General features: G+C 42.3%; 3 protein-coding genes across 8 annotated transcripts in view; 1 reads left to right on the forward strand and 2 right to left on the reverse strand.

The window, feature by feature from the left end:
- Positions 1-8664, reverse strand: part of cdc42ep3 (CDC42 effector protein (Rho GTPase binding) 3) — a 10465-nt gene extending 1801 nt beyond the window's left edge. The window contains exons 1-3 of one of the 2 annotated variants that reach the window (XM_052478000.1): positions 8089-8664; positions 7128-7316; positions 1-60 (exon numbers count right to left, since the gene is read on the reverse strand). The exon at positions 1-60 is cut by the window's left edge and continues 1801 nt beyond it. The gene's annotated coding sequence lies outside the window, so the exon portion shown is untranslated. The remainder of the gene's footprint in view (positions 61-7127; positions 7317-8088) is intronic. The other variant, XM_035799311.2, reaches the window with a different exon arrangement.
- A 27701-nt stretch (positions 8665-36365) lies between these two features.
- LOC118401746 (regulator of microtubule dynamics protein 2-like) lies at positions 36366-92263 on the forward strand. Of its 4 annotated transcripts, none has more exons than XM_035799328.1 (11): positions 36366-36673; positions 37766-38244; positions 53189-53381; positions 53759-53861; positions 63658-63718; positions 80795-80870; positions 83138-83215; positions 85276-85374; positions 89543-89596; positions 89970-90050; positions 90167-92263. In XM_035799328.1, exons 1-11 carry the CDS (start codon positions 36515-36517, stop codon positions 90221-90223), a joined length of 1440 nt encoding a protein of 479 aa, XP_035655221.1. In that variant the 5' UTR covers positions 36366-36514; the 3' UTR covers positions 90224-92263. The 4 variants fall into 4 exon arrangements, with proteins under 4 accessions (XP_035655221.1, XP_035655229.1, XP_035655236.1 ...); XM_035799343.2 differs by having other exon boundaries at positions 36526-36678; XM_035799352.2 differs by lacking the exon at positions 36366-36673 and adding an exon at positions 36860-37633.
- Positions 92264-96774: 4511 nt separating this feature from the next.
- On the reverse strand, positions 96775-118133 carry LOC118401769 (cytochrome P450 1B1-like). Of its 2 annotated transcripts, none has more exons than XM_035799375.2 (3): positions 117815-118133; positions 116624-117644; positions 96775-103870 (listed from the first exon to the last, which is right to left on the reverse strand). In XM_035799375.2, the coding sequence occupies exons 2-3, from the start codon at positions 117634-117636 to the stop codon at positions 103258-103260; spliced, it is 1626 nt and encodes a 541-aa protein (XP_035655268.1). In that variant the 5' UTR covers positions 117637-117644; positions 117815-118133; the 3' UTR covers positions 96775-103257. The 2 variants fall into 2 exon arrangements, with proteins under 2 accessions (XP_035655268.1, XP_035655255.1); XM_035799362.2 differs by having other exon boundaries at positions 117795-118133.
- Positions 118134-141028: the final 22895 nt, after the last annotated feature.

Below are 141028 nucleotides of genomic sequence, written 5' to 3' on the forward strand. Positions count from 1 at the left end.
CAAGTTCTCACCAGTGTTGTGTTGTCTATGACGTTGCAGAGTGGTCAACAGGCCACTTTCCTGAAGATAGAAAGAAAACAAAAAGGAGATCAGATATTTTATACAGTTTTCCCCCAAAACACAGTTTATTAGTCTATTAGTAAAATATGGGGTATGTTTTATGCCAAGATGCTTGAGTCAATTTTACATTAAAATTCAATATTCACATAACAAACTGAGTCGCATTGTTGACACATTTATACATTTCTCCAACTTCATCCTAGAATCCTTACTGATCTGTCAATAATGATCTACACTTCATGTCAGTCCCTATTCTGATTACAATATAAAGTTACCATCACAAGACCCAAAAGAAATTGTGGATATGCACGGAACATCCTCATCCCCAGTTCCCCTCAACCCACTGCATCTGATTCGAATGTTAGACCTGCTGAACTGAAGCCCAGGCTCAGGCCCCTCTACTCAGATCCTCACAAGGCCCCCCAAGGCTCCCTCCTTCTACATGTGCTAATATGGAACAGCTGGACTGAAGATTGGTTAAAGTGATGTGAAGGGGCTTTAGTAGGATCAGGGCAGGGCAGGCGATGGAGGAGAGAGCTGCTGCCCAGACACGCACCCAAAGGGGGGTTGAAGTGATGCTCAGAAAGAGGGAAAGTAGGAGTTAGGAGAGCAAATTGTCGGAGGAGAGATAGAGGTGTTTTGTTTTTACTTTGATATGCTGGATGTTCTGCTTCAATTGTAATATTAACCCAAATACCAGGCATCCCACTGGGCACAGACGTAAGTCAGTTCAACGTCTAGTTTTGATTTACATTTGGTTGAGTTAAAAAACGTGAAATGAACATTAAATCAACAACATATACATACATATATATATATATACATACAGTGAGAAGAACAAGTATTTGATACACTGCCGATTTTGCAGGTTTTCCTACTTACAAAGAATGTAGAGGTATGTACATTTTATCAAAGGTACACTTCAACTGTGAGAGACGGAATCTAAAACAAAAATCCAGAAAATCACATTGTATGATTTTTAAGTAATTCATTTGCATTTTATTGCATGACATAAGTATTTGATACTTCAGAAAAGCAGAACTTAATATTTGGTACGGAAACCTTTGTTTGCAATTACAGAGATCATACGTTTCCTGTAGTTCTTGACCCAGTTTGCACACACTGCAGCAGGGATTTTGGCCCACTCCTCCATGTAGACCCTCTCCAGATCCTTCAGGTTTCGGGGCTGTCGCTGGGAAATACGGACTTTCAGCTCCATCCAAAGATTTTCTATTGGGTTCAGGTCTGGAGACTGGCTAGGCCACTCCAGGACCTTGAGATGCTTGTTACGGAGCCACTCCTTAGTTTCCCTGGCTGTGTGTTTCGGGTCGTTGTCATGCTGGAAGACCCAGCCACGACCCATCTTCAATGCTCTTACTGAGGGAAGGAGGTTGTTGGTCAAGATCTCGCGATACACGGCCCCATCCGTCCTCCCCTCAATATGGTGCAGTCGTCCTGTCCCCTTTGCAGAAAAGCATCCCCAAATAATGATGTGTCCACCTCCATGCTTCACGGTTGGGATGGTGTTCTTGGGGTTGTACTCATCCTTCTTCTTCCTCCAAACACGGTGAGTGGAGTTCAGACCAAAAAGCTCTATTTTTGTCTCATCAGACCACATGACCTTCTCCGATTCCTCCTCTGGATCATCCAGATGGTCATTGGCAAACTTCAGATGGGCCTGGACATACGCTGGCTTGAGCAGGGGGACCTTGCGTGCTCTGCAGGATTTTAATCCATGACGGCGTAGTGAGTTACTAATGGTTTTCTTTGAGACTGTGGTCCCAGCTCTCTTCAGGTCATTGACCAGGTCCTGCCGTGTAGTTCTGGGCTGATGCCTCGCCTTCCTCATGATCATTGATGCCCCACGAAGTGAGATCTTGCATGGAGCCCCAGACTGAGGGTGACTGACCGTCATCTTGAAGTTCCTCCATTTTCTAATAATTGCGCCAACAGTTGTTGCCTTCTCACCAAGCTGCTTGCCTATTGTCCTGTAGCCCATCCCAGCCTTGTGCAGGTCTACAATTCTATCCCTGATGTCCTTACACAGCACTCTGGTCTTGGCCATTGTGGAGAGGTTGTAGTCTGTTTGATTGAGTGTGTGGACAGGTGTCTTTTATACAGGTAACGAGTTCAAACAGGTGCAGTTAATACAGGTAATGAGTGGAGAACAGGAGGGCTTCTTAAAGAAAAACTAACAGGTCTGTGAGAGACGGAATTCTTACTGGTTGGTAGGTGATCAAATAATTATGTCATGCAATAAAATGCTAATTAATTACTTAAAAATCATACAATGTGATTTTCTGGATTTTTGTTTTAGATTCCATCTCTCACAGTTGAAGTGTAAATATGATAAATTACAGACATCGTCTTACATGCTTTCTAATTAGGAAAACCTGCAGAATCCTGCAAAAAAATGTATCAAATACTTGTTCTCCCCACTGTATATATACACTACCGTTACACACATGCAGAAATGTTGTTGTTTTTGAAAGAAGAGCACATTTTTTGTCCAATAAAATAACATCAAATTGATCCGAAATACAGTGCAGACATTGTTAATGTTGTACATGGCTACTGGAGCTGGAAACGGCTGCTTTTTTATGGAATATCTAAATAAGCATACAGAGGCCCATTATCAGCAACCATCACTTCTGTGCTCCAATGGCACGTTGTGCTAGCTAATCCAAGTTTAACATTTTAAAAGGTTAATTGATCATTAGAAAACCCTTTTCAATTATGTTAGCACAGCTAAAAACTGTTGTTCTGATTAAAGAAGCAAAAAAACTGGCCTTCTTTAGACTAGTTGAGCATCTGGATCATCAGCATTTGTGGGTTCAATTACAGGCTCAAAATGACCAGAAACAAATAATTTTCTTCTGACACTCACCAGTCTATTCTTGTTCTGAGAAAAGAAGGCTATTCCATGTGAGAAATTGCCAAGAAACTGAAGATCTCGTACAAAGCTGTGTACTACTCCCTTCACAGAACAGCGCAAACTGGCACTAACCAGAATAGAAAAAGGAGTGGGAGGCCCTGATGCACAACTGAGCAAGAGGACAAGTACATTAGAGTGCCTGGTTTGAGAAACAGACTCCTCAACTGGCAGCTTCATTAAATAGTACCCGCAAAACACCAGTCTCAATGTCAACAGTGAAGAGGCGACTCCGGGATGCTGGCATTCTAAAACCACCACCGACCCAATGGGCCAACAGCCAACAAAAATAACAAGATAGAAAACAATGCAAAAACAAGACATCAAGGACAACAAAAATCAAAACAGCAAGGCTTACTGTATGCATTTGTGTGGCTGTCTGGCACTATTTATATGTGTGTATGTGTCTTTGTGTGCATTTGAATGTGAGTGTGTGTATGCATGTGTACATGGACACAATGTTGATTCAGCCAGCCTGTGCCCGGTGCGATAAGCCTGCAAAGCATCAGGATAATCATAATTGAAAAACAATCTACAGTACTACCTCTTGACAATGGTTTGCTTAGAAGTTTAATGTGTTGCAATGTTCGCACATGATTTTGCTGTACTTGCAGTAACACATGTTGAGGAGGAATTGATCAAGGGGAAAACTTTGTGGCACTTGACAGAATCTAGCATTCACAAAGAAAGTGAAAAATACACGGAGGAGGAGGAGGGGAAGCGGCTAAGATGAAGGGGGTAGGGAGAAGAGGGAGCAATACAGAGTAGAGAGTAGATAGAGTGAGAGAGTGCTTGCCCATTTATAGACATATTTACTTGTGAGAGGTCTGTCGGCAGTGACCCTCACTGACAGAGTGCACCGCTGCACACAAGTGCCTGGGCGGCCAAGTCCACCCAAGAAATGTTTGACTGAGAAAGCATCCACATTCCGGCTGTGTGCAGCAGACCCCGATGGGACACACTGCATCCAACAGAAAGGCACAATCCTTATCAGAGGCTCACCAAGTAAGCTAGCTACATTTATCCATTGTACATGTTTAGTGGGGACAGCCATGGACACCTGGCATGGTGTTTGAGTCTGGATTGTAGACTAGATGCCAGTATAACATTGACGACAACAGATACAACAGTCTCTTTCAACAGCAGCCACTTGGTGCACGAGACTAAATAAATGAGGATCCCACCATTGCTCATCTAAGTGATAACATCAATGTTTTTTTGTACTAAATATAGTTTTAATTCCCGTTAATACAACAATGGTCATGCATTACTTACTCAAACAACACAAAAGGGCCCAAAAACTGAACATACAGTATGATAGGCTATGTGAAGTGGTTCAGAGAATGTTCTCACTGGGGGGGGGGGGGGGCATTGCAACACAAATAAACTTGCCACTGTGGCTCTATATTTAGACTTGACAAGCAGGGTGGAAGGATGCAGAATATCTGTGAGTGGGTCTGTACGGCAGCACTGCTCTCTTAAGAGCCGTGTGCAAGTGAGTGTTGGAGCGAGTACCAGTGTTTGCTTGACTAGGCTCAGGAGAGATAGCAAGCCGATTTGAAAAAGCTCCATGCGCGAGAAGGAGAGTGTGTTTGTTTACTGTGCATCTGACTGGGAGCGAGTGAGAAAGAAAGACGGAGAAAGATGAATAGCAGACTGTCAGAAAAACACTCCTGCAGTGTTTCTTTGAAGGAACAGAAAATAAAAAACAAAGATCCCCTGCCTCGCATAGCATCTGACTACCTTTCCCTCCCTCATTTTCTCTCCATCTCTCCATACTGCTCTTTTCCCATTGGACCTTGAAAGCTCGCTGCAGCTGGGAATTGGGTTCCAATAGGAAGTCAGAGAAAAGCACAGGCAAACCTCCAAATCCTAAACCCTTCCTCTCATGGGTTCAGTCCAATGTCTGTGCTCTGCGCTGTGATTACAGCTACCAGCCACGTTATCTGCCTTAAATTAGAGTCCCACACTGCAGAAGAAGGTCACTGGCTGAGGCAACTACAGTCTGCCTATACTTATTGATCATTGGACTACTCAAAGCCAGACCACCTGCTGGGTCTGTGCAGATGGAATACAGATCTGCTTTTCTCAAGTGTCATGGGAAATGCATTGCTGATGTTTTATGATGGATGATCATGTTGTTTTGGAATCAGTAGTATACCTCTGTAGAAATCCTCCGCAAAGCCACATTTCTCATTGCTGGCCAAGGGGGAATATGTCTTGGCAGTATATTTCTACAGAGTTAGACTATTGACAGTATAGCATAGAGGGACATCCGATATGCATCTAAATGAAGGTTGCCAGCCGTGGCCCATGAGGTGTCAGCTGGTATAGGGAAAGCGGAGGACCTTCAAACGGATCATCCTCGCGGTGGTGTGGAGTTTGGCTGCATTTGGCAGTCATTATTGGAATGCCAGAGGTCACTAGTAAATTAAAAAGGAAGTGGTATTCAGCTCAGTCAGTTAACTCTGTTTTTCCAGAGAGGATAACCAATCGAGGACTCAAGCTGTATAAAAGCAAAAATATCTGATATAAATATTTAAACTAAATTTTCACTGGTTGTGAAATTGTCCTAATTTACAACATGGCAGGTACAAACAAACTGAAGGAGATGAAATAAATCTGCAATGCTCTCCTGAATGTGTCAAACTTCTGCAATTCCATTTTGTCAATCAAGCTTCACTCACAGTTTCCCCGTGATTAGCCACAGTAGGCTGAGGTCCAGCGGTAGGTAAAGAGGAAATCAGACTACAGGGCCATTGAGTAACCGCTTGGCCTGCTGACCCCAGGAATACATCTTTGTCTCTGGCGGGTGTTAGAAGTTGAGCAGGTGCATACTGGTCTAACTCCTAACCCCCAAGAGCCAGATTCACACTCTACTTTTGGAACAGGGCCCAAAAGGGAGAAATGAGTGCGGCACGTGCACGTTGCCACCCTCGGGCCCCCCGCGACGCCACTGCAGAATGCGGTCATGGGTTTTCATTTACAACTCTGGGGAAGGGGGGTCTGCTGGCGACTTCCTCACAAGTGGTCGATGAGCACCGGTCCAAATCATTGAGAGTAGCAAATAAAGCTTTGGTGTCATTGGGTCAGCTGTCTGTATCTGTGTAGGCATAATGGGGAGCTGGAGCAGCTCCAGCCTATTAGCACTGGTTTGGGTTCATTACAGACATGATGGGGAATGCAATGTAAGGCCCAGTTTAGCGGTGTTAGCTATTGTAAGCAGAGAAGGTTGCAGTAGACTAGGGAAGCGCAGAGGGTTCTGGGTAATGGGCAGATGATATTGGGGGGTGAGGGCCGTGGGGTCCTGTCTTTCGTCGCCTCACGACAGTCTGTTTTGGAGATGTAGACCGCCAATGAAGTCATGTGACTATCTGGGTCATCTTATTATTAGAACTTGTGTAAACGCGCTGTAGTCTAGACCAGACCAGGCCAATTCCAATCTTCGTCGGCCTGATTGGTGTCACACTTTCCCCCCCATCCCTAGCAAACACACCTGATTTAAACAAATTTAATTTTTAACTGAAGATCATGATTAGTTGATTATTGTAGTCAGGTGTGTTAGCTGGGGCAAAAGTGTGACACCAATCAGACTGCTGAGGACTGGAGTTGCCCAGGCCTGGTCTAGACAAGTGCCTATCATGACACTGTGCAGTTTGGTCTCACTGTACACAGAAATGCATCACATGGGTGGCGGAGCTAAAGAGGCCTACGGTTAAGCATTGAGGCTGCTCACACTTCGGCTCACATTTTGACCTATTTACACCCTGCCCTCCTTTTAAAAAATGAAACCATCACCTTCCATCCTTCAAGCAAATGTTTGTCAAATAATAGCATTACTGGGATTTCAGGGTTACAGGGATGTTGCTTCTTCTTCTTCTACTTCACTGAACATGGAGTTTTGAAAAAATGAGTTGTACATTTTGATGTACAGTATGTATGATGGACTGTTTATTAAATGCTATCCTTTAACCCCTTAAATTCTGACATGACCATAAATAGACAAACAACCATCTCTTTTGGGCCGCGATTACAAAAAGAACCAGGGCAGATGAACCAACAGCAGATGGTAATGGTATCCCTTAGAAGACACCCAGAGAGAATTGGTTTGAACTGCTTTGTTACATATAGAAACCTCAATTATAGGCAGTTGTTCCTCTCCGAGCCTGGTGTGGCTGTGGTGGGAGTGTAGTAAAATGCAGAATAGTGTTTGTTCTGTCTGATTCTCCCCTCCTCTGTGCCTCTCCACACCAGCCCTCAGCGATTACCCCGTGCCACCCGCTAGCATGGGTTCTGCTCTCTGCTCAGTTGTACTTGGCAGGGCCTGGCAGGAAACCATATCAAAGCAGAAAAGACATGAAGGGAATGTCAACACAACCACTCACTGGCAATGCGATGAGTGCAGTCTTGTTTGGGCTAGATATTCTGAAATCCCTTTCAAAACCACAGCAGAAACCTCTCCAAATCTGTTCACTCGTGAGATTAACGCAAAGCAAAGCTCTACATATCAGGAGAACATGTCAGAAATGTGTTGCCTGGCTTAAAAATGTCCCCTCCAGGAACAAAAGAGATGGTGTCAGCTTGCCCCTAACTGCTCACCCCTTGTTGTGTAGTGCAATAACATTTTGTGGACATAACTTACCCCTGCACTCTTCATATCCGTAACTGACCACCAATCACAGTTCAAACATTTAGTAGAACCTGACCCCTAACCCATCAACTACAAACTCAATGATACATTTTCATTTCCATTTGAGTCATTGAGCAGATGCTCGTATCCAGACAGACTTACAGAAGCAATTAGGGTTAAGTGCCTTGCTCAATGGCACATCGGCAGATTTTTCGACCTAGTGGTCTCAGGGATTCAAACCAGCAATCTTTCAGTTACTGGCCCAACGCTCTTAACTGCTAAACTGAGGCAAGACGTCCAACAGTGAAGGTGAACCAAGTTAACAGCAACATTCTCCCTTTCATTCATTCTCCCTTAGTCCCATTGAAGGTTTTACCAGAATGTACCAAATCACTGTACATGATACAATGCCAGAGATATCCGACACATTACAAACTAAAAAGTCGAAAAACACATTTTCCCTCACCTTTTGTAATCCCTGTGATGAGCTCCTGGTTCGTGTCAGAAGGAGGTGTCCACTGTCCTCCTGAAGGTCTTCAGTCCTAGTGCTGACTGCTGAAGAGGTGTGTGTAGCGTGTGGTTCCCGGACTCACTGGTGCTGGCTGAAGCTCGAGCTAGCTGTTCCTCTCTGGAACTGTAGTCTCCTCCTACCCTATGACTGCCGTCTGCAGCACCTGTGCCTGTCTGTCTATCTGTCTGTCTGCTTTCCAAGCCACAGCTCGAGACGTTTTTAGTGCAGGCTGCAGTGGGATGGGACGAGTGGGATCCTCTCCTTCTGGTCCCTGGTGTGTCGAGCCCCCCTCCCCTCTCTTTCTCCTGTCGCTGGACAGCTGTTTGCTGGGGTGGCGAGAGGTCAGGCTGGGGGGCAGGCTGGACAGCTAGGTTACTGTGTGGAGGATCGGTATGCTGCCTCTGCTGCTGCGCTGGAAGTCTGTCCTTTTCTTTAAACTGTCTGCTCTCTGTCCCCCTCTCTTAAACTACAATATCTTGCTCTGTGTTCTCTCTCTCTCTTTCTCTCTTCTTTCTCCTCCTCTCCGCTCTCTCTCTGCCTTGATCTGATAAAAGCTGCTCTGTAAATCTAGTGGGCATACAGCAGACACATGGCTTGCTGTATTCAGGGGGTTGGTCTCTCTCTCTCGTTCTCTTACACAAACTATCCCTGTCTATTTTATTAGCACACACATTAAGATACTCATTCTCCCACTATTTCTCTTAAGTATATTCATGCCGGTATATTCGTTCACATTCTCGCTGCTTCATACTGCATCGTTTTTATTTAATTATGTATCTTATCTGTAACTCTGCATTGTTGGAAATGGACCCACTCGTAAGTAAGCATTTCACTGTTAGTCTACACCTGTGTAACGGCTGTTGGAAGGAGAAGGTGAGGACCAAGGTGCAGCATTGTACGTGTTCATCTTTTATTAGTTGAACTGAACACTGAATAGCAAAACAACAACCGAAACAGTTCTGTCTGGTGCAGACACAAAAACAGACAGCAACTACCCACAAAACCCAGGTGGGAAAAGGCTGCCTAAGTATGGTTCTCAATCAGAGACAACGATAGACAGGTGCCTCTGATTGAGAACCACATCCGGCCAAACACACAGAAATAGAAAACATAGAACACAAAACATAGAATGCCCCCCCAAACCAAAATAGAGACATAAAAAGGATCTCTAAGGTAAGGGCGTGACAACCTGTTGTCTACGAAGCATGTGACAAATAAAATTTGATTTGATTTTGTAGAGTATCTCTTTATGTTCCTCCACACATTTATCTATTTCCTGGGGGTTGGGGTAGGGTTGAGCAGCACTGCAGTGCTCCAGAGGAAAGCTATTAATTGGCTAATAGTAAACACATGACATAATGCTATTACAGTTTTTTTTTCAATCGCTTTGGGACAATTTTCACAAGTATGTGGTACATTTTCATAACTCTATGCACAAAAATGTAAACAGATCATGAAAATGGCTCATGTTTCAAAACTCAAATGGCATTTTCTATTGACTGAGTACAACAAACAAATTCACAAAGTCACGTGTCCACTGCACCAAATCAGTCTTTCATTTTGGATACATATTCAATCAAAGTATCTGCTTTTCAAAATGCAACATTCACTTTATTTTTGATATCATTTTTTTGTCATTTGTTATCAATACAATTAACCATCACTTAATCAAACTGCTAAAAACTACTGAAACAAAATTATGTAGTGCCTAGTTAACTTATATAGTTTGATAAAGGGCTGAACACTGTACATGTTTTGTATTTCTACCTCATAAATGTATACATTTGATCAATTTATGTTGGAAGGTACAAACCAAATCATATATGAATGTGGCTGTAAATACTACATCATCAGCCAGAGTGCTTCAATAGGACAAAGTGGAAAGAGTCACTCTATGTTCTACCATTTTGAATTATAGTGTAGTGTACTATGCACGGCTGAAATACCTATTAGGAATCAAGGTAAAACACAGATACAGACACGTCGAATTGACAATGGTTTAATGTTCCAAAAGGGGCAGGCAATAGACAGGTCAAGGCAAGCAGTGGTCACTAAAACCAGAGGTGGGGCAATGGTACCGGACGGCAGGCAGGCTCAGGGTCAGGGTAGGCAGAGGTTAACAATCCAGAGGTGGGAACAGGAGACAAGGGGCGGTGAGACATAGGTTTGACTCTGGACACATGAAAGGCGGGATGTGCTGTATATGAAGGGTACAGGGCAACAGAAGACGAACAACAGAGGGGCTAATAATCTTGGAGATGGGATATGGGCCGATAAACCGGGGGAAGAGTTTGCGGGATTCCACCCAGAGGAGCAGATCCCGGGTGGAAAGCCATATTTTCTGCCCGAGACGATACCGGGAAGCCGGGGTCCGATGGCGATCCGCTTGTCGTAGATACCTGGAGAAGGTCTTGAGGAGGACCGGCCGGGCTCTCCTCCAGGTACAACTACAGCCGCAAACAAACATCTGGGCAGAAGGTACACCGACCTCTTCCTCCTGCTCGGGGAAGAGTGGGGACTGATACACCAGGGAATGCTCAAACGGAGATAGGCCCGTGGCAGAGCAGGGAAGGGTGTTGCGGGCATACTTCACCCACCCCAGCTGCTGGCTCCAGGAGGTGGGGTTGGAGGGGACCAGGCAGCACAGAGCAGTCTCAGATCCTGGTTGGCTTGCCTCGACTGGCCATTGGACTGGGGGTGGAACCCAGAGGACAAGCTGGCCGACGACCCAATGAGGGAGCAGAACACCTTCCAGAACCGGGACGAGAACTGAGGCCCCTGATCGGAGACCATGTCCATGGGCAGTTCATGGATCCGGAAGACGTGCTGCACCATGATCTGGGCCTTCTCCTTGGCCGAGGGTAGTTTCGGGAGAGGAATGAAGAGAGCGGCCTTGGAAAACCGATCGACCAAAGTCAGGGTGGCAGTGTTGTCCTCAGACGGGGGGAGACCAGTGTTGAAATCCAGGGATATGTGGGAACAGGGACAGTGATGGACAGGCAGTGGTTGCAGAAGATCAGCCGGAGCTTGTCGAGGAGTCTTATTCAGAGCACATACTGTGCAGGAGGAGACAAACGTGGTGACATACGGAACAATCGTAGGCCACCAAAAGCATTGTTGCACGAAGGCCAGGGTTCGACGGGAGCCTGGGTGGCAGGCAAGCCTGGAGGAATGGGCCCACTCCAGCCAGTGCCTCCATTCCTACAACGCCATATTCACCACGAGAAGCTCACGATTCCCCACATCATAGTTTCTTTCCATGGCGTTGAGGTGGTGAGAGAAGAAGGCGCAGGGATGTAGCTTGAGGTCCAGGGCAGAACGCTGGGACAGGACCGCCCCCACTCCAACATCAGAAGCATCGGCCTCCACCACCAAATGACTGGAAGGGTCTGGATGAACCAAGCTGGGAGCTGTGGTGAAGCGATGTTGAGTTCCCGGAATACCCGGTCAGCAGCTGGAGACCCCGTGAATGGAAACTTGGGCGTGGTGAGTGCGGACAGAGGGGAAGCCATGGTGCTGTAACCCCGGATAAAGCGGCGATAGAAGTTGGCAAACCCCAGGAAGCGTTGCAGCTGCACCAAGGAAGTAGGCTGGGGCCAATCCACCACTGCTTTCACCTTCCCAGGATCCATTTACACACTCCCTGTGGTGATGATGAAAGCCAGAAAATGGGCTTTTACAAACAGCTGGTTCTCCAGGAGGCGTTGGGGAACCAGTTGGACGTGGAGCATGTTCTTGGGTGGAACTGGAGAAGATGAGGATGTGATCTAGGTAGACAAAGACGAACCGGTTCAACATGTCGCGGAGAACATCATTGACCAGAGCTTAAAACACAGCAGGGGTGTTGGTAAGGCCAAATGGCATGACCAGATACTCGTAGTGATCGTTGTCCTTGTTGAAGGTGGTCTTCCACTCATCCCCTTCCCGTACCCGCACCAGGTGGCAGGCGTTCCGTAGATCCAGCTTGGAAAACACGATGGACCCCTGGAGCGTCTCAAAGGCGGATGAGATGAGTGGTAGCGGGTAGTGGTTCTTCATCATTATGTTGTTGAGACCCCGGTAGTAAATGCACGGGTGCAGGGTCTTGTCCATCTTCTTCTGCACCAGCGGGAGAATGTTGGATGAATCCTGCTGCAAGGGAGACCCAGTGTACATCGCCATCACCCTGGTCTCTGGTCCCAACAGAGAGTTCAGTCATCCCTGGGGCGGAATCATGCTAGGGAGAAGGTCAATTCTACAGTCATAAGGTCGGTGCGGTGGGAGTGAAGTTGCACGGGCCTTGTTCAACACCTCCCGGAGGTCATGGCACTCCGAAGGAATGATGGAGAGGTCCAGGGCACCTTCCGAGCCCCCAGGAAGACGTCCCGGGGCAGGTTGTGTTGACTTCAGGCAATGGGTATGGCAGAATGGGCTCCAGCCGATGATGGCACCAGTAAACTAGTTCATGAGGGGATTGTGTCGCTGGAGCCAGGATAATCCCAATACCACGGGAATCTGAGGGGAATTGATGAGCAGGACCTGGAATGCCTCGCTGTGGTTCCCTGACACACGTAGGTTGATGGGAGAGGTGTTGTGGGTGACTCGGCCTATAGAGCGCCCGTCCAGCGCTCTAACGTCCATGGGAATAGAGAGGGGCTGAGTGGGGATGTTCAGCTCGGACGCCAGAGTAGCATCCAAAAAGCTCTCGTCAGCTCCAGAGTCAATGAGAACCCGAAGAGATTTAGACTGGTCTCCCCACAGCAGAAGAGCATGAAAAGATGTGAGGGAAACAGGAACGTTATATAGGCCCACCAGATTACTCGCTCCTACCGGTGAGCCAGGTATTTTTTAAGGACAAGAGGCAACGAATTGACCAAGAGTCCCGCAATACAGATTACTCTTCGTGTCGATCCCGTATTGCCGTTCTGCTGGCAACAGCCCAGCTCTGCTTAGTGGCATAGGCTCAGGATGTGTTGACTCAGCTGTCTTCGGCAGCCCTCTGGGCATTTCTGGATGCCTCGGGAACGAGACCGTTGGGAGCTTCCAGGATGACTCAGAGGCAAGGTGGGATCCCTGGGCGTGCGAGAGAAATCCAATTTCCTCTTCTCCCGTAGTTCCCGAAATCGTCCATCGATGGTAAAAGTGATGAGGGAATCGAGCTCCGTAGGTAACTCCCGCTTGCAAGCTCGTCCTTGACCTCCTCTGAGACACCGTGCAGGAACATGTTGGACAGTGCCTCTTGATTCCAAGCACTCTCCGCTGCCAACGTGTGGAAATCCACTGCATAATGAGCTACACTGGGGAGTCCTGCCGAAGCTGGATTAGCTTCCTGGCGGCCTCTCGCCCAGAGAACGGGGCATCAAAAAGCTTCCTCCCTTCTCCCACGAACCCCTCCAGACTAGTGCATATGGCCAGCTGTTGTTCCCACACATCAGTTGCCCAGGTGAGAGATCTCCTGGACAGCAGCATGATGAGGTAGGCTATCTTGGAGCGATCCGAGGAGAAGTAGGAAGGCTGAAGCTCGAAGACGAGGGCACACTGAGCTAGGAATACCCAACAGGTGCTCGGCTCTCCATTTAAGCGTTCCGGAGGAGGTAAGCAGGGCTCCCGAAGGTGGAATGACCGATGAGACGGCGCTGCTAGCAGATGAGGAGCTGTGGGGTTACCACCGTGGTAGGCGGCCTCCCAAACAGCCCTTGGAATTGCTCCAGCAAACTGTCCCACGCCCGGTCATGGCGTTCAGCCGTCCTCATGCCTACCGATGGTGGCTCCCTGGGTGTAGATGGTGTTGCTCAGCTGGCCCAGGACTGCTAGGTCAGTCATGGCCAGTTCGTACTATCAGAAATCAAGGTAAGACCCAGATGCAGACATGTCAATTTGACAATGGTTTAATGTTCCAACAGTGGAACGAAATAGACAGGTCAAGACAGGCAGGGGTCAGTAAACCAGAGGTGGGGCAACGGTACAGGACGGCAGGCACGCTCAGGGTCAGGATAGGCAGAGGTTAACAATCCAGAGGTGGGGCAAAGGTACAGGTTGGCAGGCAGGCTCAGGGTCAGGCAGAGTGGTCAGGCAGATGGGCTTAGAGTCAGGACAGGCAAAACCAGGAGGGTGTGGAAAGCAGGAGCTGAGAACAAAAACGCTGTTTGACTTGACAAACAAGATGAACTGGCAATGGACAAACAGAGAACACAGGTATAAAGACACAGGGGATAATGGGGAAGATGGGCGACACCTGGATGGGGGTGGAGACAATCACAATGACAGGTGAAGCAGATCAGGATGTGACAATACCTGGGTTGTATATAACAATATATTCCACTCATTATCTGAGTTTCATTGATACACTGTAAGCTGATGAACTGTGTTGCTATTTTTGCACAAAAAAACCTGTCACCTTGGTAACCACTGCTGCTTGATAGTGAGTCAGAGAGGAGAGGTGGGGTGTTGAGAACATAGATTGTATATATAAAGGTAGAGAGAGAGAACAAGGAGAAGGGAGAGAGGGGGGGTAGAGAGGAGGTGAAAGCCTTCTCCAGCAAATGCGTTTCCCCATGTGTGTTTTTGCTTTGGGGGAAAGGAGTGAGTGTGTGTCCTCGCACGTCCTAATTGTACGCTAAAAGAAGTCCTGTCATGTTGGATGTAGGACAGAGCACAAAATTCCCACTCCTCCGCTCAAGGAGATTTGACATAGATAACTCACTCTCCCTAATCCATTTCAAGCATACAATGATGTCTTATGTGATAGATTGGGCCAGTAATAACCAGCTGTTGATGATACATTATACATGCTCTGTTACTGAAATGATTACGGGGGTAGATTCTGTTGTAGACAGCTTACAGTTGTTGAGCCAACGTCTATTTAAGTTGAAAAGACATCATTTGACACTGTTTAAACAGCACTTGCGAATAGATTGGTGATGTGGCTCAGGGTTAGACTAAATACTATAGCCTCTACGAATCCAAGAGTGGAAGACTCCTCTCTGGTCTCTATAACATGTAGGTTCACCTTTTGTGAACAGTCCCATCACAAGTCAGACTGTTGAATAAACTTAATTTGAAAGAACTTAACCTGTTGTCTGCTGATTTTGTCCATATATAGGAGGTAAATTGAGACAAAATATCCACAGGGTAGTGGTATAGTACAGTACACTTCCTATCATCAAAAGAACCAAGAGTGCGGGAAACCGGTAAAACTCTGTATTCAACATTCTGGCTTGTCGAGACACTTGCATCTTTTTTACAGCACTTCTTTCAGACTGATATCCATGGAGTATCCTTACCATGGTAACCATGGTGTCCTAACCACAGTCTGATGTTTAGACAACCTGCATTCCAGTCTCTTTAGCTAACATTCCACTCCTTGCCACTCCTTGACAATGCCAAAGAGAGTGGCCTTTCTGCAATGTTCAAATATGAACACTATCATTAATGAGCTTGAGGAGATTAGATGATTTGATTCTCACAGCTATCCTCCAATCACAATGTTTATGCAAAAAAAAACTTCATTGATCAATTTCATTGTAAACATTCTAACATTGAGCATTCTGACATAATACATTTAATTATAAACATAAACATTGGGCGCGGGGAGAACAAGAGGATTTCCGTTTATTACATTTTTACCACCAGCCGATGTGATTACATCACAACAGGAGAAGCTATCGCCATTCAAACTCCCAGCCAGTTCCTTATGAATGTTGTAGCCTATTTTATATCCATCATGCAAGAGCAAGGTGCTTCTTTCCTGAATATATAGCCTATATATTTTTTTTAATTGTTCAAAATATATTGCTACTTCTGGGACACGCATCGGGCTAGGCTACAGGTTCAAGAGCTACGAGAGGAATAGGGAGAGGATGGAAGAGAGAGAAGCCAGTGGAGATGCCAGTGGAGCAGTGGAGGGTCCTCAGAGGTGGCAGGGGAGGACCATCCTCCTCAGTGAATTTCATAAAAATAAAAATGGGATAACATTGAAAAAGCTATCCTTTTTAGATACAACTATGCTAAATATATTTGCATGTCACCAAATAATTGATTAAAACACACTATTTTGCAATTAAGGTCTACAGTAGCCTCAACAGAACTCTGTAGGGTAGCACCATGGTGTAGCCGGAGGAAAGCTAGCTTCCGTCCTCTTGGGACATTGACTTCAATACAAAACCTAGGAGGCTCTTGGTTCTCACCCGCTTCCATAGACTCCATAGAGTGTGTATCTTGTTCAATTGGCTATTAGGAGGCTAAAGACAATAAATCGAAGTAAGCGTCCAACAAGCTTTTGTTGTCTGGCTTTTCTTGGGACCCCACAAGATTTAAGAGGAATGGCCGTAAAAGAGGAGAAGCCAGGTGCGTACAGTAATTGCGCAACAGAACAAACACTGACAGGCGTGAGATTTAGTCTATCGCATAAGGTAGAAACATATGCTTGTTAGCCCATAATTCATAAACAGTGTTAGGCTTAACACTGCAGTGAAGATACCCAGTGAATTTACACAGCGAAATAAAAAAAAGTTGATCAGATAATGAAATCATAGGTATCCTACAGTACATACACTACATGACCAAAAGTATGTGGACATCTCATTCGAAAATCATTATTATCGAGTTGGTCCCCCCCTTTGCTGCAATAACAGTCTCCACTCTTCTGGGAAGGCTTTCTACTAGATGTTGGAACATTGCTGTGGGGAATTGCTTCCATTCAGCCACAAGAGCATTAGTGATATTGATGTTTGGCGATTGGGCCTGGCTGGCAGTCTGCATTCCAATTCATCCACAAGGTGTTCGATGGGGTTAAGGTCAGGGCTCTGTGCATGCCAGTCAAGTTCTTCCACACTGGTCTCAACAAACCATTTCTGTATGGACCTCGCTTTGTGCACAGGGGTATTGTCATGCTGAAACTGGAAAGGGCCTTCCCCAAACTCTTGCCACAAAGTTAGAGGCACAGAATCGTCTAGAATGTAATTGTATGCTGTAGCTTAAAGATTTCCCTTCACTGGAACTAAGGGGCCTAGCCCAAATCATAAAAAACAGCCCCAGACCATTATTCCTCCTCCACCAAACTTTACAGTTGGCACTATGCATTTGGGAAGGTAGCGTTCTCCTGGCATCCGCCAAACCCAGATTTGTCCGTCGGACTGCCAGAAGGTGAAGCGTGATTCATCACTCCAGAGAACGCATTTCCACTGCTCAAGAGTCCAATGGTGGCAAGCTTAATACCACTCCAGGCCTACGCTTGGCATTGTGCATGGTAATCTTAGACTTGTGTGCGGCTGCTCGGCCATGGAAACCCACTTCAGGAAGCTTCCGCGATTTGTACGTGCTTCACGCTTCAGCACTCGGAGGTCCCATTCTGAGAGCTTGTGTGGCCTACTACTTCACGGCTGAGCCGTTGTTGGTCCTAGAAGTTTCCACTTCACAATAACAGCATTTACAGTTGACCAGGGCAGCTCTAGCAGGGCAGAAATGTGACCAACTGACTTGTCGGAAAGGTGGCATCCTATGACGGTGCAACGTTGAAAGTCACTGAGCTCTTAAGTAAGGCCATTCTACTGACAGTGTTTGTCTATGGAGATTCCATGGCTGTGTGCTCAATTCTATACACCTGTCAGCAATGGGTGTGGTTGAAATAGCTGAATTTGAAGGGGTGTCCACATACTTTTGTATATATACAGTAGTGTACAGAAGACTAAATATCCCTCCCAGTTCCCGGGTACCAGCTCGAAAAGCTATCCTATTGTTTCAGTTTTTTAGGGACAAGAATTGTATCCTACTTTGGCTTCAACAACACAATGTAATGAAGAATGTTACTACTGTTTTCAAGTACAAAAGTAGTCTAGGCTGTGATATGCAGTGAATAGCCTATATAATTTGAATAACCGCTTAAAAGCCTGGCCTTTTGAATGCATATTCATTTCAAAGTAACTGCATCTAGCCTGCCTGATTGGGCTACCATTTGGATCAGTTATGGATTTTTTCACGGCAGTTTAGCCTACAAGGTCCAGGCACATCAGCAGGCCAGTAATATGGTATATTTTTTCAGGATGTATCGGCTAAAAAAGAAACATGCTAATGAATTATGATAATGCGCGGGCGCAGAGTAAGTTCTATCCATAGTTCCCAAGTTTGGCTTCCGTGTCTTCAAAGCTTTCGAAAATTAGGTGGATTGAATGTTGAGATTGCCAAAAACACAAGTCTCTTTGGCAAATGACAGGATTGGCAAGGAGTGGCATGTTAGCTAAAAAGTCTGGTACCCAGACTAGTTCAGAGTGATGACACTGAGGTGTACATGTGGGCAGCACATGATCTGAGGAGGAAGAGAGCACACCACTGTCTCTTTAAGGGGTCCATTAAATAGTGGAAACTACAGAGACGTAGTGCTTGGTGCTGCTGCACCAACCAACTAAAAATAACTTTTCCCAGAAGATACACAATCAGTGCAGACTACAATGATGAACTCTTCTGCACTCATGACATTTAGATAAACTAATCTACCGAGTAGGCTCATCTCAAACTGAAATGTGTCATGTGTCCTGACTTGCCAGATTCATGTCTTTTATAGCTTTTAGTGAAATGTGGGAAAATGTTATTGTGTTAGTCCCAAGTGTTCGTACTTGACGGTTCATATAAATGACCAAATTATAAAAACATGTTTGTTTGGGAAGTAAAATGCGGAGGGAAAGCAGTTTGGTCGCAGTGTGTGAAGTGATTTGCAGTGTCCTGGCTGACGTTATGTTACACTAAGACAGTGTTTTGAAAGGAGGGGTGGGATTGTCCCACTGCCGTTCTCTCTGCTACTCTACCGTCGAATCTCAGTAGGAGTAACAGCAACAACATTCAAATCCAAAAAGCCAGGCAAATTCCAATTCCATTGAAAACATTTGAAGTGTTTGCCAGGAATATACTTCCATCATATGTTGTGTTTTGTGTTTTGGGAGGAATGACTCCAATTCAGTCATTAGGATCCATTTACTTTGGCACATGCTTGCTTCTTTAACAAGAAGGACCTATGCAGTAAGTAGTCCTACGTGTGGTTCTTCTCTCCCCAGACAACATTGTGTGTCCTGACTGAATAGCTCAACTGAGGTCACTTTCCACCTCACAAACTGTACCCGGGGCTGGTATAAACATAACCTCTTTGCCTCAACTGAAATGTCCAATATTGTTTTCATCGTGCAAAACATTACCTGCCACCGTTTTGATAATGCTCTAACAATTTCTCTATTTCCCTGTTCTTTCCCAAGTGCCAGTGTTTGTTCCCCTTTTCTATTTCTCCTGCAGTTTGTTGCTATATACAAACAGGAAATAGCATTAGTTAGACAATATCCCGATGGTGACATCATTCAAATTTTTATCAAGCTTTCTGGCACCCTCTCATAGAATCAATTAACACGTCCCTGCCCATCTCCCACCTTCCCCCTCCAGATGCTGTCACACCTTTTACACCTGCATGAGTGTTAGCACATAGTATCACACTGTGCTGAAGATGGAAAGATGGAAAGCAAGGCATTAGAAATAATACCAAAGAGCCTGAGCCTGTATTAAAAAAGCATCTCAGAGTACAGTAGGAGGGTTGATCTAGAATCAGGTCCAACTGGCAATATAATCGTATTATCTTAAATGCAAAACTGATCCTACATCAGCATTTCTAGCATGATACTTTGAACGGGCCCCAGTTAAAAGTGCCAGGTTTTTGAGGATAGATCTTCTTATAAGAGAGCAACTTTAAATAAATGCAGAAACGTCAAGAGATTAAGCCTTATAAAGCATTCCACCACAATCTCTTCTCTCTGTGGGTTCCGGTAGGAGTAACAGCAAATATGTTTTCATGAAGATATACTTTCCCCTGTACTAAGAATTATGATGACATCCTGAATAAGTTAAGATTCATTTTAAATGTGCAATGTGTTCTCTCTGTACAGACTGTGCATGTATATAGGCTTGAGGCCAGATGTTGAGAGGCCAGTTAATAATGACTCCATTAGCACTCTTATCAGTAATCAGCTCTGCTCCCGGCCTACTTTACTCTTGGTCCTAATGTGCACATTTATTCTCAGGCTGACAGTAAACATTTCACAATGTTTTTCAATGTACTTAGGGAGGGACTAACGCACTGTGGGTATTGGTTAATTCTCTAAAAGTGAGCACGGAGGAGCAAAGAGTTGTAAGTGTGTGTAGAGAAAGGGAGGCATTGTGGGAAGTTTAAACACCATCTTGCGTTGCGGCCGTACCCCAAAATTATTTGCATGGTGATCTGGCATCTTACAGATGACAGGTCAATAGACCACACATCGTGACCTATATCTGTCTACTACTGTTCTAGCTACTGTTCAAAAGAAGATAGAAGAGTTCAATAGAATAGTTCCTAGTGCAGTACTACAGTAGTTACAGTTTTGATATACTGTGATCATAGCTGTCAGTGGCAGCTGGTGACTTAAAGTTGAGAAGGAAAACATTTTTCTCAGCTTTCGGACTCATGTCATTTACTATGCTAAATGCTACTAAAGTAAGACGGCATAGTGATGCCTGGCACATATGTTTGGCACATATCCACAATAGAAAATTGAAAACGGTACGGTATTGATCTGTGAAACGAAGGAGTGAGCCATCCCATAGGAATTCCACGAGGTTCACCACAGGCCATTGACTTGTAATCAGACTGTAGTGGTCTGGTAGTACCAGCTTTTTTGACTGCTATTTTGCCATGATAATTTTCAGGATACTCTTGTATGTATGGTAGAGTGGTGACAGTACAGTAGGCTGAGTGAGACTTCAAGCTAGTGTCACAGTAAGGCTAAACCAAGGCCCTGAGAAACCAAATTCGGGCTTCATCAGAACGTAACCTAACGTTGTAGGAATCTTTACTGTTTGCTGGGGTATTGCATTGGCCAATGTTGAGTATCAGTATCGATTACAGCTGTGAGTCTTCTTGGTCTATGAGCTTTGCACACCTGGATTGTACAATATTTGCCCATTATTCATTAAATAATTATTCAAGATCTGTCAAGTTGATTGTCGATCATTGCTAGACAGTCATTTTCAAGCATTGCCATAGATTTTCAATACGATTTCAGTCAAAACTGTAAGTAGGCCACTCAGGAACATTTCATGTCTTGGTATTTTGTTACGTTAGAACCTTATTCTACAATAGATTCAATAATTTTCCCCTCATCAATCTATACACAATACCTGACAATGACAAAGCAAAAACTGGGTTTTTAGAAATGTTGACATATTTATTATATATTAAAAAAAAGAAATATTACAATTACGTAAGTATTCAGACCCTTAACTCAGTACTTTGTTGAAGCACCTTTGGCAGCAATTACCACCTCAAGTCTTCTTGGGTATGACACCACAAGCTTGGCACACCTGTATTTTTCAGAGTTTCTCCCATTCTTCTCTGCAGATCCTCTCAAGCTCCCTCAGGTTGGATGGGGAGCATTGATTCACAGATATCTTTAGATCTCTCCAGAGATGTTTGATCGGGTTCAAGTCCAGTCTCTGGCTGGGCCACATTCAGAGACTTGTCCCGAAACCACTCCTGCATTGTCTTGGCTGTGTGCTTAGGGTCATTGTCCTGTTGGAAGGTGAACCTTCACCTCAGTCTGAGTTCCTGAGCAGGTTCTCATCAAGGATCGCTCTGTACTTTTCTCCGTTCATCTTTCCCTTGATCCTGACCAGTCTCCCAGTCCCTGCTGCTGAAAAACATCCCCACAAAATGATGCTGCCACCACCATGCTTCACTGTAGGGATGGTGCCAGGTTTCCTCCAGTCGTAACGCTTGGCATTCAGGCCAAAGAATTTAATCTTGGTTTCATCAGACCAGAGAATCTTGTTTCTCATGGACTGAGAGTCTTTAGGTGCCTTTTAGCTATATTCAAGCAGGCTTTCATGTGCCTTTTACTAGAAAGTGGCTTCAGTCTGGCCTCTACCATAAAGGGCTGATTGGTGGAGTACTGCAGAGATGGTTGTTCTTTTGGAAGGTTCGTCCATCTCCACAGATAATCTCTGGAGCTCTGTCAGTGTGGCCATCAGTTTTTCCTGGTGGCCAGCTCTAGGAAGAGTCTTGGTGGTTCCCAACTTCTTCCATTTAAGAATGATGGAGTCCACTGTGTTCTTGAGGACCTTCAATGCTGCAGAAATGTTTTGGTACCCTTCCCCAGATCTGTGCCTCGACACAATCCTGTCTCGGAGCTCTACCTACAATTCCGTCGACCTAATTTGCTCTGACATGCACTGTCAACAATGGGACCTTGTATAGCCAGGTGTGTGCGTTTCCAAATCATGTCCAATCAAATTAATTTAACACATGTGGACTCCAATCAAATTGTAGTAACATTTCAAGTATGATCCATGGAAACAGGATGGATCAGAGCTCAATTTCAAGTCTCATAGCAAAGGGTTTGAATACTTACATAAATACGTTTTTTATTTGTCGTAAATTTGCTAAAAGTTCTAAACCTGTTTTCGCTTTGTCATTATGGGGTATTATGTGTAGAGTGATGAGGAAAGGGTTGATTTAATTCATTTTAGGATGAGTCTGTAACGTAAAAAAATGTACAACAAGGGAAGGGTCTGAATACTTTCCAAATGCACTGTTTCCTAGTCAACAAAAGTGTATGAATAAGGCTTGTGTAACGGTTTTCTTGAGTCGAAGGAGAGGTGGACTAAAACGCAGCGTGGTTATTATTCATGGTTCTTTAATAAAGAAACTATACATGAATAGACTAACAAAACAAGAAATGTGAAAAACCAAATCAGCCCTGTCTGGTGCAAACACAGAGACAGGAACAATCACCCACAAAACCCAACACCAAACAGGCTACCTAAATATGGTTCCCAATCAGAGACAATGACTAACACCTGCCTCTGATTGAGAACCATATCAGGCCAAACATAGAAATAGACAAACTAGACATGTAACATAGAATGCCCACTCAGATCACACCCTGACCAAACAAAACATAGAAACATACAAAGCAAACTATGGTCAGGGTGTGACAGCTTGAAAATATATATTTTTCATAAAGTATAATACATTTCTAAATTGATTTAAATATAGTTTCATACATTTACAACATGACTAAGTATAAGATTCCCCCTTCCTTATAACTACAAAATACATATTTGTATATTTAGTGTTAGAGAAACTGTGCATATTTTCTGAACGTCTCTCTTGAGCAAAACGTCTACACCCATCGCTATTTAAGTCTCACAGAGCTCTATCTTGGCTTCCTGAACTCGCTAAGAATTCGCCTTGTTCGCCTATGACAAACAGAAAGTGATTTTTGTTTGGAATCTATCATTTTTTTTAGATCACTGGTTATAAATAGAAACCACTCTCTCCTGCCGCCTTACACTTGTAAAGGTTCCAGACATGTGCATTGATAGAGGCTGTTCGGCCAGGAGTTGACAGTCGGAAGAGCAAATTAAATGGTAGAAAGTACATCCCAGGGCCTCCCGAGTGGCGCAGCAGTCTAAGGCACTGCATCACAGTGCTGAGGTGCCACTACAGCCTCGGTTCAATCCCAGGCTGTTTCATAGCCCGGCCGTGACCGGGAGCCCCATAGGGCAGCGCACAATTGGCCCAGTGTCGTCCGGGTTAAGGGAGGTTTTGGCTGGGGGGGAGGATTTCCTCGCTCTAGCAACTCCTTGTGCCGGGCTCCTGCAAGCTGACCTCAGTCATCAGTTTAACACTGTTTCCTCTGACACATTGGTGGCTTCCAGGTTAAGCAAGCAGCGTGTTAAGAAGCAGTGTGGCAAGCGCACAGGAGGAGGTTATGTTTCAGAGAATGCATGACTTGACCTTCAACTCCCCGAGCCCGTTGGGGAGTTGCAGCGATGAGACAAGATCATACATTTTCTCTTTTTTTCTTTCTTTCTTTCTTCTTTCTTCTTTCTTTTGGCATTAAACTACTTCCATATACACTGAGTGTAAAAAACATTAGGAAGAACTTCCTAATATTCAATTGCATCCTCTATTGCCACCAGAACAGCCTAAATTTGTCGGGAATGGACTCTACAAGGTGTCGAAAGCGTTCCAAAGGGATGCTGGCCCATGTGACTCGAACGCGTCCCACAATTGTCAAGTTGGCTGGATGTCCTTTGGGTGGTGGACCATTCTTGATACACATGGGAAACTGTGAAAAACTCAGCAGAGTTGCAGTTCTTGACACACTCAAACCTGTGCGCTTGCCACCTACTACCATACCCCATTCAAAGGCACTTAAATATGTTGTCTTGTCCATTCACCCTCTGAATGGCACACATACACAATCCATGTCTCAATTGTCTCAAGGCTTAAACATCCTTCTTTAAAACTTATTATGGCTGGGGGGCAGTATTGAGTAGCTTGGATGAATAAGGTGCCCAAAGTAAACGGCCTGCTCCTCAATCTCAGTTGCTAATTTTTGCATATTATTAGTAAATCATATTTGAAATCGGACACTGTGGTGGGATTAACAACAAGAATACCTTTAAAATAGTATAAGATAAATGTATGTTTGAGGAATTTTTTATTACGAGATTTCTGTTGTTTTTAATTTGGCGCCCTGCACTTTCACTGGCTCTTGTCATATCATCCCGTTAACGGGATTTCAGCCCAAAGAGGCTGTTTCCTCCCCTTCATCTACGCTGATTGAAGGGGATTTAAGTTTAAGTTTAAGTGCCATCAATAAGGGATCATCTCTTTCAACTGGATTCACCTGGTCAGTCTATGTCATGGAAAGAACAGGTTTTATACACTCAGTGTATACTTCCATACATTTTTTAAACTGGTAGCGGGCCAGAGCAAATGTAGGCCAAATGGTTCAGACGCTACAGACATTTCCGTGAGAAGACCCATTTTCGGGATGTCTCATAGTCTGACCAACACCTGTAGCTCGGCCCTCTTCCACCACTGATATCGTTAGCTTAAAGGGAAATTTCACTCTGGCTCTGCCACGGCACATAGTCATTTCCATATCAACAACATTACATTTTACCATAAGCTTGAACTATCACATTTACATTTCACTGCTAGAATTTTCAACACCCTGTATATTGGTCTGCTCATAGTGAACCACAAAGTCCGGCATTCATAGCGAATGCTGATATTGCCACTAGGTAGAGGGGGCATACCCACAAACTTGAATAATGGCACTAGGTATTCATGGCACTAGGTATTTTGAGGGGGATTTTTTTTTTATTGTGTATTTTGTTGTAGGTGGCACATAATCGGATTCCATCAACATGCACTTCCAACCCCTAGTTCTGCACATGTTGAAGGTAAGTTGGCCAAAATATTTACAAGATGACAGCCAAGATAGCTCAATTTACAGTAAGCATGGTATAAACATGAATTGGGTAGTATTTGTATGGTTTGTGTTTGTGTTATGGGGTTACAGGTGGTTAGAGGTAGACTCAGGACCACAGAGTACCTTCTAGACCATGTAAATCAATTGAGTATTTTTGTCAAACTCAGGTTATCTGGAGTCATTCCACAGTGCCCTGCTGAAAAATACCCCAGAGTGGGGGCATTTTGGGTATAAAGCATGAGGGAGCAGACACACCTTATGAAGCACAACAAGATTGTGGACACGTCCGGGACATGAAGAGACAGATACTATCTGTCAGATTTATTATAAGTCGATAGGCATAGATACAAGAACTATTGTAATTTATCAATGATCGTGTCTTATTCATAAAGTATGTCATTTTTACCCAATAGGACAGAAGCAGAAGTGTAAAGGTTTAAATGCAAGTCTTTTACTCGGCAGCTTCAGTGTCTGTCAGAGGCAATCTGAGCTGCTGAGTTGGGGGCTACCAGCCACATGCCACAGATACTTTAACCTTTATTGTATTCAGAGTCAGTGAGCGTGTGCAGAAGAACAGAGACACTGAGCGCGTGCAGTGAAACTGAGCGTGTGCAAAGGACAGGGGTACTGAGAGCGTATACAAAGGAACTGATCATGCACAAGGAAGGGCATTTGATGGGTAGAGGCATTAGCGTATGTCATCAACGGGGCTTGAAAGAAGGCATTGATAGCAAGTCTGTCTAATAATCGAGAGACAAATACATTCTAATCTTCACTATCTAAATTCTATAATTAGACCCGTTCATTGAGTTCTATTATTAGAATATAGATGATTTGATTATGATTCATGATTAACAGTGTGTGCAGGACTAAATAATGTACGAATGGCCAGAGAGAGATCGATGGCTGTTTTTGGAAAGGTCACATTTGAAAGGTTGTGTGGTACAGTATGTGCAAGGTCTACAATGGACTTGTTTACAGAGAAGTAATTTAAGCATTTCAACAGTAACCGATAAGACTAAGAGAAGAGAAAGAAACTAGACATTGTTTCAAATATATTCTTTGGTAAATTGTTGCGCAATACACAGTGTGATAAGTCATCTTCCTTCACCTATGCAGGAATTGATTTATTTAAAAGTGTTTACACACCCATGTGGTTGAATTTAATACTTTGTAAGTCAGTCAGCTGCTATCTGAATACTTTGTTTATCAGGAATCAAGGTAATACCCAAGTACAGACTGTGTGAAGAAAAACAATGTTTATTGTAACCACAGGGGCAGGCAAACGACAGATCAAGGCAGGCAGGGGTCGATAATCCAGATTACGAGCTAAGGTACGGGACAGCAGGCAGGCTCAGGGTCAGGGACAGGCAGAGTTCAGTAATCCAGAGGTGGAGCAAAGGTACAGGATGGCAGGCAGGCTCAGGGACGGGTAGAGTGGTCGGGGGGGGGACAGGGTCAGGACAGGCAAGGGTCAAAAACCAGGATGACGAGAAAAAGAGAGGCTGGGAAAAGACAGGAGCTGACAGGACGAATGATGGTAAGCTTGACAAACAAGATGAACTGGCACAGACAGACAGAAAACACAGGTATAAATACCCAGGGGATAAGTGGGGAAGATGGGCGACACCTGGAGGGGTTGGAGACAAGCACAAGGACAGGTGAAACAGATCAGGGCGTGACATTGGTAGTCATTCAGCTACAGTCCATGTGCAGAGGTGCCTTATACAATGGCCGGTCGTCCATGACTCATTTTCATCTGTTTTATTCATTTCTGTTAGTCCCATTATGGGTTCGTTACAGTGTAAACTATCACAACCTCAAAACCTAACTGTTCATATTGTAGAATGTGCCACGGCCAGGGCAGGGAGAGAACCCCTAAACGGGATACCCTGATTCTCCTACAGGACAGATCGAAAGGACATCTACACCTCTCCCATGTGGTTAGGATTTGTCCTGGGCTGAGGGTTTCGGGGGGTCTATGGGTGCTGGTTTGGTCCCTTCGCTCTGTCCTGTCCCAGGTATTGGAGTAAATCAGTGTTGCAGAAACATCCAACCAGCTCCATCTGGGCCTGGTTATCTGCAATTCCGGAGCTAAGAGAAGCTGTCAGTCAACCACCACTGACACAAAGAAAGGGATCTCTGTAAATACATTTTCATACAGAGAGGGCATAGACTGAAACATACACACACAGTCTTACTCCCCTTAACAAAGACATTTGCACAAAGTGTGTACATACTATAGATGCATACCTGTATGTCTTGTGTGCCTGTGTGTGTGTGTGTGTGCGTCATTGGATATCTGGAGTTTATCTGAGTGTACACAAAGCAGAAACATTCACCCAAACGTTCTCTCCGTTCTTTTCAGAACCGTACAACACATTTAACTCACTCAGGAATGCTATACAATGTTATACAAATGCTTCTTTAGGTTCCTCTTCTAAAAAAACTGCTCTGTGCAGAGTTCAATCTTCTCTCTTTGCCGGATTGTGAATTTATATGTTCCATTTGGTTGAATTCAATGAGCCACTTCCACGTTTAAACAAACTCTGAAGTGATGTGGCACTTTACTCTGTTCTTCCTGAAGACTTATTAGTAAGAAGTATTCTTACTTTATATGATTGTGCTATCAGGAATATTAACATCTGTGGAATGTCTTGGTCATATGTTTCATGAATTTCTCTCTAATGATGTTGCCATTTAAGGATGAACACTGTGAGAAATGTTCATGTCACGAAGACACGACATTTCTCATTTTCCATGACCCTCTCATTACTCTTTGTGTTCCCTCTCTCTCTCCTCTCCTCCCCCTCTTCTCTCGCTCTCTACACCTCTCTCTCTCTCTCTCTCTCTCTCTCTCTCTCTCTCTCTCTCTTCCCAGTTCTTTATCTGTGTGGAGTGAGTGCAGCTGGACTTGGAGGGAGAGGGAGAGACAGAAATAGCTGAGGGCGTGCAGGCCGGGCCCTGACCACTGGCATGTATAAGGAAGCAGCAGCCTCCATTCCGCTGGACGAAGTATGGTTGAGGAGCACTAAAGAGCACCTAGTCGGCGGCCCACATGCAAGTATTACAGCCCTTCCCCACCATCTGCTATTCCGGGCCTCGCTGCCACTGTGGTAGTTCTACTCAGCAACCACATAAATAGAGAGTGTGAGAGAAAAACATGAAGAGGAGAGAGAGAGGGTTGTGGAACAGTACTATATTTATTGCTTGTGTTTATAATCTTCTTCTCAGTGAAAGAAGGAGTCGTAACAGCACTAATTTCCCGAAATAACATTATTTTCACTATTCACATAAAAATACACAGGCACGTACTGGGCCACTTTGAGCTGTTGACACTTCATGCTGAAAAACAGTTATTTGGAGGGTGCTCTGTCATAGACAATTAGCTAAACACAATTCATCATATTTTTGTTTTAACCTCACAACGGGATGTGGAGTAGTTTGGGTAGCGGGTAGACATAACTTCCCCTCCGATGTCAGGTGTTCCACAGAGGTTAATGAGTTATGCTGATGCAAAGCTGCCCAAAGTGTTTAGGACAGCCCCTTCTCCTCCCTTCAGCCAAGGCCTTGTCTGGGTCGTATTCATCAAGGCACACCATTAAAACATTGTGTAACAGAAAATGTTGTACCAAAATGAGACACAATACTGAGATACCAAGAACGATGGGCAACTCATTAGGTACAGTCAGCATATCTGCCTTGTGTGTAATATCAGATTACCATAATTGTTGTCTTACCTTGCACCCAGACAATGGTGCAATGGTGTCAAATAAGGGGCTGATCTGAGAAATGGTGACCACAAAATGGTGATCTTTTGAAGACATACACATTACAACAAAATATATATATATATATGTATATTTGCAACATCCCTCATTTCATTGGTTTACTCCTCTAATGTGTCCTACACTCGTGGTCCCATAGTCCCAACAGGTGAGCTGTTTAAAGTCAGTTCTTTAGGCGCCACCTGGTGGGAAAGTTTGGACTACAACGAAAAGCACCTTGTGTCAACTTGACTTGCCTTCCGTCTCCAGTTTGTTTCGTGAGTATCTTGAAAAACTTTGGCTGAAATAATCTTGAATATGACTATTTCTGAGGAACTGTGAGAAGATCATTCCAACAGAAATTCTTCTACAGATCAGCTAAGACAAAAAAGGAAATTAGCAGTCAACTAGGAAAGCATTCAAGGATCAAAAAAAGAAAGCACGTCTCTTTCTCTCTCTCTCTCTCTCTCTCTCTCTCTCTCTCAAAATCAGCAAACATGTGGCGTAAGTGATGTTTATCTGCTGTAGAAGGAATGCATTGCCATGACTGACATATCGTCCCAGACCCACTGGAGAGGAAGTGAAAGGGAATGAAAATACGAATCTCATTCCCCTATTGGCCAGGTGCCAACGGGATTCAGTCCCTTGTCTAGAGATGTCAGTGTAAGGCCACTAGGTAACAGGTAAAGGTCACGGTGAGGACTAAAATGCAATTTGGCTGCCTTTAATTAGCAACCATTCATTTGGAACTTGAATTAACAGTATTGCTACAAATACCAATAGATGACAACGGTGTGCCCGGTAAAGTTACAATATATGACTCTAAGCAGCTAGTGCTCAAATAAAGAAATGTGTCACCTTAGGGTTTCATGATGACATTTCCAGAGTTCAATTTTTAACATTTGTTGGCAGGCAGTGTGAGAGGAGTAGATAGTGTAAACCTCTATCTCTCTGTCAGCCTCTCCATCTGCATGATAACAAATTAGCCTTTTCCTTTTCGTTGCATCTCCGTCTGCCACATGGGTTAACAGGAAATGTCTGGCAAGAGAAAGCAGGAGACTGGCAGTAATTTAAGGTAGTGTTAAAATAAAGCTGTGTGTGTGTGTGTGTGTGTGTGTGTGTGTGTGTGTGTGTGTGTGTGTGTGTGTGTGTGTGTGTGTGTGTGTGTGTGTGTGTGTGTGTGTGTGTGTGTGTGTGTGTGTGTGTGTGTGTGTGTGTGTGTGTGTGTGTGAGACAGAGCGAGCGAGAGACATATATGCAATACCACCTGCAGAGGGGCAGTGTTGTCTTCGTTCACAGGTTTGAATCTGCTTTCTCAGGGCATCCCAGAGTTATCATCAAACACTAGTCAGGAGCTGTCAGAGGAATTGACTTCCGAACTTGCTATTCCTGTCTTATCATGTTGGACCTAAGTTACTGACACGGCATGATGGTCTGATAGTTCGATTGACATGTAGTTCTTTTGATCATAGACATGTAGTCCTTGATAATAGAAGCTAACCGTGTTCCAGAAGTTGATACTTGAGTAATACAACATGCAGCCCTGTGACACTCGGGGGCTGCAACAGTCTGACAAAGCACAGCCTGTGCCGCACGGGTCATAACAGCGTAGGCAGGGGTGACCTGCCATGCCAAGCTATGCAGTGGGCGAGAGGGCCGGGTTTACACGCGTGATGTTGCCCCGGTAATGGAGAGACAGCTAATGAACGTAGTATTCATTTGGTCATGTGACACACAGAGACAGGGCCCCTGATGTATGCAGTCATCTCTCTACCCATGGGTGTACATCTTGGGATCTATTTATATGTCAACCTACCTTTGTTTTCTCGGCAACAGTTTCGACAACCATCCAACACAACCACCAGCACCAGCTATAGTAATGGGGGTGAACTTCTGAATCTATATGAAAAAAAGTTGATGGCAATGTCCAAGAAAACCATGCATTTTGCCATAGGTAAGATCTAACAATCAAAGAAACTACAGTTTCATGTGTATCTTGGTCACGATTAACAATTAGAACTAGCTGGTTGAGGGCCCATGGCTGGACTGGGATTTGGCAAGATAGGAAGATACAGAGACAGTAACATAGTAACCCACTGTGCCCATGGATATTTTTTTTTGACATAACAGATGAGTGGTTGATTCCTTTTTACGTTCATAATTATGCTCAATCATGTTTTTGGTGCACTTAAAAAGAGTGTGTAAATCACAGACCCATCCATTAATAGAATATCAAATGTAAAAGTAATGCCTAAACTGTCACCTCCTCTGCCTTGGAGATGCTTCTGCTGCTTGGGTACATCTATCAAATCAAATTTGTTTTTGCCACATACACATGGTTAGCAGGTGTTAATGCGAGTGTAGCGAAATGCTTGCGCTTCTAGTTCCGACCATGCAGTAATCTAACCTAACAATTTCACAAAAACTACCTTATACACACAAGTGTAACGGAAGGAATAAGAATATGTACATAAAAATATGTGAATGAGTGATGGCCGAACAGCATAGGCAAGATGCAGTAGATGGTATAGAGTACAGTATACACATATGAGATTAGTAATGTAGGGTATGTAAACATTATATAAAGTGGTATTGTTTAAAGTGGCTAGTGATACATTTATTACATACATTTTTCTATTATTAAAGTGGCTAGAGTTGAGTCAGTATGTTGGCAGCAGCCACTCAATGTTAGTGATGGCTGTTTAACATTCTGATGGCTTTGAGATAGAAGCTGTTTTTCAGTCTCTCGGTCCCCGCTTTGATGCACCTGTACTGACCTCACCTTTTTTTTAAACCTTTATTTTACTAGGCAAGTCAGTTAAGAACAAACTCTTGAAGGCCTATGAACAGTGGGTTAACTGCCTGTTCAGAGGCAGAATTGCAGATTTGTACCTTGTCAGCTTGGGGATTTGATCTTGCAACCATTCAGTTACTAGTCCAATGCTCTAACAACTAGGCAACGCTGGCCTTCTGGATGATAGCGGGGTGAACAGGCAGTGGCTTGGGTGGTTGTGATCCTTGATGATCTTTTGGCCTTCCCATGACCTTCCCATGACATCCGGTGATGTAGGTGTCCTGGAGGGCAGGTAGTTTGCCCCGGTGATGCGTTGTGCAGACCTCACTACCCTCTGGAGAGCCTTACAGTTGTGGGCAGAGCAGTTACCGTACAAGGCGGTACAGCCCGAAGGAGTTTGCATCTGTAAAAGTTTGTGAGTGTTTTTGGTGACAAGCCATATTTCTTCAGCCTCCTGAGGTTGAAGAGGTGCTGCTGCACCTTCTTCACCACACTGTCTGTGTGGGTGGACCATTTCAATTACGCAGAGGAACTTAAAACTTTCCACCCTCTCCACTACTGTCCCGATGATGTGGATAGGGGGCTGCTTCCTCTGCTGTTTTCTGAAGTCCACGATCATCTCCTTTGTTTTGTTGACATTGAGGGTGAGGGTATTTTCCTGACACCACACTCCGAGGGCCCTAACCTCCTCCCTGTAGGCAGTCTCGTCGTTGTTGGTAATCAAGCCTACCGCTGTAGTGTCGTCTGCAAAACTTGATGATTGAGTTGGAGGCGTGCATGACCACACAGTCGTAGGTGAACAGGGAGTACAGGAGAGGGCAGAGAACGCACCCTTGTTTGTGGGGCCCTAGTGTTGAGGATCAGCTGGGTGGATATGTTGTTACCTACCCTCACCACCTGGGGCGTCCCGTCAGGAAGCCCAGGACGGAGTTGCACAGGGCGGGGTCGAGACCCAGGGTCTCGGGTTTAATGACAAGTTTGGAGGGTACTATGGTGTTAAATGCTGAGCTGTAGTCGATGAACAGCATTCTTACATAGGGGTATTCCTCTTGTCCAGATGGGTTAGGGCAGTGTGCAGTGTGATTGCTATTGCGCCATCTGTGGACCTATTGGGGCAGTTAGCAAATTGGAGTGGGTCTAGGGTGTCAGGTAGGGTGGAGGTGATATGGTCCTTGACTAGTCTCTCAAAGCACTTCATGATGAGGTAGTCGTTACCTTAGCTTTCTTGGAAACAGAGCCCTCTTGAAGCATGTGGGAACAGCAGACTGGGATAAGGTTGATTAAATATGTCCGTAAACACACCAGCCAGCTGGTCTGCGCATGCTCTGAGGACGCAGCTGGGGATGCCGTCTGGGCTTGCAGCCTTGCGAGGGTTAACACATTTAAATGTTTTACTCACGTCAGCTGCAGTGAAGGAGAGCCCGCATGTTTTGGTAGCGGGCCGTGTCAGTGGCACTGTATTGTCCTCAAATTGAGCAAAGAAGTTGTTTAGTCTGTCTTGGAGCAAGACATCGTGGTCCGCGACCCTGCCACATACCTCTCGTGTTTGAGCAGTTGAATTGCGACTCTACTTTGTCCCTATACTCACGCTTAGCTTGTTTGATTGCCTTGCGGAGGGAATAGTTACACTTTTTGTATTCGGTCATGTTTTCGGGCAGCTTGCCCTGATTAAAAACAGTGGTTTGCGCTTTCAGTTTTGCGAGAATCCTGCCATCAATCCACGGTTTCTGGTTGGGGAATGTTTTAATAGACACTGCGGGTACAACATCACCGATGCACTTGCTAATAAACTCGCTCACCGAATCAGCGTTTTCATCAATGTTGTTGTTTGACGCTATGCGGAACATATCCCAGTCCACGTGATCGAAGCAATCTTGAAGAATGGAATCCGATTGGTCGAACCAGCGTTGAACAGACCTGAGTGTGTGTGTGCTTCCTGTTTTAGTCCTGTCTATAGGCTGGGAGCAACAAAATGTAGTCATGGTCAGCTTTTCCGAAAGGAGGGCAGAGGAGGGCCTTTTATGCATCGCGGAAGTTAGAATAACAATGATCTAGGGTTTTGCCAGCACGGGTCGCGCAATCAATATGCTGATAGAATTTAGGGAGCCTTGTTTCAGATTAGCCTTGTTAAAATTCCCAACTACAATAAATGCAGCCTCAGGATATGTGTTTTCCAGTTTACATAGAGTCTAATTAAGTTATTTCAGGGCCGTCGATGTGACTGCTTGGGGGGGAATATACATAACTGTGATTATGATCGAAGGGAATTCTCTTGGTAGATAACGCGGTCGGCATTTGATTGTGAGGAATTCTAAGTCAGGTGAACAAAAGGCATTGAGTTCCTGTACGTTGTTATGATAAGACCACGTCTCGTTAATCATTAGGCATACACCCCCACCCTTCTTCTTACCAGAGAGATGCTTGTTTCTGTCAGTGCTTTGCATGAAGAAACAACGTGGCTGTACTGACTCCGATAGCGTGTCTCAAGTGAGCCATGTTTCTGTGAAACAAAGAAAGTTACAGTCTCTGATGTCTCTCTGGAAGGAAACTCTTGCTTGGATTTCATCATCCTTGTTGTCAAGAGACTGGACATTGGCGAGTAGTATACTCGGTACCGGTGGGTGATGTGCCCGTCTACGGAGCCTGGCCAGAAGACCGCTCCGTCTGCCCCTTCTGCGGCGCTGTTGTTTTGGGTCGCCGGCTGGGATCCGATCCATTGTCCTGGGTGGTGGGCCAAACAGAGGATCCGCTTCGGGAAAGTCGTATTCCTGGTCGTAATGTTGGTGAGTTGATGTTGCTCTTATATCCAATAGTTCCTCCCGACTGTATGTAATTAAACCTAAGATTTCCTGGGGTAACAATGTAAGAAAAAACACATAAAAAAAAAACTGCATTAGTTTCCTACGAACGCGAAGCGGGGGCAGCCATCTCTGTCGGCGCCGGAAGTAAAGTATAACAAGGAGTTTTCTCTGTGCCCAACAAGACTATTGAAAGTAAGGCTAAGGTCATTGAGATTGAGATAGACATCAATGGAATTAGTGTGAGCATGCTTTCCACCCGAACACTGAGAGAGGGAAATGTAAATAATAAAATGCCTGTAGTTATACATCACCTGGATGGCAAATCCTTGGCAAAATGAATACCTCCATTACATGGCAGACAAGTGATACTGAAGGTTGAGATCACTTTATCAATTGTGCACAAGGTTTATCCCAACACCTCCGAAAGACACACATAAAGTTGAAGTTGGAAGTTTACATAAACCTTAGCCAAATACATTTAAACTCAGTTTCTGACATTTAATCCTAGTAAAAATCCCTGTTTTAGGTCAGTTAGGATCACCACTTTATTTAAAGAATGTGATATGTCAGAAAAATAGTAGAGAGAATGATTTATTTCAGGTTTTTATTACTTTCATCACATTCCCAGTGGGCCAGAAGTTTACATGCACTCAATTAGTATTTGGTAGCATTGCCTTTAAATTGTTTATTTGGGTCAAATGTTTCGGTTAGCCTTCCACAAGCTTCCCACAATAAGTTGGGTGCATATTGGCCAATTCCTCCTGACAGAGCTGGTGTAACTGAGTCAGATTTGTAGGCCTCCTTGCTCGCACACGCTTTCTCAGTTCTGCCCACAAATGGGATTGAGGTCAGTCAGGGCTTTCTGATGGCCACTCCAGTGCCTTGACTGTGTTGTCCCTAAGCCATTTTGCCACAACTTTGGAAGTATGCTTGGGGTCATTGTCCATTTGGAATACCCATTTGCAACCAATCTTTAAATTCCTGACTGATGTCTTGAGATGTTGCTTCAATATATCCACATAATTTTCCTACCTCATGATGCCATCTATTTTGTGAAGCACACCAGTCCCTCCTGCAGCAAAGCACCCCCACAACATGATGTTGCCACTCCTGTTGCCACCCTTGATATAGGACTTGTTTTACTGTGGATATAGATACTTTTGTACCTGTTTCCTCTGGCATCTTCACAAGGTCCTTTGATGTTGTTCTGGGAATGATTTGCACTTTTCGCACGTTCATCTCGAGGAGACAGAACGCGTCTCCTTCCTGAGCGGTATGACGGCTGCCTGGTTCCATGGTGTTTATACTTGCATTCTATTGTTTGTACAGATGAACATGGTACCTTAAGGCGCTTGGAAATTGCTCTCAAGGATGAACCAGACTTGTGGAGGTCTACAATTGATTTTCTGAGGTCTTGGCTGATTTATTTAGATTTTCCCATGATGTCAAGCAAAGAGGCACTGAGTTTGAAGGTAGGCCTTGAAATACATCCACAGGTACACCTCCAATTGACTCAAATTATTTTAATTAGCCTATCAGAAGCTTCTAAAGCCATGACATAATATTCTGGAATTTTCATAATATTCATGGAATTTACATGGAATATTGGCGCAAGCCGTACCACCTTCTCAGGTCTTAGAGCCTGAGAAGGGACACATGTTGAATTGAAAGAAGGAAAAAGTGGGAGTTTTGTTTGTTTTGGCAATGTACAATTATATTAGGGTGGATTAAGTTTCACTATTACTTATGGATTTATTATTTAATTGTATTTTGGGGAGGGGTTTCAAACCGTCCAGTTGGTGGCGGCAATACACCTTTTTGGGTGTAGTCTGCCATAAAACCCACAAGAAGAAGAAGAACTTCTCAAACCGGAGATATAGAAGAAAGACTGATCGCTTCTCCACAGTAAGGTCACTGACAGACACAATTTCAAACTTTTTGGAGATAAAGATATATAGAATTGTTTGATTTATATTATTTAATAGGTTAATGAAAGTAACCGATTTTTACGTTTAGTTAGCTATTTTATCTGTGTGCTTATAGCCAGCAGACACCACATAGTTAACACTCATGTCTGGCACTAACGTTAGTTGGCAAGCTAGGTGACTGTGTCCATGCCATGGCATGCCGTTTTCTTTAACATTATTCTGGCTCGCGAATTGACTAGATAAACTAGCTTGACTATTAGCTAGCGAGCTAATCCTGTTAACGTTAACCCTTTGCGCAAACATAGCTAGCTAGTCTAAAATTGAGGTGAATGCGAGAACATTACAGGAGAGTGACTTATTTCTCCCCAGGAGGTCGTTGCCAGCTGTAGATTGACAGCTAGCTACTAGCTAGCTAAGAAGGTCACTTTCTCAAACTCATCTTTGCTGTCACTGTATGGTTGCTGGGTTGCAGAAGTGTCGTGTCTTACTAGTTACAGTAGCTACATTTTTATATCCCAAACTAGCTTGCTTGACCTTTCAAGTGAGGCACTCCACATTTTGACAGCTAGCTGACCAGTCCAATTACAATACTGCCCTGAACAATGACCTGTCTGTTGATTTAACAGTGACTTTAATTGGCTTTAGGGCAATTTATCCGTAGGTCTCACCCCAGTGTTAGTAGAAAAAGTTAAGAGCTTAGACAAATACCCTAAATGGTATTATTTTAGAGGCACAGAGATTATACCTGCTCGTCTGACAGAAGCTATCAAATCAATTTGGATACAGACTAGTAGAATGTAATTAGGTTATAATGGAGGTGAGGATTGGGTTAGGCATATACATCACAGGTAAAAGACTACAAGAGCTGAGGGCTGGCTAACTCAGCTCCTTGCTCAGTCAACTCTGCTGTACCCAGATCTTGGACCTTTGCTGATATGTATGTCAACCTAATTTCTCTGTGCCGAATATTCAAGGACCCTAAAAGATTCTTAAAATCAGAAGTTGTTCCTGCACAACAAAACAAATTCATTATTCATGTGTCTTTCTCATTTCTCCCCTTTCTCTCCAGGCCGGCAGGATGGCCCTGTCAGACAACAAGGCTCTGGTCCTGGGTGTGTTGGCTGGAGGGGCTGGCCTCAGCCTGGGCACTGTGTTGTTGTACAACAGTAGGAGGGCCGTGCCAACGAGTGGACATGGTGTGCACAGTAAGCTGTACCTCAGCAGTAATGACCAGCGGGTGACTGGAGCCAGTATGGTGGTCAGGGAAATGCCGGGTCAGGCTGTGGTTCTAGATCGTCTCGCAGCGCTGATCCAGTGTGTGTCAGAGCTGAAGGATGAGGTGCGGGCCCTAAAGAGTGCCATCCCAAAGCTGCTGGATCACGTCAGGGATGAGCTGAGAGGACGCAGCGGCCGGGCTGAGGGGGCTGTGGCTCGCGTAAGGGCAGGCCCACCAAACCGAACTACACCCACACGTAGGAGGAAAGTTGCAGGGGGAGTGGCCAGAGCTGGAGGCCAAAGCTCTGAGGAGGAGGCTGAGAGTGAAGGAGGGTGAGTCCCATCTCTCGACTCTCTCTGGAATATTCACATGTTTGGCTCAGATACAGGGGGAAAATCCACCCATCAGTATGATTTCATTAAAAAAACAAGGCACTGTTCATAGTATTTTTACATGCCTTTATTTCTATGCTCGTGCTGAGCGATTAGTGCTTTGAGATTGTTTCGGCTCGATTATATCACAGATATCAGGTTTGATTGAGTAATCATAATTTATTCACATTACTTTAATAAAATATTTGTTTTGTTTTATTTCATTTAATTCCAAGTCATCTCATCTCTATAGAGCTGCTGCCTAAGGCCTCCCGAGTGGCGCAGTGGTCTAAGGCACTGCATCACAGTGCTAGCTGTACCACTAGAGATTCTAGGTTCGAGTCCAGGCTCTATTGCAGCCATCCACGACTGGGGGCGGCGCACAATTGCCCAGCGTCGTCCGGGTTAGGGGAGGGTTTCGCCGGCACTAGTGACTCCTGTGGCGGGCCGGGTGCAGTGCAATGGTGTATGGTGTTTCCTCTGACGCATTGGCACGACTGGCTTCCGGGTTAAGTGGGCATTGTGTCAAGAAGCAGAGTCTGTACGGGAGTTGCAGTTGCAATTTAATGGAATTCAAATAATTGAACCGTGTCGGTCAATTAGTTGTTTAAAAAAAGAAAAACAACAGACATTTCGGTTACTGTTTTATGTTCAATGGCTCAAGCTCCTTTTACATTTCCTACAACAATACACTAATATTTACTGATATTAATATATGTTTGCAGTAGGCTATATCATCTCCTCTATCAAAGCATCCACCATGCATTTTATACTCAAATGCTGGTTTCCTCTGCCAGCTGCACCACCGTAACTATCCCACCTGTACTTGATCAGTGAGCACAGTTGAATGCATTTAATTTAAAACATGTACATGCTTTGCAAGAACGATTTCCCTAATAAGCACATGGACACATCTGAAATAAGGCTACTGATGGGACTTTTGATAAACGCAGGAAATCGTCAATCAAAATAAACGTTCTGCCACAGCGACTGTTATTTTTGCGAAGACTATTTGATTGAGTTCAGACATACAAGGTTTCTATTACAGGTCGACCGATTAGTTTTAATGGCCGATTTAATTAGGGCCGATTTCAAGTTTTCATAACAATCGGTTTGGACCCCAAACAATGTTTGGACACCGATTGTGGGCGCTTACATTGCAATCCACGAGGAGACTGCATGGCAGGCTGACTACCTGTTACACGAGTGCAGCAAGGAGCCAAAGTAAGTTGCTAGCTAGCATTAAACCTATCTTATAAAAAACATTCAATCTTAACAATCACTAGTTGACTACACATGGTTGATGATATTACTAGTGTATCTAGCTTGTCCTGCTTTGCATATAATCGATGCGGTGCCTGTTAATTTCTCATCGAATCACAGTCTACTTTGCCAAACGGGTGACTTTAACAAGTGCATTTGTGAAAACAGCATTCGCGAAAAAAGCACTGTCGTTGCACCAATGTGTACCTAACCATAAACATCAATGCCGTTCTTAAAATCAATACACAAGTGTATATTTTTAAACCTGCATATTTGGTCAATATTGCCTGCGAACATGAATTTCTTTTAACTAGGAAAATTGTGTCACTTCTCTTGCGTTCCGTGCAAGCAGAGTCGGTATATGCAGCAGTTTGGGCCGCCTGGCTCATTGTGAACTGTGTGAAGACCATTTCTTCCTAACAAGACCGTAATTAATTTGCCAGAATTATACGTAATTATGGAATAACATTGAAGGTTGTGCAATGTAACAGTAATATTTAGACTTAGGGATGCCACCCGTTAGTTAAAATACTGAAAGGTTCCGTATTTCACTGAAATAATAAATAGTAGTTATAATAATAGTTTCCGGATTTGACCATATTAATGACCTAAGGCTCGTATTTATGTGTGTTATTATGTTATAATTAAGTCTACGATTTGATAGGGCAGTCTGACTGAGCGGTGGTAGGCAGCAGCAGGCTCGTAAGCATTCATTCAAACAGCACTTTCCTGCATTTGCCAGTAGCTCTTCGCTGTGCTTCAAGCATTGCGCTGTTTGACTTCAAGCCTATCAACTCCCGAGATTAGGCTGGTGTAACCGATGTGAAATGGCTAGCTTGTTAGCGGGGTGCGCGCTAATAGCGTTTTCAATTGGTGACGTCACTCGCTCTGAGGCCTTGAAGTAGTTGTTCCCCTTGCTATACAAGGGCTGCGGCTTTTGTGGAGCGATGGTAATGATGCTTTGAGGGTGGCTGTTGTCGATGTGTCCCTGGTTCGAACCCAGGTAGGGGCGAGGAGAGGGACGGAAGCTATACTGTTCCACCTGCAATATTATAGTGCAGTGGTTCTTAACCTGGGTTCGGTGACTCAGTCTCAGGGGTTCGGCGGAGGTCAAGACACACATCTGACTCATATGATTCGTGATGACACGCCCCGCCCCGCTTGGCCATCATTGGCTGCAGGTGATCACGCTACATTGCTTGGCCTATCTGTGCTGCAGGGAATTTGGAATTTGGTGCAACGAAGTTGCTTACCTGATCGCAAAGCAGGGCAAACCACACACCATCGGTGAAACACTCATAAAACCAGCTGTGTTGAAGATGGCGAATATCATGCTGGGAAAAGAGGCTGAAGTTAATTTATCCCAAATTCCTCTTTCAAATGACACCATCAGCGACAGAATAGAGGACATGAGCAAAGACATCTGCAACTACTTGAGCCAAGATCTGATTTCAAGCCCGGCAAAATTCAGCCTTCGACAAGACCACAGACGTTTCCAATCTAAGCCAGCTTGCTGTATTCGTGCTCTATGTGAAAGATGACGTGATAAAGGAAGATTTTGTAAAAAAAATTGTATTGTAAGCCTTTTACAACCACGACTAAGGCAGCCAATGTGAACTTGTGGATGACTTCTTCAAAGACAACAATCTATCGTGGGATATGGTTTCTGCAGTTTGTTCGGACAGAACTTCAGTCATGCTGGGAAGAAAGTCTGGTTTTTGTGCGCTAGTGAAAGCCGATGCACCACACATTGTTACGCATTGTATTCTGCACAGGCATGCGTTGGCAACAAAAACCTTGCCTCCAAAACTAGCAGAAGTATTAAAAATTGTAGTGGAATGCGTGAACTATGTAAGAACTAGGTGCTCTGAGGCACCGCATCTTCAGTGAGCTGTGTAAAGAAATGGGCTCTGAATTCGAGGTACTTCTGTACCATTCTAACGTTCGGTGGTTATCCCGGGGACAGGTGCTGAATCGTGTTTTTGCCGTGCGTGTGGAGTTATTCCTGTTTTTGCAAGAGCACCAACATTGTCATGCAGATTGCTTCAAAAATTCTGAGTTCATTCTCATTTTAGCGTACATGGCTGATATCTTCGCAGCTCTCAATCATCTCAATCAAAAGATGCAGGGTGGTGGAGTCAACCTCATCGAAGCGGAGGAAAACCTGAAGGCTTTTCAAAAAAATATACCGTTATTGGAAACAACGAACAGAGAACGATAACTTTGCAAACTTTCCCCTGCTGGATGACTGTAAATAAGATCGAGGAAGTATCTGGAATCGGAGACATTTCTGTACCTGCGGAACTGAAGCAAGCAATTGCCACGCAGTTAGATGAGCTTGCAAAGTCTCTCGACGTATAAGAGAGTCATATCCAGCATGGGTGAGACAGCCGAGCATGGGTGAGACAGCCGTTCACGTTTAGTGTTGAGACAACAGATGTCAATGATGAATACCTCGATGAAATCATTGAAATTCAGCAGAGCCAGGTTCAACAGCAACTCTTCAGAACAACAACGCTTTCAACGTTTTGGTGTCAACAAATGGTAACGTACCCTGTTATTGCTAAGAAAGCTCTGGAGATTTTCATACCGTTTGCTACAACATATCTTTGCGAGCAATCCTTTTCGAGGATGCTGGACATAAAACGAAGAAAAGGAACAGACTTTGTTGCGAAAATGACATGAGTGGCACTTGCCAAGGTGAAGCCGCGCATTTCTGAACTGGTCTCTGAAAGGCAACAGCAGAAGTCACACTGATTTGCAGTAAATATTAATTATTTTGTTTTTGTGAAAATCATGTTTTGATGATTTTGTTCTTTGAACACAGTGATATTGATGCACGGTTCATTTTGTGCATCAATAAAATATATATACCTATGTTTTGAAAATATAAAAAATCACATTTTATTTTTACAATTAAGAAGGGTTCGGTGAATGTGCATATGAAACTGGTGGGGTTCAGTAACTCCAACAAGGTTAAGAACCACTGCTATAGTGCCTGTAAGAACATCCAATAGTCAAAGGTATATGAAATACAAATGGTATTGTGAGAAATAGTCATAATTCCTATAATAACTACAACCTAAAACATCTTACCTGGGAATATTGAAGACTCCTGTTAAAAGGAACCACCAGCTTTCATATGTTCTCATGTTCTGAGCAAGGAACTTAAACGTTAGCTTTTTTACATGGCACATATTGCACTTTTACTTACTTCTCCAACACTTTGTTTTTGCATTATTGAAACCAAATTGAATGTTTCATTATTTATTTGAGACTAAAATGACCCAATATGACTCTCTTCATCATGTGATATAGTAAATGATCTATTTTTGTATTACACTTCCATTCTATTAGCTTTAAAGTAGACCATCTGATTATTATATAAAGTTAAATAAGTGTTCATTCAGTATTGTAATTGTCATTATTATAAATATAATATAAATCAGCCGCTTAATCGGTATAGGCTTTTGCTGGTCCTTCAATAATCGGCATTGGCGTTGAAAAATCATAATCGGTCGACCTCTAGTTTGTATGTGAACTATTTCTAGGATGCGTACTTTGAAGTTTTTCCGAAACTCACTTCACTTGCGCGTAAGAGGGAGTCTTGCGTTACTGGAGCCGGCACATAGCCGGATCAAAGGCACTGATTTTATAAGCTGTTACATGTACTAATAATTTTAAGATTGCTCAGGAAACCAGGTGTTTTACCCTTGTTAGAGAGAAGGTGGGCTATCAAGGGCGGATCACACTCTTTTGGTCCTGACCCGCTATTGAATCCTACTATGGAGAAATAATGGGTTTTGAAACATTAATTTCCTCGTTTAGACTTTGAGGGCCTAGGCACTGTTACTCAGGCCATCATTTACTACAGGGTGTATGGTTCAGACTGGTGGAACCGGTCCATACTTGAGTGATATAGTTTGGTGTGATAGGAACCAAAATAATAATCAGATGGTCTACTTTAAAGCTAATAGAATGGAAGTGTAATACAAAAAATAGATCATATACTATATCACATGAAGACCTTTTGTAATCAATGGAGTTTATCCTCGTGCCTGTTGGAGAGGCAAACTAGTGTTGTCATGATACCAGAATTTTGACTCCGATACCACATTGATACCATGGCATAAAAAGGTGTATTAGCCAAAGTCACAGAATGGCACTTGATCCAGACAGGTCTTTTGAGTTCAAATATCACTACAAGTTTTTTTTATGTATGTATTAATTAGTCAGTTATAGAATCATACAATCAATTTGACTTTGGTCAACAACAAAATAATAACTTCTAACTACATAACATGATAATCATTTATTTGAATAATACATTTCTAATCTATTGATAAACTGGGTAAATCAAGATGTCGCCTAGGCCTATTTGCAATAAAGTTATTGCATTGAGTTATTGGGCTTGTTTTGGCTGATTTCATGGAGCTACAGATGAAAAACAAGCTGTTTTCGTTCCTGTTGGGACTTGACTTATTTTATTGTACTGATCAACAATATTTGCATAGAAGTATTCGCATCTTTTTATAATTCTCTTTTATCACTAGAATCGCCGTAGGCCAAAAGTTCCCAGGACATTTCCATACACACACAAATATTATTTCTCTAATTTTGTGCACAAATTAGTTTGTCTCTGTTAATGAGCATTTCTCCTTTGCCAAGATAATCTATCCACCTGACAGGTGTGGCATATTAAACAGCATGATTATTACACAGGTGCACCTTGTGCTGGGAACAATGAAAGGCCACTCTAAAATGTGCAGTTTTGTCACACCATGCCACAGATGTCTGAAGTTTTGAGGGAGCATGCAATTGGCATGCTGACTGCAGGAATGACCACCAGAGTTGTTGCCAAAAATTGGATGTTTATTTTCACTACCATAAGCTGACAATGTTGTTTTTAGAGAATTTTGCAGTACGTCCAATGTGCCTCACAACCACAGACCACATGTAACCGTGCCAGCCAAAGACCTCAACATTTGGCTTCTTCACCTGCGGGATCATCTGAGATCAGAAACCGTCTCCGGGAAGCATTGACATTAGAGGTCGACCGATTATGATTTTTCGACACCGATACGATTATTGGAGGACCAAAAAAAGCCGATGCCAATTTTTATATATACAGTGGGGAGAACAAGTATTTGATACACTGCCGATTTTGCAGGTTTTACTACTTACAAAGCATGTAGAGGTATGTCATTTTTATCAAAGGTACACTTCAACTGTGAGAGACGGAATCTAAAACAAAAATCCAGAAAATCACATTTGTATGATTTTTAAGTAATTAATTTGCATTTTATTGCATGACATAAGTATTTGATCACCTCTCAACCAGTAAGAATTCCAGCTCTCACAGACCTGTTAGTTTTTTCTTTAAGAAGCCTGCCTGTTCTCCACTTTTTACCTGTATAAAAGACACCTGTCCACACACTCAAACAGACTCCACCCCTCTCCACAACGGCCAAGACCAGAGAGCTGTGTAAGGACATCAGGGATAAAATTGTAGACCTGCACAAGGCTGGGATGGGCTACAGGACAATAGGCAAGCAGCTTGGTGAGAAGGCAACAACTATTGGTGCAATTATTAGAAAATGGAAGAAGTTCAAGATGACCGTCAATCACCCTCGGTCTGGGGTTCCATGCAAGATCTCACTTCGTGGGGCATCAATGATCATGAGGAAGGTGAGGGATCAGCCCAGAACTACACGGCAGGACCTGGTCAATGACCTGAAGAGAGCTGGGACCACTGTCTCAAAGAGAACCATTAGTGTAACACTACGCCTTCATGGATTAAAATCCTGCAGCGCACGCAAGGTCCCCCCGCACAATCCAGCGCATGTCCAGGCCCGTCTGAAGTTTGCCAATGACCATCTGGATGATCCAGAGGAGGAATGGGAGAAGGTCATGTGGTCTGATGAGACAAAAAAATAGAGCTTTTTGGTTTTTGGTCTAAACTCCACTTGCCGTGTTTGGAGGAAGAAGATGAGTACAACCCCAAGAACACCATTCCAACCGTGAAGCATGGAGGTGGAAACATCATTCTTTGGGAATGCTTTTCTGCAAAGGGGACAGGAAATGAGGGAGAAGGGCCTTGGTCAGGGAGGTGACCAAGAACCCAATGGTCATTCTGACCGAGTTCCTCTGTGTAGATGGGAGAACCTTCCAGAAAGACAGCCATCTCTGCAGCACTCCACCAATCAGGCCTTTTAATGGTAGAGTGGCCAGAAGGAAGCCACTCCTGAGTAAAAGAGACATGACAGCTCGCTTGGAGTTTGCCAAAGGGCCCCTAAAGGACAAGATTCTCTGGTCTGATGAAACCAAGATTGAGCTCTTTGTCTTGAATGCCAAGCGGCACATCTGAAGGAAACCTGGAACCATCCCTACGCTGAAGCATGGTGGTGGCAGCATCATGCTGTGGGGGTGTTTTTCAGCGGCAGGAACTGGGAGACTAGTCAGGATTGATGGAAAGATGAACCAAGGCCCCCAAACTAAATCAATCCCTGAGAGGCCTCTCACTACCAGTGATGCGTTCTCTGTGAGCTGAGCTTAATGCTCCCTAGATCAGAGGATGTTGGGAGTTTAAACTCTTCATGTTGGTTTTGACGCTTTACCGTGGTGACCACTGCTGCTTAAGCTCCCTTGGAAAACTCCAACCTGGATTCTCCATCTGCATGTTAAATGTACAATCCCTCTCACTGAGAGAATGTTGTCTGTGTGTAGAACTAGCATTAGATCTTAAGACTCTAATATGGCATTTACAAACCCATTCATTTGGTGCCAAGGTTAAAGTAGCACTACATCAAAGTACAGGGCAACTATTTGTATCATGTTTAGTCCTGTACACTAATTAGTGTGTGCTCTACACACAGTGCGGTTAAAGCATTGCACCCGAAAGGATAGGTGATGATTGGCCTTAAAGGTGTTAAGCATTGTCATCTAAGCAGCTGGAGGGAATTTTTTTCATCCTTCATCTCTATTAAGCTTTTGAAAATATGCTCCGCGACAACATTACTGGAACGCTCTATGTATTCAGAGAGAGTAGCAATCCACAGAGCCAGTGCTGGACATGTCCCATTGGCCCTTTTGAAGTTTTCAGCAGCCACGTGTTGTATTACAGTAAGAAATGCTAACCTAAATCTGAGCCTTCAAGACAAGTGTAAAATGGTGTACGTAGTACCTGTACTTTTCTTTTTCTCAGAATGTTCATCATCCTTCTCAACCTTTTATAAGGCACCTGCTGCCACTAGTAGGCCTCCATTCTCTTTACCCTTTCGCCTTGTCCCCTCACTAGACCTGAATCAAACTGGTACGGAACACAGTCAAGTTAAAGATGGCCATGTGTGTTTTTGTTTAGTGTTGAAACAGCACCGCGGGCCCTGTGATGATTGTTCCCCATCTGTAAATGGAGGAAGCACAAACAACACACACATGCATCCTGGTAGGGATGGTATGATGACCATATTACCGCCACACTGGTGGTCACTAGTCATGACGGCAGTCAAATTCCACGTGACCATTTAGTCACAGTAATTAGGCTTCTCCAAGCTGTAATGGTCATTAGTAACCTACCAAACTTGCTAGCTGCCTTGTACTCAGCACTCTATTGTCCCTCTAATCACTCTGACATCAATGCAAATTTGATTAAAAATCTGATCAAACACTTAAATGTTTTATAGGCAATGCAATTGTGTGAGAGAACCAAGTGATGGACTCTTATGACTGAAAAGAGCTTCTGTAGAACAGAACAGCGATTTACTTGCCTCGAACTGGACCAATATTTTTGAGTCCGACGTGAAAGATGTACTGCTTCCCAGAGAACAGGTCCAAATCCCTGTCATTCACGTGAAGAAAATACTGAGGTTGGGGTGCCTTGTGAGGAGTCGTAGGCAAGTGAGTGAATCATCACCACCACCATCACTTCTATCTGCCAACATGCAATCACTGGAAAACAAACTGAATGATCTACGGTTGAGACTATCCTACCAACGAGACATTAAAACTGTAATATCTTTTGTTTCACAGAGTCATGGCTGAATGACGAAATGGGTAGTATAGAGATGGCTGAGTTTTCCGTGCATCGACAGGACAGCATCTACGTCTGGTAAGGCGAGGTGTGGGGGTGTGTCTATTTTGTCAAAAACGCCTGGTGCGCGATGTCTAATATTAAAGAAGTCTCAAAGTATTGCTCGCCTGTGGTAGAGTACCTCATGATGAGCTGTAGACCACACTATCAACCAAGAGTTTTAATCTATATTATTTGTAGCCGTCTATTTACCACCACACACCAATTCTGGCACTAAGACCGCACTCGGAGCTGTATAAGGCCATAAGCAAACAAGAAAACGCTCCAGAAGCAGCGCTCCTAGTGGCCAGAGACTTTAATGCAGGCAAACTTAAATCCATTTTACCTCATTTCTACCAGCATGTCACGTGCAACCAGAGGAAAAAAACTCTAGACCACCTTTACTCCACACACAGAGATGCATACAAAGCTTGCCCTTTCCATTTGGCAAGTCTGACTAGAATTCTATAATCCTGATTCTGCTTTCAAGCAAAAACTAAAGCAGGAAGTACCAGTGACTCGCTCAATACGGAAGTGGTCAGATGTCAAAACAGAAACATCTCTAACGTAGCTTCTATAAAAGGCAATAAAATGTATGTATTCTCTTTGAACACACAACCATAATGTTTGTACTATACAGCTGTGATTGCATGCACCTTACTGCCTCTGATCTCGTGGAAACACTAAACATGCATGCTTTGTTTGTAAACGATGTTGGAGTGTGCCCCTGGCTCTCTGTAAATTAAAATAATAATAATATATATTGTGCCACCTGATTTGCCTAATATATAAGGAGTTTATAATGAATTATACTTTTACTTTTGATACTTAAATATATTTTAAACCAAATACTTTTAGACTTTTACTCAAGTAGAATTTTACTGGGTGACTTTTAATTATCATTTTCTATTAAGGCATATTTTACTCAATTATGACAGTGGGTACTTTTTACACCACTGAAACAAGCAAAGCGTCAATACAGGCCTAAGATTTGAAGCCTACTACACCGGCTTTGACACTCGTTGGATGTGGTAGGGCTTGCAAACTATTACGGACTACAAAGGGAAACCCTGCTATGAGCCTCCCAGTGACGCGAGCCTACACTGAAGCATGCATGAGAGCACCAGCTGTTCTGGATGACTGTGTCATTATGCTTTCCTTACCCGATGTGAGCAAGACCTTTTTTTAAAAGGTCAGTGTTCACTTGGCCACGGGGCCAGACGGATTACCAGGATGTGTAAGAGCAAGCGTGGACCAACTGGCAAGTGTATTCACTGACATTTTCAACCTCTCCCTGACCAAGTCTTTAAACCTACATGTTTCAAGCAGACCACCAGCATTATGGCCACAAAGGGAGTGCTGCCGGGAAATCCAAGGCATTATCCAGTGCTTGTAAAATTGTGAATGAGAGACTGATGTGCGCAGCCTGAGCAAAAAACAAAGCAGAGCTCTGCTTTGCATGCCTTTCATGCAACTTTTTTTTTTCAAATCATTAGTTGCATCACTATTGGGTAACATGAAGCCCAATGTTTGTATTACAACTAAAGTTGCATAAATAACTCTAAATTAAGCGTAATAGGGGACACTTTTTATTTTAAGCGCTCAACACAGAATAGCCGCATGCATGTGCACTCCATCATCATTTTGAGAAAAAAATCCTCTTCTATTCAGCTATGTTCAGTTGTATTCATCATACTATAAAACAATACCACAGAATTCTAAGCAAATCTTGTCTGCTAAGTGAACTAGTGTAGCCCACAGCCTTATAGCATAGCCAAATCGGGGCTTAACTTAATGACAACTCTGAGTATGCTATTCTGTTCTTCTGAAATAGATGATATGAAGTAAATGTAGTCTTTCTATAGACCGGTTTAAAATAATGGATTTATTGTGATGGTGTAGGCTATATTACATGGATTTGAGTTTTTAAAATGTAGATTGTTCCAAAGGTCTGCATCAGTAGCTTGTAGGCTATGCGTAGAAGCCAGGAGATGCTAAATGTGTTTTGTTAATTAACGGTCAATTACCGTGAGGCCGGCAGTTATTTGCTGCTTGACAATCACCGGCTGACAATTTCATGGCCTCCACAGCCCTACATCCTGGGCTTTTTTTCTGTCTCGACTCTCGTTATTCAATGGCCGTGGAATGGTGTGACAGGAATGCATTCAGCGCTCAGCATTGCTGCCTCTCACCATCTTTCATTGAGTAAACAAGCGCAGAGAGGGAAAGAGAGGACTGCATGAACGAAAGAACAAAGGAATGACTGGACAAGTGAATGAATCGGTAAAGGAATGCATGATGGAGAGCATGCAACTGGGGAGGTCTCCGCTAGGGATCTGGATAAATACTGTGATTCACTCAATGTACAAGTACATTGTGTGCAAGCGCAAAAAATAAATACACCACAATTTGGAGAATGGCCATCGCAGCTCACACAAGCAAGTCCATTCATAATTTTAAGTCCTGTTGTATTGGCCGATGTAACTAAAAAAATATATTTTTAATAATAAAAAAAAAAAATGGGTTCAGCACTAGCCTACAGGTTTGGAGCTTACTCCGAGGTCACTGTGCAGAGAGGGGTTTAGGAACCTGGGTTTGTTTCAGCAGGGGGGAGTGGTGAGTTTGGAGCAGGGGTTGGTGTGTGTGTGACAGTCTGTGTGTGGCACGGAGGGAGAACTAGCCAAACTGACTCGCTCTAGTTAGAACTTATGGCAGCAACCTGTTTTTCTATCATTCCATCTGGTAGCCTGTCCTCACTGCATCATCGTTGTAGCGAAAGAAGCTAGCCAGCTAAGTTAGCCTCAATTAGCCTTGCTACTTTAGCGAGCTGGCTATTTTGCTGTGCTCCCCAACAACTCTATTCATATGAAACAACAGCCTACCAGTTGGTTGATCATTGTAGCCAACTCCTCGTTTATCCTTAATTCTTTAATTTGAATTCCTTTTTGCATTGATAAGAAATCCCCCACTTCATTGCTACACATGGAGCCTCTGGCTGTAGCCACTTTGATTGGCCGACAGCAACAATAAGCACCATGTCTTTTTTGCCCTTTTTTTTATGGGGCGCACCTATAAAAACAGTCATGTTTTGAATGTAATGGTCCATCGTTGTAGGCTATATAGTAATGTCACATAGATACTTTTATTTCAATTTATACCAAGCCTTTTCATTGTCAAAATAGGCCTATCTTTTTTGTGAAAATAGAATTCCAACATTGGCTTGCCAGGTTCTTACAACGTCATTGAATTTTGCTGCCTGCCGTGCAGAGAAGCAGTGTTGCAGTTTTCCTGCAAACACATACTTTTGTCTCAAAGGCACTGATTTAAGTAATCAGCTATTCGTGCCTGAGGTGAGGTATGTGGGCTGAGAGGGATCTAAGATGGGGCCTCCACTTGTGGGCCCAAGATGCACCTGTCAGTAGCCCACTCCAACACACCTCCCCCTTACCCAGAACCATCGCACCCAGACCAAAACTTTCCCAGAACCACAGATGACGCACACACAGCTGTTGTCGGACCTTAATGGAGGCCTTTCATGTTTGAACTTTTTCACTTTCAGTTCTCCATGTCTTTTTATTTCTACCTGACTGTCAGATTTTTCCCTTCCCCTACTCAAGTGTTAGCTGTGGGTGTAAGTACATACTTAGCTACAGTAATGGAAAGGGGACCTTTTTCGAAGGCTGTAAAAGCAGTGCTAATGCGGGCACATTGTATGTCTCACAATGATCGAGACAAGTGTCTGACACGGAGTGCCATGACGGAGACCAGTCTCCCTGTGTTTGGCACGGGAAACCCTTCATGTGTCTGTGTCAAATACTTTTTAACTGCTAGGCACAAAATTAAGTGACCCACTTGTGTAAACAAACATGTCGCTGTTTGCGTGTAAATATGCAGTAAATGTTCATCTGTTATTGAAAGCGTCTGGCAGAGAGGGGGTAATAAAAATAACTGAAACTCCCTTTCTGGAGATACATTCACCCTTCACTTTACGTTTTATTTCACCTTTATTTAGGGGCGGCAGGTAGCCTAGTGGTTAGAGCGTTGGTCCAGTAACCGAAAGGTTGCTAGATCGAATCCCTGAGCTGTCTTTCTGCCCCTGAACAAGGCAGTTAACCCACTGACTTGCCTAGAACAAATTCTTATTTACAATGCAGGTTTACATTTTTAGGAATAGCCTGTTGGTGCATGCTCAACTAACAGTAAATTAGAGAATGATCTCCAGCTCAGGGCTCCCAGCTATGCATTTGGTTTGCTAACTTACTAGCTTGCAAGATTAAGCTTCTCGGTTACAACACTCAATCCCTTCCTGGATCAAGATCCCTGTTGCCTAAATTTGTTTTGTGCGTAATTACATTGTGTGCACTGCCGGTAATACCGTATACCCCAGTATGGTACAGGAACGGTATGAAGATCTTCAACCCTAGTTTGAACCACCTTCAGTTCATCTTCCTCCCACCTATGTTTACTATGAAAACACATTCCAAGGGAACTGAGAATATACACTGAATGTACAAAACATTAGGAACAGTGCTCTTTCCATGACGGACTATCCAGGTGAAAGTTACGCTCCCTTATCGATGTCACTTGTTACATCCACTTCAATCAGTGTAGATGAAGGGGAGGAGACAGGTTCAATAAGGATTTTTAAACCTTGAGACAACCAACTGTGTTCCATTCTGAGGATGAATGGGCAGAAGAAAAGATGGAAGTGCCTTTGAACAGAGTATGGTACTAAGTGCCACGCACACCTGGATTGGGTGTGTCAAGAACTGAAACGCTGCTGGGTTTTTCCACACACGTTTCCCATGTGTCTCAAGAATGGTTCACCACACAAAGGACATCCAGCCAACTTGACACAACCGTGGGAAGCATTGGAGTCAACATGGGCCAGCATCTCTTTGGAACAATTTCGAAACCTTGTAGTCCATTACTGTTATGGGATTTATATGAATAATGACTAAATGATGTATACATTTAACGTAGAACTATAACTAAACAAAATACTACCCTGTCACTATGAATGTATGAATCTTATTATAATCAAAACACTGAATATAATGTGTGTAGTTTTAGTCAAGAATTAGAACAAGGACTTTCTGTTCCTTTGTTAGAAACGAATGGAGCTATTGTCAGACCGGCTGGAATACTGTGTTCCTTACAGGACATTCTGTCCCCACTCGGGGAGGGGAGAGACCTTGGGCTTGTAGTAGATCGTTTAACAGGTGGCAGACAATGTGAGAAGGCTTGAACCATAATGCCATTGTATCTGAGGGAGGGACATTTATGACAATGTGGTATATAAACCAATGTACATGGTATTATGAGCAGAGCTCTCGAGAATAAACACTATTGGGTAATGTTGATGACTGATCTGTATTTTATGTAAATGAGAAGCTTACAAATTCTTATGAACGGACAGAGTGTTTTAATTGAATTGGTTAATGAACACGTAGGAACAAAATTCCTCTAACAATTACCTGACAAATTGAGGCTGTTTTGAGTGCAAAGGGGGGGTGCAACTCAATATTAGGAAGGTGTAGGCTGTGGTGCTAATGAATGCTTTTTGTGTTTCAGGTACATAACAGCTTTAACTGACTCTGAGGAAGAAGAGCTGATTGAGGCTGAGGGTCAGAGTCTGTATGAAGTGACTGTGATCGAGCCTCTGAATGAGTTCTCAGCCCTTCTGGAGAGGGTGGACGCTCTACACGAAGGCAGCGATGGAGACAAGAGGGAGTGCCTCTGCACCATGCTGGATAAGCGGGAGCAGGTGGGCCACATCAACCAACTGTCCAAGTCTTGAGTTCGGATGTCCTAGGGCTAGTAGATATCTGTATTTGTTAAAGATCACAGCAGTAGCAGACATGGGTTCACATAGTATTTGCTTTCTTTCAAAAAATGTCCCATGTGCTTGATTGAGCTTTGCTTGGGTTTGCTTGGTGCAATGCAACAAATTGAATAGTTCCAAAAGAGCAAATCTTGTCCATCTGGCACTGTAGACAGGCCTAATCCAAAGGTGCTTACAGTATTTGAAAGATAGCAAATACTATTTGAATCCAGGGTGGTGCAGAAGAGCGCCTAGGTGAAGCATGCCTCCAAATAAACGCCAAAAATATAAAGTTTGACACGAACACCTCTTTTCTTCAGTTTGGACAGAACACTACGTTCTTATGGCGACTAGTTCGGGCCTACGTGGATGTTCATGACATCACTACCAACCTAGAGCAAAAGAAGACCCAAGCAGAAACTGGTAATAAACCACATACTGATCCTTAGCATTCACACCATTTACCAAAGATTAGGGTTATACAATTCCAGAAGCTTTTCAAAAATGCCCAGGTTTTTATTTCCCAAAAATCCAAAGGTTTTCAGAAATCTCCCAATTCTGAGGTTAGTGTCCAGAAATGTGCATCCAAAACAGAGCTCCTAGCAGCTCCTGGTATTGGAGCCATGTAAGGTCATTTTTACAGCTGGTTCTGCAGGCCACCCACTTGTTGGCATTGTCCACTTCTCGCAGTGGCCTGAAAGTAGTCCTGAACTGAATGACACCTGGAAAACTAACCCAGTTGACATGAACCTCTAGTAACCATACTATGACCACAGTCAGCCAGTTTGAGATCTGGCCACAGAGCCAATTGAAAAGATCTGAGTTTTGGCTACGTTTTTGAGCACACGTCTTCTGTCACCAGAAGGCTTATAATGAAGTACTCACAAATACATCACCAATAATGCACGATGAACAGTTGACAGGGTCTATTCCTCCATATTAAATTATCTTAAGGAATAAGACAGTTGTGTGTGGGAGGGCTTATTTCCCCCCCATGCAATCCATCCAGCATGTTCTCATTCTTAGTTTGGCCAAAACAACACTACCTATAACCGTGATCTTTTCACGCTTTTCAGGTGTGCAGAATAGTATGACGTAATGCTGTTGTCAAAACAGAAACCTCTCTAACGTAGCTTCTATAAAAGGCAATAAAATGTATGTATTCTCTTTGAACACACAACCATAATGTTTGTACTATACAGCTGTGAATGCATGCACCACTTCCAAGTGAACAGAGGTGTTCCCCCCTCAAAAAATGTTATGCGTTATGTTTGCATGCTTTTCTTTTTTCCCTGCCTTTTGCAAAATACTCAATCCCTGCATTGCTTGTTAGCAAAGTTACACATCTCAACGCTCTTTGCCTGTCTTGTGTTACACTAACTAGTCTCTCATTGCCGTACCACCAAAATCATATCATTGTCATGCCTCCCTCTGAGATTTGTTGTATTGCAAAAATGGTTTGAATAGTCCACTGGCTCCCAGCAGCAAGATTTTAATTGGATGTTACATTTCAAGAACCCTCCCCCACATGCCCGTCGAAGAGGTGCTGTGCGTTATGTGCATCACTATTTTCCGTAGGACACCGTTTGTAGATTTGTTACGTGCTAGTTTTCAAGTTATCAAGTGTGGCTAACTGTCTGCGATTTTATATTTATTGAAAGTGGATTACGCTGTCAAAGTCAAACGTCACAACACGTTCTAAACTGCTCTGGTGACACACTTTTTGCCTTGTCTCCATTCATCCACATGGCTGCGCTTTGCTGCCACCGAAAAGATCTTGCCCATTTTTTTTATTTTTTGTAAGGACCCAAAAAACAGGCGGTGGGAGGACTTATTCAAGTAAGTAAATACATTTGGAAAAGTAAGGTAACTCAACTGAGCTGCTAGCTAGAAAACTTTACACAGCGTTTAGCTAAGTTAATTAAATGTCAGCAGCTAGCTAATGTTCTATTACCTAGCTATCTTGACATACTCATTGTTTTAAATTTACAGTCTCCAAATGCATTTGTAGATAACATCCATGGAAGAGGGTGAAATTGTAGCTCCGTGAAGTGAAGGGAGAGCTTAGGCAACTGGATAGGGCAGGTAACTTTGTGGGAGGACATTATGAAAAGTTTACAGATTCAGTTACAGTACTAGAGTGAAACTTTGAGGACAGAGAGACTGTAATACCAACATAATATTCAGTGATGTATAATGAAGCCTGTTTTCTTTTTTTATGTTTTCTGTCCTCAAATATGGAGCACTGTGAAAGCCTGTGTTTGCAGATGAAGAGAGAAATCCCAGTGAATGTCCCAAGAGAGTAATGGCGCATATCCATACAGTGTTTTACTCAAAAGGCTCAGACTTTTCGGTTTCCATCTACACTTGCCGGCACCCGTGTCTCACTGGGCCATGGCTCCGGCAGACCTGCTCTCACTTGGGGCCAAAGCAGGGCCACTGGTACTTTTCATCTTGCATTTCCATAACAATGGCTAACTGTGAACCTGAGCACCTCACAAAGCAACTGTGTATACCAGCAGTATTTTTGTATAGAACATTTGCTAACATGGGTAGTATGTGTAGGGCGACCTATATTATTATGTTGTATACAAAAATACAGTTAAAACATCACACAAGCAATGTATAAACCGATTTTATAATGGAGAAGTCCAACCCTTGTTGGAGGTCTGCTGGGTGTGCAGGGTTTTGTTTCAGCCCATCAATAATGAGTTGATAATCAAGTGTGCTATTGTTGGGTTGGAACAGAAGTCTGCCCACCAAGTGGATCAGTGGAGCAAGGTTGGCCACCGCTGGTATGGAGTTCTTTTGTTAACCCTAAATGATGCTTTAGTTATAATTGCCTACTTATTACTACTCAATTATCTATTGTTTAGACTAAGATGTCTAATCCTTACATACATATGAGATAGCTTATTTGTACATTTTGTAGTGACGTGTTGGTTATTTTAAAGTGAAATGTTTAAACTTGTTTTATTAGTTCAACTATTATTCAAAATGTCAATGTTGATCAATCACATATCACAGTCCTGCAATAAAGAGGGGAAGTGGTTCTGTCTTTGTTTCTGTGTTGTATTCTGAATTTAAAATGTCCTGTTTGTCTAGTTGTAAGATCTAGTTGATGTTCTTATTTACCACAGACCCCAAAGCAAATCAGGAGGAGGAAAGAGGTTTGTTTATTCAAAGAGGATAAATCATAGATGTTATGGTAGATGGATGTTTCTCCCCTGTCAGGGATTCTCTCCTGTGATTCTCGCCAGTGAACAAAGGGACAGGATGTAGTTTATAACCCAGCCCTATTAGACCAATTAGAATGCCTTCCAATAAAACTGGGCCAATGGCCAGTGTCCTATTTCAGGTTGAATATTTATCTTCTAAATATTATCTCCAATATGTTTAATTTGATTATCATTGTCTCAGTGTATCAGCTATCTCAATGAATTTTGCAACTTATCATATGGCATAAACACTGAGTGTACAAACTTAGGAACAGTTTACCTTCATTGTATTACAGAAAAACTTTATTGACCTGAAATGAGTATTGAATGTAGGTAAAACTAAGTATGTTCTCTAGAGTCCATAAAAATAACTGATGATTTAAGCATATGAACAGTGCATTTGGAAAGTATTCAGACTCCTTCACTTTTTCCACATTTTGGTACGTTACAGCCTTATTCTAAAATGGATTTAAAAAATCCTCAATCTACACACAATACCCCACAATGACAAAGCAAAAACAGGATTTTAGACATTTTTGCAAATATATTTAAAAAAATAAACATCACATTTGCATAAGTGTTCAGACCCTTTACTCAGTACTTTGTTGACGCACAGTTGGCAGAGATTACAGCCTCTAATCTTGTGTATGACGCTTGACACGCCTGTATTTGGGGAGTTTCTCCCATTTCTTCTCTGCAGATCCCCTTAAGCTCTGTCAGGTTGGATGGGAAGTGTCAATGCACAGCTATTTTCAGGTCTCTCCAGAGATGTTAGATAGTGGTTCAAGTTCGGGCTCTGGCTGGGCCACTCAAGGACATTCAGAGACTTGTCCCGAAGCCACTCCTGCGTTATCTTGGCTGTGTGCTTAGGGTTGTTGTCCTGTTGGGGTGTCCTGACCGCTCTGGAGCAGGTTTTCATCAAGGATCTCTCTATACTTTGCGCCGTTCTACTTTTCTTCAATCCTGACTAGTCTCCCAGTCCCTGCCTCTGAAACACATCTCCACAGCATGATGCTGTCACCACCATGCTTCACCATAGGGATGGTATTGGCCAGGTGATGAGCGGTGTCTGGTTTCCTCAACATGTGATGCTTGGCATTCAGGCCAAAGAGTTCAATTTTGGTTTCAAAACCAGAGAATCTTGTTTCATGTTCTGAGAGTCCTTTAGGTGCCTTTTGGCAAACTCCAAGCAGGCTGTCATGTGCCTTTTACTGAGAAGTGGCTTCTGTCTGGCCACTCTACCATAAAGGCATGATTGGTGGAGTGCTGCAGAGATCGTTGTCCTTCTGGAAGGTTCTCCCATTTCCACAGAGACACTCTGGTGCTTTGTCAGAGTGACCATTGGTTCTTGGTCACCTCCCTGAACAAGGCAATTCTTCCCCGATTACTCAGTTTGGCTGGGTGGCCAGTGCTAGGATGAGTCTTGATGGTTCCAACCTTCTACCATTTAAGAATGATGGAGGCCATTGTGTTCTTGGGAACCTTCAATGCAGCAGACATTTTTTTGGTACCTTTCCCCAGATCTACCTCAACACAATCCTGTCTCGGAGCTCTACGAACAATTCCTTCGACCTCATGGCTTCGTTTCTGCTCCGACATGCACTGTCAACTGTGGGACCTTGTATAGACAGGTGTGTGCCTTTCCAAATCATGTCCAATCAATTGAATTTACCATCTCAATGATGATCAATGGAAACAGGATGCACCTGAGCTCAATTCCGAGTCTCATAGAAAAGGGTCTGAACACTTATGTAAAGGTAAAAAACAAGGTATTTTTTATTTGTAATACATTTGCAAAAATTTCTAAACTTGTTTTCGCTTCGTCATTGAGGTATTGTGTGTAGATTGATGAGGAAATGTGTTTTATTTAATCTATTTTTGAATAAGGCTGTAACGTAACAAAATTTGGAAGAGGCTTACAAATATCTGAGCATCTGAATAGATGAAAAGCTGTCTTTTAAAAAGTTTATTGTACTTCTATAGAAATAGGTCCTGCCTCTCGCTAAATAGTAGAAAGCAGATTATTCAGTCAAAGTTCCTAGACTATGGCGACATCATCTATATACAGTTGAAGTCGGAAGTTTACGTACAACTTAGGTCGGAGTCATTTAAAAGTCGTTTTTCAACCACTCCACAACTTTGTTTTTTTTTTTACTATAGTTTTAGCAAGTTGGTTAGGACATCTACTTTGTGCATGACAAGTAATTTTTCCAGCAATTGTTTACAGGCAGATTATTTCACTTATAATTCACTGTATCACAATTCCAGTGGGTCAGATGTTTACATACACGAAGTTGACTGTGCCTTTTAAACAGCTTGGAATTTTTTTTTTTAAATCATGTCATGGCTTTAGAAGCTTCTGACAGGCTAATTGACATAATTTGAGTCAATTGGAGGTGTACCTGTGGATGTATTTCAAGGCCTACCTTCAAACTCAGTGCCTCTTTGCTTGACATCATGGGAAATCAACAGAAATCAGCCAAGACCTCCAGAAAGACAATTTTAGACCACAAGTCTGGTTCATCCTTGTGAGCAATTTCCAAACGCCTGAAGGTACCACGTACATCTGTCCAAACAATAGTACGCAAGTATAAACACCATGTGACCACGCAGCCATCATACCGCTCAGGAAGGAGACACGTTCTGTCTCCTCGAGATGAACGTACTTTGGTGCGAAATGTGCAAATCAATCCCAGAACAACAGTAAAGGACCTTGTGAAGATGCTTGAGGAAACGGGTACCAAAGTATCTATATCTACAGTAAAATGAGTCCTATATCGACATAACCTGAAAGGCCGCTCAGCAAGGAAGAAGCCACTGCTCCAAAACCGCCATTAAAAAGCCAGACTGGTTTGTAACTGCACATGGGGACAAAGATTGTATTTTTTTTTTAGAACGGTTGTCTGGGCTGATGAAACAAAAATACAACTGTTTGGCCATAATGACCATCATTATGTTTGTAGGAAAATGGGGTAAGCTTGCAAGCAGAAGAACACCATCCCAACTGTGAAGCACGGGGGTGGCAGCATCATTTTGTGGGGGTGCTTTGCTGCAGGAGGGACTGGTGCACTTCACAAAATAGATCATTTTATTTCCTCATAATACCATGTGAATATATTGAAGCAACATCTCAAGGAAGGGTACCACATGAGGGAGGAGGACCATGACGGACCCTCCACCTCCAAATCGATCCCGCTCCAGAGTACAGGCCTCGGTGTAACACTCATTCCTTCGACGATAAACGCCAATCCGATCATCACCCCTGGTGAGTCAAAACCGCGACTCATCAGTGAAGAGCACTTTTTGCCAGTCCTGTCTGGTCCAGCGACGTTAGGTTTGTGCCCATAGACGATGTTGTTGCCGGTGATGTCTTGTGAGGACCTGCCTTAGAACAGGCCTACAAGCCCTCAATCCAGCCTCTCTCAGCCTATTGCGGACAGTCTGAGCACTGATGGAGGGATTGTGCGTTCCTGGTGTAACTCTGGTAGTTCTTGTTGCCATCCTGTACCAGTCCCACAGGTGTGATGTTCAGATGTACCGGTCCTGTGCAGGCGTTGTTGCATGTGGTCTGCCACTGCGAGGACGATCAGCTGTCCGTCCTGTCTCCCTGTAGCTCTGTCTTAGGTGTCTCACAGTTACAGACATTGCAAATATTGCCCTGGCCACATGCCCCCTTGCAGCATGCCTAAGGCACGTTCACACAGATGAGCAGGCACCCTGGGCATCTTTCTTTCTGTGTTTTTCAAAGTCAGTAGAAAGGCCTCTTTAGTGTCCTAAGTTTTCATAACTGTGACCTTAATTGCCTATCGTCTGTTAAGCTGTTAGTGTCTTAACAATCGTTCCACAGGTGCATGTTCATTAATTATTTATGGTTCATTGAACAAGCATGGGAAAGTGTTTAAACCCTTTGCAATGAAGATCTGTGAAGTTATTTGGATTTTTACGAATTATCTTTGAAAGACAGGGTCATGAAAAAGGGACGTTTCTTTTTGTTGATGAGTTTAGTTTTACCAATGTATCATAAAAGGTTATCTGACTTTTCTCAAAACAAACTTCATTGTGGCTAGCTACTTCTTGTCCCTCATGGTAGCCTGCACAGCCAAATAATCACTCCAGCATTGTATACCATTTCTCCCCTCTTGCTGCAGCTTTGCTGCAAAAACATATTAGAACGTTTGCAGCACATTGGTTTTCTCACCAGCGCTTATTTGGTTAACATTTTTAGTCCTCACGCACTGTTGCTGCAACGGCACTGGTCTGGTGAGCACCCTTGGAGTTCCGTCCAAGCAAAGCATGTGATTTTGTTTGACGTGTTGCGAGGCGTCACTGGGTTTCCACCCCTCTAGCTGATTTCTGCCATTGAACTTCCCCTGGCTTCTAGTGATGGGAAGTTTGGCTCTTGTTACTGACTTTTTGACTCGTTCAGTCAAAATAAATATTTTGACTAATTTCGTTAATTTTTAGTCCAGAGCACGCAGGACCCCCTACCAACGAACGATTAACTTAAAACTCAAAAGAGTCATTATTCTACAAGCCTCTTTTTCATGTTGTTCACCATGAGCAGAAAGGAACAGGCGATGTGAGAGGTTTGACTCTCACCAAAATCTGTCTAAAATAAATCCAATGCCTTTCTATGGGATTATTTTGGACCTAAACTTGTTGCCTGCTTTGATGCTTTTGGGACAACGACTCCCATTTGTTAGGGCGGAGAGGGGCTTGGTGAAGCTGTCATTTCTGACTGAGACTTGTAAAAGTATGCTTTAAACAATGTAGATTTTTTAATTGCTAGGCATACAAATCAGACTATTTATTGATACATTTGAACCGAGGTCTAGTTATGGCCGCAACCGGACTACATTGTGAACGACTCTTGGTGGAATGCATTGCTTGACTGACGTGAGGGTGATAAGCACATTCGCAAACTGCAGCAACCCAAGTGATTTGTGTTAGAGTTCGTTGAGCAAAGGCTGTGTGCATGTTTTGGTTCTACAAAGATTTCTCGATAACATAAATTAATTGCATTTGTTCTTGCGCCATACAATCAATTATCAGTTCTTCTCTATGCTGCCTGCAGCATGATCTTTTTTCCTGCGCTCATACAGTGCATTCGGGAGTTATATACACATTTTTTAAACCTGTTTTTCTCCCCAATTTCGTGGTATCCAATTGTTTTTTAGTAGCTACTATCTTGTCTCATCGCTACAACTCCCGTACGGGCTTGGGAGAGACAAAGGTTGAAAGTCATGCGTCCTCCGATACACAACCCAACCTAGCTGCACTGCTTCTTAACACAGCGCGCATCCAACCAGGAAGCCAACCCGGAAGCCACCAATGTGTCGGAGGAAACACTGTGCACCTGGAAACCTTGGTTAGCGCGCACTGCGCTCGGCCCGCCACGGGAGTCGCTGGTGCGCGATGAGACAAGGATATCCCTACCGGCCAAGCCCTCCCTAACCCGGACGACGCTAGGCCAATTGTGCATCGCCCCATGGACCTCCCGGTCGCGGCCGGTTACGACAGGGCCTGGGTGCGAACCCAGAGTCTCTGGTGGCACAGCTGGTGCTGCAGTACAGCGCCCTTAACCACTGTGCCACCCGGGAGGCCCCTATATACACATTTTTAAATACACATTTTTACTACTAAATCTACACACAATACTCCATAATGACAAAGCAAAAACAGGTTTTTAGAAACGTAAAGAATAAAATAAAAACACAAGTATTCAGACCCTTTGCTATGAGACTCAAAATTGAGCTCAGGTACATCCTGTTTCCATTGATCGTCCTTATGATGTTTCTACAACTTGATTTGGAGTCTACTTGGGGTAAATTCAATTGATTGGACATTATTTGGAAAGGCACACACCTGTCTATATAATGTGCCACAGTTGACTGCATGTCAGAGCAAAAACCAAGCCATGAGGTCGAAGGAATTGTCCGTAGAGCTCCCAGACAGGATTGTGTCGAGGCACAGATCTGGGGAAGGACACCCCCCCCCAAAAAAAATGTTTGGGGCATTTAAGGTCCCCAAGAATACAGTGGCCTCCATCATACTTAAATAGAAGACGTTTGGAACCACCAAGACCATTCTTGGAATTAGCCACCCGGCCAAACTAAGCAATCGGAGGAGAAGGGCCTTGGTCAGGGAGGTGACCAAGAGCCTGATTGTCACTCTGTTAGAGGTACATATTTCCTCTGTGGAGATGGTTGTCCTTTCGGAATGTTCTCCCATCTCTGCAGCACTCCACAAATCAGGCCTTTATGGTAAAGTGACCAGATGGAAGCCTCTCCTCAGTAAAAGGCACATGACAGCCTACTTGGAGTTTGCCAAATGATTTTTTTGACAAGATTCTCTGGTCTGATGAAACCTAGATTAAATTCTTTGTCCTGAGTGCCAAGCATCACGTCTGGAGGAACCTGGCACCATCCCTACGGTAAAGCATGGTGGTGGCAGCATCATGCTGTGGAGATTATTTTCAGCGGCATGGACTGGGAGACAAGTCGAGATCGAGGCAAAGATGAACGGAGCAAAGTACAGAGAGATACTTGATGAAAACGTTATCCAGAGTGCTCAGGACCTCAGACTTTGGCAAAGGTTCACCTTCCAACAGGACAATAACCCTAAGCACACACCCAAGACAACACAGGAGTGGCTTCGGGACAAGTCTCGGAATGTCCTTGAGTGGCCCAGCCAGAGCCCGGACTTGAACCCGATCGAACATCTCTAGAGAGACCTGAAAATAGCTGTGCAGCAATGCTCCCCTTCCAACCTGACTGAGCTTGAGAGGATCTACAGAAAAGAATGGGAGAAACTCCACAAATACAATTTTATCAATTTTAGAATATGCTCTGACGTAACAAAATGTGTAAAAAGTCTGAATACTTTCCCGAAGGCACCGTATATATGCCTATGACGTGAACAAACGTGCTTCCGGTATTGTGTATACTGAGCTCGTGTTATCCTGCAGTAGCTTTGTTCATTTCCTCATTCTCTCCCCTCAGGGAAGAAAGTTGGAGAGGAAGCCGTAAAACTGAACCCTATGTGTGCCGAAAGTCATCAGTGGTGAGTCTTTTTCACTCTAGCCATACACTACACATACATCGTCTTAAACCTATGTTCCAATCCTAGATGGGAAACTTGATTAGTTTGTAACCCTCAAGTTATGTAAATTATGGCTTGATAATATGTCAATTTATCCACTCAGATCCCAAAAGAGTGAAATGTTGTTACCTCTCCTTGCATGTCCACTCCATTGATTGCATATATTTTAGCCTCATTGTTGTTAGCATGAGTACATTTGACTCAGCCCTGTTAGTGAGTCACTCTTCCTCCAACACCCATCTATGAGCACATTGGCTGTGTAGTGTGCACTATGCACACACCCACATTTCCAGACATGTACAAGCACATTGAAGTGAACTAGGTAAACAGAGGCTAGTGTTAAAACCTATTTGAGGTGTGTGTGTGTGTGTTTTAACTATACTTGTGGGGACCTTGAAGTCCCCAGAAGATTAGTAAACTGACATTTTGTTAGTCCCCACAAGGTCAAATGCTATTTCTAGGGTGTTTAGGGTTAAGGTTAAAATTTTATTCAATATATGAATATTTATTTCAGTCTTTTACCATTCTAATTTTCGGAGTGGACATGTTGTTTGCAGAGCCACAACCTATGCTACACTTGTGAAAAACACATTTTAATTCCATTTACGAGTTTTGTAAATTTAGTCATTGTCTTTTGTTTGGAGCGCTCCTGTCAATGTTGAGTAAGGATGCCCACATAGAAGTAGGGCCTACATGCTACTAGGCCTGCGTGCAAATGTAGGCATATAAATGTGCCCATTTGTGGATCTGATAGTATTTCTGATTGGCTTCACGCACCACCACTAATAAGCTGTGGAGCTTCTTTTTTCACCACAAACAGCAAGCAAACAAAGTCTGTTTTTACATCCACTGAGAATGACAATAGTTCCTCTTTGTATTTGAAAAACCTTTCCAGCTCTCCTTTTCGATAACCACTTAGCATGAAGGGGGAAAATGTCATGCTCTTATCCAGTGGAAACATCAAAAAATGATTACTTCTTATCCCTTGCTCAAATAGCCTACAGCTGTGTCTGTCCCGGAGCTCACTGGTGCTGGAAACTCTGAGGGCCAGAATATTTTATACAATGTTCCAAGTTTGCTAGCACAGCTTTGGGCCAGACCAAAGTTAATAGTTGATACAATGTTTCAAGTTGCAGACAGGCCATGCATAGCCATAGGGCGCCACACAATTGGCCCAGCGTCGTCCGGGTTTAGCTGGGGTAGGCCGTCATTGTAGATAAGAATTTGTTCTTAACTGACTTGCCTAGTTAAATAAAATAAAAAAATGCCAATGTGATTTCTAGGATATTGTTTTATTTATTTTTTATTCTACCTGCAGGCTGCAATTGTTTTATTTGTTGGCTTTATAGGCTATTATTACATAGTTGGAAATGGCAATATAAGTTACTTTTTAGGTTTGTCACTTTTGCCAAAAGGCATGTGGGAGACTCCAAACATGTGAAAGAAGGTACTCTGGTCAAATGAAACTAAAATGTAGCTTTTTGGCCATCAAGGAAAATGCTATGTCTGGCACAAACCCAACACCTCTCATTACCCCAAGAACGCCATCCCCACAGTGAAGCATGGTGGTGGCAGCATCATGCTGTGGATGTTTTTCATCGGCAGGGACTGGTCAGAATTTAAGGAATGATGAATGGTGCTAAATACAGTGCAATTCTTGAGGGAAAACTGTTTGTCTTCCAGAGATTTAAGACTAGGATGGAGGTTCACCTTCCAGCAGGACAATGACCCTAAGCATACTGCTAAAGCAACACTCAAGTGGTTTAAGGGGAAACATTTAAATGTCTTGGAATGGCCTAGTCAAAGCCCAGACCTCAATCCAATTGAGAATCTGTGGGGTGACTTAAAGATTGCTGTACACCAGCTGAACACATCCAACTTGAAGGAGCTGGAGCAGTTTTGCCTTGAAGAATGGGCAAAAATCCCAGTGGCTAGATATGCGACGCTTATAGAGACATACCCCAAGAGACTTGCAGTTGTAATTGCGGCAAAAAGTGCATCTACAAAGTATTGACTTTGGGGGGGTGAGTAGTTATGCACACTCAAGTTTAGTTTTTTGGGGGGTCTTATTTCTTGTTTGTTTCACAATAAAAAAAATACATATTTTGCACCGTCAAAGTAGGGGGCATGTTATGTAAATCAAATGATACAACCCCCCAACAAACAAAAAAATCTATTTTAATTCCAGGTTGTAAGGCAACAAAATAGGAAAATGCCAAGGGGGTGAATACTTTCGCAAGACACTGTAGCTCCCTCATGAGTAATATGTCTTATTTCATCAAAGAGTGTGCTTAAATCATCAGACAAGCTCAATGCATATGTAGTTGATTTTATTAAAACGCATAGGGTGTGTCAATATATGGAAAAATGTCGACCAATCGATTGTTTGAAAGAACCGACGACTTTCGGTCGACCAAGATAATTTATTGTCGATCACAGCTATAGATTTATGGAAGGCTTTCCTCTCCCTTTAACAGCTGTGTGTCCCTCAAGCTTTATCCCAGATTCAAGGTTGTGTTTGTTAGGCACCAAATGGAAGAAAACAAACTGAAACACGGAGGGACCTGGACTTTTGCCCCCCCCCCCCAGTAAACACGTCCTGGTATGGGGAGAGATGGTCATGTACAGTAGGAATAGAGGAATAGAACTGTGATCAGAACCACCCTTTGAACGGCACACACCTAGGACTCGAGCAATACTATTTACGACCCACTCAACTGGTGTGTGAATCAGTCATGGATAAATTTATATCCAATGAATATCTTTAGTTAGTACAAGGCCTGAAACTTGCAATAGGACTTGCCCATGACAGATAGATGTTCAGAAGCCTCTGGTTTTGGGTGAGTGACAGAGTAGCCCTGCAGCTGTCCCTAGAACAGTGACTCATGCCTTCTTGGGCTGCAGTGTGTGGTTGGAATGTTGTCCTTACAAGCATCTAGTTTTAGAGTGCCTTGCAATCCCTGCCAGGTAAAATAGGACAAGGCCAATCATCACTCTACTGATTCAAAAGGAACCACTCAGGAAAATTCTCAGGTACTACATATTGATTTGATTTAATATTGTGTGTGTCCTCGTTATGCTGCCAAAGCACACAAGGCCATGGCAGGAGATTGTCTGTGTGAACTAATCTTGATGATAACCAACAGTGACTTCAGAAAGTATTCACACCCCTTGACTTTTTCCACATTTTGTTGTTACAGCCTGAATTACACTTTGGGTGGTGTAGCAATAACCCGGTCACTACAAAAATACAGGCTTCCATCCTAACTCAGTTGCCGCAGAGGAAGGAAACCACTCAGAGATTTCACCATGAGGCCAATGGTGACTTTAAAACAGTTATTTTAATGGCTGTGCTAGGAGAGAACTGAGGATGGATCAACATTGTAGTTACTCCACAACACTAACCTAAATGACAGAGTGAAATGAAGAAAGCCTGTACAGAATACAAATATTCCAAAACATGCATCCTGTTTGCAATAAGGCACAATAGTAAGACTGCAAAATGTGGCAAAGAAATTATGTTATGTTTGGGGCAAACTCATTGAGGACCACTCTTAATATTTTCAATCATGGTGGCTTCATCATGTTATTAGTATGCTTGTCATCGGAAAGAACTTGGGATTTTGGGGGGGATAAAAATACATGGAATAGAGCTAAGCAAAGGGCAAAATCCTAGAAAGAAACCTGGTTCAGTCTGCTTTCCAACAAACACCTTTCAGCAGGACAATTATACACTGGAGTTGTTAACCAAGATGACATTGAATGTTTCTGGGTGGCCTAGTTCCAGTTTTGACTTAAATCGGAACTTCAAAATGGCTGTTTAGCAATAATCAACAACCAACTTGACAGGGCTTGAATAATTTAAAGAATAATGTGCAAATATTGTACAATCCAGGTGTGCAAAGCTAATAGACTTATCCAGAAAGACTTACAGCTATAATCGCTGCCAAAGGTGATTCTAACATGTATTGACTCAGGAGTGTGAATACTTATGTAGATGAGATATTTCTGTATTTCATTTTCAATAAATTTGCAAATATGTCTTAGAACATGTTTTCACTTTGTCGTTATGGGGTATTGTGTGTCGATTGGTGAGACAAAAAATATAGTTAATCAATTTTGAATTCTGGCTGTAACACAAAATGTGAAGGCATACAGTGAGCTCAAAGTATTGGGACAGTGACACATTTGTTGTTTTGGCTCTGTACTCCAGCACTTTCGATTTGAAATTTATACAATAACAGTTTAAGTGCAGACTGCCAGCTTTCATTTTTGGGTATTTACATCCATATCGGTTGAACCGTTTAGAAATTGCAGCACGTTTTGTACATAGTCCAAAAGTATTGGGACAAATTCACTTATGTGTATTAAAGTAATCAAAAGTGTAGTATTTGGTCCCATATTCGTAGCACGAAATGACAATATCAAGCTTGTGACTCGACATATTTGTTGGATGCATTTGCTGTTCTTGAGGGTTATTTCCAATTTGTTTTGTGCCCAATAGAAATTAATGTTAAATAATGTATTGTGTCCTTTTGGAGTCACTTTTATTGTAAATAAAAATGTTTTAAACACTTCTACATTAATGTGGATGCTACCATGATTACGGATGATCCTGAATGCCCTACCCTAGTAAAACTGACTATCCTAGCGATCCTCGACTTCGGCGATGCCATCTACAAAATAGCTTCCAATCCTCTACTCAGCAAACTGGATGCAGTCTATCACAGTGCCATCCGTTTTGTTACCAAATCACCTTATACCACCCACCACTGCGACCTGTTTGCTCTAGTCGGCTGGCCCTCGCTACCTATTTGTCGCCAGACCCACTGGCTCCAGGTCACCTATAAGTCTATGCTAGGTAAAGCTCCGCCTTATCTCAGTTAACTGGTCACGATAACAACACCCACCTGTAGCACACGTTCCAGCAGGTATATCTCACTGATCATCCCCAAAGCACTCACCTCATTTGGCCGCCTTTCCTTCCAGTTCTCTGCTGCCAGTGACTGGAACGAATTGCAAAAATCGCTGAAGTTGGAGACTTTTATTTCCTTCACCAACTTTAAACATCAACTATCTAAGCAGCTAACCGATCGCTGCAGCTATACATAGTCCATCTGTATATAGCCCACCCAATCTACCTACCTCATCACCATACTGTTTTTATTTTATTTACTTTTCTGCTCTTTTGCACACCAGTATCTCTACTTGCACATCATCATCTGCTCATTTATCACTCCAGTGTTAATCTGCTAAATTGTAAATATTCGCTCCTATGGCCTATTTATTGCCTACCTCCTCATGCCTTTTGCACACGCTGTATATATACTTTCTTTTTTCTACTGTGTCATTTACTTGTTTATTGTGTTATTGTCTTGTTTGTTTACTCCATGTGTAACTCTGTGTTGTTGTCTGTGTCACACTGCTTTGCTTTATCTTGGCCAGGTCGCAGTTGCAAATGAGAACTTGTTCTCAACTGGCCTACCTGGTTAAATAAAGGTGAAATAAAAAATGAATTGTGAATAATGATGAGTGAGAAAGATAGACGCATAAATATCATAACCCCCAAAAATGCTAACCTACTCTGTTATTGTAATGGTGAGAGGTTAACATGTCTTGGAGGTATGATATTTGTGCGTCTGAATCAACTCGAACATAAGAAGAATTGTGTATTAAATAACTGGGAAATATTTTTGCAAACCTATTTTCAGGCAACAATATACCATCTGTGTTTGATGATGAAATTACCCAACATAAAGAATGGGTTGAAAATTGAGAGGTATAGGGCTCGATACACCCCAAACTCATTCCTGAATGCTGTTGATAAAGCAAAAACGACAAAAGCAACAGGAATGGAGGAGCTGTTTGAAAATGGTATCGTCCCTTCAACTTGGTACATGTCTATCATTAAACCAATCCCAAAGTCATCAAAGAATGATCCACAGGTTCCATTAAATTAGAGGTGTCAGCCTTATTAGCAGTCTACAAGTTATTCTCTTGTATCTTAAACAACAGGTTGACTCAGGTTTACTTGAAGATGAGCAGAACAGGTTTCGTAAAAACAGGGCTTGTATAGATCACATTTACATTACACTGTGATTAGAGCCAGACGACAATAATGTAAACAAACCTACATGGCTTGGTTTTTGCTCCGACATACACTGTCAGCTGTGGGACCTTATATAGACAGGTATGTGCCTTTCCAAATCATGTCCAATCAATTTAATTTACGACAGGTGGACTCTAATCAAGTTGTAGAAACATCTCAAGGATGATCAATGGAAACAGGATGCACCTGAGCTCAATTTCGAGTCTCATAGCAAATGCTCTGAATATTTATGTTAATAAGGTATGTGGGGTTTTTTGTGTTAACATTTCTAAAAACTGTTTTTTGCTTTGTCATTATAGGGTGTTGTGTGTAGATTGAGAAATGTTTCAAATGTAATCCATTTATAATAAGGCATTAACTTAACAAAATGTGGAAAAGGGGAAGGGGTCTGAATACTTTCTGAATGTACTGTGTATAAATAAAAGTATGTGGACACCCCTTCAAATTAGTGGATTTGTCTATTTCAGCCACGCCGTTGACTGACAGGTGTGTAAAATCGAGCACACAGCCATGTAATCTCCAGAGACAAACATTGGCAGTAAAATGGCATTACTGATGAGCCTTGTGATTTTCACCTTGGCACCTTCATAGGAAGCCATCTTTTCAAAACAAGTCTATTTCTGCCTTGCTAGAACTGCCCACGTCAACTGTAAGTGCTGTTATTGTAAAGTGGAAACGTCTAGGATCATGGATCATGGATCATCACTGGAGGCTTCGTGCCATGGATCATCACTGGAGGCTTCGTGCCATGGATCATCACTGGAGGCTTCGTGCCATGGATCATCACTGGAGGCTTCGGGCCATAGATCATCACTGGAGGCTTCGTACGTGGAGCTGGAACAGGTCTCACCGGACTGAGGAGACGTACTGGAAGCCTGGTGCGTGGAGCTGCCACAACGCGTCCTGGCTGGATACCCACTAGCTCGGTGAGTGTGGAGAGCTGGCACAGGACGCACTGGGCTATGTAGGCACACTAGAGGCATAGTGCGTAGAGCCGGCGCAGGATATACTGGGCCGTGGAGGCGCACTGGAGGTCTGGAGCGTAGAGCTGGCACAACGCGTCCTGGCTGAGTAGCCCTGTAGCACTGGGTTGTGCTGGCGAACTGGTGATACCGTGCGTTGCGCTGGCGCAGGATATCCTGGGCCGAGGAGACGCACTGGAGACCATGACCGCTGAGCCGGCACCATCCGTCCTGGCTGGATGCCCATTCTAGCACGGCAAATGCGGGGAGCTGGAACAGAGCGCACCGGGCTGTGAATGTGCACTGAAGACACTGTGCACGTCACCGCATAACACGGTGCCTGACCGGTCACACGCTCCCCACGGTAAGCACGGGGAGTTAGCTCAGGTCTAAACCCTGACTCCGCCAATCTCCCTGTGTGGGCTGCCTCTCGTGCTTGCGTCGAGGTTGATCAAACTCCTCGTATCGTCGCCGCTCCGCTCTCCCTGCCTCCATCTGCCCCCTTGGACGGCGATACTCTCCGGCCCTTGTCCAGGGTCCTTCTCCATCCAGGATTTCTTCCCATGTCCACTCCTGGCCACGCTGCTTGGTCCGTTTTTGGTGGGATCTTCTGTAACAACTCTCGTTGGTGGTAGGAAGAGTGGACCAAAGTGCAGCGTGGAAAGTGTTCATGATTCTTTTATTTCAAAAAACACTCAAACAAAATTACAAACGTGAAAACGAAAGCGCACAGTTCTGTCAGACAGAAACACTAAACAGAAAACAAGACCCACAAAACCCAAAAGGAAAATTAAAACTTACATATGATCCCCAATCAGCGACAACGATAGACAGCTGCCTCTGATTGGGAACCACACTCGGCCAAAAACAAAGAAATAGCAAACAGACTTTCCCACCCGAGTCACACCCTGACCTAACCAAACAGAGAATAATAAGGATCTCTAAGGTCAGGGCGTGACATTTTGCTTCCATCTTTGTGGCAACAGTTTGGGGAAGGCCCTTTCCTGTTTCAGCATGACAATGCCTCTGTGCACAGAGCGAGGTCCATACAGAGATGGTTTGTTGAGGTCGGTGTGGAACGTGACTGGCCTGCACAGAGCCCTGACCTCAACTCCATCAATCACCATTGGGATGAATTGGAACACCTAATTGCCCAACATCAGTGCCCGACCTCACTAAAGCTCTTTTGGCTGAATGGTAGCAAACCCCCACAGCAATGTTCCAACATCTAGTGGAAAGCAATGCCTGAAGAGTGGAGGCTGTTAGAGCAGCAAATGGGGGGGACCAACTACCTATTAATGCCCATGATTTTGGAATGAAATGTTTGACAAGAAGGTGTCGACATACTTTTGGTCATGCAGTGTATGTACGTACAGTCCCTCAGTCAAGTATTGAATTTCAAGCACAGATTAAACTACAGTACAAAGACTAGGGAGTTTTTTGAAGTAACAGATCAGACATTTAATCTCTTTAAGCATGGTCAAGTTTAAAACAGCTACAGAGTTCAATAGCTGTGATGGGAGAAAACTGAGGATGGATCATCACATCACTCTGTAGCTGTTTTAAACTTGACCATGCTTAAAGAGATTAAATGTCTGATCTGTTACTTCAAAAAACTCCCTAGTCTTTGTACTGTAGTTTAATCTGTGCTTGAAATTCAATACTTGACTGAGGGGGACTTTACGTACAACAACATTGTAGTGACTCTACAATTATGAACGAAATGACAGAGTGAAAAGAATACATAATACACAATGTGCAACAAGGCACTAAAGGAATGACCCTAAGCACACAGCCAAGATAATGCAGGAGTGGCTTCGGGACAAGTCTCTGAATGTCCTTGAGTCTGGACTTGAACCCGATCGAACATCTCCGGAGAAACATGAAAATAGCTGTGCAGTGGTACTTCCCATCCAACCTGACAGAGCTTGAGAGGATCTTCAAAGAAGAATGGGAGAAACTACCCAAATACAGGTGTGCTAAGCTTGCAGCGTCATACTGAAGAAGACTCAAAGGTGCTTCAACAAAGTATTTGGTAAAGGGTGTGAATACTTATGTAATTGTGATATTTTTTGTCACATCGCTACAACTCCCATACGGGCTCGGGAGAGACGAAGGTTGAAAGTCATGCGTCCTCCGATACACAACCAACCAATATGGAACATGCGCTGTAGGCACAGCGCACATCCAACCCGGAAGCCAGCCGCACCAATGTGTCAGAGGAAACACTGTGCACCTGGCAATTTTGTTATGCTGCGCACTGCGTCCCCGCCCAACAGAGTTGCTGGTGCGTGATGAGACAAGGATATCCCTACCAGCCAAACCCTCCCTAACAATTGAATGAATGCTAGGCCAATTTGTTGACTACTTGTGTGTCGCGGAGAAAGTGCAACAACAAAAAAGTTGAAATATTTTCTGTACATAATTTCCAAATTACATCAGTTTGACCGGTTGTAAGAAAATTGAAAGCTGTGAAAATGGCCCAATATATGTTTCTGTTAAGATTTCAGTTCGGCTTGCATATTTTATGTGTTTGATAAATACTATCAGCTTTATGGTGCTGATTAAAAATAGGGCCTCTGCTGATGGTATCTAATTGCATTTACATTCTCTCAAGACGCTGAAAGAAAGAACTGGTTTTTTCCACTCTTGTTCATGCTTGAAATATGTGCAATCATTTGGTGCATCATTTTACTGAAAGAGATGCTTAAACAGGAGTTAATATGAAGGATATAGAGATTAAGGACCTACAGTCAGTGCCCAGATTTCAGTTTCCATTTAACCATCTGAACAGTAAGCTACTGTTCCGTGGATGTGCCATAAGTCTATTTGAAGTCCCTGTCTTGTGACTGTAAAATGTGTATAGTGCTTCACAATCATCCCACATGGCAAAGCTGCTATCATCCTCTTTTACAACTTCACCAAATCTTTCCCAAACAATACTTTTCCTTTCTCTTTATTTCTAACTCTCCATTTCACAGCTTTTCTCTTATTGAAATAAACGTAATACCACAGACGCATTGTCCTTTTTGCATCTGTGAATCGGTGGTAACTTTTTCTGCCCATTCCCAAAAGCGTTTGGCGATTGCCGTCTCGTCTATTTGCTGCACGTAAGCTTTGGCTTAGCCTACGCACTAATGACAAATAGCTTAAATAATGAAAGAAAAACCTCAATGGAGCCTATAGCTAGCTATACATTTCACAACAATGGTACATTCATCCACACAATATTTTATGACCCTAAATTCATCCGCCCCGCGGATATAACCACAGGAACTGCAGGTTATGAGTCAACCCGCACATCACCAGTGTATTGTTTGATTCTTTTTTGCTAGTTATTACTGCACTGTTAGAGCAAGAAACACAAGCATTTCGCTGCACCTGCACTAACATCTACAAATGGATGTACGTGACCAATAAACTTGGACAAGATTTTTTCCCTACTGTATTTGCACTCCTGACAATTGCTTGTGTACATTTCTACTAAAAGCTATAATTTTCTCTGAATGGTTTATTCTAGGCGGTTACACACTGCTCCTTGCAGGCTTTTTATTCACTCTCACTACATCAACTTGCGCTTATTGACAAACCGTTATGAAATGCTAAATGTATTGCTTGTTGAATGTGTTATAAATGGGTTAAGTTGGCTCTGAAAGGTGTTTCCCAGGTGGTTCCCTAGACACTGTCATACTTCTTTACATCCCCTAACCTTAATAGTTGGAGGAGGGCCAGTGCAACTGGAATCATCAGGCCATTATTTTTAATGGTCTCACTTAGTCCAGCTGTGGTCACTGTTCATTCAATTCCAGTTACATGTAATAGTTCACACCATGTTGGAAGTCGGAACAACCCAGTTATCATCAATCCACTGATGTGTTTCTTCATAAGAGGTAGCTAGCCGGTCGGTGGTGCAGATTTTGCTAAAGCTCATAATCACACAGCAGAATGTTTTCATTGGAAACCAGTCGGCTAAAAGCTGCAGAGAGGATCTCTGCTCCTGTGGTATTGTGGAGCTCCCCACTCATCGAGCGCCAACCAGCAGTGGTGTGGCCGCACCTTGCACTGCCATTAGAACATAAACAAGCACCTTTTTGTTACAGTTATATACAACTTGCCCACCAATGCTTTGGCAGAGAATAGACAAAGGTTCTCTTGAGTGTGGTGTGGGTGGCACTTGACTTCTCTTTGTCTTATTTTAATAGGTGGCTTATAGGCCAAACACATATAGCACGTACAGTGCATTCAGAAAGTATTCAGACCCCTTGACTTTTTCCACATTTTGTTACGTTACAGCCTCATTCTACAATTAATACATTTGTTTTTTTCCTTCATCAATCTACACACAACACCCATAATGGCAAAGCAAAAACAGGTTTTTCGAAAAATGTGCAAATCTAATAAATAAAAAATGGATATCACATTTACATAAGTATTCAGATCCTTTACTCAGTCCATTGTTGAATCACCTTTGGCAGAGATTACAGAGATTAGAGTCTTCTTGGGTATGACACTACAAGCTTGGCACACCTGTATTTGAGGAGTTTCTCCCATTCTTCTCTGCATATCCTCTCAAGCTCTGTCAGGTTGGACAGCTATTTTCAGGTCTCTCCAGAGATGTTCGATCGGGCTCAAGTCCAGGCTCTGGCTGTGCCAATCAAGGACATTCAGACTTGTCCCGAAGCCACTCCTGTGTTGTTTTGGCTGTGTGCTTAGGGTTGTTGTCCTTTTGGAAGGTGAACCTTTGCCAAAGTCTGAGGTCCTGAGCACTCTGGATAACGTTTTCATCAAGTATCTCTCTGTACTTTGCTCCGTTCATCTTTGCCTCGATCCCGACTTGTCTCCCAGTCCATGCCGCTGAAAAACATCTCTACAGCATGATGCTGCCACAACCATGCTTCACCGTAGGGATGGTGCCAGGTTTCATCCAGACGTGACCATCAGGTTCTTGGTCACCTCCCTGACCAATGCCCCCCGATTGCTTAGTTTGGCCGGGCCGCCAGCTCTAGGACGAGTCTTGGTGGTTCCAAACTTCTTCCGTTTAAGAATGATGGAGGCCACTGCGTTCTACCCTTCGCCAGATCTGTGCCTTGACACAAACCTGTCTCTGAGCTTTACGGACAATTCCTTCCACCTAATGGCTTCGAATCAAATCAAATTTTATTTGTCACATACACATGGTTAGCAGATGTTAATGTGAGTGTAGCGAAATGCTTGTGCTTCTAGTTCCGACAATGCAGTGATAACCAACAAGTAATCTAACTAACAATTCCAAAACTACTGTCTTATACACAGTGTAAGGGGATAAGGAATATGTACATAAGGATATATGAATGAGTGATGGTACAGAGCAGCATACAGTAGATGGTATCGAGTACAGTATATACATATGAGATGAGTATGTAGACAAAGTAAACAAGTGGCATAGTTAAAGTGGCTAGTGATACATGTATTACATAAGGATGCAGTAGATGATATAGAGTACAGTATATACATATGAGATGAGTATGTAGACAAAGTAAACAAGTGGCATAGTTAAAGTGGCTAGTGATACATGTATTACATAAGGATGCAGTCGATGATGTAGAGTACAGTATATACGTATGCATATGAGATGAATAATGTAGGGTAAGTAACATTATATAAGGTAGCATTGTTTAAAGTGGCTAGTGATATATTTACATCATTTCCCATCAATTCCCATTATTAAAGTGGCTGGAGTTGGGTCAGTGTCAATGACAGTGTGTTGGCAGCAGCCACTCAATGTTAGTGGTGGCTGTTTAACAGTCTGATAGCCTTGAGATAGAAGCTGTTTTTCAGTCTCTCGGTCCCAGCTTTGATGCACCTGTACTGACCTCGCCTTCTGGATAATAGCGGGGTGATCAGGCAGTGGTTCGGGTGGTTGATGTCCTTGATGATCTTTATGGCCTTCCTGTAACATCGGGTGGTGTAGGTGTCCTGGAGGGCAGGTAGTTTGCCCCCGGTGATGCGTTGTGCAGACCTCACTACCCTCTGGAGAGCCTTACGGTTGAGGGCGGAGCAGTTGCCGTACCAGGCGGTGATACAGCCCGCCAGGATGCTCTCGATTGTGCATCTGTAGAAGTTTGTGAGTGCTTTTGGTGACAAGCCGAATTTCTTCAGCCTCCTGAGGTTGAAGAGGCGCTGCTGCGCCTTCTTCACGACGCTGTCAGTGTGAGTGGACCAATTCAGTTTGTCTGTGATGTGTATGCCGAGGAACTTAAAACTTGCTACCCTCTCCACTACTGTTCCATCGATGTGGATAGGGGGGTGTTCCCTCTGCTGTTTCCTGAATTCCACAATCATCTCCTTAGTTTTGTTGACGTTGAGTGTGAGGTTATTTTCCTGACACCACACTCCGAGGGCCCTCACCTCCTCCCTGTAGGCCGTCTCGTCGTTGTTGGTAATCAAGCCTACCACTGTTGTGTCGTCTGCAAACTTGATGATTGAGTTGGAGGCGTGCTTGGCCACGCAGTCGTGGGTGAACAGGGAGTACAGGAGAGGGCTCAGAACGCACCCTTATGGGGCCCCCGTGTTGAGGATCAGCGGGGAGGAGATGTTGTTGCCTACCCTCACCACCTGGGGGCGGCCCGTCAGGAAGTCCAGTACCCAGTTGCACAGGGCGGGGTCGAGACCCAGGGTCTCGAGCTTGATGACGAGCTTGGAGGGTACTATGGTGTTGAATGCCGAGCTGTAGTCGATGAACAGCATTCTCACATAGGTATTCCTCTTGTCCAGGTGGGTTAGGGCAGTGTGGTTGAGATTGCATCGTCTGTGGACCTATTTGGGCGGTAAGCAAATTGGAGTGGGTCTAGGGTGTCAGGTAGGGTGGAGGTGATATGGTCCTTGACTAGTCTCTCAAAGCACTTCATGATGACGGAAGTGAGTGCTACGGGGCGGTAGTCGTTTAGCTCAGTTACCTTAGCTGTCTTGGGAACAGGAACAATGGTGGCCCTCTTGAAGCATGTGGGAACAGCAGACTGGTATAGGGATTGATTGAATATGTCCGTAAACACACCGGCCAGCTGGTCGGCGCATGCTCTGAGGGCGCGGCTGGGGATGCCGTCTGGGCCTGCAGCCTTGCGAGGGTTAACACGTTTAAATGTCTTACTCACCTCGGCTGCAGTGAAGGAGAGACCGCTTGGTTTTTGCTCTGACATGCACTGTCAACTGTGGGACCTTATGTAGACAGGTGTGCCTTTTCAAATCATGTCCAATTAATTGAATTTACCACAGGTGAACTCCAATCAGGTTGTAGAAACATCTCAAGGATGATCAATGGAAACAGGATGCACCTGACCTCCGTTTCGAGTCTCATAGCAAAGGGTCTGAATACTATATGTTTTTTCTGTTTTTATTTGTAATGAATTTGCAAACATTTCTAAAAACCTGCGTTTGCTTTCATTATGGGGTATTTCTTTAAATCAATTTTAGAATAAGGCTGTAAAGTAACAATGTTGAAAGTCAAGGGGTCTGAATACTTTCCGAATGCACTGTACATGTATAAATCACATGGAGCATATTATTATTGGTACTTACACAGATCCTTCTAGTTTCCTGCTAATCAGGCAACATAATTTAACATTGGCAGTTGGCACAACACACTAGATAACCCGGTAAGTTTTTCACTGTTTTCGTTGGGAGCTGCAATCCGGTTAAGTAGTACGCTATGCTTGCATCATTTCATCGGATTAAAGCCCAGCAAGAGAGTCTCTATTTCATGGCCTGCCAAAAAAGGCTTTCACAGGCTACCAGACACCGCTCACTAACACACATACACACACACACATCCCCATCTACCATCAGTACCACCCTCTTCACTGTCAGGTGACCTTTTCATCCCCTTGATCCTTTGTAGTGTTTGTGTCCCGCTGTGAGTACCAGCAGGATTAGAGGCCTTGCGGTGAAAGGACTTTGATCACCTCATTCTTCTTCTCTCCAAACCCACAGCCTCAGGCTACAGACTGTTTTTACTCCACAGTCTTCCACTGTACGTACCGAACTGTTTCATTTAGCCTCTTCCTTGTTCCCTGTATAATAAAGCCACATTCTGGGATTCTGAAAACAGAACACCAGCCCCTCCACTTGTTTTAGACTGACAATCCATGACGTCCAAGTGATCGCTTGAACCATATTTTGACGCTATACACTGGGTACACATCTATAATTTAAATTACTGTTGAACAGCTTCCTAAAGCTTAGACTGTAGCTTTAATTGGGAGTGAGAACAAGGGAAAAGAGGCAGAGCTGCATATCTTATCTCTCCTCCAAGTTGTTTAGTGAGGAGCTTGTCTGGGAGGTTGAGTTGTCACGTTTGTTTGTAGAGACGGACCAAGGTGCAGCGTGATCTGGGTTCCACATCTTTATTTAGTGAAACACACAAAACAATAAAGAATAACGAAACGTGACGACAGTGGAATGCTGACATACAACTACCCAAAAACAATATCCCACAAAACACAATAGAGAAAAATGCTACTTAAATATGATCCTCAATTAGAGACAACGATTACCTGCTGCCTTTATTTGGGAATCATACAAAATCACCAACATAGAAAAACAGTACTAGAACCACACATAGAAATAATAAACTAAACGTAAACCCCCAGTCACGCCCTGACCTACTCTAACCATAGAAAATAAGGGCTCTCTATGGTCAGGACGTGACATGAGTGTTGTTGGCTTCCAGCGCCTTCTGGGTTGAGATGTGGCTAGTGATCCAGGAAATGAGTGGTGTAAGTCAGGCAACCACCCCAACACCTCCCTACTCTGCATCATGCCTGACTCCTGTTGGAGAAAGTTGCCTAGGTGTGCTTTATCGAATTAGTTATCATTTCAACATATAGTATTGTAGTTTTTATTATTAAGACTGAACTGAAGGACCCCTATTCAAACCCTCCTCAATATTTCTCTCTCTCTCTCCACCTGTCTCTTCTTTATAGCCATCTCTCCGTGATCTGTTTCTTTCAAATTCAAAAGGCATTTATTGGCATGACAAATTTACAAAGCAAAATGTTTTGAACACTTCTCTCAATTATTTGTCTCTAGTAGGGATTGGGGTTTGAAATAATTTCACTATTCGAATAGTATCTTTTTTGTTTTGTGTCGGATATCCAAATATTGAATATACATGTTTTTTTTATTACCAATATATATATATATTTTTTAATATATATATATATATTTATTTATTATTATTTTTTTATTTTTTTTATTTTTATACCTGAGCACTGTTGCGCGAGGGACATAGGCTGGCGCTTTATTGCTGCAGGAGTGGGCTGTGTGTGAGAGATGGGAGCGAATAGACAGAGGGGGAGAGAACCAGACAAAGTAACAGTAGTCAAGCCAATTCGGCTACAGCCAAGACTAGCTAACTTGTAGCAGTGACAATGTTATTTATCATCTCATAATAGTACCTGTCTTGACTGTAGTAGCCTAGAGAAGCTAGCTAGCCAACTATAGCTAGCTAGGCTAATTGAAGCTACATGCAGTGCCACCTCCCCAACCCCATTCAGATAAAACAACTAACGTTACCTGTACCTCGTTTTAGCCTATGCCTACTCCTTCTCATTTTGCAAACCTTTTAATTCTGTCATTTTATTACGTCTTGCATTGCATTAGTGAACGCTCACTGCACTTGCTACACATTGAGCCTCTTTTCCGCTTTGATTGGCCAACATAGGCAACAAGCTACACACAACTGCCAGTCTTTTTATGGGGCACACCTCATAAAAACTACATTAAAAAGTTTGTTGTTTTATTAAATTAATAATTAGAAATATGGTACATTATCCTTGTAGTATGCAACAATGTCACATTTAGAAAAAGCCTTTTCAGTATTAGGCCTATAGTTTTTTGGCCTCGCAAAAATGAATAGCCTACTCACACAAGTATTTGAATACTAACCTCTGTTCGGATGTTTGAATAACCGTGCACATCCCTATTTTCTAGGTACGCCATAATGTGTGGCATCATGGCAGAGTATGAGACTGTGCAGAACAGGATAAAGAATGGCTACATCTTCAAAGTAAGTGATTTTCTGACACCGTCTACACAAAGCTATATTTTCACGTGGTCACCAATTTTCAAGTGTTTGTTTTGTGTACTTGAACCATGTCAGACCTTACCTACTGTGCCTACAGAAAGTATTCACACCCCTTGACTTTTTCCACATGCTCTTGTGTTACAGCCTGAATTTAATTTGGATTACATTAAGATTTAGTGTCACTGGCCTACACACGATACCCCATAATGTCAGAGTGGAATTATGTTTGTTTACATTTTTACAAATTCATTCAAAATGAAAAGCTGAAATGTCTGGAGTTGATAAGAATTCAAACCCCTTGTTATGGCAAGCCTCAATAAGCTTTAGGGGTAAAAATGTGCTTAACAAGTCACATAAGTTGCCTGATTTTTGAATGACTACCTCATCTCTGTACCCCACACATACAATTTTCTGTAAGGTCCCTCAGTCGAGCACTGAATTTCAAATACAGATTCAAGCACAAAGACCAGAGTGGTTTTCCAGTGCCTCGCAAAGAAGGGCACCTATTGGTAGATAATAAATACATTTAAAAAAAGCAGACATTGAATGTCCCATTGAGCATGGTAAAGTTATTAATTACACTGGATGGTGTATCAATACACCCAGTCACTATAAACGTACAGGTGTCCTTCCAAACTCATTTGCCGGAGAGGAAGGAAACCGCTCAGGGATTTCACCATGAGGCCCAATGGTGACTTTAAAACAGTTAGAGCTAATGGCTGTGATAGGATAAAACTGAAGATGGATAAACATTGTAGTTATTCAACAATACTAACCTAAATAACAGAGTAAAAGAAGGAAGCCTGTACCGAATAAACATATTCCAAAACATGCATCCTGTTTGCAGTTTTGACTTAAATCTATGGCAAGACTTGAAAATGGCTGTCTAGCAATGATCAACAATGTTCATTTTTTCGTGGGGGGGTCTTGGATGGTTGAGGGGCAGCTCTTGGGGAACTGTGGGGGGGATCTGTCGACGTGCCCTTGAGCAGGGCGTTGATCCTGGTTGCTTCTGTGTGTTGCTCTGGATGGGAGGCTATTAGATGACTAATGTGATGTACTTGCGACTTCACTGCAAGTATATTGTATGTTTTAATTATAAAAAATAAAATAACTTGACAGAGCTTGAAGAATTGTAATATTGTGCAATCCAGGTGTGCAAACCTCTTAGAGACTTACCCAGAAAGACTCACAGCTGTAATCGCTGCCTAAGTTGATTCTAATATGTATTGACTCAGGGGTGTGAATACTTATGTAAATGAGATATGTCTGTATTTCATTTTCAAGAAATATGCAAAAATGTTTAAAAAAAACATGTTTTCACTTTGTCATGATGGGGTATTGTGTGTAAATTGGTGAACAAATATTAATATTGAATCCATGTTGAATTCCGGCTGTAACACAACAAAATGTGGAGTAAGTCGAGGGGTATGAAAACCTTCTGACGGCATTGTACATTAGTAGCACCTGAGGTGATAGTAGGCACACAGATTGATTGGTGGAATTAATCATAATAAGAGAGAGTAACTGAGGTCAGGGCTTGTACTTTTCCAGAACCTCCCCTGTAGTCTGTGTCTATCAGTGTTGAGTCCTATCTGTGTCTAGAGGGTCCTCCCATCACCACAAGTTGACAGCCAGAATCACCCTCTGTGTTATTTAGGTAAGGTGTTGTTCAAATGAAACGTAAAAAGTGTTCCTATACACACAGTTGTGGACAGTGCCTCTATACACTGACTGCTATACATGTCTTAGCCTTATTGGCAGGAAACTCCCCTCACTAACTCTCAGATGTAAGGGTTGCATAACAGCAGAGACTGGGACAACCACACGCAGTATTTATCTTATCTGTGAGTTGCTTCACAAACTCTGTTTACCTGCAAAGCCTTGAACGGTGTGGAGGGAGAGGGGGGTGGACATGAAGAACATGCAGTGTATGGAGAGGGGGAGAGAAAGAGAGAGGGGGAGGGAGACCAAGTGAGCAAGAGGGGAGAGAGAGAGCGAAAGAGACTGATTTTGCGATAGAGTGGAAATGGAACAGGGGGAGTGGGAAAATGAGAGGGTTGCATGACAAATAGGAGCTTTTTATACATTCATGTAAGTGTGTGTGTGTGTGTGTGTGTGTGTGAGAGATTTGTGAAATAGTTGTGGGTGGTTGGGTACGTGGAGAAGGGCCGATCAGGTCATAGGAGAATGTCTGGTCTAATGAATGAATGCTGTACTCTTCTGTTTCCTCCCTCTCTTCCTCACAGGATCATTTGGATAAGGCCATTGAGCTGAAACCACAAGATCCTATGTCTTACTACCTGCTCGGCCGCTGGTGCTATGCTGTATGTGACACACACACACACACACACACACACACACACACACACACACACACACACACACACACTCTAACCCAAGTCAACCATACAGTGAAGAATACACTCCCTGAAAAGGGGTCAGTTTAAAAAAGTAAACGGGCGTCATTAGCCTATAGAACAATGGCGGTGGTCAACACACACACACACACACACACACACACACACACACACACACACACACACACACACACACACACACACAACCTCCATATACCCTTTTGCTCATATTACTTTCTTCTGCAAAACATTGTCAGAGTTCCCATTTTTATTTAAATCTACTTGAAAATATATGGCAAGACCTGAAAATGATTGTCTAGAAAATGATCAACAACCAATGTGACAGAGCTTGAAGAATTTTGAAAATAATAATGGGGAAATGTTGCACAATCCATGCGTGCAATACTCTTAGAGACCCAGAAAGACTCAGATGTTAATGCTGCCAAAAGTGCTTCTACAAAGTATTAACTTGTGTTGAATACTTATGTAAATATAGTATTTCTGTATTTTATTTTCAATACATTTGCTTTCTTATTATGGGGTATTGTGTGTAAATGGGTGTGAATTCTTTTGTTGATTTTAATCCATTTTGAATTCAGGCTGACACCTCAAAATGTGGAATAAGTCAAGGGGTATGAATACTATCTGAAGACACTGTACATAATTTACACACACACACACACTATCACACACACACACACACACACACACAGAAGTCAAGTCCGAGAGGCCCAGCTCATGACCTCCATCAGCAGCAGATTTTAATTTAGAATTTAAAATGGATGTCTTTATGCGGCAAATGTTAGTGCATCGAATTGTAGTGCATCGAATGAAATTGCATTGATTCGTTCTCTAAACAAACTGAATCGCAGTCATTTCAAAGTAAAACGTATCGTTCCTGTATCGGAGCACATGTATCGAATCGTCTTGAAAGGGAAAGATGCACATCTCTAATTCTCACTGTTTGTCATGATGGGTTGGTGTGTGTTAAGATTAGAAACTGCTTTTATGGTAGATTATATTGTCTCCAAATCATGAGTGAGAGGGCCTTGGCAGCAGTATTTTGGAAGATTCTTTGTATAGTGAAAAATGCACCTTTACTCCCCTGACATATCCCTTGATATTCCCCGCAAAACACCAGACTCAACTTCAAAAGTGAAGAGGTGACTCCGGGATGCTGGCCTTCTAGGCAGAGTTGCAAAGAAAAAGCCATATCTCAGACGGGCCAATCTTCAGTTCTTGGCAATTTCTCGTATGGAATAGCCTTCATTTCTCAGAACAAGAATAGACTGAGTTTCAGAAGAAAGTTCTTTGTTTCTGGCCATATTGAGCCTGTAATCGAACCAAAAAATGCTGATGCTCCAGATACTCGCCGAGTCTCAAGAAGGCCTGTTTTTTTACTTCTTTAATCAGCACAACAGTTTTCAGCTGTGCAGACATAATCGCAAAAGGGTTTTCTAATGATCAATTAGCCTTTTAAAATTATAAACTTGGATTAGCTAACACAACGTGCCGTTAGAACACAGGAGTGATGGTTGCTGATAATGGGCCTCTGTACTCCTATGTACGTAGATATTCCATTAAAAATCTGCAGTTTCCACATACAACAGTCATTTACAACATTGACAATGTCTACACTTTATTTCTGATCAATTTGTTGTTATTTTAATGGATATGAAATGTACTTTTCTTTCAAAAACAAGGACATTTCTAAGTGACCCCAAACTTTTGAACGGTAGTGTACATAAATAAGGTATTTCTGTTTTGGCTTTGTCATTATCAGGTATTGTGTGTAGATTGATGAGGGAAACAAGTAATTTTATATTTTTTTAAGTAAGGCTGTTACGTAACAAAATGTGTAAAAAGTCAAGGGGTCTGAATGCTTATCGAATGCATTGTAAATACTACTAGTACAGATTTAAATGCTACTTTACCCACCATGTTTAAATGCTACTTTACCCACCATGTTGAAATGCTTATCTGATTTGCCATGTTCTGAAACGGCTTTATACATTGGTTCTGTTCAGGTGGCTCAGCTGTCGTGGATTGAAAGGAAAGTTGCTGCTACATTGTTTGGAGAGCCTCCGAATGCCACGGTCCAAGATGGTCTGAAGAACTTCCTCAAGGTATTGTTATTCTCCACGCTACCATGGAGTGCAGTGTCGAGCACAAGCGCTTGACACAGTATGTATTGATTGCTCTTCCCTAAACCATTATCAAAAATCAGTCCGTAGATCAGTATGCTTCTCCGCCATTCCTACTAATGTCTGGATCAGCTGAGCTCAGCAGCAGCTGACTGGAGGTTTACTGCACTGACTCGCAGCAGCTAGCTGCTTCTTCAAAACTCGTCCAGAATATCTTGTATTTGGTACAAGTCATTCCCTAAGTTCTAGACCTCAGCTGAATCTGTTAATGAATGGTGTTGCTGTTGAACAAGTTGAGGTGACTAAATCACTTGGCGTTACCTTAGATTGTAAACTGTCACGGTCCAAACATATTGATTCAGTGGTTGTAAAGACGAGGAGAGGTATGTCCGTAATAAAGGGATGCTCTGCTTTTTTGACACCACACTCCACAATGCAGGTCCTGCAGGCTCTAGTTTGAGCTTATCCTGATTATTGTCCAGCCATAGGGTCAAGAGCTGCAAAGAAAGACCAAGTTAAGCTGCAAGCTGGCCCAAAAACAGAGTGGCACGTCTTGCTTTTCATTCTAATATTAATACGATGCATGCCAGTCTCTCTTGACCAAGAGTTGAGTAAAGACTTATTCTAATTATTTTATAAGGAACATTAATGTTTTGGAAATTCCAACTTGTTTACATAGTCAACTTACACACAGCACTGACACACACACAGCACTGACACACCCCACCAGACATGACACCGGGAGTCTTTTCACTGTCTCCAGGTCCAGAACAAATTCAAGGAAACGTACAGTATTATACAGAGCCATGAGTGCATGGAACTCCCTTCCATCTTATGTAGCGCAACTGAACAGCAAACCTGGTTTCAAAACACAAATAAAGCAACACCTTTTTGTGTGTATGTACTGACACATGCGTAACTGACAGATAAACACACACACTACGTGTTAATGTTTTTAAATGTATGTAAATTGTACAATATTTTGTCTGCAATGTCTTTTTCATTATGTGTCTGACCCCAGTAAGATGTCGCCGTTGGTATCGGCTTATGGGGATCCTAATAAATCAAGTCCACTCATTGTGATGAAATAATATTGCTAGAGTAGCTTGCTAGGTATCTTATGGAGGAAGCATTTGGTGTTCAGCATTGTGTGTGCACTAGATTAAGTTAGTTGTCGTGCACATTGTCAAATTCTGGAATTACTGCTCCTTCAAGCAACAAACTTCCTAGCTAGATGTAAAAATTGAGCAACTAAGAAAAAAAGTAAATTACCTGATTTATCGTTTTAGCTTAACAACTCAGCAAAAAAAGAAACGTCCCTTTTTCAGGACCCTGTCTTTCAAAGATAATTCGTAAAAATCCAAATAACTTCACAGATCTTCATTGTATCTTCAAGGGTTTAAACACTGTTTCCCATGCTCGTTCAATGAACCATAAACAATTAATGAACATGCACCTGTGGAACGATCATTAAGACACTAACAGCTTTACAGACGATAGGCAATTAAGGTCACAGTTATGAAAACGTATTACACTAAAGAGGCCTTTCTACTGAGTCTGAAAAACACCAAAAGAAAGATGCACAGGGTCCCTGCTCATCTGCGTGAACGTGCCTTCGGCATGCTGCAAGGAGGCATGAGGACTGCAGATGTGGCCAGTGCAATAAATTTCAGTGTCCGTACTGTGAGACGCCTAAGACAGTGCTACAGGGAGACAGGACGGACAGCTGATCGTCCTTGCAGTGGCAGACCACATGTAACAACACCTGCACAGGATCGGTACATCTGAACATCACACCTGCGGGACAGGTACAGGATGGCAACAACAACTGCCCGAGTTACACCAGGAACGCACAATCCCTCCATCGGTGCTCAGATTGTCCACAATAGGCTGAGAGAGGCTGGACTGAGGACTTGTAGGCCTGTTGTAAGGCAGGTCCTCACCAGACATCACCGGCAACAACATCGTCTATGGGCACAAGCCCACTGTTGCTGGACCAGACAGGACTGACAAAAAGTGCTCTTCACTGACGAGTCGCGGTTGTGTCTCACCATTGGTGATGGTCAGATTCACGTTTATCGTCGAAGGAATGGGCTTTACACTGAGGCCTGTACCTTGGAGCGGGATCGATTTGGAGGTAGAGGGTCCGTCCTGGTCTGAGGCAGTGTGTCACAGCATCATCAGATTGTGCTTGTTGTCATTGCAGGCAATCTAAACGCTGTGCGTTACAGGGAAGACACCCTCCTCCCTCATGTGGTACCCTTCCTGCAGGCTCATCCTGACATGACCCTCCAGCATGACAATGCCACCAGCCATACTGCTCGATCTGTGCGTGATTTCCTGCAGGGCAGGAATATCAGTGTTCTGCCATGGCCAGAGAATAGCCCGGATCTCAATCCTTTTGAGCACGTCTGGGACCTGTTAGATCGGAGGGTGAGGGTTAGTGCCTTGGTGGAAGAGTGGGGTAACATCTCACAGCAAGAACGGGCAAATCTGGTGCAGTCCATGAGGAGGAGATGCACTGCAGTACTTCATGCAGCTGGTGGCCACACCAGATACTGACTGTTACTTATTTTGACCCACCCTTTATTCAGGGACACATTATTCCAGTTCTGTTAGTCACATGTCTGTGGAACTTGCTCAGTTTATGTCTCAGTTGTTGAATCTTGTTGTGTTCATACAAATATTTACACATGTTAAGTTTGTTGAAAATAAACGCAGTTGACAGTGAGAGGACGTTTCTATTTTTGCTGAGATTATTCATTCTGACTTTTTGACGGTGAAATTGGGTTCATTTGGCAAAGTCACGTATGCAATACAGTATTTTCCAATGTTATGACAGCCCATTGAGCCGGACTTCTTTTGATCTATCCCATTACCCTTTGCGAGATATGAGACAGATCAGTGCAGGCGGAATCGTCGTGCTATATGACGTGTGTTTGATGGCGTAAAGCGTATCAGGCCTTGCAAATGTAACATCACCAGTACATGTCTCATTTACCCAAACAACTGGTTCTGAATGTGGACGGGTACCCTGTTTCTGTTACTTTTATAGTTCTGCATTGTGTACTTTAGCCTGTTATAATCAGACAGTCTTTCTTAGTTCTTGCTTTAACTTATCTTGCAAAGCCATAGGCTCTACTGTCTTTCATGCTCTCTCTCCAAACCATTAAAACATGTAGCACACAGCAGCCTATTTGTTTTGTGTTAAATCAGAATTTGCCCAGCGGTCGCTTCTGCACCCAGATTTAAAGACCAAACCCCAAGTATTTAAAGAGGCGTAATCTGTGTTCACACTTTTCACATGTTTATATAAAGAGAAATGAAATCGCTCCTGGCCTGCTGCATGCCTCTTCCTCCTGTCTTATATCTCACCCATCAATTTGATTTAAGTGGTCTCTGTTGTAACTTGTTGCTCCTGGCCGCAAGGACTCTGGTAGAGGCTGTCTAGCTTCAATAAACACATCCTGCTGAGTTATGCAACATGTGCCGCAACAGCCAAGTGCACAAACAGTGGCTAGTGCCCAGGTGTTGCCGTAAGTACTCTTTTCACTGTATGATTAATGCTAAGGCTACATAGGGTCAGAATAAAAGGTTGAGTCAAGTGAAATATACAGTACATAGACATTAATTTGTGTCTACATATCAATTTGCTAGAGGTACAACAATGCTATGGTTAGTCCTGTCTATGATTGCGTGTGCTGAGCAAGTTCTATGTTCAGTTGCATTCATTTGCCCAAATCCTGTACCAACGTCATACCTGTCCTGGACTGATTTGATGCATTTAAGAACATAAACTGTCATTCTTTTTGTCAGTGGTGTGTTTTTGATGCAGGTCCAATGGAAGAATACAACCGGGTTTTCTAGCTTTATGGTAACACTTAACTTCGTCATCGTCGCGTCCGAGGGATGACGTTTGTGCCTCCAAGTCTCAGACTGGGCTACCTTTTCACGAGAGTTTGATTCCAAATCACCTCCGCTTCATACTGGAATCAGGGATGGATCCCTTTAGGGCTGACACATTATAGAGATTCTGGACAAGGAGAATCCATTTTTTTCCCATCCTCGGGAAGCTTAACTCGAGGAAGAGTTGATTCTAAGCATGTGCAGTGTTCTCAAGTTTAACTTATATTTGCATAATTTTCCACAGGTGGAGGAGATCAGTCCCAACTACTCCAAATTAAACTATGTGTTTTTAGCCAAGGTACGTTGGGCTGCCATTGTTCTTTTTATGTGTGCATCTTATATTTAGGCAATAAGGCATCTGTAGGTGTGGTATATGGCCAATATACCACAGCTAAGGGTTGGTCTTAGGCACGACAAAACAAACCCCCAAGGTGCCTTATTGCTATTATAAACTGGTTATCAATGCAATTAGAGCAGTACAAATAAATGTTTTGTCATACCCGTGGAATACGGTCTGATATACCACGGCTGTCAGCCAATCAGCATTCAGGGCTCAAACCAAGCAGTTTATAATAATCAATATATATATTTATATCCCGTAATCAAATGGCTTTTTATATGCACCAGTGATGATGTTGATTATGATGAGGAATGTGATTTTGATTGGTCAGTGCTACAGAGACCTGGGGAAAAAAAGTCAGGCCAGGAAGATGTGTGATGCTGCTACTTCAATGGAAACCATTTCCAAAGAGGTAGGTACTGACTAGTGTCACTGGCTTACGCTTGTGCTCTAAAGACTTAGTTTTCTCACATTTGTAATTGTTGTGGTTAAAAAAATAGATTAATTTCTCTTTCTCTCCCCCCCAAGGATGAGGGGGCACAGATGGAGCTGGACACCCTTCTCTCTGCTCTAGGTGTTAATTGAGGACATTGTGGAATGGCTCCATCCTATTGCAAGGGAGGAACCCAGGATACTCTTCACTGGAAAACACACTATGAAGGGAAGCCAATCCATGTCTTACTGTTGGGACAGTATCTTCCTCGTGCTCTCTGGGATTGGAGATGACTGGATCGGCTGTGCATACTAGGGAACAGTGTTCTGGAGAACAAACTTATCACAGACATGTCATGATGTCTTATGAATGCATAGTGCTTTGACATCTGTTCGCTAAAGAGATTGTGGTAAAAGGGACATTTGGACCTAAATCAATCAATGGTGTTGGTCCCAATGGGATATACATTATCGACCACCTCACATCAATACAGTCAGCAATTAAGTGTAGGGGACCAGGCAATACATTTTATGAAGATTTTAATAATTCTACTGAAGTTGTTTTCAATACGATTGATCACCTGTATCAACCCAAACAGATATATCCAAAACAAAAACATAATCATTTCAAACCTTGCTTACATTTGTATACAATCACATTATCTCTATTATGCGTGGGAATACTTGGGAACAGATTTTCTAAATTAAAATGACTTGAAGCTGATTTCCTGGTGTATTTAGTCTTTTATGTCCAACAATGAAAATTCACAATAACAAAAACATGTATTCATTTTTGCGCAGAAAATTTTGGGGTCAAAATAAAACCACTGGCGGACCAAATTCGGCCGATGGGCCAGTTGGGGAACCCTGGCTTATCCTAAGAACTGCACATACACAAGTGTGTTTTAAGGAGATTCTGACACAAATTCCTCAACAATAAAGACCTATGGTTTTGTGAAAGTGATCCCACAGAACTTGTTGTTCCCTCCCTCCCGCCATGTTCTGTTTCTGTTTTGTCTCTAGCAGTGCATTCAAGTGGCAATAACAAACCCGTTTTAAACAAAGGTGCAACCCAAACACAGCTCTCTGTCGCACTGTGACTACCGAGTGACATTCTGTCCCTTTTACCCCCTGATTGTAATGTAACTATACGGCACCCTATTCCTTAATAAGGTACACTACACTAGGGAATAGAAGCTCTGGTCAGATGAAATGCACTAAATAAGGAACAGGGTGCCATTGCAGACTCAAGCTTGGTATTATTTGACCTGCATTGAGTGTAGGTTACCAGGTCTTGTGTTCCTGTCACTGCCTGTGCATGGACAGAGATCATGATCACATCGTTTTAAGATGAAGGGGTTGATAGGGGCGGCAGGGTAGCCTAGTGGTTAGAGTGTTGGACTGCTAACCAAAATGTTGCAAGTTCGAATCCCCAAGCTGACAAGGTACAAATCTGTTGTTCTGCCCCTGAACAGGCAGTTAACCCACTGTTCCTAGGCTGTCATTGAAAATAAGAATTTGTTCTTAACTGACTTGCCTAGTTAAATAAAGGTAAAATAAATAAAAAATAGGGAAGGAAATGTGACCCCTAGACGGCTCCTTGGGTCCTCACATTCACACAAGGTTGGGGTTCTGCTCATCACATTCCAGCTAGTCGAGGACATTTTTGAGCATAGAATGTCATTTGAGATTAGATCTTGTAGCTTAATAGTCATTGGGCAATGTGCACGTCAGAGATTTTATATCGTATGCGATAGCTTTTACTGAATTTTGAATGCTGTTCTATTCATTTTTTTGTGTTAAAAAAATGCAAATGGTGAGATGGATTTTTATACTTTCAGTATTTTTCATTTGTATGGTTTATTTTTGGGATTACTGGGAGGAAAGCATGGGCTATAAGAATCTGTGGTTCTTTATTATTTCTCTTAAGTATAATTTAGTCTTCTGGAAACCATTAACTGGTGTGTACTTTATCCAACAGGTGAACTACAAGAATGGTACTTGTTTTTGTTTTTGCCTTATAAGTTTTTCTATATTCCAGCAATATGAATGTATGCTTTAGTTTTATCTAGGGTGGTGCACATTGCAGTGAAGTAAATGATATTGTAAATGAAATACATTAAACATTATATAGACACCACTGATCAATGGTATTTGAGTCTGCCATTAGTCAATAAATATGTGCAATCTTGATATGTGCCCCAAGTTCTGAGTATGTGCCTACTGTTTATGTGCATGCTTGTGTGAGAGATGATGTTGCTGCTGCTGCAATTCATGCACACAACTATTTTTACTTTATTAATATGTAATGGGGATATTTTAATTATATTATCAACCAAATATTTACCCTTCTCTCAGTCCAAAGGCAATGGAAAAGCAAGGTATGTAAGCAAGTTCTGACCTGACTGTCATCGGTAAAGTGTTGTTTTTTTGTAAGGCCCGCTCCCCTTCCCCGTTTTGTGCAGACTACAGTCTGTGCCAGAGCCATTTGGAATTTGTCACTGGATCATATTCAGGCCTACTTCCCTCTAGTCTGGTCATGTTTTAGGGTATTGCCATGGCACAGACTCACTCTAAATAGCTACCTCCCGAAGGAACACTATTCAGTATTATAACAACTTCAAATGAAATCCTGGGAAAGATGGTTGAGCCTGATGATTTGAACCAAAATTAATGGAATTTGCCTCAACACAGCAAGGAACTACATTATTCCATGTCAGTGAAAGTAATCCTGTTGCAACGTCTGACCAAATGCTTCCTAATTTTCATATTGGACTGACAAGTTGATTTTCATGTGTTTTAATCGCAGTGTTGCATTCTGTGGCTGAAACCAGATTTGTGTCAGAGAAGTGGCTATAACGCTATCTCTGACCATGATGACTGCATGCTTGTCTTGAAGATGAGACTGCAGATGTGGTAACAGACTGGGGACTGTTGTGGGTTACGAAATGTTCAGGTGACACCTGGAACAGGGAGAAATTACAGAGCTTACTGCTCAGATGAGGAGGTGCCAATTGGTCTGGAACATGACTAGTTTGGGGGGAGGTATAACTGACCTTACTTTGGTGCTCCCACCCTTTCCCTGAGAGCCTTGGGACAAGCATCAGTGACTGCATACCACAGTTGGGGTACATTTCATTTGACATTTCATTCAGGAAGAAAACTGATGTTTGTCCCAGTCTGGGGTCTTGTTAGAACTACATAGAAGATGATACACAATTATTGCATTGTGATTGTCCCTTACAGCCAGATCAGACATGGGTTGGAAGTGGTATGACCGTTTTGTGGATATTAGTTTATTTCACCAATTTTAGCCCAGGTCTGTAATAAACTCATAGTGGCTGTCACAAACTCTACATTCAACACAGTTGTCACTGACTAGTTGAGCCAACATTTCCTGTACTAACAGCACAAAATGCATTTAAATTCATGTCGGGATTTTATTTAGTGGACCTCATTTTTTAATTAACATTAGTCAATAAAAGTAATGAATGCAACTTCATGTCAAATTGTTTTTCATTAATAAAATGGTAAAACACTTAAATGTGAGGATAAATATGAGGGCTATACAATACATTTTACATATAGCTAAGCTGGTTGGTGCAGTATTTCTCAAGTAAAAAAATATTGTGACGTATTGTCTTACGTAAACAAAGTACGCTACTCTGCTGGGCAGGTCGGTCTCACTGTCTGTTCTGCAGTAAGACTGCATAGAACGCTATAAAAAAAAGCATATATTTTATTGTCACATACACCGGATAGGTGCAGTGAAATGTGTTGTTTTACAGGGTCAGCCATAGTACAGCGCCCCTGGAGAAAAGTAGGGTCAAGTGCCTTGTTCAAGGACACATCGACCGAACGTCCTAACCGCTTGGCTACCTGCCGTCCACCAATCACCCCAGCTGTGTATCCCATGTAGTGGGAACTTTATCGAAATCATAACCCAACCCTCACGTAAAGTCATTTCAAAACTCTGCTTTGGACGATACTGACTTTATGACCAAAATGATCCTATGAACACTTTCTAGTCAATTTTGACATTAGAATAAATGTTTCTGACTAATATCGATGCACATAGGCCGATTAATATCAGAGACGTTGTTTATTGCCTTCAGTTGCGCTTTAAGGTTATTAACATCTGGCAAACTCTCGGTAGTAATGTAATGTAGCACCAAATTATGATAATATCCTAACTGGAAATGTTCTTTACAGTAGTTGAAAGTATGGTTTACTGGCAAACTTCTGCTAATGTGCACATTGCTGGTCTGTGGGAGATTGACAACTATATTCTACTTGTGACGAACTATATTCTACTTGTGACGAACTGTCATGGAAAAAAATATTGGGCCATCAGGGACTTGACTGTCAGTCTTTTTGGCTACTAGGAAATTGTGATGTAATGAGCTACAAAACCAATCTGTCATCTGTCACGCTATCAAGAATAAGCAGTGGTGCACCATTGTCATACTTTAGTAAAACTAAAGATACCTTAATAGAAAATGACTCAAGTAAAAGTACCCAGTAAAATCCTACTTGAGTAAGTATAAAAGTATAAAATAATAGTAAGGCAGAACAGTTGAAACTGGAGCAGCAGCATGGCCAGGTGGACTGGGGACAGCAAGGAGTCATCATGTCAGGTAGTCCTGGGGCATGGTCCTAGGACTCAGGTCAGTTGAAACTGGAGCAGCAGCATGGCCAGGTGGCCTGGGGACAGCAAGGAGTCATCATGTCAGGTAGTCCTGGGGCATGGTCCTAGGGCTCAGGTCCTCACTCAAACATAATTTACAAACAAAGCATGTGTGTTCAGTGAGTCCGCCAGATCAGAAACAATAGGGATGACCATGGATGTTCTATTGATACGTGTGTGAATTGGACCATTTTCCTGTCTTGCTAATAAGCATTCAAAATGTAACGAGTACTTTTGGGCATGGAAAATATATGGAGGAAAAAGTATATAATTTTCTTTAGGAATGTAGTAAAGTACATATACTCCAAAAAAACCTACTTAAGTAGTAATGTTAAATACTTTACACCACTGCTCATAAGTCATATCAGCATTACTGTAGTTTTTGTTTTTAATTGTGGTATTTTATTTTGTATGCCCCAAATATGAATCACTGTCACCCATGATCACAATGCTATTTTAACTGAAGGTGACTGGTTAGGAGATAGGCCTATTAAGTTTGTTTTAGCTCAATCAAGATCAAGGTGTGCCTGTAAACTGTACATATGGTCAGTCTTGTTCTACTGGGTTGGAGGTGGGTAGTGGGGATGTGGACATATCATGTTGAAGAACTGTTTTCTATTCATTTACATTTACATTACATCCAAACCTCAATGTGCCCCATCCCCCACACACCCAGCCCGCCTGCTCTCTAGGTTTGTATGACTCCCACCCTCATCACAGATGTTTGTGATCATTTCAGGCAGTGGCTTGGATTTTCAGAGTTATATGGCTTCTTCTGTCCTTTGCAGATGGAAGGCCGGACACTCATTACTCTCTCCTGGCTTGTGTGGGTAATAATGTGTGCAGTAGTAGGAGAGGCTTAGCAGAGGCTGTATTGTGCTGTAGTAATACCCTGAGGCTGACATTGTCAGGGTTAACATTCAATGCCAAATGTTGTCTGCCTGCACGATGATGTTTACAGTGCATTCAACATGTCCACGACCATTGATAGTCATATTCCAACTGGATCATGTGTACAGGATGAGAACTGATAAGAGCTTTGAACCATGCATTCATAGTTCTGCTTTATGTTGGAATATGGCTTGTTTGTTTGTTTGTTTGTTCTGAAAGGTATTTCCATAAAATCTACCCCCCCCCCCCCAAAAAAAAAAAAAAAAAAAATCCCTGAGTCTTATCTTTCCACACTTTTCTTTCCCGCTAGCTCTGAGATCTGAGGCCAATATTTTTCTTTGACTCTCCTCATTTACATTACATTACATTTAAGTCATTTAGCAGACGCTCTTATCCAGTGGAGAGCATGAGAAGTGGCTTATCAGCGATCATCGGGCTTTATCTGAATTTGTCACGCACTACAAGCTGGCTGTCTGGCTGCAAGCCTCTCACTGATCAACTACAGGATCTTCTGGGCGATATAAAACATAACACAGAGAAAGGACTCACCAAAACACTTCCCCTTTGTTCCAACAATACATGGCTATGTGCCCATAATACAATACCTTCCCTCGCTGAAATTAGAAAGTCATGAAAAGTATCAGTCACTGTATTCATAATAATTATGCTATTTCAGAAGATAGGACAACCTTCATATTCTGAAACAATTCAACCTGTTATTTAAAAAGATGAAATCTCAGCCATAGTCAATTTGAGAGATGGAAGTGTTGTCACTTTTAAAAATACCTTTGCTGATACTGCAGTGTTTAGGAATATACATTCTATTTTTTATTCTGACACTATACTTTTTCTTTGGTTAGAATGAACCCCTACTTACTAAAGAGCTGGTTAGATATACAGTGCCTTCATAAAGTGCCTCACACCCCTTTAACTTTTTCCACATTTTGTTGTATTACAGTTTAAAATTGATTCAATGTAGATTTTGTGTCACTGGTTTACACAATTAAAAAGGAAAAGCTGAAATGTATTGAGTCAATAAGTATTCAACCCCTTTGTTATGGCAAGCCTAAATAAGTTCTGGAGTAAAAAATGACCTTGATTCAGATTCAACCACAAAGACCAGAGAGGTTTTCCAATGCCTCGCAAAGAGGGGCATCTATTCGTAAATGGGTAAAAAGAAAGCAGACATTGAATACTCCTTTGAGCATGGCAAAGTTATTATTTACATTTTGGATGGTATATCAATACACCCAGTCACTACAAAGACACAGGCGTCCTTCCGAACTCAGTTGCGTGAGAGGAAGGAAACCGCTCAGGGATTTCACAGAGGCCAATGGTGATTTTAAAACAATTACAGAGCTTAATGGCTGTGATAGAAAAAACTGAGGATGGATCAACATTGTAGTTATTCAACAATACTAACCTAAATGACAGAGGGAAAAGAAGGAAGCCTGTACATAATAAAAATATTCCAAAACATGCATTCTGTTTGAAGCAAGGAACTAAAGTATACTGCAAAAGAAATGGCAAAGCAATTAACTTTTTGCCCAGAATACACAGTGTTATGTTTGGGGCAAGTCCAATGCAACACATTACTGAGTACCACTCTCCATATTTTCACGTGTAGTGCTGGCTGCATCATGTTATGGGTATACTCATAATCGTTAAGGACTGGGGAGTTTTTCAGGAGAAGAAATTATGGAGCTACGCTTGGTAGACTCTAGTTTTCACCAGCCACTGGGAGATGAATTTACCTTTCAGCAGGACAATAATCTAAAACACAAGACCAAATATACAAATTTAGGGGTGTGAATACTTCCCCTACCTGTCAAAAATGTGGACACACCTACTCAATCAAGGATTTTTCTTAATTTTACTATTTTCTACATTGTAGCATAATAATAAAGATATCAAAACTATGAAATAACACATATGGAATCATGTAGTAACCAAAAAAGTGTTAAACAATTAAAAATATATTTTATATTGGAGATTCTTCAAAGTAGCCACCCTTTGCCTTGATGACAGCTTTGCACACTGTTGGCATTCTCTTAATCAACTTATTTCCTGTCACGCCCTGACCGCTTTGTATGTTTCTATTTTTAGTTTGGTCAGGGTGTGATGTGGGTGGGTATTCTATGTTGTAGGTCTAGGATTTTGTTTTCTATGTGTTTGACCTGGTATGGTTCTCAATCAGAGGCAGCTGTCTATCGTTGTCTCTGATTGAGAGCCATACTTAGGTAGCCTGTTTTCCCATTTTGAGTTGTGGGTGATTATTTTCTGGTTAGTGTTTGTTGCACCTGTCAGAACTGTTTGTTTATCGTTTTGTTGGTTTTGTTTGTGTATTCATTCTAGATTAAAAGTATTATGGATACGTATCACGCTGCACTTTGGTCTTCTCCTTCTCCCGACGACAATCGTGACATTTCCTTCTTAATGCGTTTGAGCCAATCAATTGTGACAAGGTAGGGGTGGTATAGAGAAGATAGCCCTATTTTGTAAAATACCAAGTCCATATTATGGCAAGAACAGCTCAAATATGCAAAGATAAACGACAGTCCATCATTTGTTGTTTCTCTTTGCTTATTTGAGCTGTTCTTGCCATAATATGGACTTGGTCTTTTGCCAAATAGGGCAATCTTCTGTACACAAACCCTACCTTGTCACAACACAACTGATTGGTGACTACCTCATGAAGCTGGTTGAGAGAATTCCAAGGCAAAGGGTGGCTACTTTGAAGAATATAACATATATTTTGATTTGTTTAACAGTTTTTTGGTTACTACATGATTCCATATGTGTTATTTCATAGTTTTGATGTCTTCACTATTATTCTACAATGTAGTAAATAGTCAAAAAAATAAAGAAAAACCCTGAATTAAGTAGGTGTGTCCAAACTTTTGACTGGTACTTTATGTTACAGCAATTCACAGACACAGGCTACATTTGAAAACAATGTACCCTTAGTAACACTGTAAAGATGTTACTGTGAAATTGACAGTAGTTTACAAGCAGCTTGTGGCAAGTAAAGTTCATTATTTCATATTACATTACACCTTCTGCAATATAAATATGGTTTAAAAGGAAGTACTATGTAATGACACACAGTAATACCAGAAAATGTACTGTATTATATTGTAAAAAATGAATAGATGAATGAATGAATTTAATTAATTGAGGGAGTACTTTGTATTGTACATGAATTGGTGCAAGCAGGTTGGCTGCTTGGTAAAGTTTTTACGAACATTACAGCATATTTATTGATATTTGGTTCTTTATATTACTTGCACATCTAGTGGCCTTAACAAAGGCTTCCAAACTTGCAGATACTACAGGGCAAAAGGGACCAAACCTTTTAAAGTTTAAGAATTTCTGCCACTTCAATCTGTCCCCAATCCATTTTAAATTGATGGGTCACTATAACCACATAGGAGTTGGTACAGCATTCTCACTCACAGGTACATCATATATAGCATCTTACAAGGCACGCCTCAAAACATGTTAATACCCAAGAAACAGCAATACCATGCACCCACTATTTTGTATTTATTTAACCTTTATTTAACTAGGCAAATCAGTTAAGAACAAATTCTTATTTACAATGACGACGCTGCCCTATGGGACTCCCAATCACTGCTGGTTGTGATACAGCCTGGAGTCAAACCAGGGTCTGTAGTGAGTCTCTAGCACTGAGACGCAGTGCCTTAGATGCACCACTCGGGAGCACACTAGCGGTTTTTGGCATTCCAAAGATACGGTACAGTACTGTATTTTGGGGGGTAGAATTACTGTACCATTCAAAATACAGCAATTATTTCCCCACCCACAACATTTTCCCACTGCACCATAATTTACAGTAAAAATGTGACTGATAATACAACACATTTCTGTATAATTTATAGGTTTCTGTTACAGTGCCCCCTTGCCTTGCCTATTGGAACAGAGTATGGATCTGGAACAAAATAGAAGTTAATCAGCATTCAGAAGCACATAACTATTATGGCCTTATTCCAGTGTAGCTGTGACGGAAATACGTTTAGATATGTATGTAAGTACAGGTTTGCAAGTAGCCTACTTACTATTGCGAATTCTGTTTTTCAAAAGGAAACAGGATAACGTAGTACTGCATAACTACATGTAACTACTAGTACTTACTAGCCTGTTAGTAAGTACAAGATAGTTACATTGGTAAATAGTTACTCAGGTATAAGGCCTAGGCAAAGTAAAGTCTGACCACATACTTGGTCCATCCAATCAGTGTTGTTATAGCGCAGTTGAGGAAATAAAAACTCTCCTTGGTCAAATCACATATTTTTCTTAATATTGCTACAAAAGTTATTACCAAAATGTGTTTTTTGTTTAATATCATATTATAATCGTGTTGCAGCTGGTTGCCTTGATTTTTAAAAAGTTTATTCAACTTCAAATGTTTTACACCGTATGCATATCAATAGCAGTAGCAGGTATAATAAGCTGAGTTTGCTGTAAAACTTTAGTGCATAATGCATGTCAAATTTAGGAAATGGCTGCTCATTTGAATTTCCTGTTTTTTGGGGGGCAAGTGCCAAATATGCTAATTAAAATGTATCATATTGACCTTATTTAGAGATATATTCGGGACATAAAAGGGACACAAGGTACTTGTTGAGATGGTGGATGCAAGTGAAGAGACTGAATCAACTCCGGTCAGTATGTCAGAAAATATAGTTACTGAAGTGGCCAATTGGCTGTGTGTAAGAACAGACCATTTTCCGCACTGCAAACTACTACTATATGTTATGTCAGGTTCCAGTGAAATATATGCCAATACGTGTGCAATTTTGATTTTAAAAAAATAGGATCCATAGTTATTTGCGTGATTTCCCGTAAAACAAAGAAAATATAGATGTATGAAAATAGTGTTCATGTAGTATATGGGGATGTGTGAAACTCACTGCTGACCAGACCGGACACGTCGCGTGCGCGAGCGTCGCAAAATATATGTAGAAATCCATGTTATTCAATTATTGCACCCACACTGCAAACCTCCAAGGACAGGCCATACATTCACAGAGACCGACGAGCCCCCGTTCTCTGGTCCTAGCAGAGATGAGGGCGAGCCGGAGGAGTCCGAGCCATCCACTTCCACCGATGATGACAGCTCTCTGGGTGGACAAGAACAGATTGTCGCACCAGTCTAGCCACACCTCCAAACAATGTCGGCGGAGACTCAACTATGTGGGACCCCATCTCAGATTTGTCGCGCCATGTCTCGGATGACAGTGGTGCTAAAACCGACTCCCAGACAACAACAAAAAAAACATATTTACGGGATATGTTAGTGCAGGCTGGGCCACATCAAGATAAGGAGTGGAATTTCCAAAGAGATGAGGGGCAACGAATATTTTCGGTGGCCCAATATATTAGGAGAATGGCGAACGGGGAGAGAGGGGTGAGACCATGGCTCTTTTATTCCAAGCAAAAACAATGCAGCTTTCTTGTTTTTTTTTCTCACACGAGTACAAAACTACACTGGTCAGGGATGGAACCAACGAGTGGAAGAATCTGTGCCACCCTCCTCAGCTCGCCTGAGAAGTCGCATGACCGCCTAGATATTTTTCAGAGGTGGAACGAGCTGGAGATCAGTCTGGTGTTCAAGCAAACTATTAATGCCCAAGCCCTACAGGTGCTGCAGAGGCCTTGATACGCATATAGGCCACCCAGAACATTGCGCTACGTCGGACCACCGGCAGGCTGAACGAGCCAAATAATGGCAACTTTCTGAAGTTTGTGGAAATTCTGTGTAGCTTTGATTTGATTTCAGAACCATGGACAGCTACCCAGAGAAAATATCACTTACTGCAATGCAGCAGAGGCAATTCTAGGCTGGCCACAAAATGAAGAAATGTTGAAACTGATGTTGGACAATCAAATTCGATATGTAAATAAACCAAATTTGTCACGGCTGGGTCAGCGACAGAAAACTTATTTTACACTGCTCCAGCGAAACGAGGCCCGCCATGCATTTATGAAGAGCTCAAACGATCTCTCTTTTTACAGTTCTACAGGAATATTACATTATATTAAAAATAAATGAAATAAAAGTGTTATTTTTATTCTAATTGTAACAATTGTGGGGTCGTGCCATGTGTGATAAGAGGTGACATATTATTAGTAAGAAACTCGGTTTTCTCTTATAGGCAGCTGACTGCATAGTGATTGCAACATTGTAACTCTCCGATGCAGGGGTTAAAGTCAAATTCCTTTCTACCGGGTAAGGGACCTCATATATGTGCACGCGCCCACCAACATTTTTTTATGGCCGTAATCATAGAATTACATATATAACTGGAGCCTATTTCGTCCTATTCAAAAACGTGGGAGGCCTACCTGTTTGACAAACACAATTATGCTAAGCATAGATGTCGGTATAGCCAAATCCTCCAATACGCATGCACTCCTTAAATAACTCCGTGTCTGGGAATGGCTTAGTGTGTTTGGGCTCAAATTGAGTGAGGGTATCCCATACCATTTGTTAAAGAAAAGGGCAAAAGGGATATATATTGTTTGCTTTATGTTTTGAAATAAATGAATAAAAAAGTATCCAGATTATATAAAGGGTTCTATAACAATGCTTAACTCTGTGATGCCTTATGGTAGAAACAAGCTTTAAAATGCCCGCGAAAGACATGACTCCGATGCATATTGGGATATATTGATTCCTCTCTATGACATTCTGAAGCTGAGCTGCAGCCTATAATATTCAAGGAGACAAACACATTGACGTTGCTATTCTGTCCCTAAAGTCTGTCCCTATTAATTGTCATTTTCACTCTCTGAAAATATATGTTTGTTTAAACCCAGGCAGCATTTAGGGAAGCACTTCTGTTCTTGGGTTATGCAATGGAGGAGTAGCCAGCAGTTGAAGCTTATATTTTTCTGCGTAGGTAGAGCTGCTTGGAAAGGTAACTTTTGAAAGTGCCATGCTTAGGTTCATAAGTATGTCTAAGATTTAATTATTTGCAAACAGCTGTTTGACATTAAGAATAAGTAAGGTAAGATAGCCTATTTCTCTGTCCATTCTTCCCTGAAACTTATATTTTCACTATCCTCTTTTTACAGCCCAACATTTTATTTTGATTGCAATATGTTTTTCCCCAATCAAAGCATACAGAAATATGACAAACGAATTTAATAGAGACATTGGTGATTGTATCAATGAAATCATATTAGGCTATGTTAATGACATTGAACTCAATATATTGCCTACTAACTAGATGTGTTAAAACATTTATTTAATTTGTAGTGTAGCCCTATGAATTGGGCTGCTATTATGTTCTGTTCCTCCGACTTTCAGGTGAGACATTTTTTTTTTGCCCAAGGCATAACCTATTGCCGACTACTGCTGTACATAGTTTAGCAGGGATAGCAAGGGGCGGCAGATTTTTGTCTTGCTTAGGGCAGCAGAACGTCCAGGTCCGTCTCTGGTGACATATGTTACATTCAGATCATAAATAAGTTTATAATAACTATATAGTAGCTGATACCTGATGGCACATGAGGATAAACTGCAGCTCATTAATCTTCTTCAGTGTTTTTTTCTTTCAAGCTTAATTGAGTGACTCTATTCTCAGTCTGATCTGGAGTTAACTGTGTCCTCCTGAGTCCCCCCATAGAGGGGCTTTTGACTAGCCTTCTCCAGGACTTCCATGCTGTCCCGTAGACTGACTGCTATGGAGAAGTTATTGGGCTTCAGGGTTAGTCCGTAGGTGTAGTCAATGGTGGGCGGCTTGTCCGGGTCGGGACTAAAGTGGGCCTGGTGCACCAGCAATGCTGTAAATAGGAACAGCTGCATCTTTGACAGTTCCTCTCCGATGCACCGTCGCTTTCCCAAGGAGAATATGAGCACGCTGCTGGCCAGGTCTTTGTCCAGTGAGCCGTCCTGATCCAGGAAGCGCAGAGGGTCAAAGGTCTCCGGGTGTGTCCACTTGGTGGGGTCGTGGTTGCTGGACCACTGGTTGATGAAGATCACTGTGTCCTTGGGGATGGTGTAGCCCATGATGGTGGTGTCGGTGATGGTGCTGTGAGGGATGGTGAGCGGCACGAAGCTGGTAAAACGCATCATTTCGTAGATGAAGGCCATCACGTAAGGCAACTGGGACTGGTCCTCGATGATGGGCAGATGGCTCCGGTCGACCACTTTGTCTACTTCCTCCTGGAGACGCAGCTGAATATGAGGAAACCTATATAGGACAAGGTCAAAGGTGAACACTCAGATCACAGGTAATTCAATAATTTCCTAAATAATTTCCTATTGAGAAGCTAACCTCTATTTCAACACTGAGGGCATTCTCAATACAGTAGTGATAAATCATTTTTGGTGGGTAACTACTTATCTGTTTTATGGACCCACTAAAGCAGTACCAACCCCTCAAGATTCTGGGCCTGCCTGGCAGAGTGGGTCTTACAAAGCCAAAGTCCCCTGATGGGTGAGTATAATATACAAGGAATTTCTCAAAGCTGCTAATGAGAAACTTGACGACCTTGTACCTAGCCGGTGGGGATTCCGGCAGGGTGCCTCCACCCAGGTAGTGGCAATGCTGGCAACAATAGCTGCAGTAACCCATGGGGAGTTTATTTATATTTATATATAAATATATATGTTTTGATAACTATATATAATACAAATCGAGGTGAGGGCGTTGGAAATGTTTTTGGGGGTTGATCTACTTCTGTTCTGTGGGTGGTACTGTGTGCTCTTTCGAAGGATGGGTCCCGGTCTCTCGGGGCCCTGGGATCCGGGGGACATAGATGGTCTGCCGATGGGGGTGGGGGGTCTAGCGGGTGGAATAGTGGATGAAAATTGAAGGTTTACTTAGTAGCAATGCACTATCATGGTACAGCTATATGGACGCTCAATTACTATGGCATTTTTTAATAGTAAGTTTACCAACATATATAATGATAAATAGAATTTAAGCTTGTATCTCAGTATGGTAAATGGTGAAATAAGTATAGCCAGCTATAATTGTAATGGCTTAGCAGATAATAAGAAAAGACGATCAGTATTTACCTGGCTAAAAGACAAGGAATATAATATGCTTCTTTGAAAATATACAGTACCAGTCAAAAGTTTGGATACACCTACTCATTTAACGGTTATTCTTTATTATTACTATTTTGTACATTGTAGAATAATAGTGAAGAGATCAAAACTATGAAATAGCACATATGGAATCATGTAGTAAAAATATATTTTAGATTTTAGATTCTTCAAAGTAGCCATCCTTTGTGTTGATGAAAGCTTTGCACACTCTTGGAATTCTCTCAACCACCTGGAATGCTTTTCCAACAGTCTTGAAAGAGTTCCCACATATGCTGAGCACTTGTTGGCTGCTTTTCCTTCCCTCTGCGGTCCAACTAATCCCAAACCATCTCAATTGGGTTGAGGTTGGGTGATTGTGGAGGCCAGGTCATCTGATGCAGCACTCCACCACTCTCCATCTTGGTCAAACAGCCCTGGTGGTTGGAACCATATCTTTAAAATTTGGACTCAAACCAAAGGACTGGTCTAATGTCCATTGCTCGTGTTTCTTGGCCCAAGCAAGTCTCTTCTTATTATTGGTGTCCTTTAGTAGTGGTTTCTTTGCAGCAATTTGACCATGAAGGTTTGATTCACAAAGTCTTCAGTTGATGTCGAGATGTGTCTGTTACTCTGGCAAAAAATTATTTCGGCTGCAAATTGTGAGGCTGGTAACTCTAGTGAACTTATCCTCTGCAGCAGAGATTACTCTGGGTCTTGCTTTCCTGTGGCGGTCCTCATGAGAGCCAGTTTCATCATAGTGCTTGATAGTTTTTGCAATTGCACTTTTTGTTTTATAATTAGAAATATACATATATTTCACCTTTATTTAACCAGGTTGGTTAAATTGGTTTTGGGGGTGACCAGTGTGATATACCTGCTGGAGAACGTGCTACGGGTGGGTGCTGCTATGGTGACAAGTGATCTGAGATAAGGCGGGGCTTTACCTAGGAAAGACTTATAGATGACCTGGAGGCAGTGGGTTTGGCAACGAATATGAAGCGAGGGCCAGCCAACAAGAGCATACAGGTCACAGTGTTGGGTAGTATATGGTGCTTTTGTGACATATGGTGACAAAACGGATGGCACTGTGATAGACTGCATCCAATTTGCTGAGTAGAGTGTTGGAGGCTATTTTGTAAATGACATCGCCGAAGTCAAGGATCGGTAGGATAGTCCGTTTACGTGGGTATGTTTGGCAGCATGAGTGAAGGATGCTTTGTTGCGAAATAGGAAGCCGATTCCAGATTTCATTTTGGATTGGAGATGCTTAATGTGAGTCTGGAAGGAGAGTTTACAGTCTAACCAGACACCTAGGTATTTGTAGTTGTCCATATATTCTAAGTCAGAACCGTCCAGAGTAGTGATGCTGGACGGGCGGGGCAGGTGTAGGCAGCGATCGGTTGAAGAGCATGAATTTAGTTTTACTTGCATTTAAGAGCAGTTGGAGGCCACGGAAGGAGAGTTGTATGGCATTGAAGCTCATTTGGAGGTTTGTTAACACATAGTCCAAAGAAGGGCCAGATGTATACAGAATGGTGTCGTCTGTGTAGAGGTGGATCAGGGAATCACCCGCAGCAAAAGCAACATCGTTGATATATACAGAGAAGTGGTTAGAGCGTTGAACTAGTAACCGCAAGGTTGCAAGTTCAAACCCCCTGACATGGTACAAATCTGTCGTTCTGCCCCTGAACAGGCAGTTAAACCACTGTTCCTAGGCCGTCATTGAAAATAAGAATTTGTTCTTAACTGAGTTGCCTGGTTAAATAAAGGTCAAATAAATAAAAATTGTCACAACACAACTGATTGGCTAAAAAGCATCTGCTCTTTGTTCTACATTTTTTGAAAGGGGCAAGATAGTGAAGAAATTACTTTTAAAGAACGACCAGGCATCCTCGACTGATGGGATGAGGTCAATATCTGTCAATTAGAAAGACCTGCTCGCTGAAGTGTTTTAGGGAGCATTTGACAGTGATGAGGGGTGGTCGCTTGACCGCGAACCCATAGCGTATGCAGGCAATGAGGCAGTGATCGCTGAGATCCTGGTTGAAGGTGAATGCACCCATTTGTAAGTCGCTCTGGATAAGAGCGTCTGCTAAATGACTTAAATATAATGTAAATGTAAAACAGCAGAGGTGTATTTGGAAGGCAAGTTGGTCAGGATAATATCTATGAAGGTGCCCATGTTTACGGATTTAGGGTTGTACCTGGTGGGTTCCGTGATAATATGTGTGAGATTGATGGCATCTAGCTTAGGACTGCCGGAGTGTAGCATATCCCAGTTTAGGTCACCTTACAGAACAAACGCTGAAGATAGATGAGGGGCAATCAATTCACATATGATGTCCAGGGCACAGCTGGGAGCTGAGGGGGGCCTATAACAGGTGGCAACAGTGAGAGACTTATTTCTGGAGAGATTCATTTTTTAAATTTGAAGCTCAAACTGTTTGGGCATAGATCTGGAAAGTATGACACAACTTTGCAAGCTATCTCAGCAGTAGATTGCAACTCCTCCCCCTTTGGCAGTTCTATCTTGATGGAAAATGTTGTAGTTGGGTATCTCAGAATTTTTGGTGGCCTTCCTAAGCCAGGATTCAGACATGGCAAGGACATCAGGGTTTTCGGAGTGTGCTAAAGCAGTGAGTAAAACCAACTTAGGGAGGAGACTTCTGATACCAAGGCTTTTTCGTTTACAGAAGTCAACAAATGAGAGTGCTTGGGGACACGCAGGGCCTGGGTTAACCTCCACATCACCCGAGGAACAGAGGAGGAGTAGGATGAGTGTACGGCTAAAGGCTATCAAAACTGGTCGTCTAGTGCATTGGGGACAGAGATTAAAAAGAGTAGATTTCTGGGCGTGGTCGAATAGATTCAGGGCATAATGTGCAGACAGGGGTATGGTGGGGTGCGGGTACAGTGGAGGTAAAGCACAGGCACTGAGAGATGATAAGAGAGGTTGCATCTCTGGACACGCTGGTTATGCTGGGTGAGGTCACCGCCTGTGTGGGAGATGGGCCAAAGGAGGTATCTGAGGCATGTTGTGGGACTAGGGACTCCGCAGTAAACTAAAACAATGATAACTATCCTCAACAACAGTATACAAGGCATATTGACATTTGTGAGAGACATAAAGTGAGGCATAAAGCAATCACAGGTGTTGATTGGGAGAGCTAGCTAAGACAACAATGAATAAGACAACAACAGCTAATCAGCTAAGACAACAACAACAGGTAAAGTGGCAATGAATAGGCAGAGTGGGTTGGTTAACTACCCACAGGGGCTGAGTTCGGGGCTAGGGCCGACAGATAAACAAAAAATAAACAAAGTGGAGTACCGTGATTAATGAACAGCCCAGCAGGCATCAGCTATGTAGCCAAGTGATCATAGGGTCCAGTGAACAGCAATAGATGGAACAGGGAAGCCGCGGGGTAGTCGTTACCATGCTAGCATGCGGGAGACACAGCGTTTAAAGTTAGCAGACCCGGGTAAGTAGAAGCGTCTGCTCCGATGTCCGGCAAAGGCCGGTTGAGGGCACAGTGGATGGAATTGCATCTGCAGACCAGTCGTGGTGGTATGGCGGGGCGTTGTGTCGACAAAGGGTCTGGGCCACATGGTGAAAGGAGTATTGTAGTTGTAGTAATTTATTTTGGTAGCCGGGAGATGCGCCCGGCTCGCGGCAAACTGGTGCTAGCATCGGGGCAGGGGCGTTAGCCACTATAGCCACTCGGTAGCAGCTAGCTAGCAGCGATGATCCGATGCAAAGGTCCAGAGCTTACGGTGGAGTAGTGGATTCTAGCCGTGTTGGCGGTAGAGTCCAGGAGGCAACGGCTGAGTAGCCGGTTGATCACAGAGTAGGCCGGGAGGGGGGCCTGGCTCAGGGCTAGCTTCGGGGCTGGGTCACTCTGTGGCAGCTAGCTAGCGGCAATGATCAGGAGTAATGGTCCAGGGTTTACGGCAGGAATCCGGCGTTGTAGTGGAGAAAAACAGTCCGAGGCTGGCAGGTATTATCTAAAATAAAATAAAAAATTGGCAAAAAAAAACGGCTGGTGCCTGTGCAGAAGGTAAAGGCTGCTAACAATGACTAAATAGCTAGTAGCTAATTAGCTGGTTAGCTTCTGATGTAGGTTCTGGCTATAAGGTCTAAAACAAATAGCGGATCCGTGTCACATTGAGTGAGGCAGGTTACCGGAAGGTATATTTAATTTAAAAAATGGAAAGAAGATTGAAAAATAAATTGAAATATATACAAAAAGTAAACGAGAGGATGACAAACCACATCTGCACTGCTACGCCATCTTGGTTTATTGTGGAGAGCTTTTGGAAGGCTACCTGAAAATGTTGACCCAAGTTAAGCAATTTAAAGACAATGCTACCAAATACTAATTGAGTGTATGTAAACTTCTGACCCACTGGGAATGTGATGAAAGAAATAAAAGTTGAAATAAATAATTCTCTCTACTATTATTCTGACATTTCACATTCTTAAAATAAAGTGGTGATCCTAACTGACCTAAGACAGGGAATATTTACTATAATTAAATGTCAGGAATTGTGAAAATTTTAGTTGAAATGTATTTGGCTAAGGTGTATGTAAACTTCCGACTTCAACTGTACATGGCGGAGGCTCAATCAAGCTCGTCATCTTGACTACTTTCTTATGTCATTCTTACTGGCACCAAAAGTTTAAAAAGTGTTGATAGGGGACAAAATGCAGTCGGACCATCAAATAATTGGCATATATATTACTCTTACAGAATATCCACGTGGGCGAGGAAATTGGAAATGTAATCAAAGCTTATTGGATGATAACAGACTTTTCCGGACATAACATAGGTACACCAGATCCCCTTATTGTATGGGACACTTTTAAATGTGCCTTTAGAGGCCATGCAATTCAGTACTTGTATCTAAAACAAAAGCAATTTTGGTCAAAAGAAGCCATATTAATTAAGGAAATGGAAGAACTAATAGTACACATCGATACAGTAGCAATAAAACTGTACTATAGAGGCACAGAATAAGTTAGAGGAACAACAAAAAGAAATGGAGGAACTTATTCCAGAAAGATCAACTGTAATATATTATAAAAAATAAAGCCGAACTGGATGGGATAAAAATCAACAAAACATTTTTTAATCTTCAACATAAAAATGCTACCAAATTTGTTTTACTGAAACTTGTGAAAAATGGAGTCACCCATGATTTACCAAACAATATTTTGAAAGACGAATCAAAGTACTTTAAGCACATGTTCATTTCAGTCTCCTCCATCTCCACCAACCGAAGATAACTGTATGGATTTAATTTATTTTAATAATGTCAAATTAACAGCTATACAGAAAGACCCATGTGAAGGCCAAATTACAGAGGAGGAACTTCTTGATGCAATTAAATCATTTAAAACCTGGGAAAACTCCAGGGTTGGATGGCATAACCGTAAACATAACAGAAACATCATTGTAAATAAGAATTCGTTCTTAACTGACTTGCCTAGTTAAATAAATAATAATAATAATATTAATATTAATATGAATAGCAACCCTAGGTGTAAAATAGTAAACAATGTCTACTTCTCTGAAAGTATTAAACTGTCAAGAGGAGTAAAAAAAAGGTTGTCCACTATCGCCATATCTATTTATTATGGCCATCTAAATGTTAGCTATTAAATTCAGATTCAACAATAATATCAAAGGGTTAGAAATCAATGGCTTAAAAACAAAGTTGTCATCGTATGCTGATGATTCATGCTTTTTCTAACCATAATTTGGATCCCTCCACAGCCTCATAGATAATCTCGAAACTCTTTAGTCATATTCCAGTTGACCTACACTACCGTTCAAAAGTTTGGGGTCACATAGACATGTCCTTGTTTTTGAAAGGAAAGGACATTTTTGGTCCATTAAAATAACATCAAATTGATCAGAAATACAGTGTAGACATTGTTAATGTTGTAAATGACTATTGCTGCTAGAAATGGCAGATTTAAAAAAAATGGAATATCTACATAGGCCTACAGATGCCTATTATCAGAAAACCCTTTTGCAATTATGTTAGCACAGCTGAAAACTGTTGTCCTGATTAAAGAAGCAATAAAAATTGCTTTCTTTAGACAGGTTGAGTATCTGGAGCATCAGCATTTGTTGGTTCGATTACAGGCTCAAAATGGCTAGAAACAAATATCTTTCTTCTGAAACTCGTCAGTCTATAATTGTTCTGAGAAATGAGGGCTATTCCATGTGAGAAATTGCCAAGAAACTGAAGATCTCGTACAACACTGTGTAATAATCCCTTCACAGAACAGCGCAAACTGGCTCTAACCAGAATAGAAAGAGGAGTAGGAGGCCCCGGTGCACAACTGAGCAACAGGACAAGTACATTACAGTGTCTAGTTTGAGAAACAGACACCTCATATCTCCTCAACTGGCAGCTTCATTAAATAGTACCTGCAAAACACCAGTACTATGGCCTTCTGGAGGACTTCGTCGCCACCCGTGGTCCCCAAATCACGTCACATATATGAAGAGCCTTCATGGAGAAGCTGGGAGTCACATTCAGCATCACATCCGGGTAACGGCCTCAGTCCAACGTACAGGTGGAAAGGACCAACCAGGAGCTGGGGAGGTTGCTGAGGAGTCACAGTCAGGACCCACAGAGGAAGTGGGCCTGGTATCTTCCCTGGGCAGAGTACGCCCAGAACTCACTTCCTCACTCCTCCACGGGGTTGTCTACCTTCCAGTGCATCCTGGGGCACCAGCCTGGCTCCGTGGACCTTGAGCCAAACCAAAGGCACTGCGATGGATGAGTGGTTCTGGTGCGCAGGGCAGGTTTGGGACGTTTCCCACATGAGGCTCCAACGCACCGTCCAGCACCAGAAGGAGCAGGTGGACTGCCACCGCAGTTAGGCACCCGTTTTCAAGCCTGGTGAACGCTTCTGGCTCTCCACCAGAAACCTCCCGCTCCGCCTGCCCTGCCGGAAGCTGAGCCCCCGGTTTGTGGGGCCATTCAAAGTCCTCCAGAGGGTCAATGAGGTAACTTACCAATTACAGCTTCCCAATGACTACCGGATCTCACTCTCTTTTCACGTTTCCCTCCTCAGGCCGGTGGTTCCTGGTCCCCTCGCTGATGCAGTCTCCCACCCCTCCGCCTCCCCTGGACATCGAGGGTAGTCCCACGTATGCCGTCAGTTCCCTCCTGAACGCCAGATGTCGTGGAGGTAGGTTACAGTACCTGGTAGACTGGGAGGGGTACGGTCCAGAGGAGCGGTTTTGGGTTCCTGTGGAGAACATTCTAGATCCCAACATCATCAGAGATTTCCACCTTCGCCGTCCAAACCGGCCCGCTCTTTCGTCCTTGGGGCCGTCTTCCTGGCCAGCGTTGTCCTCTTTGTCCACTCCTGCTCCCCTTGTTCAGCACTCGACACCGCCGGTCTAGTAACCACCGGTCCTGGCAACCTTCATTACACACACCTGCGCCTCATTAGGCACACCTGGACTTCATCACCTCCCTGATTACTTCCCTTTTATATAGCACTCCGTCAGAAAAGACAGAACAAATAATACAGCAAATATTGTGGTTAAACTAATTGATTAAAAATATATATATTTTTCAACCCCAATTTTTTTTTTAAAGGTATAATCTTTGTACATTTTTATCATAAATAGGACTGGTGGAGTTATGTCACACATGCAGCTAACAAAAATATATGGAAATGTCTGTGCTACCCAAAATTACAACCAACTAATTGCAGCATTGCCACAAAAATGGAAGAGGCAAGTGGAAGCGGGAAAAAGTAAGGAACTTGTCTGTTAGTCCTGCATTAAAGATTTTCAAAGACAATTGTGATAAATAAAAAGGTATACCAGTTTCGTTTAAGGACCATCAAATTGGCAGAGGTGCTACATACTGTAGAATGCAAAATAGTTGGGAAGAGATTTTCGATGTACCGATTCCATGGCACATAGTTCATGAACTGATATGCAAAACAACACCGGATTCCAAACTTTGAATTTATCTATTTAAATTATTATACAAAATGTTTGTAACCAATAAGAACGTTATATAAATGGGGGATACAACCATCCCAGCTCTGCAGATTTTGGTGCGAAGAGATGATTTGTTTTGGTACTGTCCATATGTAGCTTGTTTTTGGTCGCAGGTCCATGAATGGTTGAAGAAGTGCAACATTTACCTGGAGCTAACTCTGCAGATAGCACTACTGGGGTATTTGAAAAGTCATAATCAATCAATCAATAATATAATACTACTTTTAGCAAAAATGTTTATCTTTAATTTACAATCTGTGGAAACTATGAGAATAGAAAGGTTTGGAACTTTTGTGAAACATCACAGCACAGTTGAAAAATATATGACAAATACAAATAAAAATGGATGGTGTTAAGAGATGTATATACGTTCAGAACTTTTGTGAAACAGTACAGTTAAAAATATATGGCAAAATCGAAATTTAACTGGATGGGCTTCAGACATAGATGGGAGGGGTTGATGGTAGCTGAAGGATGGAATTAAAACAACACACAATGTATATAGTATGTATACGCTGGAAGTAGAAGCCTAAGTGTTGTTGTTTATTAGTTTACTCAAATTAGTTGAGGGGTGGTAGGGTTAGGAGGGGAAAAGAAAGGAAAATATATTTCAAAAAGATATGTTTATATATTTACAAAAAAATGTATGCGGGATTCGAAATGAAGCAGACAATTACATTGATGGAATCTACAATATATCTGCACTACTAAAACGGATCTATCCCCTAAAATAAAAAATCAACAAAAACAATAAACAAAATCTAAAAAATACCTTATTTTTACATAAGTATTCAGACCATTTGCTATAACACTCGAAACTGAGTTCAGGTGCATCCTGTTTCAATTGATCATCCTTGAGATGTTTCTGATTGGACATGATTTGGAAAGACACACAATTGTCTACATAAGGTCCCAAAATTGACAGTGCATGTCAGAGCAAAAACCAAGTCATGAGGTTGAAGGAATTGTTTGTAGAGCTCCGAGACACGATTGTGTCGAGGCACAGATCTGGGGAAGGATACCAAAAAAATTCTGCTGCATTGAAAGCTCCCTTGAACACAGTGGCCTCCATCATACTTAAATGGAAGAAGTTTTGAACAACCAACATTCTCTGGTCTGATGAAACCAAGATTGAACTCTTTGGCCTGAATGCCAAGCGTCACTTCTGGAGGAAACCTGGCACCATCCCTACAGTGAAGCATGGTAATGGCAGCATCATGCTTTGGGGATGGTTTTCAGGGTCAGGGACTGGGAGACTAGTCAGGATCGAGGGAAAGATGAACAGAGCAAAGTACAGAGAGATCCTTGATGAAAACCTGCTCCAGAGCGCTCAGGACCTCAGACTGTGGCAAAGGTTCACCTTCCAACAGGACAATGACCCTAAACATACAGCCAATACAATACAGGAGTCGCTTCAAGACAAGTCTCTGAATGTCCTTGAGTTGCCCCGCCAGAGCCCGGACTTGAAACCAATCAAACATCTCTGGAGAAACCTGAAAATACCTGTGCAGCGACGCTCCCCATCCAAACTGACAGAGCTTGAGAGGATCTGTACAGAACAATGTGAGAAACTCCCCAACTACAGACGTGCCAAGCTTGTAGCTTTCTACCCAAAAAGACTCTAGACCGTAATCGCTGCCAAAAGTGCTTCAACAAACTACTGAGTAAAGGGTCTGAATACTTCTGTAAATGTCATATTTAATTTACATTACATTTACATTTAAGTCATTTAGCAGACGCTCTTATCCAGAGCGACTTACAAATTGGTGCATTCACCTTATGACATCCAGTGGAACAGCCACTTTACAATAGTGCATCTAAATCTTTTAAGGGGGGTGAGAAGGATTACTTTATCCTATCCTAGGTATTCCTTAAAGAGGTGGGGTTTCAGGTGTCTCCGGAAGGTGGTGATTGACTCCGCTGTCCTGGCGTCGTGAGGGAGTTTGTTCCACCATTGGGGAGCCAGAGCAGCGAACAGTTTTGACTGGGCTGAGCGGGAACTGTACTTCCTCAGTGGTAGGGAGGCGAGCAGGCCAGAGGTGGATGAACGCAGTGCCCTTGTTTGGGTGTAGGGCCTGATCAGAGCCTGGAGGTACTGAGGTGCCGTTCCCCTCACAGCTCCGTAGGCAAGCACCATGGTCTTGTAGCGGATGCGAGCTTCAACTGGAAGCCAGTGGAGAGAGCGGAGGAGCGGGGTGACGTGTATATATTTCCGTTTTTTTTTTTTTTTTTTGCTTTGACATTATGGGGTATTGTGTGTAGATTGATGAGTAAAAAAATATTTTCATCAAGTTTAGAATAAGCCTGTAACGTAACAAAATGTGGAAAGAGTCGAGGGGTCTGAATACTTTCCGAATGCACTGTAATTGCAGAGAACCCGGTGTTTTGAGGATATATTTGCATGGCTGGCAACGTTCTTATTCCTTACTTTATACCCAGCTCGTAATGAGGAATCGGCCCAGTTGCGGCTAGGAATCCTAGCCATAAGTAATACCAAAGATGTTCTACTCATCTATCTGTGGTAATACTGCCAAAGGCGGCCCAAACTCTGGGCCACCTGAGGTCGGCCAAGTCTGACTCTCAGCGGAGTGCCCCGACTCTCAGCGGGAATCGGCCCAAATCCACTGTGCTAGCTGGGTAGCTAGCCAACTACGGCTAATTTACAGTCACGTCAAAAAGTGCAGCCAGAATAACAGCAAAGTATCTGCATTTTTATTTGTTTAACTGTTTTCTAGAGACATTTATTTGGATACATCAATAACAATGAGCTCATGAGGCACGATTTCGCCTGGCATAGAAAATGTGCTCACTCTTTAGACAAACCTCCGCTGTTGAAAACGAAATGTTGGTCAAAAACAAATGTGAGATAATATCTAGATGCTTTTTATAGTGTAGATCAAGTGTATTAATTTCTTGGCTGGGCTGATGGGACAGTGGATTGCGCAGTCAGATGGAACAGAGTTAATGGGCATTTTGATGTAATATATTTAGCTGGTGGTAACTTGTTGAATAGACACCGGCTGAAATGCGTTTTTCACTAGCATTCAGAATTAGACCCACCACTTGTATAATTAAGTGATAATGCCCGATTGTTAGTCCTGAGACGAAATCAAATCGTGCCAATATATCCTACAAATACTAGCTTCAAGGTCATTATCACTTTTATTTACTTTTTATTTAACATTTACTCTATCAGGGAGTCATACTGAGACTACGGTATCTTTCACAGATGAGCCCAAAATTACAGAAATGACAGAAAATGCAGACATCAAAATATAAATAAAACAAAACACATTAATCACTAATAAGGTCCTCAATCAGCTTCAGAACAATTGCATTAATTACTAGGTATGTAAACGCTTTTATTTTTCCTGCTCAAACAAGCAACAGTATGCCTACTGTTAATCCAACTGGCAACACACAGCATGTTCTACTGCTCAGAATACGTTATTTCCTGAAGCGATAGTTTAGGAAAAAACAGCCGAGTCCTCATTTTATGCTGCCAATACCTGCCTGGGCGCTTCTGATATTTAATACTATTACGTAACATCATTGTTCTGCTTGAAGTGCCGAATTCAAGAACAAGTACAGTACGCTACCAACAATTAAAGAGCAGAGCATAAGTGCTCTTTCGTTGTTTTTAATGTTGATTGTGAGATGGTGGCATACTAGGAGGTTAAGTAATTGTCCCAGTAAAAAATAGCTTTCTTCACTTTAGGCATAGGTTTTCTCCACTTTACGCATATAAATTATTCACTTTACATTTTGGGCTTTCTCAATTTTACACATAGGTGATTGTTAACAGAACATATCAGGTGAGAAAAATAGTACTTTCATTTCACTTTAGCTGATTCAAAATTAATATGTATTACCTCACAAGTATCAGCATTATCCACTGAAGTGCAGTAGATAGTGTGTCTTGGCTTGCTCCAAAAATATCACCGATAGTGGGTGGCACATAATCTTTGCCTGGTGAGACCCTTGGTGAGCTGTCCTTGGGATGATCCAATGCCATGATGAAAGCATCTGTCATGTCCCGGATGGTGCTTGACTGAATGGTCTTTCGATGCTCGACAACTTTATTAAGGATAAATTTACTGAACTCCCGGTTGAGCTCTTTAAAGTTTTCAAATATGTTTTTTATTGGGTTGGGGAAATACTGGAGCCAAGGCATAACATCCACGATGCTTCCAGCTCCCACCGTTTGGGTGAATTGATAGTTTCGTCCCACCACTTGCGCAAACTCTTCGTCGTCGTATGAATACCTCTTTCCAAAGCACACCGCGGTCATTACGTTAGCGGTTGATACCACCAAGTATGTCATCGGCTGGAAATATTGGTGCTCTTTAGTTTTTACCAGGAAAATATGGAGCAGCTCCCTTACTTCGCAGACAACATGGTTTTCGAATGCCTTTTTGGTGTGCATGTTGCCGGTAGAAAACATCCGAACAGTAGATTGGGCCACTTTTCGATGCACTTTCCACCATTCGCTAAATGTACCAAAAGCAATGCCATCGCCATTGGAAACATATTGAAACGAGGCAAAGTCAGGTCTGCCTGCGAAATCAAATCCCTTTTTGATGAGCGCCTGCCTGATTGCGTCGCCATTCAGTACCACAACGTCCCGGCAGCCGAGTTTGATTTGAAAGACATCCCCATATTTCCGTGACATGCGAGAGAAATAGAGGTGAGGAGTGTTGCCAAGCTCTACTGCGTTCCCAATGACCGGCCAAGCGAACGGTCCAGGCGGGCTGTGTACTTCCCAGCTCCGCCTGATCCTGCGCGACAGGAGCATGGCAAAGAGAAAAGTCAAAGACGCCAACAGCAGGCCGATACTCCTTGGCATTGGCCGAGTCATCTCTTCGAATATAACTTGCAAGTCCATTATGGAGCCTAGAGAAAGCAATAAGTTAGTTATATATATAAAAAAAATCATTAATTGATTATAGGGCAAAATACACGTAAATTCAATAATCATTATTTTGAGACACAAATATAGTCTAGCGGAAATATTATTACAGAGCAAAATATGGCACAAAATACCGGGAATGAATAAGCACCACCTTGCAGTTCGTTTGTTGCTTCTTCTAAGAAAATAACAGCCTAATGTTAATTGTAGTTTGTCTGTTACTAATGTTTGGATGAATAAGCTCCTATCCCGTCGATGCAGGTTGTAAAGGCTACGTTTTAATGTAAGCGCAAGAAGCGCGCTCATTAGGTCTCACTTATTTATATAGCGGATCCAGCTTGAAAGTACGAATTATTGAAGAATGAAATCCGCAAAACCTGCGCAATAGACAGAAAAATAAATGCAGTTATTATGTCCAGTAACTTTATTTATATTATCGTGCAGTTCCAGACCTTCCACTCTCCACATGTGAATAGCCTTCTGTTGTCCCAAGTTATGATTTATCTTAAACAGAAGTGTCAAATAGCATCATAGCTCGTCAGCGTCTGAGTCGTGGTTTGTTGTAGAGCTGTCAGCTCCCCTCCCTCCCCCTTTACTCTCCCCTCTCCAGTGTTCCCCAACTGGCAGCCGGCTGAGCGAATTTGGCCCGCGGGAGGTTTTACTTTGTCCCCCAAAGTTTTCTGAGCTAAAATAAATATTTTTGATTAAAAACATATAACAATAATAATTGTTTAACATAAAAGACTGTAAAAAAAAAAAAACACCAGGAAATCAGCTCAAGTAATTTTAATTTTGGAAATCTGTTCTCAAGGATTCCCACACATACTAGAGAGAAACAAGTGAACATTTACAAATGTATGCAAGGTTTGAAATGATTATGGTTTAGTCAAATATGATATCTCTTTGGGATTCTTTCTCTCAAATTTCAGTCTACAAATTATTTGTAATTATGTCCCGGCCCCTTGACCATCCGCTCAAGATAAAATCGTCCCGCTGCTGAATGTAGTTGATGATCCACAACCATAATGAAATATCATTATTTTTTTAAATGACAGTTAGTGTCTGATGAAAGCTATTGTTTATTCAAATTCAATAGCATTCAATATCTTAACATGCAGCAAATGAGACAGGACTTATTTAATTTGAACTGTGTTGAATTTACGCAAATAAAGCTTGGGTGTAGGGGCCTACTCATCCATTCTTTCAAATTATCTGATATTGTAATTTATTAAGGATTTCAAACGAATTTGTGTCATTTACAGATGAGCTAAATGCAAGGGACGAGTTTCAAATGGATCTAAGAACATGTATTTTTCATATGCTATGAATAAAAAAAGGGTCCTAATGTGTTTAGCCTACATATAGGCTACAGAGGATCATACTCATGAATAGAAAAAAAACATTCTTGTAGACTGACTGGGTTTTTCTTGTAGTTTTATTTATTTTTATACAGGAATATAGCCTACAATTTTCAACAAGTAAAATATGTCAGTATTAATGTATTATTATAATTGTATTATTAATTATGAATATTCTAGGCTTTACAAACATGATAATGGTAATAATTATGAATAATAACCATACATTATTTTTTTATTATAATTATAAGCTGATAGTCCATTGTTTTATTCCCTTATTGAGGCCTGATGATATAGGCCTACAATACATGACAGGGACCGGGTTTCAACATAACCGGATTTCAAGCATCCATGCAATAACTTTGTAACTGTTGATCCCGCACAGTCATCTTATTTCCCATGTAGAAAATAGACTTTGAATGACCAAAACATCATTCAATATTTCTATGCTATTAAAATGCTCAGAATTAAAGGAAAGTGTACCTTTTCTCTCATCTCTAACTATCAGGAAGCCTGAATTAATGGGCTGAGTGGGTATTCATGAAATCGCCTTGACTGACAGCTCTTTGAAACGCCCTTGTGGTCGTTGCCAGGTAACAAACTCAAATCAAATCAAATGTATTTGTCACATACACATGATAAGCAGATGTTAATGCGAGTGTAGCGAAATGCTTATGCTTCTAGTTCCGACAATGCAGTAATAACCAACGAGCAATCTAATCTAACAATTCCACAACTACTACCTTATACACACAAGTGTAAAGGGATAAAGAATATGTACATAAAGATATATGAATGAGTGATGGTACAGAATGGCATAGGCAAGATGCAGTAGATGGTATCGAGTACAGTATATACATGTGAGATGAGTAATGTAGGGTATGTAAACATAAAAGTGGCATAGTTTAAAGTGGCTAGTGATACATGCATTGCATAAAGATGGCAAGATGCAGTAGATGATATAGAGTACAGTATAATCTAGAAGAAAAAGAAACGCACACCTATTTAGGCGAGGTGCTGGCTAGCGGAGTAGAAAACTTGGAGCTCAGATGCAAACATTTAATTACCAACGTTTTGACAGCCAAGCTGTCTTCATCAGGGTATGATAATATAGAGTACAGTATATACATATACCTATGAGATGAGTAATGTAGGGTATGTAAACATTATATTAAGTAGCATTGTTTAAAGTGGCTAGTGATAGATTTTTTACATCAAATTCCATCAATTTCCATTATTAAAGTGAGCTGGAGTTGGGTATGTTGGCAGCAGCCACTCAATGTTAGTGGTGGCTGTTAACAGTCTGATGGCCTTGAGATAGAAGCTGTTTTTCAGTCTCTCGGTCCCTGCTTTGATGCACCTGTACTGACCTTGCCTTCTGGATGATAGTGGGGTGAACAGGCAGTGGCTCGGGTGGTTGTTGTCCTTGATGATCTTTATGGTCTTTCTTTGACATCGGGTGGTGTAGGTGTCCTGGAGGGCAGGATAGTTTGCCCCCGGTGATGCGTTGTGCAGATCTCACTACCCTCTGGAGAGCCTTACGGTTGTGGGTGGAGCAGTTGCCGTACCAGGCGGTGATACAGCCCGTCAGGATGCTCTCGATTGTGCATCTGTAGAATTTTGTGAGTGCTATTGGTGACAAGCCAAATTTCTTCAGTCTCCTGAGGTTGAAGAGGCACTGCTGCGCCTTCTTCACAACGCTGTCTGTGTGGGTGGACGAATTCAGTTTTCCCGTGATGTGTACGCCGAGGAACTTAAAACGTACTACCCTCTCCACGACTGTCCCGTCGATGTGGATAAAGGTGTGCTCCCTCTGCTGTTTCCTGAAGTCCATGATCATCTCCTTTGTTTTGTTGACGTTGAGTGTGAAGTTATTTCCCTAACACCACACTCTAAGGGCCCTCACCTCCTCCCTGTAGGCCGTCTCGTCGTTGTTGGTAATCAAGCCTACCACTGTAGTGTCGTCTGCAAACTTGATGATTGAGTTGGAGGTGTGCATGGCCACGTAGTCGTGGGTGAACAGGGAGATGTTGTTACCTACCCTCACCACCTGGGGGCGGCCCGTCAGGAAGTCCAGTACCCAGTTGCACAGGGCGGGGTCGAGACCCAAGGTCTCGAGCTTGATGACGAGTTTGGAGGGTACTATGGTGTTAAATGCTGAGCTGTAGTCGATGAAAATTCTCACATAGGTATTCCTCTTGTCCAGATGGTTTAGGGCAGTGTGCAGTGTGGTTGTGATTGCGTCGTCTGTGGATCTATTGGGGTGGTAAGCAAATTGGAGTGGGTCTAGGGTGTCAGGTAGGGTGGAGGTGATATGGTCCTTGACTTGTCTCTCAAAGCACTTCATGATGACGGAAGTGAGTCGTTTAGCTCATTTACCTTAGCTCTCTTGGGAACAGGAACAATGGTGGCCCTCTTGAAGCATGTGGGAACAGCAGACTGGGATAAGGATTGATTGAATATGTCCGGAAACACACCAGCGTGCTGGTCTGCGCATGCTCTGAGGACACGGCTGGGGATGCAGTCTGGGCCTGCAGCCTTGCGAGGGTTAACACGTTTAAATGTTTTACTCACGTCGGCTGCAGTGAAGGAGAGTCCGCAGGTTTTGGTAGCGAGCCGTGTCAGTGGCACTGTATTGTCCTCAAAGCGAGCAAAGAAGTTATTTAGTCTGTCTGGGAGCAAGACATCCTGGTCCGCGACAGGGATGGTTTTCTTTTTGTAATCCCCCGTCCTGATGGGACAGACGGATTTCCACAAATTGAGCCATACACAATACAGCTTAAGCATTGACGACAGCATTTTGTTAACAACATGGTGGTTTAAACTATGTCCTACCCTTGCTGTAGATCCATTTGCGTGTGTCTAGTCACTTAGGCCTGCACATAAACCAGCACTGGGACCTTTGGAGACTTGGGATACTTGTGCTTAAACTGCTGCTTGAATGTCTTCGGGTCTGCATCTATAAAGGTCAAGTACAAAATGGAGGAACTTAACAATCTGTAGCTTAGATTGAATTCAAAGTTGACACAAATGATAAACTAAGCAATAGGATGCAACAAATTAACTGAAAATGTACCACAATCCACTAGCCTACACACGGAGAGGAACCTAAAGGCACATGTCAGATCTGTACCTGACAGATGGGGCAGTGCTGCCTTGGTTGCAGTCTTCTGTACTCCCTGTTCACCTTCTTCTTTGCAGCCACCACCATGGCATCAGTCAACAAGTTCAAGTTCAATTTCAAGTTTATTTCACCATCTAAGTTACCTAGCTAACAGTGCTTTGCAAATAACTGAAATGTTAGTGATTTTTTTAAACAACTCATTGAAAGATGTCAGTTCAATTATTTTAACTCCATTTCGTAAAAATGCATTATGGGCTCACGCAGTTTCTCAATTCTGGATGTAGTAGGGAGTTGTCAGTTTCTAACAGGCCACATTTTCAGACTGCAACTCACAAAATTAACTACAGATGACCACAATCCACTGCGCGAGCTTCTTGTCAGATCTGTGGGGTGGCTGTCTCACCGCCTGTTCACGGCAACTGCATGGCCCGCCTCCCTCAACCATCAAGTTTCCACACAACAGTGGAGGTCTGATTACCAACATCACCGGGGGCCACAAGGAGGTGAGGGCCCTCCAGGAAAACACCTCACACTCACCAACAATGTTACAGGAGATGATTGTGGACTTAAAGATCAGCAGAGGGAACATCAACCACATCGATGGAACAGTGCCTGTTTAAGTTCCCGGCATATCATCACAGACAAACTGAATTGGTCCACTCACACTGACAGGTGCGTGAAGAAGGCGCAGCAGCGCCTCTTCAACCTCAGGAGGCTGAAGAAATTCGGCTTGTCACCAAAAGACTCAAAACCTCTACAGATCTCAGCAGGCCATCACCGCCTGTTAAACAGCCCCCACTAAGGCTCTCCAGAGGGTAGGAGGTCTGCCAACACACTGTCAAACTTGACACTGACCCAACTCCAGCCGATTTAACAGGAATTGATAAAATGATGTAAATCATATCACTAGCCACTTTAAACAATGCTATCTTTATATAATGTTAAGGCCCTACATTATTCATCTCATAGGTGCATCAAAGCTGGGACCTATATCATGTGGTCCTTCTATCTAGCTCAGACTGTTAAACAGCCACTTGTAACATTGAGTGGTAGTGCCAACACACTGTCATTGACACTGACCCACCCAGCCACTTTAATAATGGAAATTGATGGGAAATGATGTAAATATATCACTTGCCACTTTAAACAATGCTACCTTATATAATGTTACTTAAATTATTCATCTCATATGCATACGTATAACTGGCATATATATCGACTGCATCCTTATGTAATACATGTATCACTAGCCACTTTAACTATGCCACTTTGTTTACTTTGTCTACATACTCATCTCATATGTATATACTGTACTCGATACCATCTACTGTATGCTGCCCTGTACCATCACTCATTCATATATCCTTATGTACATATTCTTTATCCCCTTATTGTTAGTTAGATTACTTGTTGGTTATCACTGCATTGTCGGAACTAGAAGCACAAGCATTTCGCTACACTCGCATTAACATCTGCTAACCATGTGTATGTGACAAATACATTTCGATTTGATTTTATTTGATTTGAGAGAAGAGAACGCGCGATCGAGAGGAATTAAAAGCATCGCGAGGTATCTCTACCTGCAAATGCATGCTCTAAATGATAGTTGATGTTCAGCAGTCATACAATGATGTCTTATTGACTACTAAAGAACTACTCAAATAGCGATTTTGTCAGACAGGATAGGCAGCAGCTCTACAGAGATTAGATGATGACTTGGAATTAAATATTAAAGTAATCAAATAAAACAAATGCGATATACCCAACAGCTGAACTATTTTATTAAAGTAAAGTCATGTGAGTAAATTATTGACAGTTAGAAGCAATGGGCAGTCACTACCACAATGGATTTATAATTAATTGTTTCATTCTGTGTTGTTACAGCATTCATCCCACATCATGTATTGTGTATTTAATTTATTTTTTTTAACAGAAATAGAAAAACATGATTATTTTTAAAGAATCTAACAGAAACCGAACCGACCTTAAAAAAAGCACTAATCGCTCAGCACTAATAGATAGTTAACTAGTAAGCTAATCTGTTGGTTTATAAAATCATGTTTTATGCATTTCTCGTGTATTTAAATGGATAGACAAATAGTGTAGCCATATAGCCAGGCTAATGCTGCTAACTAGCTAACCATGAGCTAGATACCAGGTATTGTGTAAAACTTTTTTTTTTTGCCAAATACCCAAAAAATGTCAATTTAAACTTTAGCCAATTTACTAATTACTAAATGTAGTTTGGTCGTTTCTGCTTTGTACTCCAGAATTTTGGATTTGAAATGGATTTGAAATTATACAAAAAAAGTGCAGACTGTCAGTTTTAATTTGAGGGTATTTTCATCCGTATCGGGTAAACCGTTTAGAAATTACAACACTGTCATGGATCCCTCTGTAACTTTCATTGCGCAAAATGGTGGGATGGAGTTTAAACCCGCCTGGTGACATCACCAGCACAATTCGTGCTTGAGAAATTGCTCTTAGCTATGAAGCTATTTGTTTATTTTTTACGATTTGAATTTAAAACAATCACAGTAAGGTACTTATTGTTTTTACCCAGAAATGATTTTATTTGAGTTATTTTATTATTTTATTTAATCAGGAAGGGCTCATTGAGATTAAAATCTATTTTTCAAGAGCGCCCTTTTTATGCACAGATAAACGCTCTAACCAGGGTAGCCTAGTGGTTAGAGTGTTGGACTAGTAATCGGAGGGTTGCGAGTTCAAACCCCCGAGCTGACAATCTGTCATTCTACCCCTGAACAGGCAGTTAACCTGCTGTTCCTAGGCTGTCATTGAAAAAAAAATTGTTCTTAACTGACTTGCCTAGTTAAACAAATAAAAAAAGGGATGGCTGGCCTTCTCTAGTCACTCGTAGGCTCAGTCACTGGTATACTTTTATTTACAAAACCATTTCACTATCTTTTTTATTTGGGCATTTTTATTGTTCAGAAATGTGGTGGGTACTCTCTTCGTTCGCTGGATTTTATCCTGCTAACTGTTCCAAATGTCCGAACTAAATTTGTTAAAGGGGCTTTTTTTGTACTCTGCGTCGTCGTCTTGGAATGCCTTACAAAATACTTTTAAACTGGAAGAACTTGTCACAATTGGTATTTTTAAATCACTGATGAATGATCTTGAGACTGACAGGTCAGGGAATCAATGTTTTTAATATGCTGGTTTTGATTTTGTTATGGTTTTTACAAGATAACTAGTATTTTTTCATGTTTGTCGATCATTTTTTGTAATGACTTGGTGCTGCCTATCTTGGCCAGGACGCTCTTGAAAAAGAGATTTTAAATCTCAATGAGCCCTTCCTGGTTAAATAACGGTTAAGAAGATTGTACCCCTGCCTCTCCTGACCTCGAGCCTGCCTTATCGCCTGGTACTGTTTGGACTCTGACCTGGTTTATAAACTCTCACCTGTCCCCGACCTGCCTTTTGCCTACCCCTTTTGTTAAAATAAATATCAGAGTTAAACCAACTGCCTCCTGTGCCTGCATTTGGATCTCGCTTTGTGCCCTTATACAGACCGAAACCACATCAACTAAGAAAGCTGTCGTCGCTTGTCCTTCTTTCTCTGTGGCCACTGGTCATTGTCCTAATAGAAAACACTGACAAGACCTATGTAGAGAAATTCATGGAAGAGAGCTCTTAATGCGACCAGAACTACTTTGTTTGTAAATGTACTTCGTGAACTGATTACGGAAATAAATATTCAGGCTAAGTATAAACCAGGCAATTTAGCAAGATTTATCATTTTTGCCTGGTCTCAGACACATATTTTGTGCATATCATACAGGTTAAGTAAAGGTAGATTGTTTCTGTTTTGAGCTGTCCTTCTAGACTGAAGCTTGACTTGTAAACCTGTTGGCAAGTCAGAAAAAGGACATGAAAATGGAGGATTGGCACTACTTTATTTGCACAAAACAATCAGAAAGGAATGTTTTTCTTTTTCAAATGGTTGCTTCCTTCAGGAAGCACTTACAAGCCACATGATCTTCGTTTGGCCCTTGACTGTTTTCAGTAGATCTGTTCTGAAAGCTGATCCCCTGCCTCCATTTGAAGTGGAATCTCAGACTTTCTATGTGATAGCAGGTTACTCTGTAGCCCTTTCCTGCAGTCAATGACCAAGAATGCCCTCTTTGGCCACATGTGGAATGTTATTAATCATAATTAGACTATTTACAAAAAACCTGACAAATATTGTATTTCATTGTCAAATGGTTGTTATATTACAGTCTTCTGTGATGTTTAATATTGGGATGCGAACTCAAAATTAAATACATTAAAACTCTATCTGTCATGGTACGGGTGTCTTCTTTTTTTAAGATCATAACTGTCTGTACTTTTGTTACAAAGTAGATTTAAGACTACCAAGAATCACTATGTTACCCTGATTTAACCCACTGCAGTAAAATGTTAACATTTGTGCACACAGAGAAAATAATTCTGCAGCAAATGAGAGGCTTGTTACCATGCCTGATGAGACCTAATCTTATCTAGCCTCTGCATGATGACGATGATGCTATTCTAACCCTAACCGAGTCTGTTATTGTAGCTTAGTGGTCTCCCTCTTCTGTTTATCTATCTCCCCATGTGAGCCCATCTTTGGTGTTTTTGCAAGCAGGTAATGATGACGGACAGTCACGCACGATTGGCCACAGACTGCAGAGGTGAAGTCAAGCAAGGTACCTGAGTCGTCTTGTCTGTTGCACAATCTGAAGTGTTCTCGAGATGAGTCTTATCCCAGCTAGCATATAACGTTCTGAGAACCATATGCTTCTTAGAGCATAGTGAGATCGTGGTTGTCCTATGGCAGTGGTATTCAACCAGAGCCTGCTGGTTTTCTGTTCTACCTGATAACTAATTGCACCTGTCTGGTGTCCCAGGTCTAAATCGGTCTCTGATTTAGAGGGGAACAATGGAAAAACACAGAGTTGCATTTGAGTGTCCTATGGTTATTTTTGCATACAACGCACAACGTTCTGAGAACCATATGTTTCTGAGGTGGGAATTTCAGTACTTCAGCATAACGTTTCCTCATGGTTCTATTTAAAGTAATGTTATCATTGTTCTGAGAATGTTATTAAATAACGTTCTTCTGTGGGAACATCAGTACTTCAACATAATGTTTCTGCCAGTTTTCCTCATGGTTCTATTTAAAGTTATGTTCTCAGAACATTAAGAGAACTTTATCCAACTTCTCAGAAAAAAAATACAGATCACGACCCTGGAGCAATACATGATCTGTTCTCCGATGTCTCAGCTGTTTACAGACTTGTTTGTGGATTGGGTCTATATTAAATGAAAGATCAGAGTCGACTGATTCATTGTTAATCCTCTTGTCATACTGGTCGAGGAGAATGCACCAACCTACTGAGAGCCTTTGACAATCAGGATTCATGGAGCGCGAAGCGACAAGGAAATCCCAGCTGGCCAAACCATCCCTTAAAAATGCTGGGCCAATTGTGCACCGCCTCATGGTTTCTTCATTTGACCACAGCAGAGTTCAATATTATAGAATGTGTGTGTCAGTATCCTTACAAATATGAAAACCTGCATACTGTATGACACAGATACGGGTAAGAATAAAGTAATATCTCTAACACTGTAATTAAATGCTGGGGTGGACCTCATCGGACACGTCACGAAATTCAGGAATGGCAACAGCTGGTGTCTGACGGCGACCGATCACTTTAACAAGTGGGTGGAAGCAATACCCATTAAGGTCAGTAAAGGAAGAGTATGTGCTTAAATCTAAATTCCCTTCTGAAACCCATTAAAAAGGGTGCTTGGAACCAAAAATAGATTTTCGTTTTGTATGATACTCATCAAGGACAAGACTAGAGAGGCCACCTCCAAGGCGATGGTGGACATCTTCAACACCTGCCCCCCAGGATGTATCCCATCCTCCAGAACCAGTGAGTTCAGATCAGTCTGATTCTCTGTGCTCTGTGCTCTAAGTCAGAGGGGGACCAGCTTGAGATAGGCTATACCTTCCAAAAGGGTTGAAAAGTACATATCTCCCATTTATAACACTGCACTAATCCATCAAACTTTCTCACAGTAAAGTGTGTTTGCTTGTTTGCGTCTCTGTCTCCTACCCTGTTCCCTTTAACTCTGCTCCTGTTCTTCAGGACCTAGGGGTTCTGCCCAACACCCAGACGTGGATCCACCTGATGTCCTCCATTACCAACCACCCTCCAACTTTTCATTACATCATCTACAGCTACTGTTATTGTCATATTGTCATGATCTGCTAAGAAGTTTTTCTTGCTCTGTCATACCAGGCACATAATATGTGAGATACACAGATTAACTAACAACAGCAGCATTGTGAACACTCAGAACAAAGGGAGCAGCAGTGTCTAGACTTTCCAGTCTCCTCTTCAAGTCCCCCTTCTGAGACTGGCTGTCTGTTGAGAACAAGTGACTGGCAGAACCTCGCAACTGCCTCCTCTATATTCCACCTGCATTCAGTATTTTGGTCTATGATTGCCATGTGAGTGTACAACACAATTGTACCAAAGACTATCAAAGTTGATGTATTATAATCTTAAATATTGCCAGGTTGGTTTTCACAGCTGTTTCACAAAGTGTTCATTGTTGTAATTTCTCCTTTGATTGTATTTATTTTCTCTACATTATTAATTGTTGTATCCTAGGACCTACAATAGATACATATATATTCAACCCCAAGGGTGTACTAATGAGCTATGCGAGTTATATATATTTTTATCATAATAGAGTACTACTGAAATTACATGATCTCAGTGTAGATAAGGGAAGGGCAGGTTCAAGTTAAACATGACAGCCAGACAAGCCAGTGTATGAATCAAATGGATTTGCACATTAATGGTGTGGAAATTAGCTGACTTCCTGATTTGTAAGGTAAGTAACTTTATTGTTTCAAGTATATTACACGTTTTCTTTACCATTTCCGAAACGTAGCAATGTTTAAGACATGGATTTCACGTTGTAATGTTAACAAGGTCACCCAAAAGTAGTTCAAATTCATGTTTTCATTTTATTAGCTAAACAAAACTTGTTTAAAATAGCGAAATTGCCGCAAAAATCAGCCTTGTTTGCACAGCGATGATGAAAATAACGTAATTTAGGCCGTAATGATCTCCAAAATTCTAATCATTTGGTCATCACGGTGTTGATATAGTAACGGATGCTAATAGTATATCGAATCCCATTGTGATTATGAGGGCACTATTTGGCCGGGGGACATTATTTAATGAAAACGTATATAATGTATAAAAAACGTATATAATGAAAACGTATGAAACTTCTTTGTTTGGTCTCTCCCTCCCTCTCCCCTGGAATGACAGAAGGGTCATTAGAATAGGGTGCAAGGAAGAAACACAGCTGCCCTCGCATGGCCACAATCAAAGGGAGAGGGAACACCTTCACACGACCCTCCACAAACACTCACCCATTACTCCCCCTTACACCCCTAATGTACCTCATCAAAATCCACCTTCACTGCTCTAGCTCCAGGGACAAATTGGAAACCCTCAATTTCTGTCTACTTTAAACAGGCCCGAACTGGAAAAGGATGGGCATAGAAGGTTTTATGTTACATTTAATTTCTATTCATTTCTAGGATTGAGATTAGAGCTTCACACACTTTTTTTGCACATCCTTGAGAACCATGGATTCTCTCTTTCAGTGTTTGGAGCACTGCTGTGGCGGTTACTAAGAAGTTAACAAGGTGTGTCAGGAAGGATTGTGCTGCTGGGATTGTTTTGTTTCTCATAGTTCAAATAAAGAGGCTGTCATGGCTTTGGTACTCTAGCGTGGAGGTAAGGGCTGGCCTGTTAGTCGGGATCACTTCTGTCTAAACAAGCTTTGATGTATGGTGACAGCAGCAGACAACATGTACATGCTGTGGAACCCAGGCTTCCTCCCCGAGTGTTTAGATTGGCTCCTATCTGTAGCAGAGAGAGGGAGAGAGAAGAGCAGTTGTGTGTGTGTGTGTGTACATGTTTTTACTATACTTTTGAGTACGAAGAAGTCCTTACAAGTAAGAAGTCCTTACAAGAATAGTAAACCTACTAAAATAAAGAGAAGTGAGGAATTAGTGTTGGAATTGGGATTAGTGTTAGGTTTAGTGTTAGGTTACGTTTAGGGAAAATATCATTTTTAATGGGAATTAATTGTTGGTCCACAAAAAGTCCTAAAATATAGTAAGACATTGCTGTGTGTGTGTGTATGTGTGTGTGTGTGTGTGTTTGTTTGTTTGTTGGTTTAACTATCCTTGTGAGTACCAGAAGTCCTGGTAGTGACTGTCATTCATATTGCATTCACCCAGTTCAATTCAACATCAATAGGTTTAGGCTACTTTTTTACATATTTATTTTTATTTAACCTTTATTTAACCATGTAGGCCAGTTGAGAACAAGTTCTCATTTACAACTGCGACTTGAAACAAGATAAAGCAAAGCAGTGCGACAAAAACAACAACACAGAGTTACACATGCAATAAACAAACATACAGTCAACAACACAATAGAAACATCTATATACAGTGTGTGAAAATGTTGTACGATTAGGTAGGTAAGGCAATAAATAGACCATAGTGGCAAAATGATTACAATTTAGCATTAACACTGGAGTGATAGATCTGCAGATGATGATGTGCAAGTAGAGATACTGGGGTGCAAAAGAGCAAAAATAAATAACAAGGGGATAAGGTAGTTGGGTGGGCTATTTACAGATGGGCTGTGTACAGGTGCAGTGATTGGTAAGCTGCTCTGACAGCTGATGCTTAAAGTTAGTGAGGGAGATTTAAGTCTCCAGCTTCAGTGATTTTTGCAATTCGTTCCAATCATTAGCAGCAGAGAACTGGAAGGAAATATGCGAAATATGAAGCCGATTCTCGATTTCATTTTGGATTGGAGATGCTTAATGTGAGTCTGGAAATAGAATTTGTAGTCTAACCAGACACCTAGGTATTTGTAGTCAGAACCGTCCAGAGTAGTGATGCATGTCGGGCGGGCAGGTGCAGGCAGAGATCAGTTGAAGAGCAATGCATTTAGTTTTACTTTCATTTAAGAACAGCTGGAGGCCACGGAAGGAGAGTTGTATGGTTTGAAGCTCGTCTGGAGGTTAGTTAACACAGTGTCCAAAGAAGGGCCAGAAGTATACAGAATGGTGTTGTCTGCGTAGAGGTGGATCAGAGAATCACCAGCAGCAAGAGTGACATCATTGAGAGAAAAGATTCAACCCGAGAATTGAACCCTGTGGCACCCCCATAGAGACTGCCAGAGGTCCGGACAACAGGCCCTCCAATTTAACACACTGAACTCTATCTGAGAAGTAGTTGGTGATAAGAATGCAGCGATTGACAGAGTCAAAAGCCTTGGCCAGGTTGATGAAGACGGATGCACAGTACTGTCTTTTATCGGTGGCGGTTGCGATATCGTGTAAGGACCTTGAGCATGGCTGAGGTGCACCCATGACCAGCTCGGAAACCAGATTGCATAGCGGAGAAGGTACAGTGGGATTTGAAATGGTCGGTGATCTGTTTGTTAACTTCGCTTCCGAAGACCTTAGAAAGGCAGGGCAGGATGGATATAGGTCTGTAGCAGTTTGGGACTAGAGTGTCTCCCCCTTAGAAGAGGGGGGAGAACGCGGCAGCTTTCCAATCTTTGGGGATCTCAGACGATACAAAAGAAAGGTTGAACAGGCTAGTAATAGGGGTTGCAAACAATTGCGGCGGATCATTTTAGAAAGAGAGGGTCCAGATTCTCTATCCCGGCTGATTTGTAGGGGTCCAGATTTTGTAGCTCTTTCAGAACATCAGCTATCTGGATTTGGGTGAAGGAGAAGCGGGGGGCAAGTTGCTGCGGGGGGTGCAGAGCTGTTGGCCGGGGTAGGGGGAGACAGGTGGAAAGCATAGAAAAATGCTAATTGAAATTCTCGACTATCGTGGATTTATCGGCGGTGACAGTGTTTCCTAGCCTCAGTGCATTGGGCAGCTGGGAGGAGGTGCTCTTATTCTCCATCGACTTTACAGTGTCCCAAAACGTTTGGAATTTGTTCTACAGGATGCAAATTTATGTTTGAAAAAGACAAACATACGACCGACTGCTACGCTATCTTGGATAAACAAGATTCCGTAGCAGTCTACTACATGATACTCACATTTTCCCTGTAACAAACATCATGAGGTTGCTACAACCTGGCCTATGAATGGAAGTTTGCAGCATAGGCGCACACAGGTCAAGATCATTTTGAGGTGACACATGGCGAGAGAGAGAGCTCTTGCTTCTCCTTCCTTTTATAAGTAATTCATTTGTTCAAAACTGTTCAACTATTGTCTTTCTTTCTCTGAGTCAACTTCTCAACACATTTTATGCACTGCAGTGCTAGCTAGCTGTAGTTTAAGCTTTCAGTACTAGATTAAATCACTGATCCTTTGATTGGGTGGACAACATGTCAGTTCATGCTGCAAGAGCACTGTCAGGTTGGAGGACATCCTCTGGAAGTTGTCATAATTACTGTGTAAGTCTATGAAAAGGGATGAAAACACACTGTTTTGCATTGAAGTCAACACCATGGTGCGACCCTACAGAGTGCTGTTGAGACTACTGTAGACCTCCATTGCAAAACAGTGTGTTTTAATCAATTATTTAATGAAGTGAATATATTTATTATAGTATAGTATATTTTAACTCAAAATAATAACTTTTTAAATGATTCACTATTTTTATTTTTATAAAAATTCACTGAGGAGGATGGTCATTTTCTTCCTCTGAGGAGGAGTCTCCACTGGTGGGAACATTTTGCCGGATCCACAAGGAAAAATGCTATTTTAGGGTTAGGGTTACAATTAGAGTTACAATAAGGTTAGGGGTTAGGGTTAGGGTTAAGAGTTAGGATTTTATATAGTTTTATGGCTTTGGGGTTAGGGTTAGACTTAGGTTTAAGGTTAGGGTTAGGGGTTAGGGGTGTTTCCATTGATAAAAGTATTGTGCTCTGTAGAATGTGACAGTGCCTTTTTTACAGGAGGGCTCATTACATTCCTTGTAGTTTACATTCGTTTTATGTAACCAGGAAATGGATTTTGTGTCCAGCTGAATAGAACACAGTAAACTGGAATGGCAAGGTCGCAGCGGGATAAACACACATGGGGGGCTCTGTAATCTCCCGACTCTCTCACGCTAACACGCTAACACGCTAACACGCTAACACGTACGAATTTACAAACACACCCCTCACAACAGAACCAGACCCGCACTCTTCAGTTCATTTCTAAAGACAGGAATACACTTAAGAAATACTTGGCTATTAGGAGTATAAGTAACACTTTCTCTAAAGCATTGCAACTTATTATAAGCATGTACTGTATGAGACTTTATAATGTCTTATAATATGTTGCGTCTCTTTATGTATCAACATTTCAAGTGATTCAAAAGGAAGCCTTTTTTTGTGTTTGTTTGCATTTTTTAGTGTGGGGGAAATAGCATTATGCAAAATGCAAAAGTAAATGTGTCATAAATTATAACGTCAAACATCTATGCTCTCTTCACTATATCATAGAATACTGTGATATATTGTTGTGTTTGAATGTGTGCCTTTCCTGGCTCTGTTGATTGGCCTACTTCCACGTTTCTATGTCAGTCACAGAGGTAAGAGGAGCTGCCATAGTGTTATTGTTATAGAAGAGTATATCTCGTGTGGCGGCTCTGCCCTGACAACTTTCTGTTGCACCGTCTTCTCACGAACACGTACAGAGAGAGAGGGGAAAACGCGCCCAAGGAAACGTGTTGAGAGGGATCTCTCATGCTCTGAAATAGGACATGGAATGTATAACGCTATCATTTTCTATTGTCCTTTTCTAAGACCTCATCAAACTCTAATCTGACATCTTCATCAACATTATACTTTCTTCAGGCTGCCATGGACAGTTTGAGGAAGTCAGACAGTTTTCCTGGACAGAGAACTCGCACAACCTCTACAGTTATTTGTTCAGTCCCACAGAAATATGATCTGAATGCATTTATTACAGCAGCAAAGGAAGCTGCTATGTATTTGGTGTCCTACCATAGTCTATTCAGGATTTCATTTGTTATACTGTATGTATGTAGTGAAATATTTAACTCTTAAGATACCGGTGTGTATACTGTATTTCTGTATTGTATTGGGAACTGAGTTTGACAGAGCATGAGTTTAAATTTGGGCTGACGTCAAGAGAGATTTAATTGCCTCTGACAGCATATTGCATAAAAGTATAACAAGTCTATATGTATTCCTAATTGCAGTTTAGATTGTGATTAAACATGTTAATGCACCAATTGTCCCTGAATGTTGACTTCTTCTCCATGTCTGGGGCCTTTGTCACAGCTAAATGGCTGTATGCTAATTATGTAAACCAAATGAAAACAGCAACAGTTCTTGTTAGACCTAGGATGGGATAGTACATAGTGCATCCCTCATGCGGGTAGCTGTGCTGTGGGCCAATGTAAACAAGCAGCACACAAGTGTCGATTTCAGAGCTTTTTTTAAATCTTATGCCAATGCATGGTATTTTCCTTAACTAAACCCTTAAAATCATGTCATTACTACCTTAGAGATCATGCCATAGAGCAAGACAAAGTATACACATATCTGGGAGTTTGGGTTGATGAGAAGTTGGGCATGCTGGAAGTCAAACAGGGACGTGCTCATTTTTAGATACCATTGGTACTGATACTATGTTGTACTAGCTAGTGAATATGCTAGCATTAGTTTGCTAGCTAAACATTTGGCTATAGGCTGGCACTGGCAGTATGGGATTATGGAGAGTGATTTAAATAGTTTCTTTGTCATCTTGCTATATACTTACCTAGTTGTGGCCATCTGACTAGTATCAACAAGGGCTTTCTACAAAATAGCAACATTAGTGCAGCTAGCTAGCTAACATTGATATCTAGACCATAAAGCAACACACATGGACATGCATTGCAAAACAAAGCTACTGCCACCTTCTGGTTTGGATTATTTTCACAAGGCTGAGTAGCTGACGACTTCAAGGTCTTTGCTGTGTGAAAACTAAAGTGACTGACTGCCGACACTCTCTTTAGCGGTGCTAAGTAACGTTTGACAATCCGACCGGTGTGTCTGAGCTTTAACTTGGTTAAACAATGGTTAAATAAAATGAAAAGCAAAGTTGTGGCTTAATCTTTATGATGACAAAATGTAAGCAGTGCTTTCACCTTCAAACATGTTTCAAGTGGTGTGACTGGTTCAGCAAGTACCGCACAGGAACAGCGTTAAGACTTTATATTAAATTGCTCATATGCCTGTGTAATAACACTGTCATTACTTCAGTAACAACATTTCTGTTTCATAATAATAATTTGTTTAGTAATTGCTTTGTAAATTGTAGTGGCATAGAGATTAGCCATTTTTGACATGGGCATTTGGGTATCCTACCTGTCCCTTGTCTTCCTATTCTGAAGGTCTGACTAATATGTCACTTCAATATTCATGCCTGTTGGCTGTTTTATAACTTCTGTGTGGCGACCTGCTTTACAAATACATGGTACAATAGTGTTATAAGAGCCATAACATCTAAACCAAACCTCTGACTGATGGAGGAAATTGTTTAGAGCCTATTAGGAGTCAGTGAATCCTCTTCCTTCCCTGTGATGTGCGTACATGGAAATGTGTGGGCATAACTGTGCAGCAGTACAAACAGTGGCTGGTTACCACAACACAAGACAGAAACACCTGACTGTAAGGAGGCGATGCAGAATATTCCATGATAAACTTCCAATACTTTTCCTTACAAGCTGAGCTTTTTGTGTGCTAAAATTGATTGACTCTCCCATTTCACATTGTGTTTGGATCACAGCTGAACGTAAATGCTGTCAAAGGCATTGTTCTAAAACGTAGTTTGTGCTGTTACATTGAGAGTTTTATCATCTGTAACTGAGATCCTCCTCCCAACGGTGTTGGAAGTCTGACTAAGATATTCATTAATTACCGGCTTGCTGATAGTGGCATTGACAGCTTTCTCATTGTGGTGTGTAAGCTCTGACCATTCCTTCCTTGCTTTCGGAGGAGTGTGCTGAATTTAACACTTTCGAACAGGACTCGGTGACAGACCACTGTTTTCATTTGTTAGTTCGTTGCTAATTGATGTCAATATCCTAAATTCATCTGTGATTTTCCACCTCATGTTACTGTTATGTTTATGACTGTGAGAGAGTTTCATTACATTTTAGTACCGATGACCAGAGGCCAGCAACAACAAAATACAGTATAGGGTTCACTTTTATAGGACAGGCATGGGATGTTACCTCTGCTTTACAGGTCCACACACATTTAAATAAAACTTTTGTTTTGAAAATCACTAAAATCGCTACATGACTTAACGGTTTGTTTGTGTGAATCTCTACATCTTGTGACTGCAACTCTGAGAGTGATGTCATCGTCATGGACAGAAACAATAACAGGTTCTGTTTGAATCAAATAAAATTAGATGTATTTATATAGCCCTTCTTACATCAGCTGATGTCACAAAGTGCTGTACAGAAACCCAGCCTAAAACCCCAAACAGCAAGCAATGCAGGTGTTGAAGCACGTTGGCTAGGAAAAACTCCCTAGAAAGGCCAAAACCTAGGAAGAAACCTAGAGAGGGAATCAGTTTATGAGGGGTGGCCAGTCCTCTTCTGGCTGTGCCGGGTGGAGATTATAACAATTTACCTGTGTTTTGTTTTGTTAGACATGTTTAATGTAGGAATGTAAGTTGTTGATAGTTTTGTATATATTTACAGGCGCGTATGCATACTGTGTGTCCCACCCTGGGAAAAATACTACACAGTAAAAATAGAAAGACTCAAAACATAATGATTTGTGTCATAAAACCATGAAAAGTAGTGCACCTAACCTGAGATCTGGTGTTTGAATGTAAACCCCAATGTATAACAATGTAAACCCCAATCAATAAAAGTACACTGAAACGTCCAAAGTGGTTAATCAATCGAAGTATTAGTGTTTTTAGGAAAGTGTTGTCAAAAGACTTTTTGTGGGTTCAGTGCATGTAAAAGGCAGCATTAAAACAGCTACAAATATTTTTTTTGCAGACTGTATCTCTCATATAATCAAATGATTACGGAATGCAAATTATTTATAGCCTATATATTGATTGATTGATTGCATCCTTCATTTTTTGAAGGCCTTATTTAGACAGATTAGAAAAGGGAGGAGACAGAAAAGGAGCGAAAGTGGGAAAGGCTGAAGCGGGAATTGAACCCCTGACTTCTGGGGCAGTAAGATTGTACATTTCATTGGAATTTCTTTAGAATTTTACACAGTCAACACACACAAAAATATTCTGGGGTGAATTGAAATTCACTCAAAAAAACAACCAACAAAAACTTAATACAAATTGAATGCAAGTTGTCATTTGTTAATTACATTATTTTTTTTTTCTCATGAGGATATCCAAAGATAGAGAACATTTGAGTGATTTAACTCATTGGTACTTTGGTTTTACTCTCCTTGCACTTCCTATCTTTCCACGTGGCTCAGTTTTTGGAGGATTGTGGGTAATTCAACATGGTTAGATTTGATTCTTATTTTACACAATGTCGTATGCATTTTTGAAAAAAGGTAAGTATTATTCTACATTAGTATCAAGCAGCCTTTTGTGCGTAGACAAATTGGCATTCAATGATGAGACCAACCTTTCCCCCATTTACATCCACCACTAGTAGTTGGAAACACGGTGTCCTAGTTACTCTTGGTGCATTGAGCGCTGTGCTCAACAATGCCTACAAAAAAAATATTTTCAACTGGCAAATCATCAGATATGCGCCGAACAAAAAAAATCTAAACTCAACATGTGAAGTGTTGGTCCCATGTTCCATACCTTCTCTGCTATGCAATCTGGTTTCAGAGCTGGTCATGGGTGCACCTCAGCCACGCTCAAGGTCCTAAACGATATCTTAACCGCCATCGATAAGAAACATTACTGTGCATTGATCTGGCCAAGGCTTTCGACTCTGTCAATCACCACATCCTCATCGGCAGACTCGACAGCCTTGGTTTCTCAAATGATTGCCTCACCTGGTTCACCAACTACTTCTCTGATAGAGTTCAGTGTGTCAAATCGGAGGGTCTGCTGTCCGGACCTCTGGCAGTCTCTATGGGGGTGCCACAGGGTTCAATTCTTGGACCGACTCTCTTCTCTGTATACATCAATGAGGTCGCTCTTGCTGCTGGTGATTTTCTGATCCACCTCTACGCAGACGACACCATTCTGTATACTTCCGGCCCTTCTTTGGACACTGTGTTAACAACCCTCCAGGCAAGCTTCAATGCCATACAACTCTCCTTACGTGGCCTCCAATTGCTCTTGAATACAAGTAAAACTAAATGCATGCTCTTCAACCGATCGTTACCTGCACCTACCCACCTGTCCAACATCACTACTCTGGACGGCTCTGACTTAGAATACGTGGACAACTACAAATACTTAGGTGTCTGGTTAGACTGTAAACTCTCCTTCCAGACCCATATCAAACATCTCCAATCCAAAGTTAAATCTAGAATCGGCTTCCTATTTCGCAACAAAGCCTCCTTCACTCATGCTGCCAAACATACCCTCGTAAAACTGACTATCCTACAGAACCTTGACTACAGCGATGTAATTTACAAAATAGCCTCCAACACTCTAGTCAGCAAATTGGATGCAGTCTATCACAGTGCCATCCGTTTTGTCACCAAAGCCCACTACGACCTGTATACTCTCGTTGGCTGGCCCTCACTACATATTCCGCGCCAAACCCACTGGCTCCAAGTCATCTATAAGTCTATGCTAGGTAAAGCCCCGCCTTATCTCAGTTCACTGGTCACCATAGCAACACCCACTCGTAGCACGCGCCCCAGCAGGTACAGTGCCTTGCGAAAGTATTCGGCCCCCTTGAACTTTGCGACCTTTTGCCACATTTCAGGCTTCAAACATAAAGATATAAAACTGTATTTTTTTGTGAAGAATCAACAACAAGTGGGACACAATCATGAAGTGGAACGACATTTATTGGATATTTCAAACTTTTTTAACAAATCCAAAACTGAAAAATTGGGCGTGCAAAATTATTCAGCCCCCTTAAGTTAATACTTTGTAGCGCCACCTTTTGCTGCGATTACAGCTGTAAGTCGCTTGGGGTATGTCTCTATCAGTTTTGCACATTGAGAGACTGAAATTATTTCCCATTACTCCTTGCAAAACAGCTCGAGCTCAGTGAGGTTGGATGGAGAGTATTTATGAACAGCAGTTTTCAGTTCTTTCCACAGATTCTCGATTGGATTCAAGTCTGGACTTTGACTTGGCCATTCTAACACCTGGATATGTTTATTTTTTAACCATTCCATTGTAGATTTTGCTTTATGTTTTGGATCATTGTCTTGTTGGAAGACAAATCTACGTCCCAGTCTCAGGTCTTTTGCAGACTCCATCAGGTTTTCTTCCAGAATGGTCCTGTATTTGGCTCCATCCATCTTCCCATCAATTTTAACCATCTTCCCTGTCCCTGTTGAAGAAAAGCAGGCCCAAACCATGATGTTGCCACCACCATGTTTGACAGTTGGGATGGTGCGTTCAGGGTGATGAGCTGTGTTGCTTTTACGCCAAACATAACGTTTTGCATTGTTGCCAAAAAGTTAAATTTTGGTTTCATCTGACCAGAGCACCTTCTTCCACATGTTTGGTGTGTCTCCCAGGTGGCTTGTGGCAAACTTTAAACAACTCTTTTTATGGATATCGTTAAGAAATGGCTTTCTTCTTGCCACTCTTCCATAAAGGCCAGATTTGTGCAATATACGACTGATTGTTGTCCTATGGACAGAGTCTCCCACCTCAGCTGTAGATCTCTGCAGTTCATCCAGAGTGATCATGGGCCTCTTGGCTGCATCTCTGATCAGTCTTCTCCTTGTATGAGCTGAAAGTTTAGAGGGACGGCCAGGCCTTGGTAGATTTGCAGTGGTCTGATACTCCTTCCATTTCAATATTATCGCTTGCACAGTGCTCCTTGGGATGTTTAAAGCTTGGGAAATCTTTTGTATCCAAATCCGGCTTTAAACTTCTTCACAACAGTATCTCGGACCTGCCTGGTGTGTTCCTTGTTCTTCATGATGCTCTCTGCGCTTTTAACGGACCTCTGAGACTATCACAGTGCAGGTGCATTTATACGGAGACTTGATTACACACAGGTGGATTGTATTTATCATCATTAGTCATTTAGGTCAACATTGGATCATTCAGAGATCCTCACTGAACTTCTGGAGAGAGTTTGCTGCACTGAAAGTAAAGGGGCTGAATCATTTTGCACGCCCAATTTTTCAGTTTTTGATTTGTTAAAAAAGTTTGAAATATCCAATGAATGTCGTTCCAATTCATGATTGTGTCCCACTTGTTGTTGATTCTGCACAAAAAAATACAGTTTTATATCTTTATGTTTGAAGCCTGAAATGTGGCAAAAGGTCGCAAAGTTCAAGGGGGCCGAATACTTTCACAAGGCACTGTATATTTCACTAGTCACCCGCAAAACCAACACTTACTTTGGCCGCTTTTCCTTCCAGTTGTCTGCTGCCAATGACTGGAACGAATTGCAAAAATCACTGAAGCTGGAGTCTTATATCACCCTCTCTAGCTTTAAGCATCAGCTGTCAGAGCAGCTGACCGATCACTGTACCTGTACATAGCCAATCTGTAAATAGCACACCCTACTAACTCATTCCCATATTGTTACTTATCCTCTTGCTCCTTTGCACCCCAGTATCTCTACTTGCATCTCATCTGCACATCTATCACTCCAGTGTTAATGCTAAATTGTAATTATTTCGCCTCCATGGCCTATATATTGCCATTACCTCCCTA

This window comes from Oncorhynchus keta, chromosome 2, assembly GCF_023373465.1.
Source record: "Oncorhynchus keta strain PuntledgeMale-10-30-2019 chromosome 2, Oket_V2, whole genome shotgun sequence".
In the NCBI taxonomy this organism is placed as follows: Eukaryota; Metazoa; Chordata; class Actinopteri; order Salmoniformes; family Salmonidae; genus Oncorhynchus; species Oncorhynchus keta.

Bases quoted from the DNA above. Each gene is read 5' to 3' on its own strand.
- LOC118401746 (XM_035799328.1), top strand. From the start codon at position 36,515: ATGGATTTATTATTTAATTGTATTTTGGGGAGGGGTTTCAAACCGTCC. The intron at 53,382-53,758 runs GTGGGCCACATC...TCTTTTCTTCAG, and splicing joins TGCTGGATAAGCGGGAGCAG to TTTGGACAGAACACTACGTT. The intron at 80,871-83,137 runs GTAAGTGATTTT...TCTTCCTCACAG, and splicing joins AGAATGGCTACATCTTCAAA to GATCATTTGGATAAGGCCAT.
- LOC118401769 (XM_035799362.2), bottom strand. From the start codon at position 117,966: ATGAGCGCGCTTCTTGCGCTTACATTAAAACGTAGCCTTTACAACCTG. The intron at 117,645-117,794 runs GTATTTTGTGCC...TGCTTTCTCTAG, and splicing joins GTGGTGCTTATTCATTCCCG to GCTCCATAATGGACTTGCAA. The intron at 103,871-116,623 runs GTAATACATATT...TGTCCTATATAG, and splicing joins ATAATGCTGATACTTGTGAG to GTTTCCTCATATTCAGCTGC.